Source organism: Copadichromis virginalis, linkage group LG17 (genome assembly GCF_057382275.1).
Source record: "Copadichromis virginalis isolate Kocher_CV1m ecotype Utaka linkage group LG17, C_Virginalis_male_GT1.1, whole genome shotgun sequence".
NCBI classification, from domain to species: Eukaryota; Metazoa; Chordata; class Actinopteri; order Cichliformes; family Cichlidae; genus Copadichromis; species Copadichromis virginalis.
In genome coordinates, this window is record NC_140634.1 from 39,469,111 (window position 1) to 39,611,070 (window position 141,960).

General features: G+C 43.3%; 6 protein-coding genes and 1 long non-coding RNA gene across 17 annotated transcripts; 5 read left to right on the forward strand and 2 right to left on the reverse strand.

Moving 5' to 3' along the window:
* The first annotated feature begins 2,188 nt into the window (after positions 1-2,188).
* On the forward strand, positions 2,189-14,123 carry mknk2b (MAPK interacting serine/threonine kinase 2b). Its single transcript, XM_085436056.1, has 14 exons — positions 2,189-2,314; positions 2,868-3,085; positions 3,498-3,588; positions 3,721-3,822; positions 3,918-4,015; positions 6,272-6,351; positions 6,477-6,550; positions 6,661-6,765; positions 6,855-6,910; positions 7,017-7,112; positions 10,138-10,332; positions 10,435-10,599; positions 10,701-10,741; positions 10,842-14,123. The coding sequence occupies exons 2-14, from the start codon at positions 3,035-3,037 to the stop codon at positions 11,116-11,118; spliced, it is 1,431 nt and encodes a 476-aa protein (XP_085292182.1). The 5' UTR covers positions 2,189-2,314; positions 2,868-3,034; the 3' UTR covers positions 11,119-14,123.
* Positions 14,124-18,899: 4,776 nt separating this feature from the next.
* rexo1 (REX1, RNA exonuclease 1 homolog) lies at positions 18,900-32,365 on the forward strand. 3 transcript variants are annotated; one of them, XM_085437211.1, is made up of 16 exons: positions 18,900-19,237; positions 20,684-22,515; positions 22,608-22,712; positions 23,863-24,073; positions 24,160-24,308; positions 24,398-24,535; positions 25,015-25,138; positions 25,278-25,403; positions 25,908-26,048; positions 26,137-26,250; positions 26,391-26,464; positions 28,679-28,789; positions 28,977-29,092; positions 29,187-29,325; positions 29,623-29,743; positions 31,186-32,365. In XM_085437211.1, exons 1-16 carry the CDS (start codon positions 19,048-19,050, stop codon positions 31,272-31,274), a joined length of 3,780 nt encoding a protein of 1,259 aa, XP_085293337.1. In that variant the 5' UTR covers positions 18,900-19,047; the 3' UTR covers positions 31,275-32,365. The 3 variants fall into 3 exon arrangements, with proteins under 3 accessions (XP_085293337.1, XP_085293338.1, XP_085293339.1); XM_085437212.1 differs by having other exon boundaries at positions 22,611-22,712; XM_085437213.1 differs by lacking the exon at positions 18,900-19,237 and adding an exon at positions 19,678-20,078.
* A 7,114-nt stretch (positions 32,366-39,479) lies between these two features.
* dmbx2 (diencephalon/mesencephalon homeobox 2) lies at positions 39,480-41,747 on the forward strand. The gene is made up of 4 exons (XM_085437223.1): positions 39,480-39,668; positions 40,321-40,493; positions 40,954-41,129; positions 41,265-41,747. The coding sequence occupies exons 1-4, from the start codon at positions 39,610-39,612 to the stop codon at positions 41,745-41,747; spliced, it is 891 nt and encodes a 296-aa protein (XP_085293349.1). The 5' UTR covers positions 39,480-39,609.
* LOC146689946 (uncharacterized) lies at positions 41,389-43,951 on the reverse strand. The gene is made up of 3 exons (XR_014916082.1): positions 43,888-43,951; positions 41,563-41,796; positions 41,389-41,451 (listed from the first exon to the last, which is right to left on the reverse strand). It is a non-coding gene; the product is annotated as an uncharacterized LOC146689946 (long non-coding RNA).
* Positions 42,905-83,674, forward strand: csnk1g2b (casein kinase 1, gamma 2b). Of its 8 annotated transcripts, none has more exons than XM_085437220.1 (12): positions 42,905-43,214; positions 45,915-46,695; positions 66,496-66,565; positions 74,162-74,310; positions 75,004-75,238; positions 76,169-76,254; positions 77,327-77,411; positions 77,503-77,648; positions 77,890-77,973; positions 79,982-80,083; positions 80,945-81,051; positions 82,467-83,674. In XM_085437220.1, exons 2-12 carry the CDS (start codon positions 46,468-46,470, stop codon positions 82,519-82,521), a joined length of 1,347 nt encoding a protein of 448 aa, XP_085293346.1. In that variant the 5' UTR covers positions 42,905-43,214; positions 45,915-46,467; the 3' UTR covers positions 82,522-83,674. The 8 variants fall into 8 exon arrangements, with proteins under 8 accessions (XP_085293346.1, XP_085293340.1, XP_085293348.1 ...); XM_085437214.1 differs by having other exon boundaries at positions 42,907-43,214; positions 77,500-77,648; XM_085437218.1 differs by lacking the exon at positions 42,905-43,214 and adding an exon at positions 43,229-43,334 and having other exon boundaries at positions 77,500-77,648.
* Positions 83,675-95,548: 11,874 nt separating this feature from the next.
* LOC146689948 (occludin) lies at positions 95,549-112,984 on the forward strand. 2 transcript variants are annotated; one of them, XM_085437286.1, is made up of 9 exons: positions 95,549-95,816; positions 99,429-100,020; positions 102,087-102,278; positions 102,659-102,826; positions 106,565-106,728; positions 108,124-108,378; positions 110,444-110,615; positions 111,628-111,669; positions 111,800-112,984. In XM_085437286.1, exons 2-9 carry the CDS (start codon positions 99,442-99,444, stop codon positions 111,896-111,898), a joined length of 1,671 nt encoding a protein of 556 aa, XP_085293412.1. In that variant the 5' UTR covers positions 95,549-95,816; positions 99,429-99,441; the 3' UTR covers positions 111,899-112,984. The 2 variants fall into 2 exon arrangements, with proteins under 2 accessions (XP_085293412.1, XP_085293413.1); XM_085437287.1 differs by having other exon boundaries at positions 108,208-108,378.
* Positions 112,985-114,878: 1,894 nt separating this feature from the next.
* LOC146689949 (nuclear receptor subfamily 2 group F member 6-like) lies at positions 114,879-125,505 on the reverse strand. The gene is made up of 5 exons (XM_085437288.1): positions 121,628-125,505; positions 120,763-120,857; positions 117,541-117,875; positions 117,211-117,457; positions 114,879-116,654 (listed from the first exon to the last, which is right to left on the reverse strand). Exons 1-5 carry the CDS (start codon positions 121,897-121,899, stop codon positions 116,380-116,382), a joined length of 1,224 nt encoding a protein of 407 aa, XP_085293414.1. The 5' UTR covers positions 121,900-125,505; the 3' UTR covers positions 114,879-116,379.
* Positions 125,506-141,960: the final 16,455 nt, after the last annotated feature.

The following is a 141,960-nucleotide window of genomic DNA, read 5'->3' on the forward strand; positions in this document are numbered from 1 at the left end:
TAAAGGTGTCATTAAGAACGTGAGAACGTCACGAGAACGTGTTATGATGGGGCAATAATGCACATTTCCGGAACAACAACAAAACACTGCGATTGATCCACAGCTTTATCTACGCACATTACAAGGCTACTGCAGTGCAAAACAACAGAGACACGCCTCTGTTAAATCACGTATCAAATTAAACAACCCAGGATAATCTCCAGATTGAGCTGCTTTTACGTCAGAAAGAGCTGCTGTCAAATGTAGGCACGTATCGTGGCCCCGTCCCTCTCTCTTTTGAGCTGTAGTGACACAGACCCACCCCGTGCACCCCGTGAACTTGGAAGTGCGATCTTGTTTTCCCACTAAACCCTGCGACTACACCATGTGCTCCCGACTGGGGATCATCGGCCAACGCGTTACGTAATGTTTGCTACTATTGGGCTTGTGTTTTGGGGGTAGAAGGTGAAAGGAGGTAGAAGGAGAAGGAGAGACACAAAGCATCCAGTTACAAGGCAGCCGACTCCTGGAACAACCCTTACATGGTTTTAAGACACCCAGTACATGAATACTGAAGTGGAACTCCAAACCAGGGATTATATCCAGTAGGAAAAAGGAGCAGGGGAAAGGTTTGTTGGACCATGTGCTTATAGTGCAACAATACCTGAGCACTTCTAGCATAATACATAGCATCACTTAGTAAGCTGGTGTGCAGTTATTACATACTGTATTGTGAGAATACGTGGAAATAAGTTTCTCTCATTATGAGAAACCACTTGACTGAACCTGTCTAAATACCTGCCTCCATATAAGCATATCACATCTAAGGCAACACTGCTGTGGCATCTCACAATTAGCAGATGGGCAGAGAGATCACACATATTTTCTGCGTCATCAGGATCCTTAAATTTCTTTCATTATCACAAGCACGACACATTGTCCCCACCCCCGTCGAAACAGCTTCTACATCAGGCTGCAAAACGTGCATGTACTCTCACAAAAGGTCAAAGGTTCAGCTGGAAATGTTCGGTTTCTGGCATCATAGGATATGAAGAAATGTTGATGGCTTAGCTATTGTAAAAGCTACCAAATATCCCAAAAAGTAAAAACTATACGGTTTGGACTGATCCAAAAAATCTAATATTTGACATGATTTCTTGATGTATGCAGTTAAATAAAGTAACGTGTACTCAGGAATACTTCAGTACACTCCTCAACAGATATTTGTCTTTTAAAAACCATACATTGTTCTAGTTAAACCATAGTGCAGTTTAGCCAGCAACAACAACAACAAAAATAAGGCTGTCTGTATCCAGTGCGTAGTACAGCTCATAGTTAAGTACATTGTGGTGCCGTTCTGGTTGTATCGCGCAACATTGCATGAGACCATGCGCCACAGTGATATGCCGCAGAAGCTGAGGGCATGGCCCCGGCCCAGTCTCTGAGAGGGAGCTGGGTGCCGTGACTAAGACCTTGGTTTTCGATGAAAACCCTGCCCGTGGTCATTCATCCCTTGGTGTGAGAGTGAAGTCATTATAATTGTAGACTAGAGAGTTTTTGACGCAAACAAAGATGGGGCAGTGCTAGTAACTTGCACTGCTTATTTATGTATTCACAAAAAACACAAGGCTGGCTCTGTTTTTAAGTCGAGTTAATAATTAAAGTGTGCCTTTGACGTACAGCGACAGCAGCATAAACAGATGAGGTGATCGGGACGGTGTAAACTCGCAGATCTGGTTTGCTGCACTTTGCACTATCTCTCCCGGCCTCCATCGACATCCTCTTCCATCAAAACAGCGGTGGGACGTGCTGACTGTGACTACGTGCGTGTATTTTTTTTCGTTTTGTTCTTCGGTAAGTCCCGCCTCGGGGCCCTACCCCCTCCTAAACAAAACAGACCTGACTGGTTCAATACCAATTCGTGTACGGTGCTCTTTTTTCTTAAGTCTCTATCCTAAAATATGGTCTAGAGTTCAAACGAGAATATAATACATAATCTAAATGGCCGAGCTTATTAAGTTGTGCTTATTGTGTGTCATATTTAAATAACCTTTAGCGTTCTTTCCCTTAAGAAGTAGAAGAACGCTTCAACAAAACGAAATGGTACCCTGCCACAATAGCCTTTTCTCGAATATACGCGATCAGTGCGGGCTGCTGACGCATTCCTCGGGAGGGCGGAGTCACGGGAGGTTATAAAAACACCCACACTCGTTCTTCTCAACTACCTTCCACGCACAAACTATCAGTCGTATCCCCCCTTGACGTCCTCTGCGGCTTTCGAAGCTGTGGGTCAAGCAACGACGCTAACACTGGAGCTATAAAAATTAACAACGGGGTAAGTAAGGAGAAAAAGCAGGCTGCTGCGGCTTTGTTTTGCCATTTAAAAGCGAAATGGCTGTTTTTGGAACCGCTATGCAGTATTAACGCTCACTGGCTAATCTTTGTTGTCTGACGTTAAAGTTAATTCTGATGTAACTGTCAACTGGTTTGCACTTGTGGGTTACATTTTGACTGGAGATGTGTTTTTGTGTGTGTTGGTAGCCTTCCTGTAGCGGTTTCACCGTTTTAACCATGGCCTCTAGATATATTTACTCATTAGCCAAACTGCTATGATTTTAATGATCTGTCCTCGTGCTTAACTGTCTGTAACTAACCTAAGGGCGAGCTAAATGGGAGTGACGTTGAATGCTAGCTGTTGCGCTCTCGCGCTCTGTTTGTATGCGCACGCGACAGAGATGAGCCAGCCTGCTGTTTGCCTAAGCGTTTAGTTAATCGTCCACAATCTGGAAAACACGAAGAGTTTAGGTGTTGTGTGTGTGTGTTTTTTGTTTTTTGTTTTTTTTAACACTGGATTGTAACGCTGGGGTCTCAAATTGTGTCGTCAACAGGGCTCCCGTTTAAAGCGCCGCACCAAGCTGACCAGCTAGCGCAGTGTGATCACTTGCGTCTCTCTCTGAAACGATTTTGTTTGTTTCGGAGAAGTGCAAATTGATTCAAAAACCACTGCCGCCGCATATCCTGATCGGAACCCCCCCACACACCAAATCGAAGCAAAATGGTGCAAAATAAGATCGCCGAAGTCACTGGATTCCACCGCTCCTTCAAGGTGAGCTGGAACTCTATCCAGGGATAGCTCGAGCTCCTGTCACTCCTTTTGGGAAGATTGTAATCAGAGCACGTTTGGCAACATATATGAGAAGGGACTTCACCTAGCTATAGATAAACGCATCTTCTGGCTGACAAACATGGTATACTTCCTGCTGGGCACATGCAGCTGATGAATGTATGGCTCGAGTATGCCACAGCTAATAGTTGAAAGATGACCAAGAAAGATCCTTATGGCCTTGGGACGTTCTTGTGTTGGTGTAACAGATATGAGCGATTATTCAAAATGTGTCAGCCTCTCAGTCTAGTTTGGCTTTATAGTCACAGTAGGTGTTATGACTGACAATAGATGCTCTCATCTTGACTGGTTCACTGAGATTGCACATCATAACAAACATGTTATTACTCCATAGGGGCAAAATCCCTTTGAATCAGAGGACTTCACTAAAAATGGATCCCATCTTATCGATTCATCATTTAATTTTGACTCCTCCCCCAGACATGGTGAGTTTTATGACTAGTTCAGTATAATTCACATAAGTAAAACTTCCCCCTAGTTTCTCTTTCAGTATTTGGGATTTGTTTGCATTCCTCTATCAATAGCTGATGGTAATGTAGGCACTCCTGTTTTGACAGACATGCCTTCCAGTCAGCCTATTGACATCCCCGATGCCAAGAAGAGAAACAAGAAGAAAAAGCGTTGCCGGGCAACTGACAGTTTCTCTGGAAGATTCGAGGGTAAAAGCTTTCATTCCTAGTTGTTATAAAAACAGCTGTATAAGCTGCTCTCCTTCATGTAATTGTGTTTTGCTAACTTGCTGTTTTTGCCACAGATGTCTACAGACTGCAGGAAGAGGTCTTGGGAGAGGGTGCTTATGCCAGAGTGCAAACATGCATCAACCTCATCACCAATAAAGAGTATGCTGTAAAGGTAAGACACTGCCACGCATTCAGTGGATACAGTGTGCTTTAATGTATTGTTGTCAATGAAACCTTCCTATAGGAGATGCTAGAGTTCTAGGACTCTGTTTGGCTGCTTTACAGTTAGAGGGTTGGATTACGTAATGAAATTCCTTTGTGTGAAGAGGCTCTGAGCCATGAGAGGAATTTAATATAAGTAAACTGGGCTATTGCATCAGTGTTTCTATTGTGCTTCCTTTTCACGTCTTTTTCTTGAGAAATTTTGAGGAAAGTTTTGGTCTGGGACAGGATGCCTCTTTATCTTTTCTCTCAGTTCAGCTCTCTGTAGTGGTTTTCTGCAAACTTTCCTCTGTTGTGCCTAGTGATGCACTTTTTGTGTAAAAGACTAGCTGCTGCTAGTAGACACGCCCCCCCTCTCTTTTTCTAGCTCGTCAGCCAATCAGAGAGCTGGAAATGATATACCCTCCCCCTTTCTTTACAGCTTGCACAGAGAACATTGTGTGCTGCTAGCTGTGCCAAAACAAAACCCACAGAAAGGAAGGAGGGGTGATGGGTGAGGGTTGTGACCCGGTGTGTTTACACTGCTTTGTTCTCACTCTGTACAGTTACTTTTTCGATTTCCTTTTTGAATGGCGTGAGGACTTGTATGCACATGTTCAACTCTCGGGGACTTCCTTTTTTATTACAAAGTCATTTCCTTGTTTTAGGAGCAAAACATTGTGAAATTTTTATGTATTTATTTATTTTTTTTCTGAAGTGTGCAAAAATTTAAATAATCCACTTTTTTTTCTTTTGAAATCCCATTTGCTCATTGGACATAAACATTAATTAGTTATTCCCCAGATTTTGTTCATGTATGGATCAAGTCTGAGTTAAAGGCTGCTTCTTTAGTGCAAGTGTCCATATCTTATTTTTTTTTCCTAATTAATATTTCAGAGGTGCTGTACACAGATCCTCATGTGACTGATCAGTTAGTTTGTCCCAGAGTGATTTGTTATGGATCCCTTGGGACTATGCAGTCCTGGGGGAGGAGGTAGGACGGTCTGCTGGGAGTCGAGGGGGACTCAGACTACTCCTGCCAGATGTCCCGTCTCTCCCCTCCCCCTCTCTAGACACAGGGGGAGTAGGGGGGTGAACTGCATGTGCGGGCTCTGTTGCAAACGCAACAAAAGCTTCAGGCATCCATAGACGCACAGAGGGCCGAGCAGCGTGTGTCTGAAGGCTCCCAAACAAGTCCTGTTTAAAGCTATTATTTCACAAGCCTGGGTTGATGTTAGAACCTGCAGTGAGGTCTCGCTTTTCAGCAGGCTGATGTTTCACGAGCTGCAATTTGGATAAGCGACCTTAAATCTACCACTTTAAAAATAGTGTCCTCCCATTTGGGATTGCAATGCATTCTTCAACCTTATAGTTTCTGTATGGAAACATCTACCAGGGTGGGAGTTCTGCTGTGGCAGGAGAGGGTGAGCTGATTGTTGTCCTGCTGACTCAGACTGGAACAGTACACAGGCTTTGGACTGCTCACAGGCCTCTTGTCCGTGTATTAATCCTAGACACATACTGCAGCTCTGGCCCCAGTGGGCTTCAATAGCAGCTGTAATCCAGCTACCAGGAAGAGAAGCATGCACAGCCTCCCAAGCACACAATAACAGACCAGAGCTGGAAAATTCAGGCTTTTTGCTTTGGTGTCAGCAGTCTATCTTTCTGTCTCTCTTGGCACAGCATTATGCAGCTGGTGGCCCTCACTGCTGTAGTTCCCGGCAGCTCTGTTATTTTTAGAGCAGTTTTGATAATTGTAAACATTTTGGATTAGGTCATGGGATGTTTTGAAGGGAACACTTATGGCTCCTTAAGATTTACATATGGGTTGTGCATAAAGGTTAAACATAGAGACTGGGGGCTGTTATTTTCATTCAGCTCTGTCTCTGGTATGCTGGGCAGTGCTGAAAGTAGGTTAAACTATCTCTGCAAGTGTGTCACCGGGTAGGATAAAGGTTGGCAAGCAGGAAAACGTTGGGAAGGAAGCTCATTATAGGGGACTGCATATGGACTGTATAGTGAGCTCTATACCGTCTGCTTTCTGTTAAACACAGCCACAAGTGGGGTTTGTGGTGCAGTGAGAGAGTGGCTGCCATGCCCACAAATATGTATACTAAGCACTTTAAGAATTGTCCTCCATCCTGTTCTGTATAAAAACACAAAGTTCTGCTGAAAATGGGCTATTTCTGGACAAAGTGGGCTCAGCTTTGGTGCTTTTCTGTTGCAGATAATCGAGAAAAGGCCGGGTCACAGCCGCAGTCGTGTCTTCCGTGAGGTTGAGATGCTCTACCAGTGCCAGGGCCATAGGTAACTTTCTGCTGTTCTGACAAAACTAAAGCCACTTGACAGTCGTATGGAGGCAGTCACAAAGCCCTTTATTCATCATCACACTGCAGACCTCAAATGACTCGGTGCCTTTTTGTTTTCTGCAGAAACATCCTGGAGCTGGTGGAGTTTTTTGAAGAGGAAGACAAATTCTACCTGGTGTTTGAGAAGCTCCGAGGAGGTTAGTAAATTACAGCTGCTAGTTTACAAAGAAATTCTGCTGCTTTGGTGAGTGTGTTTGAAAGCATTTAGCTTTTAAATGGAGCTAATGGACTCTCATTTCCCTCCTAGGGTCAATCTTGGAACACATTCACAAGAGACAGCACTTCAGTGAGCAGGAGGCCGGTCTCGTGGTGCAGGACATTGCCAGTGCTCTAGATTTCCTTCATAACAAGGGTAAGATCATTTGAACAAAATGGCAAGCAGTATTACTGCTCACAGTTTCAAATTAAATATGGATATAACAGGCATCTATTTGTTTTTAGGAATGGCACATAGAGACCTGAAACCTGAAAACATTCTCTGTGAGAGTGCACACAAGGTGAGTTTACTGCAGAGATATTTATGCCTAAACGTGTTTCAGAGGTCAGCTGATTTGTTGATAAAGCTGCTGCTGGCCTTTTGTTAAAATCTGCTCTTTTTCTCAGATATGCCCGGTCAAGATCTGTGACTTTGACTTAGGCAGTGGGATCAAGCTGAACAGTGACAGCTCACCCATCTCCACCCCTGAGCTCCTCACTCCTGTAAGTTACTCATCCAAAAAATGTTTTTTAAATCGCTGATCCAGGAGCAGATTAATCAGTTACACCGTGACATAGTGATTTGTTTTCTTGCTGTGGATAAAAGCGGCTGTAAATGTGTTTATCAAGTCTCACCTGGCTGATCATTGGCCAGTCCTCAGTGGGGTTAACTGATGTTTACACTAGTTTACTGCTGGGCAGTTTCTCTGAAATGGCATGGATTGCTTCCTGGATGTGCCAAATTTTATGTTCCTCTTATCGTGCTGGATACTTCAGTGTGTTAACATTTGGAAGCATATCTGTCTATTTAATGTTGATGTCCGTTGATGTCTAATCAATAGCAAACACTGAGGGGTCATGAGCTTGAGTCTGGGGGTTATGATTGTTTAGCTTTGTGGCTGTCGTCACAACACAAAGCGTTACCACTGAACAGTGTCCAGAACAGCAGGAAACCCTCAACCTCAGAGGAGTGGTAAAGTTGAACTGGCAAGCTTTCTACTTGTGTCAACACTTGCTCTGTCTGCTGCTTATCTAGTGTGCTGAATAGATGGACCAGAGCAGGTGAAGGATGGCAGCTCAGCCCTCAGGAATGTGGTTTGGTGGGTGGGGGCTTTCGGCATTGGTAACTTCATCTTCCTTGCACAGAAATAATGGATGGTGGGCCCATCCCCGGACTTGTTGAAGGGTATATGGTTTGGGGCCAAGAGGTGTCATGTGCTTTAGTCTTAAATCAGGATCTCCCTCGGGTTAAGTTGATCCAGTAATATATTAAAGTGTTCGTTCAATGGGAGAAAAGCCTCTGGAGTACAGAAGGTGGTGTGATAGCCCTGGGATGTAACACTGGAGGGTACATGATAACTTTTACAAGGCTGTGTCCTGTGATATGAAGGAGTCGCAGTGAAAAAAAAACCCACAAGCGTTTGCTTATTTCTCCTTTCTCTCTGTGTGGTGAGAGGAGGAAAAAAACCATACACCCTCTTCTTTCAGCTCAGTCTCCGCCCAGTGGCCCCAACCACTCTTGTGCTGGTCTGCGCTTTCTTTATGTACTTCATACAATAGCTGTGCATAAGGCTTGTTCTAGAAATTTTAGTCTCTCTCCCCCCACACATGGCAACTGAGATGTGATTGGATAGCCCGGTGGGAGGGGGAGGATAACTGGGAGGTGCAAACTCTGCCCGCTCATGCGCTCTGGCTTGTTTTCCTTGCTTGATCACAGGAACAATGTTATGATTTTCATCTCACGACTGGCACTCTCTCTGGGCCCCCTGTAACCACTTTACTGCTGTTGCACAATATGCACTTTTGCATTTGAAGCGCAGTTCTATGGTTCTCAAATACATTTTATGATTTACAGGTTTACTGTAAATGTAGTGGTGCTATACTGGGTGTAAACTGGGAAAATAGGGACTCGAATGAGCCGAGATAGACCCTTCTAGGAAAAAGACTAATTTTAGTTTACTAGGAATTCTGCGTGAGTGATTGCCCACCTATGTGCCCAGTGAGATGTAATTCTGGCTGTTCGAATGCCGAGGCTTAAATGTAGCAGCTGGAAACTGTAACACTGCACACAAGCAGTTTAGTCTGTTTAATTGAGGAAACTGCTTGTTTGTACCTGTCATAAAGGTAGGTGCAGTTTCTTGAGGACAGAACAAGTCTTCTTCCTGTAAGCCTCTCCTAGTAATCCTTTCATTTACAAACACCAGAGGTGTGTCATCGGTGCTGTGGGTATGGTGTGACTAGTCACATGGTTGTAGGAAAGCCCCAGGTTGCAATACCGACAAATCCTGTGGTAACAGCAGCTGATTAACAGCTCTCTGCAGCTTACTGGAAGGTTTGAAGAGGATGTGACTGCAAGTTCGCAAGGTGTGCAACAGCACAGGAAGAACAAATGCAAGTTTATATTTAAGTCTGTGCCAAAGAGCCACGATTACTGTTATTTGACTGCCCTCTTTTAGCCCTTATCAGCTGCAGGTAGTCATGGACTGGCTATCTATGTCCTGACTTGTTTGTGATTCAGGGGTGGTAAAGCAGCTTTTAAACACGATTAGCCTTGATAGCTGTTTATGATAACACAACTATTGCATTAGTCTTCAGTTTCAAAGTACCTTGGTTGGCAAAAAAGAGTGCGTGCGTGTGTGTGTGCGGCAGCTGCATTTGACTTGAATCCTGGAGGATTGTCTGTGTAAGCAGTTGCCCCAGACTCGATGATGGCGGAAACATGGGGGTTGGGATTTTCTTTGTCTGAAATGCGATTCCTGTGCAGCAAACTTCATTACATAAAACTGGAGGTGGAGTTAGCAGACAGCTGGTTTATGTTACTGGGACACAATGGAGGCCTGCTCAATGTAAACATGTGCCCCCACAGATGGAATGAAGGATATGTGGGGGACTTCATGACAAAAGGACTAAAGCGTCTCAGAAATGAACATGATCTTTGTCCTGCTGAACCAACGACCTGCTTTTTCCCCACCTAAAACTATTAAAACAGTACTTGCTGTTTGTGTTCTCAAGTTATGTAACTGACCAGGGCTCAGCCCAGTCTCTGGGTATGCAGGACAGCCAATCCTCTTTTCCATGCTCGGGGTTTGGCCTAATTTCTCTCCTAGCTACATAACAACATGCTGGTAGAGCTGAGTCTGTCCTTGCCCTCAACAAAGTCTGCCTGGGCTGTGTACAGCTGTGTGATCAAAGCACTGAGTCACCACTCGCTGTCTACCCACACAAACCTGCCTCATAGCACGTTCCAACTAAGAAATGTTCAACGGACTAAGACGAGCAGTTTTGTAGATTAAGTGAACCCATTACTGCAGATAATCATGCGACTGTCTCATAGACTGCCCCCACCCCACAAGCTAAGAGTGGGGCCTTAGCTTTCACACTCGGAGCCACGAGGTGTCAGCTGAGTGAAAGAATGTGGCAGCAGCCAAGCAAAGCGTCTCTTTTTTCCTCTGGTTTAACTCTTTCATGCTGCGCTTTGTGTTTTTCATCCCTTGGGGCTAACGCACTGGCTTTCTTGTTCTTCTTTTAGTGCGGCTCAGCAGAGTACATGGCACCTGAGGTAGTTGAGGCCTTCAGTGAAGAAGCTACAATTTACGACAAGCGCTGTGACCTGTGGAGTCTTGGAGTCATTCTGTACATCATGCTAAGTGGCTATCCTCCATTCGTAGGCCGCTGTGGTGGCGGCTGTGGCTGGGAATTAGGTGAACCCTGCCACACCTGCCAGGTAAGACTGATGAATTCATTCCCGTGAGTTTTGTTTGTCTTACGTTATCTTTGTGAGTTCAGAGCAAAGTAACATTTGCAAATGTTTCGCATCTGTTTACAGAACACTTTATTTGAGAGCATCCAGGAAGGAAAATATGAGTTTCCGGAAAAAGACTGGGCTCACATCTCCTCAAGTGCCAAAGACCTGATATCCAAACTTCTGGTCCGGGATGCCAAAAGTCGTCTGAGTGCCAGTCAGGTGCTGCAGCACCCCTGGGTGCTGGGGGTGAGTCTGAATCCACCACTATGCCACTTTTTTTGCATTTTAGGCAAATCACAGTAAAGTTGTTCAAACAAAAAACCAGTAACATGACTTTGATTTTTCAGGGTGCATCTGACACTTTGCCAACATCCATCTTACATCAGAGGTGAGAAATTAAGAGCGACAAGACACTCTGACAATAAACATTTCCAACTTTATACCTGCTTTGATCACAGTTTAATCTCTTTTCCCCTTTTCCTCATCAGGACCAGCAGTGCCAGGGATCTTACAGTTTTTGCAGATAAGGCCATGGCTGTGAACCGGCAGCTGGCTGAACAGGATGGCATGGAAGAGCAGCAGCAGCAGCAGGAAGTCCAATTTTTTGTTACCGCTTCTGGCTCGTCTATGCACCTCTCTCCTCCTTCCAACTCCAAGCTGGCCAAGCGCAGGCAGCGAAGCAGCCAGCCGAAAGGTGGGCCCGTCTCCGCCGCGGAGCTTCGTCAGCTCTTGGCCCCCCTCGTCATCGTGGGAGACTGTGCCTGAACTTTCCCGACCTTCCGTTATGATTCAAGTCCTGTTCCACGACTGCCCTGAGACTCTTCCTCCTCAGTTCTGGCCCCTCTCTGGCCTCGGTCCCTCTGCTATTCAGGTTCTCTTGCCAGCTGTAAAGGGAGATGCTGCCTGCAGCCCTTCCTCTAAATGCCTTCTGCCCTTCTCCAGCACTTCTGAAGCACATCAGCACAGGGCCTGCATATAGCAAACACAGCTATGTGCACTTCCAGGTTGGGGAGGAGGGCCAGTTAATGACTCGTTGGACAGCAAAGTATTTTCTAAGTTATGTTGGTTTTTTGTTTGTTTTTTTCCTCATGCAACTCAGTTCAGAAGAAATCCGAACATAGATCTTCGAAACTAAGCTCAGACACCAAAGGACAACCTGTTGTGCTGCTCCCACGTTACAACTGGATCCACTGTGAATTAAGTTATCTGGAATGTTTTTTGCCTGTATGTATATGCACGAATGGCCCATCTGCACATACGTACAAGCTTATGCAATATGCCGAGATGAAGGCTGTTCCTGTCTTGAAAGGATTCAGTGTAATAAGGGTTGGAAGGGCTGTAAGCCAGTGCTGTCTGTGCCTGAGGCGCGTTGGCTGGAGACTCTTCAAAGTCTTTTTTTGTTTTTTTTGTTCCCCTCCGTTTAAGATGAGCTCTTTACAGCCGACTCTTGTGTAAATGTCTGAGATGCGCACTTATCCAGCTCGGTCACCGTGCACTTAGTGCTCAAAGGGCAACGGCTGTTTGTACCTGACCAGCTACGACTTGCCGCTGCATCGGTTGATGCGGTTTTTCCTTTTCTTCTAAATTGAATCTAAAACTAGTGAATTGATTTGACTTGGTCATGCTTGATGGCTGCCGGGGAGGGGGGAGGGGCCAAAGCTCATAGCGTGTATATCTGGCTTATTAAGCTAATTATACAGTACTTAAAATGGCTACGCAAGTGAACTGGGTCAGTGTTACTTTCATTGTAAAGAATTTGACGTCCCCTTGCTACAACCAGAATTTGTTTTTGTTTTTTTTCTACAGATCAATTTATGGATTTAACTTTAAATATTTTGGCAGTAAAAGTTTAAACTCCTGTGAAGGGGTTGAAAAGCACATTTTGCCCAATGTGACCAGACTGTCATTTGTTGATCAGATTTATTTGGACCATCATCTTCGTCCTCCTCGTCCTTCAGGGTCTCAACGTTGTCTCTAACGACACGCCGCCCCTCCCAGAATGATGTCACAAATTTTCTTTCAATGTTAGAGGCAGACGGGAAAAATAAAATAAAATAAACACAAAAAGGAAAAACATTCCACAAAAAGACAAAAAAAACTTCAGACATTTAGCTGTATAAAGTTTACTTTTTTTTTCTTCCAAGTTTGAAAACTCCATGTCAATGTGCCACACTGATTTTTATTTTTATCCTTTTTTGTATGGCTGTTAATAAGCTTCTTTTTTTTTTTTTTTTTTCTCTTTTCTATGGAGATTTTTTTTTTTTCCATGCAGGTGCTGTTCAGTTCAGGTGAAACACCAGATGTTTTCCTTTGTTGTTTTTAATGTTTGTTTTGTTTTTGAGTTTTTAAAGTTGAGTATGTGGTGTATGAGGTAAAAATGGAGAAAGTTTAAGTTGAACTGGAGCGTTCGTGCCCAGTGAAGGCAAGTTTTTAAGTGTTATATATATATATTATTATTATTATTATTTTTTATATGTGAGCAGGGTGGGGAATTGGCACCAGCACCGATGTGGTAAAACATGAAAGTGGCTGGTACATTTCAGACACAGAAAACATTAGTATGAAGTTGCTGGTGAATTTGGAGCAGTTATCCATGAGTGGCTGGTACATGTTCATTTTTCCCTACTCTGCGTTGGCAATAATCTTTCTTTGTCGTTAATTAGATTAAGTTAAAGCTCATTCTGAAACTGACAGGTAATGGACTGGCGATGACGTCTCTCAGCACTGTAGCCATTTCACCAAAGAGGGTTCAAGTCATGACATTGAAACATATGATCCACGACCTAGCAGAGATAAGTGGGGAACTTCTGATCGTCTCCGTGTCCTGTCGGCAGCACTGCAGCGACGGTACTCTGGAAATGGTGTCAGATGACGCGTTATTCTGTTAATAGGACACTGTAATAGTTCTAAGAATACCTTTCTACAGATGCATAGTTATGAGGGTTTATGTCTTATAATAAGACTTACTTGAATATGTGTATGCAGCTGTTTCTTCATTTTGGAAACTACTTTGCTTATTGGTAATCTCAAAGCATTAAGCTAATGATCAAGGCAATCTTTGTGGGGGGAGGGGGGTGAAAATATACAGATCAGTATTCTGCCTTTTTCTGGGGGGGGGGGGGGTCTTCATACAACTGAGTTTGTCCCTGTCTTTGAATGGGGGTGGATACTCAAACGCACACTGTGGCCATACTCTGTAATATCCCGACCAGTACAGTAAGGGTTTTCTGGGTCATGACCATTTCTATTTCATGTCGAATGGCGGTAGCTTTTGTTTTCTTTCGACTGCCTTTTATTGGGAGAAAGGGGACAAAGTGATATCCTTCAGCCTCCATTTCTTTCTTTCTTTCTTTCTTTCTTTTTGTATATTGTCGCTGACGTCGTGTTAAAATTCAGTCATTCGAATGGATAGTACCAACAGTCTCCCCACAATCTGAATGTAGCCTGCAGGTGAAAGCATTTAAGGCAGATCAGACCATTTAAATGGTTCCTTCTCATGAGCACAGTGTGCCAGTCAGATACAGTCCAGGCTCTGGGTTGACACCTGATTTTTAACACTGTCTGAATCGCCCCTGAGACCATTGTGTTCATGGGAAGTGGCTTCAAACCAATACATCCTGTAGTACAAGGTATTTTGATTTAAAATAAGCACTTTACTGTACCATGTGAATGATTGCAGTTCACCCAAGGCAACGTTTATGACCGTTGCTTTGGAATTTTGTATTGTTTTTCTAAAAAAAAAAAAATGCAATAAAATGCTTTGAACAACATTCTCGTCTGGCCTGTCACTTTTTTCTTTTTTGTTTTTGCTTGAAACCAGGAAAGTGAAAGACCTGTACTTTCCCTGCACTCTCAGTAGTTTCACATTAACTAGAAGGCTTATCTTCGGGCCAAGGCTGAGGCCATTTCAGCTGAATCTGCTGTAAATCCCAGTATCAGTAACGCTCCCTGATAACGTGAGCCGTGTCACAGACGCCCTTGGCTGTTGGTAAATGTTTCTCACACATGGAAATATGACTGTGGTTTCATGACACATTAGTCACGCTTGCAGCAGTGGTGAGGGGAGGCGCTCTTCTCAGCCAGACGCAGACTGATGCAACCTGCTGCAAGAGCTGCAGCCTCTCTGCCACCTGATGATCCTCACAAAATCCCTTCTGCTGAATTAACGAAACATGTCAGTGTATGATTTCAGCAGGATCTGGCATCCCGTGATTAGTCAACTGTGCAGATGGAAATATCTCAAGAGATGTTATCAGCTGGGCTTGGTCAAATGTGCGTGGAGAGAGGACAAAAATGATGATACTGCACAAGAAATGTTCTGTGTGATGAAAGGGTCTCCAGAGTCTGTGTGTGGTTGGCAGTAACGAGGGTTACAGCAACTGGTTTAGAATGAACTGGCTAATGTGATTACTTGAACGATTATTTAGTCAAAACTGATCTTAAAAGGTGAAAAATGTCCTTCCTGATTCACAGTCGTGTCTTTAGATCTCTTGTTTATATCAGGCCAGTGAAACTAATGCTCAGTTATTTTTAATAAGATGATCACTACAATCTATTAGTGATATTTATGTCTGATTTCAACCAAACTTAAATGATCTGTGGGCCCCTGCTGACACTGTCGTCTCATTGGAGGGCCACAAAACAAACAAGAAAAAACCCACAAATATTTCCTGAAATGTAGTGTTTTGTTTTTCTCATACAATAATTTCAAATATTGTATGAGAAGACAAAACTGTAAACTAATTGAAGCCTTTCATTGAACTACCAAATAAACACACTGGTCCTCTCTTCCTGGCCACACATGTGGCATCACTTCTGCTTTAATTTTGTTCGTATTTAATAAAATACAAATGCAGACATAGGTGTACACATTAGTTTGTGGCTCTTTCACTGAGCTAACACAGCCGATCCCTCGGCATGTTTGTGCTCTCTGCTCATGTTGGCTTCATATTCAGTCATTTTTGGCGTTTTAAAGAACTTATTTTAACATCACACTCAACAACAGATAAATCCTCCCTAACAGTAAAAGTACTTTGTGCATTAGATTTCTTCACGTCAGTATAAGTGGCCCCGGGCCGCGAGTTTGAGGCCCCTTTTTTAATATATTAAAAATATATTATCAAAGGGTGGGGGTTTCAACTAGCACCCGTGCAGTCGTGGTGATGCTTTAACTCGTCCCCCTTACATGTGGACTGGCAGGACTTCACGCAGTCACTGCGTGGGTTTATCAGCGGAGGCCAAAACACACGCATTCTCACACTGTTGCATAACTTCTTGTTCGGCGCAGAAAAAGCGTCAGAGGTCTGGAGGAAACTGCATGATGCAACAGCAGTTTGTTTTCTGTGCGGTGTCCAGGAAACATGGCGTGATCCACGGGAACACCGCGCAGGTATTTGTCTCCCCCTGCTGTCCCGTTAAAACATTTCAACGGGACGTGCAGGCGGGGTTAATCAGCTGCAGATAACGGAATTTCACGTCCCAACATTTAAACGTTCAACAGCATCCAGTTGATGTTATTTGTGCACCGTGTGCGTGCGCAGAGTTGTTTAGAAGGAAGGATTTCTCTAACACGAATCATATGAGCATGTTTATTAATAAGCTACAGGGCCTGCTGAAGTCTGTTTGTGTATCTTTAGATATATTTGTGTCGTGGTTTCGGTCCATTTACTTTTGCTTTTGGTATGTTCCCTGTGAAAACAATCAGCTCTGTATTGACATCTGGTTTGCATTTTATAATAACAAATAATGGAGCCGAGTAGTTGCCTGTTTCACTTCATCTTTAACAGGATCATAGCTACAAAGATATCCGTGTGAAAAGCAACGCATATCAGTTCACTGAAGGGGGTTACAATAAATCCGGTGAAATAAAAGCGTCATCTTTGAAGCCCTTCATGACGCCCTGTTATTTTTCTCGCCGCCGACACATTCGTGGCATTTTACAGCAAAGTAACAAGTGTAAGCAATACTAGCCAAATTCAATAGAGTATTTCTAGATCTTATCATTTTCATCCATTTGATGAAATTTCTCTACAATTCTACAGCAGCTGCTACAAAATCCATTGTTGGACAGAAGCTCATTTTATTTCTCTAGTTTTGGCTCTGGACACCAGCACAGCGGACACTAAATCAAACAATCAAAATGTGACCGAAGTTTAACCCAAAGATTTTGCATTAACTACTGCAGAACAGACTAACAATCTTAAATGTACGGCTTATTTTTTAATACTTGAATGAAAATCTTTTGCTGTGAGTGACGGCCTGAACTCTAAATTGCCAAATGCCGTTTGCTCCCTCAGATGCTCTGCCAGACCTTGTTTATGAGACTCTCTGCCTTGAGTTTTGTATTTAATAACTGAAAAGCGGCTCTGTTGGATTGAAATCAGGTGACTCTCTTGTCCACTGAGTAATATCCCGTTTCTTGAGAAGCTCTTGGGCATTTCTACAGATTTTGGTGATTCTGAGCAGAACGCATCGCCCTGCGCACTTTATAATTCATCCTGTTACTTCTATCGGCAGCCGCATCATCAGCAAACATCAGTGACAAGGTAACACTGGCAGCCATACATGCCACACCATGTTTTAAAGATAAAATGGTATGTTTTAGATCACGAGCTGCTTCTCATCCCAGCTGTTTCAGATGTTTTCCTATAAAGTCTAATCCAGTCTTCCAGTTCTTGAGTGTAATCAGCACTCTAAACTTTGCAAGTCCTAAAAATATTTGTATTTTTTTTTTAAATAAAAGGCTTTAATTTTGAAAAATCTACATTATCAATGGGGCAAACATTTTAAAATAGTGAGCTTGTTGAATGTTTTTGCCGTAGAAAATCAATAATGTGAACTTCAGCTTATGTAAAATTAAAAGCCAAACTATTATCCATAAGAATAAGTAAGAATGTGTTGAAGAATAAAGGGATTCATATGAAATACTGACTTTCAAACTCTTTTGCATAATCGAGGCTTTCTGTGTACATTTGCACATATCTTAATAAATCACTGCAACTGTTTTTTATTTCCATGCAAAGTATAAAGAAATAAGGAGTGGCTCACTTTTGCAAAGTAAACCAGCCAAAGGTTCAGGCGTTGAAAGACTGCCAATTATTATGCTGCTCCTGCACACCTGAAGCTGAGCTGGATCTAATTGGTAGCGCTGTGCGATACTGCAGGGCCAGTATTGCCGATACCAATACATGTAAAATATAAAGGGAGCTTGTATAGATGAGAGCAGTGTGTCCTGACTTATATGAATCAGCATTAGTTTTTTAAATTCTGAACACATTTTAATGACCACTAAATCACTGTTAACACAACAAAAACACTCCACTGGTTTTGTTGCATTTTGAAAATTAGACGCGACAGTTAACACAAAAAAGTTAAGACATTTATCGCACTAGATTGTTCCCCCCCCCCCAAAAAAATAAAAATCCAACACAATTTTAACACAATTCAGTGCTACATGCTGAACTTGGAGGATTTAGTATCGATCTCATTGTGCTAGTATCGATCTCATACCAATACTAGCGTTGGTATTGGTACTATCGGTCTGCCCACCTCTACTAATTAAACCGAGTGGAGGGCACAAAAACCACGAGCAGCGCTTAGTTAGAAATTTGCCAGTGGAGCTGAAGGTAGGTATCACGTAGGACCACATTAGGAGCCGGCTAATGTTTTCTTTACCTGGAGGGTGTGCAATTTATTCATCTTTTTTTAAGGCAGTACAGGAAGTCTGGTTGATAGCGCCAACCACCTTCTAAGTTATGTATTGATAGGTTACTCATTTTTAAACCCTCAAAGTTGTGACCATCCACAAATGCTTAATGTGGGCTTTAGAAAGAAAGATTAAATAAATGATCGAATCCAAAGGTTAATCGCATTAACAGGCTGTTTGGGTGTTCAAAGAAGTAGTTCCCTTATTTGAGACCTATTTTTAAGTCCGTAAGTTTGAGGCATTTAATTTTTCTCGGCTAACTTAAAGATGGTGACTGAATAAGTTGGCACAATTCTCAAAAACACTGAGTTAAATCTGTACGGCCCAGATATGTAATTATTCCCCCTTCCTTAAACATTTTTGCCCGTTGTAGTGGAAACGGCACAGGTGTTTTATCTAACGAGGGTTTCGTGAATGTTCCGAGCTCTAAAGGTGGACCAACGTCTACAACCACCGTTGTTTGTGCTGTGACATGGTTTCCTCCTTTTCTTCCGCATCACCAGGTCTGTCTTTGAGATATCTGACTTATGTGAAATAAAATCTTGAAACACTTGTCTCGTTTACTTGGCTTTCACACGGACCATGAAGGGCACATTCAGGTGTTCTGGAATTAGCTTGACTCCGTGTGTTTAAGGTTCTGGACATGTTCGGGGAAATAAATGAATAAATAGCCAACATATTGTCAGCTCCCGTATTATAAACGGAGAAGTGTCCGCCTCAATCCCTTTTCGAGTGGAACAGTGACGGGGTTCGAGGAAAACGGCCGTATATTTGACTCGTTTCTACGCTCGCCGTGTAGCGGAGACGTTACGAGTCGCTGCGAGCCAACCTCACGCGAGATTTCGCTGCTCCTGACCGATTCAACATGGCGCCGTAGGAACGTTGTTATTGTTCCGTCGCTCCTGCTAGCTCTCGCTGTCCGACTAAAACTACGTAGATAAAAAAGGCCGAACGCTTTCGTGCGGGCATGAAAGGAGCATCTGGGGATAATGTTAAGATCCACCGGCTTCTTCCGAGGGATTGACTGTCCGTTTTACGCGGAACACAGCGAGGGCCAAGGCGGCAGGAATGGGTGTAACAGACCGTACTGTCACTTCAGGCACAGCCAGCAGAGACGGCCGTCCTACGGAGCACCGGCAGATGTTAAAAAGCAGAGAGACCTTCCCTCCGCACACAAAGGTGCTCGGCATTATTCTGTCAGTTACTGAATGGACCTAAATACGTGTTTGCACAGTTTGTAGGACGAGTGTGGAGTGGCACACGGTGCTGTGGACGTGTGGGAACTGGCAAATCACAACCAGAAGCCCTGGCAGACGTGTTATTGTTTATATCGTGGATGCGGAGTACATTAAAAAAAGAAAACCAAACCAACCTTTAAGGACGTGTAAAATAACCGCAGGCAGGAAATTGCAGCAGCGCACATATTCTGATGTACTGCTACAAAATTAGAATATTGCACACATGACTGCACAAAGCGAGGCGTGAAAAACGGGACTGAAGCACCAGATGAGGCGGTCACAGAGCTGTTAATATGAGCTCATGTAAAGCAGTGAGGGCGAAAAATGTTCTACTGCACTTGTAGCAGAAGGTGAGGCGTTCATGACCGATTCGCTCTCCAGTAGCTGTTCTGGTCTCTACAGTGTGTTCAGAGGCGTTAAAAAGACGGTGGCACATTCTCCTCGAAGAATGCTGCTCTGCATCCTACTGGACTTTGTTATATTATATGGTAATAATGAGCATTTCCAAGTAAACATTTAGGTTTTAAAATGGGGGGAAAAGAAAGCAGAAAATGTTTTAATTAAATCTGGGCGCGATCACATTCCCACACTTTGCTCATTCCTTTGCCTGCTCCCTTCTTTTCCTCTTCCCTTCTAGCCCCGTCTTTTACCTGCGCTATTCCCTCCTCTGCACATGCGCAGATCACTTTGTATCCAGTCTGCTCGACCTGAGCTGTGGTCATTTCTAATCCTGTCCATCAGCATCCGGCCACCTTCAGCTCCCAAGCCACACATCATAGCAGGTCTCACTAACATCTACTCGAGCATGCACACGTTTCACTCATCCACCTTCATTCTCCACTGTTACACCTGTCTCCCTCTCATTCATCGTGTATTCTGTCCTGCTTCTACTGACTCTGATTCTTCTTCTCTCCGGAGTGTAGCTCCACCTGCTGCTAACTCTCACATCCACGTCCCTGTGCAGTTCTCCTTAAACCTTTAATGCTTCCATTACAGAGCCTCTGAAGCTTTCTGTGCCATTTGTGTCCATATTTAAACGTCAACTCACGTGGTGATAGTTGTGATTATGCCCTAGTTTAACTTGATCTAGCCAACTGCATCTGATGGGAAGAACTGTATCTCGCTCTCCTTCCATCAGTCTAACAGTGACCTCACCGTCTACAAATATTTGACTACATAAGGCAACAATCATTTCCACAGATTGAGTGAGTGGCCTGTAAATTATTGCAGGAACAGTGAATTTTCTACATACAGGGACAGAGAAACAGCTGCAGTGTGAATGCATCACTTCCTGGTTAATATTTGACGTGCTTAACGAGTTGGTTGTATCCGGTCATTTCTATTTAAAATGCACACAGTAAATGATCACTTTTATTCTTCCCTCCAGATCAAGGCTACGATCCCTTCAATCCTGAAGTAGTGAGACCGCAGGAGCAGCAGAATGGCAAGCCGGCTGCCTCGGGCGACATCAGTGGCGCCTTGGAGCTGGTCAACAAGGCCATCGAGGAGGTCCGGAGTCAGGTGGAGCGGGAGAAGAGGAAGCTCTCTCGGATTGGGGACGAACCGTACAATCCCAGCGAGAACGCCAGCTTGTCTTCGTGCAAGACGGACACGAGTAAAGCGGCGGGTTCGCACTTGGCCTATGATCCCGGGAGTTACCAGATCACATCAGGAGGGTATAATCCCACCCCTGGCTGCAGCAAGTACACCTTGGATTCAGACAATCAGGGGCACAACAGCAACTCTATGGAATATGTTCCCACGTCGCTGAAAAGGCCTTTGTCTCGGACACACTCGCACCAACCTCCTTCTCCTCCTCCTAGCCCAAAGCGTTCGAATAGCACGTCCTCTTCAAAGTGCAAATACACTGTGGATAATTCTAGGCCATCCACGGACATGGAGTACGACCCGCTGTCCAACTACTCGGCTGGAATCGCTGTGAAAAACAAGAGGAGTGAGGGCGCTCGGCCCGTCAGGACAGAAGGCAGCAAGGCGCACAAGCTGTCGGGCTCGGAGTTTTCCGATGAGGACTATGTCGTAGCTGCGAAAAAGCCACGGCAGCAAAGCGTAGACACAAAAAAGTACACCTTCTCTGACTCTGATGGGGAGAGCTCTGGGGCAGAGTATCGCCCCACCTCGCTTAGCAATCTGCAGCAGAGAAAAGCCGCCCACGGCTCAGACTCTTTTGGGAAGGGGAGAAAAGGGAGTGGTGAAAGTTTGCTAAATGCACTGATGCAGAGGAATAAGCAGGACTCTGACACCCAGGAAAATATTAAAAGAAAGGACAGCCCAGAGAAAAAGAAGAAAGAGGGAGGTCAGACTAGTCAGGAGAAAAGTAGCAAGACTGAGAAACTACATAAACTTGAAAAGGGAGCAAACAAATCATCCGGTAGTAAGAGTAGCGTCAGCAGCAGCAGTAAAGACAGAGGGTCGATAAAAAGCTCAAACCAGGATTCGGCGAAAAAGGAGAACAGGAGTCACGACAAGAAAGACGACAGGAAGAACACAGTGAAGGTTAAGACGTCGGATAAAATTCGCAAGGAAAGCAGGGACGAAAAGAAGAGCGACACCAAGTTGAAAACTTTGGATAAAGTGAAAACGGACTCAAGCAAGCAAGATAAACATGCAGAAAACGGCGCGAGGGAAAGCAAGAAGCCGAAAACATCAGACAAGGAAAAGGAACAGAGCAAATATAAAGAGCATCCCCACAAAAACGGGAAGCTCGATGGTATTAGAAGAGAAAAAGATGCGAAAAAAGTTAGCAAAAGCGGTTCTAGCAGCAGTAAAGCGAGCCCATCGAACAGCAAAGATAAAGCGAGGCAAAGCGTCGGCGCTTCGAGTGTAAAGAGACAGAGTTTGAGTCTGAGCCACGCTGATCTGTTTGGAGACGAGAGTCCGGACGAGGCCGAGCAGATGGAGGCGGACTACGACGACGAAACCGAGGAAGTCCTGGTGAGGAAATCTGCCGATGCCTTAAAGAGGACTCGTCTAAACAAGAGGAAAGCGTCGGAGCTGACTCCGTCCTCCTCGGAGGACGAGGGCGACCGCGACGTGGACTGCAGCAGGGCGGGCAGGGACGAGGTTGACGGCGTCAGATTTGACCTGTCCGGTTTCCAGGACGATCTGGACTTTGACTCGGATCCCATGGAGGAGTGTTTGAGGATCTTCAATGAATCCAAAGACGTGAAGAAGGAAGACAAGGGAAGGCAGGCCAAGCAGGTGCTGATGTCTGTCGCGCTTTAGCCGTTTCCTTTTTTTTGCTAATGAATTTGCTTTGATTTCAATAGAAATGTCGTGTTGTGCCCTCTCAGCAGCACTCTAGGGACTCAGAGGAGGAGAAGAGCACAGACAGCACTTTAACCACTCTCTTCCCTGGTCAGAAGAAGAGAGTCTCTCATTTTGTTGCCAAAGGAAATGTAAGTTTCTTCCAGTGTTTTTGTTTTTCCCGTCCTATAATCTCACAGTCAGGACCGGCAGCAGGTGTCTCTGAGGTTGCTCGTTATATAAAGAGTGAGTTTTGTGCACAGTGTCGCACAGAACTACAGTTAATCATCTTACGACCTGCAGGCTTAGTTTAATGCTCATCTTTGATTGGGATATGGAGAAATAACACGTATTGCACAGTGTAACCTTTGACCCGGCTTTTCTTGCTGACGAGTCCAAGGAGACATCTTTAAATGTCTTTGATCAAAACCCTGAAATTTTACTATCATCCGCTGTAAGAAGAAATACAACAAAAACAACATAAAAGCTATAAAGGTTTCAATTTACATGTCCCTAAACTAATGAACTACTTTAAGTAGAGTACTGGCAGTTGAATAGTGCCTCTACCTGTTCCTATAACACCAATAATATTTGCATACTAAACAATAGGTTTTTTATGAGGGGTTAAACTCGATAGAAACACCACAATAGAAATAGAAAAACACGCGGCAGAAGTTTGACACAGCGAGGAAGCTACAGTAAGAGGAGGAACGGGAGGTTCAGGGCTTCTTTGGCTGAGGAGGAGTTCGTCGTTACCACTTGAAGTCAAATGTTTGCGGCTCGTTCACGCTTCTGTTGTCTCTGTTCTTTAAACGCCGGAGTCACGGGGAGGCCAGACAGCAGACCTCGCCTCGACTCCGTGTTATTTCAGTGCAGGTGTGAGTTCAGGAAACGCGGCGGGCGAGGAAGTAAAGAGCGAGAAGGCGATCTGAGGCTGTCGGGGCTTTCCGCTCATGATTTGTCAGTAGTTAGCCAGTAACTGCTCGACTGGGCGTTTCCATACCTGTGGTGACAAAATGGTCAGCAACAATTTGGGTGATCTAATCAGCGGGTGTCAGCTGACTTTGAAGTGTAGCTTTTTTTTTGATTGCATCATCAGCTCTGTTCTGAGCAACCAAAATAACATTTTTCAGTTTTTTAATCTAAGAAATAAATTCGGCTTACATGTGGCAACCTGTGAGCTCTAACCTCTGACTCACAGTTTCATAGAGGAACTGCCTCCAGACTGATCTGTAACGGTTTGTGTTGTATGTACGTCAGCGCCTTCACTTTTAGATAAAACTTCCTGTTGTCGTTTTTCAGACTGATGCACCTTCCAGGACTGCGGTGCGGCCGTATAAGAGACCCACGGCCCAGGAGATCTGCTACCAGCGTATGCAGATGGCCCAACAGCAAGCGGCTCAGCTCTCTGCTTCGGTCAAAGCAGCCACACAGGCCTCAAGCCCCAGCTTCTCTGGAGAGAGGAAGAGAATAGCGCACCGTCCTAACCCTCAGATAGCATCCTCCAAAACAAGTACGAGTGGCTCGGTTTTCTTTGCCAAGAGGCAGAAATGGCAAAAATCTAAACGCTGACGTTACGTGTGTGTCTTTCTGATTTAGGTCCCGCAGACACTAAACATGCTGCAGGTCGCGTGTTATCCCCCAGTCACACCCTTCAGAGTGTCAAAGCTCAGACCACAGTCGGTATTTTGTCCAAGACCTCGTCTACCGTCACGCAGAAGAGGGTGGCGCACACACCCACCCTGAAGGTATCCCGAGCTTCCTGTAACCTGATGCGTCGGATAGTTTGCGCACGTGGCTTGAAGTCATTGTTCTCTCTCCGTTTTGACCTTTTCAGAGTACTTCAATGAGGCGTCCTGTCATCCCCACCGAGTTCGGGGCCAAAGTTCCCACCAACATCCGCCAGCGCTACCTCAACACTTTCATCGATGAATGTGTCAAGTTTTGCCCATCGGAGGACGGCGCCTTCCAAATGGCATGAACAGCACATTTGAAACAGCCTAGGCTGTTTTTGTTTTGTATGAACCATAGATGGTGAAAAACATGGACGTAGCTACAAACCTGCATTCTATCTAAAGACCACCAGATGGCGATAGCTGTGGTCCTGTAAAGCCCGTGGGGGAAGCGGCTCACCGAACACTTGTGTGTTCATTTTATGGGCTCAGTCACTCATATCGGGTCATTTTAAATAAAAAATTAGGGCTATTTTAAAAATCTTGATCATATTGTGTATGAAAATGGAACCGCACACTCGTTGCCTCTTTGCATCACTCTTGGTTTTTGAAACCAAAGTGGCGTTGGCGGGGAAACGGTCTTCACAAGGCTTTAAAGCGGGACTTGAGACACCGCCAATGTCGCAGTAGCTACGTCAGTCTTTTCTGCCCTCTGTGGTTCTGATGGTGGATAAAAACCGTTGATGTGCTGCAGTGGTGTAAGCGGAAAGTCTCGTTTCAGGCCCTCGATGAGGAGAAGCTGGTGTACGAGCGCAGTAGCAGTAAGAACATCTACCTCAATGTAGCTGTCAACACGCTAAAGAAGCTCCGGAGCAAGAGCAGCGCCAGTCCGTCTCCCGTCACCAGTAGGTCACCAGTAGGGGTTTCCCATACACGTTACAGTGGAGCTCTTTACATCCACAAACAACGACGTGAGTGCAGCAGAAGTAGCAGGTTCTCCATATACAGTAAACATTTGGTGTTTTTTTTGTGGTTTCCCCGCAGAGGAGCCGGGGTCAGTAGCTAAAAGGAAGCCACAGTCCCACGAAGAAGTTCTGGGAGGTCGTCTTGCTGCCACAACCAGCTTCACTGTAAACAGGACGGGTAAACAGCAGGAGGAGAAACTCATCGGTGAGAGGACGAGTCCGATTTCACGCCGCTCTTTCTCCGGCCTTGTTAGGAACGTTTCCTTCCTCCTTTTGGTTTGCAGATTAAACATCTGATAAAGTGAAAAGTGCAGGACAGAGAAGCTGAAAGATTCTTTGTGTCAAGCAGAGACTTGTTTACTTGTTGAGGCGCTTTTACTTTAACAGTGAAGCTGTTCAGATGGTCTTGTGACTGTTTACCGCCAGCTACCTGCCCCGTGACCCGACGTCAAATGCAGCGTGTTTACGAGACTTTTTCTAAAGGGATCATTCACTGATCAGCAGCAACTAATAAATCCTGTGATATGTTTATAGAGCAGTAGGTAATTCAATTGAATCAGCTGTGGTGGAAATAATCATTAGATGTAACCTCAGATCGTCTGAGCTCATCTCGAGAAGAATCGCAGTCGCGTTCGACGATTGCAGCCGTCGTCCTGAGTTTTCAGCGTCTGTGCAAAGACGTCATTTAGGTGTGTGCGTCTCCCTGCAGGAGCCACACTGTACAGGAAGATGAAGGCGTACCTGATGACAGAGGAGCAGCTCCAGCAGCACGGATACCCGCGGCCGAACCCCGAGGCCGCCGGCAAGGCCCTCGTTTACAACCAGCCCGAGAAGAAGGGCGTCGCAGACCGTGAGTGACGCTCCCGCTTCTCCCTTAATCGCTGTTAAACTGTGAATTCATGTTAACAGCAATATGAACGTGATCTGCTCTTCTGCAGCGTTTAGCAAGATATGCTGTCGATGCGGCGCAGAGTATAAGGTCAACGTCAACGGCAGCTGCGTGCGGAAGGAGGAATGCAGCTTTCACTGGGGACGTTTGCGCAGACACAAAGGTGCGTTTGCTTTATTCATCAGAAGAGCATCCCATCAGTCTCCCAGTCGGCACCTCAGCCATCTTTGCCTTTCCCTTCTGCTTCTCATTCACTTTCTTTCATTTATTTTTATCTGCTCCTGTCTGTCTCCTCTCTTCAAGTTGCTGGAGGCTGGGAGACCAACTACAGCTGCTGTGCTGCAGCTGTGGGCGCTCCAGGCTGCCAAACGGCCAAGGTACCCTTAAAAGAAAGCACTACATAACAGGACAGCACACTCCCCATCTACATGTATTAATACTCCGTGTATTTAATACAACACTGTAAAGACTGAAATATCTTCTATATGTGGCTTTTTGGACCTTTCTTCATTCCTTTGGCAGAATTGCTCCATCTCATACAGGTTGGAGGGGAGCACTGGTTTTCTTCCGTTTCCAGTTCCTTCTACAGGTGCTTGATTGGTCCTGAGCTGGGACACTCTTGTGGTTTCTTGCTGGTGTGTTTCAGGTGTCTTGTTTAAGTTTCTTCTTCTGGGCCTGAAATCTTCGCTCAGACACTCTGTAGCTTCCTGCGTCCACCTTCACGTCTCTCACCTCAGGTCCCCTTCGCAGGAAAACATCAGCGTTGTGCAAAACTGTACCAACTGTATTCATGAACTAATGCTAGGCGCTCTGCGTCATCAACATACGCCTTTGGGAACTTTAACAAAATAGATCAGCCGTTGTTTCAGACCGCAGGACTTTTTCTTCTCGTGGCCTGAGTCGCCTACATCGAGCTGCCTTTCAGCCACTGGCAGCAGGCTGTTCATGCTGTCCTGTGTCTTCACTGTGAGAAGTGTTTGCTCTGATTTTTCCCGTGGAGCTGTGACCAAGACGTTTCGTCCCACATTAGTCAGATCCAGGACCGTTAATGTTTCCCATCATTGTCTTTTTTAATGTTGCAGAGATTTTCTTAACATCCTCACATCTGCGCTTTGACACAATCTTGTCTCACAGGTGTGACGACAACACCAATCGGGCATAACATTACGATTGTCTCTTCACCGCGGCGCCGGCTAATTTAGGGAGCAGTGAGCATTTTGTTGTGTCAGAAGCAGGAAAAATGATGAAGTGTAAAGATGTGAGTGAGTTTGACGGGGGCTGCATGACTGGGTCAGAGCATCTCCAAACTGCAGCTCTCGTGGGTGTTTTGGGTCTGGAGGAGTCAGCATCTATCAAAGGTGGAGGAAGGAACAGCGGTGGACCAGCGACAGGGTGATTGATGTATGTGGGGACTGAAGGCGGCCCGCCTGGTCTGAGTGACTTTAAAGGGTGTGTTGCTAACATCTTGGTCTGAAGCATCATAAACCTGACAGCTAAAAACGGTTTAAAGTAATAAAGTGTGCATAGATGTGTATAAAGTGCAGGTATGAAAGCACCTGATAAAAAGAGCAGGCGTGCACGTTCAGTTTCTTTTCTTTGTTTTTCTGTCTGAATGTCAGTAAAGTTTTCACCTTTGAAGACAGATTCCTCGTTTGTGTCTAAACTTGGCTGTAACTGAGAGAAATAACAAGGAAGCAGCAAAGTGCCAGTCGTGATAAGAACTGGTTTGTGGTCATGGTGCAAAGAATCCTGCACATTGCACGTCTCCTGCCGATGACCTTTCCGTGACCTAAACGCAAACTCGCAAGGTCGAGAAAAGACGAGAAGAAGATTTCTTGCTGAGAGCCGCGTTGTTCAGAATCTACTCGCACAAAAGTACCTGATAACACGCCGACGGACGTGTTTGATGAGAGTCCGCTTTGTTAAAACTACAACGTCCTGCAGATGGACTACAAAGGTGCGTCTTAGATAGGCGGAAAGCACAACTTCGTTACCGGGGTTGGAGTTACTCGTTGCAGCTGTTCATCCTGCTGCGCCTCCGGCCTTCATTAAGGCTTCTCTGCGATGCCTCCAGCTTTTTAACTGACGGCATAAATCATACAAGCTCATAATCTTGATTTATTAAGTCTCACCCAAGGCAACAACTTCATAAGACGCGGATTTTATTAAAGCAGCGTCGTGTTCAGAGTTCAGCGGTGGGTTAGAGGTCGGTTCAGAGTGAGATGGACACGAGTCACTCATGGTTTCAGTTGATGTGTTGAATCACAGCAGGGCGCTGCATCGATTCGACCTGCGGGACGGAAACACCGAAGCCCCTTTGCTTAATATCTGGAGAATTTAACCAGCTCTCATTACGGCTGCAGTGCAGCTGCCTCCAGGTCGTTTCACTCAGAGACTTTTGTATCGTCCTGCTCTTATCTAGCAATGGATTAGCAGGAGTTGATAAAAAGCCAGCACACTCGGGGACTGATCTGCTCTTTATAGAGGTCGAATTGACCTTTTTAATACCTTATGTTACATGTATCCCTGTTTATTTACATATGTACATATTACTAAGTTTATCAGACCTAAAACGGTTCCTGTCCCCACAGCAACACGTTCAGGACGGGCGTAAAGAATCACTGGACGGTTTCGTGTCGACCTTCAGCAAACCTCTGCCTCCAGATGGAAACGCAGGGGTGTTTGCTCTGGACTGTGAGATGGTGAGTTCACCACCATCTTCAGTTTTGTGCGTTTTTATAGTTAATTTATTGAGTTTATTATGCTTTTATGCTTTTTTTGTTACTTATATGTTTGCTAAATAAAATCTTTATTTCAAAGAGAGTCTCTTGTGTAGAAATGATGTTGTTTCTTGTCATTTATTCATTTTTCCCTCACCTGTGGAAACAGTGTTACACAAAGCAGGGTCTGGAGCTGACCAGGGTGACGGTCATCGACTCAGAGATGAAAGTCATCTACGACACGTTTGTGAAACCTGAAAGCAAAGTGGTGGACTACAACACGCGGTGAGTCCTGAGACAATATATCAGCCGGCTTTTGCTGCTTAACTAAGCCAACAGTGATCTCGGGTCTGATTTTGATCTCGTGTGTGACTCACAGGTTTTCGGGTGTAACGGCGGAGGATCTGGAGAGCGCCGCCATCACCCTGAGAGACGTTCAGGCCGTGCTGCTCTCCATGTTCAGCGCTGAATCCATCCTGATAGGACACAGCCTGGAGAGCGACCTGCTCGCTCTGAAAGTGAGTCGCTTCTTCACTGCAGAAAATGTAAAGCAGTTTCATTTTTCCTTTTTCCCCTTCAGCCGTCCACCCAGCTGTGCAGGTTTCCTGAAAGTCTTGTGAATATCATAACTCGAACAGGATTTTATATCGTGTGTGCATCTGCTTGGAGGGTGAGAGGTAGCGCTGGTGGAGGACGTCCTCCCTCTGCTTAAAATGTATTAACTTAACCCCACGAGGTTTACCAAACGGTCACTGCAGTGAGTTTTTTAAAAGCTATGATGTCACAGCGTGGGTGCTTTCCTCTCTGGATTGCAGCTCATCCACAGCTCGGTTGTAGACACGGCCATCGTGTTTCCTCACCGCCTTGGTTTGCCCTACAAGCGTGCCTTGAAGAACTTGATGGCTGATCACCTCAAACGCATCATCCAGGACAACGGTGAGAACGATGTCATTGATTTCTTTGTAATTCTTCATAAAAATGGGGCACCGCAAACACCGGTGTTTCTCAGCAGCATCTAAACTGATCTGTGTGGAAAATGACATGAATGTTGTTTGAATTGCTCCGATTTAGTTTGGACGTTTTTGGAAAATTAGGAATGGGGGTGGAGCCTGTGAGGGCTGCGATGTGCACGGTGTCACACACGGTGTTTCAGGATGAAAAGAGTAAATTGCTGGTAAATCTTTAGGGGAGGACGGCTCTTCAGATGGATGCTGCTCCAGTCATTTTATGAAGTGGGTGAAATAATAGTTAAATGATTCAATTATAACAGCAGTTTCATGGGAATGTAGTAAACCTGGAGGGTCCAATAAAATGAAAGTGAGCAGCTATAAATTTAAACTCATGAGTGGAAGCTCATCTCACACAAGTTTTAATTCTGCTGGTGAAAAAGACAAAGTGCTTCAGGTCTAACTGATGTGACTGCAGTGTGACCGTGTCACCAGCAGATGTCGCTGCAGAAGCCCGAGTGTTTGGGGAGAAATCTGCGTTTTTGACCTGAAATACAAACGTCCGTCTACGACAGCAACAGCTTCACGTCCTCAGTCATCCAGGTCACGGTGGCAAGAAGGCACCTGGACTTTGTTTTGTTGGTAAAGGCTTTTCAGCAAAGAGGCTTCTTCATGTCTGAACACTTGGTGTTCACAAACCAAAAAGAAGTCCACTTGCCTTCATTCCAAGTACTCAAGACTCTTATTTGTCCACTGTGAACGACCATCTTTGAACAGAGGGCGGGGCCTATGACACCAACTGTCTGCCATCGATAATCCAGTTCTGAGATCCTTCCCAGACGCCTCAACGCCCACTCACATCCTGGGCCCTTTGACCTCAGGAAATCACATGATAGGGTGGGGCCAGGTTTCCCAATGGGTTCACCTGAAACCCTGGCTGATTGTGACCCACACCCGTGTTCACACCTTGGCTCGTGTGATTAGGTAGAGGATCATTAGGGGGTCCGTTGTCCCTCTTGGTGATTTACTCCCACAGAGCTTAAACTCTCCACCATTTGACCTTAGAACTGAAGAAGCTTCTCGGATGAGAGGTGAAACGTCTTCAAGCAGGTTAAACAAGTCCAGACGCTTTTCTCTCCAAGCTCCTTAGACTACGATGACCTGGATGACTGAGAACCTTCACAGAGACTCTTATTTTTGCTGTTCTTCTAGCAGATTTTCATCCTGGCCTTCAGTCATGAGTCAGTTGACTTTCTTTGAAGAGCTGCTTAAAGGGATTATTTTACTCATTAAAGTCACTTTACATGTGTTGAGAAGTTCTGAGAGCTCTTTGCCTCCGCTAGCTTCAATGACGGGCAACGTAGGAACAAACGGGGCTTAAAAAGAAGACGATGTTACTTCTTTGTTTGTAACTTGTGCGTGTCTTTTCAGTGGAGGGCCACGATTCGAGCGAAGATGCAACTGCCTGCATGGAGCTGATGATCTGGAAGATCAAGGAAGACGCAAAGGTCAAAAGATGACCTCTGACCCCTCTGCTCTGTTCTTCAGTATGATTTCCTGCTTTCATGCTGGTTGCAGGCGGACAGAAGTTCAGGAGGAATGCACTTGCTCTCACTAAGAACCTGTGGTCAGAGGAACGGGGGAGGCGGGGCGAGGGGGGGGGGCGTTGAGCAGAGTTTGACATTTTAATCAGTAAAAGGCTGAGAGGTGATGATGATGATGAGAGGAGCTCGGTGATGATGCTGTCTACTGTGTTTGAGATGCGAGCTGTCAGCCCCCCTCAAAGCAATAGGAGCCTCGATTAACCATGTTTTCACTCGCGGATTTTTCTTCAGTTCTAAATAATGTAAGTTAACACATATTTCTGTTTAAGGCCTCAAACCTACTCATAATTAAAAACCGCTCCACGGGAGAACTAGTTAGAAAGTCGGGTCGTTGTCCACTGAACGTTAGGAATTATTATGATATTCATGGCAGGCTGTACCTTCGGCCTAAATTGCACTATAGAAATGCTCTTGTTGTTTAGGGCCCAAGTCTGAGTACCTCATGTGTGTCGTAACGAACGATGTGTTACTTGTTCTTAGTTACATTTAGGTGCTTTCAGCCGTGTAAATGCGCTTCTTCGCGTGGCACCTAGTTTCCTGTCGCTGGCGCTCTGTTTATACGGCGTTTCTAACAGAGATCGTTTTGTCGGTTGCCTCTCAAACCTGAGAAATACTTGATTGTGTCGGAGGGCAGGAAACAAAATAAAGTCAGCCTGTTTGGTTTGGTGTAGCTGAAGGATTCTCTGTGTTTTAGTGTCCAGGCACAACAGTGACGATCCACCGCTGTCTCTGCGTGAAGTAGAACCACAGGAATAGTCGTGCCAGCAGGTGTGACTTTGTTTTTCCTCCGTAAAATGACTCAATTATGTTCAGTTGTTGAACTAAGCCTTGGTTGTTAACAGCAAACAAATCTCCGTTTAGTGAGCATCAGCGAACCTGTGCTGTTTATGTTGGAAATGACTGAAAAACTACCAGTGCTGTAAATAAGCAGTTTTCCTTTTGTATTCTTTTTTTTTTTTTTTTGGTGGTTTATCTTTTTCTATTAAAATCTATTAGTTTAAACTAAATGTTGCTCTGATTTCTGGCTCCATACACACCCGTACACCTGCCCGTCATGAATCCTGTGCTGTCCTTTCCTAATGCTCCTGTCATCGTAACACACCCACGTCACCAAGCAAAATGAATCCAGTGAAATTCCCAGTCGGGAACCGGCCAACACCCAGGGAACGTGGTAGAGCGGGACGCTGGCGGGAACTCTGTGCAGCTGACGTCTGGGCAGAAATGATGTCATCGAGTCACGTCGACATCGCGTTTCCAGCAGCTGAGTGTTTCAGGAGGCGGACCCAGCATTGGGGTGGTGGAACAAAAATTAAACTTGCAGTGTCCTAAAAATATAAAAGTTACTTAAGCTTACTTACTTTTAGGAGTCAGTTCATGTGAAGATGAGACTTGTGAAACTTCTCCTATTGCTGTTGAATTGAGTGTGACACCTGTGATTCCTCTTATTTCTTTTAAGGCTGTTATTTAGAAGAACCCCTCTGTGAACTAGAAGTGCTGTTCTCTGAATAACAGTCAGACCTCGACATGATTTTTGGCCTAAAGAAGTTTGATTGCGAGGTTCCTCTCCCCTTTAGTCCAACCAGAGGTGGCTCCTACGTCACAGAAGATCTATTCTCAGGCCTCACGTGTCGCACTGGTTTAAGTATCCGGTTGAACCACTTGTGACATCACTATTTAGTGTTAAACTGAACACACACACACCTTTCAGTGCAGCAAAGCTTAAACTTCCAACACATAATATTCTCAATCCTGTATTTTTTCCATAAAGGGGACTTTAAAGTGTGATACAGGATGTTTTCATTATTGTGCGTTTTCTCGAGCAATGTCTCATTTTAAGCTTGATTTAACAAACTGAGCTCGACATTTCGACAGACAGGGAAGAAAGAAATCATTTCCATGATCTCTCGAGCTGCTGAAAAGAACTTAAAAACAATGGTAAATGTTGCTTTACTTGTCCCTAAGGACCCCAAAGCACTTTACACAACCAGTCATCCACCCACTGGTGATGGCAGCTACATTGTAGCCACAGCCACCCTGGGGCGCACTGACAGAGGCGAGGCTGCCGGACACTAGCACCATTGGGCCCTCTGACCACCACCAGTAGGCAACAGGTGAAGTGTCTTGCCCAAGGACACAACGACCGAGACTGTCCGAGCTGGGGCTCGAACCGCAAACCTTCCAATTACGAGGCGAACTCCCAACTCTTGAGCCACGATCGCCCCAGGAAAAAGGAAAGTTTCCTGCTTAAAGTTTGCAGCAAAGTTGTTAAAATGAGTTCAAACAGCGAGGGGCCACTTCCACTTGGATCCGTCACACAGGTGCTGTTTGTGTGCACAGCAAGTGCTCGAACTTTAGATTTTGCAGATTCTTGCTGAATTCTTGCCGCTCTGGACTTTTAACTTGTCGTGGGTCTCTGCTGTTGTTCAGATCAGAGGACTTCTTCCACCGCAGCTGCACAAATGCTTTGTGACAGTGTGACAGCTTTTTCTTGGGACAGGCCCGGGCCTCTTGCAGGCTATATGTCCCTTTAAAACAGCAGGTGCAGCCGGTTTAAACTCTCCTCTCTCCAGCAGATGTGTAAATCGTAAAAAAAAAAAAAAAAAGATAAGAGAGAAATGCTAAACTGTGAGGCCCATCCTTTCTTCAGTGTGTTTGCCTATTAAGCTCCTCCCGTCACATGTCAGTATGCATTTCCCCAGGCCGGGCCACGGACCCCAGGTATTAAAAGAGCCAGTTAGCAGGGATCAATACCTACACAATGTTCCAGTGACAGGGAGGGGCCTTCCTAGTGTTTATTGAGTGTTCCAGAGATTTCGAACATGTGGAGCAAAGCAGCTTAGAGGGGTCGTCTTCATTATCAAATTCGATCAGTGCCTCTCTTTCTCTGTCCCCCGTGATCACCTTTGACTGGTGGTGGTGGGAGGAGGGGGAAGCTGCAGGCCGGGACCCCAAAAGTGACCACATGCTGAGAGACGGAGGGCTGCATTATCTCTGAGAGGAGCAAAGGAACACTTTACTGCCCACATCGTGCATGGACTTAAAACTGACGTTGGAGTTTATCGAGTCTGTAATCGATAAGTCGTTAACAATAAATGATTGAGCTGCTACAGCTTTGCTCGTGGACCTTTGCTTCCATGGTGCAACCTGGAGCCAAGTGCTCGTAGGCTGTAAATAGCGATCACTTTCATCATCGATGTACAAAAACTGACACACTCGGATGTCTCGTTTGGTTAGATGCACAAATCAGAACTTCAAAAATATTAGTGAGAAAGATCCCAAACATACTGGCAACACAGAGGAAAAAAGGAGGGTGGATGGTTAAATGGAAAAGACTGACCTCGGGGAAAAAGAGGAACGAGAAAACATGCGCACAAATGGAGACTTTGGAGCAGGGATGTCAAAATCTTTTCACATCATGGACCAGACCAGTGCAAGACCTTTAACTAAGCATCGAATCCTGAGATGTCTTAATACAAGAACAAAAGTTCAATTTCAACAGCACATCTGGGTTTTTCATTGCTGAGGCTGCCTTGTATTTATAAAACACAAGGTTTTTATTAATATGTAGCTGCCTCCACCAGTGTGTGAATGTGAGAGTGAATGAATAGTGGCATTGTAAAGCGCTTTGGGTGCTTAGAAAAGCGCTATATAAATCCAATCCATTATTATTATTATATGCTGATTTTTCATTTATTAAATTTTTTGCTTTTACTGTGGAACCACCAAAAAAGGTTCAATTGTAAATAGTTCAAATACCTGGCTTTTACACTTAACTACTTTGGTATCATATTTATTGCAACAGCAGCTGTAAAACCTATAAAAAAAATACAGTTAACAATTCCAAATCTATGCCTTCCTTCGTATTTCTCAAAGCCTTCGAGGAGGCCGGATTGGAGTCTTTACTGGGCCACTTCGGGCCCACAAGCCTTCTGTTTGACATCCCTGTCCTAGACTACATTAAAACTTCATAAATGGTCTACACAAGCACGCTGCTCCCCCTGTTCCTCCATCAGGTCACTCACTCTCTGGACTTCTTTAGCAGCGGTTGCCTGTGTAAAGTATTCGCTCCTCATTGGTGCGTACGGGCTTCAAACTCCTTTAAAAGTGCAGCAAAATCACTATTTACACAGATTTTATTGTCACTGGGTTTAAGACCCACTGAGTTTCCCCTCTGTTGGTCTGACTTCACCCCTGCTCCCCTGTGTAGCATGCTGCGGGTGCCCTTGACCCCGGGGACACACACAGCTGCCCGTCCCTCCCTGCCTGTCTTTAATCTATAGCTCCAATTAGGAGACTGATCTTTACTGAGCCCCTTATTGATCAGCTGGTGTGGCTGCTTATTACCGTGCTCCCAGGGGCTGCAGAGGACATCACAGTAAGATAACGGGACTCGAATTGCACTTTAATTGTTGTAAAGCAGAAGTTATTCAGGTCTGCTGGATTTCTTAGTGTGTGTGAAAGTTTGCTTGTAGCTGTCATAACTCATCTCCTCACTGCCTTTTCTGAGCCGCAGTGTGTATATTTGAGCTTTTCGTGTGTGTTTGCAGCCAGGTCAATGTCACTCTAAGCCCCGAGTGTCATAGTCAGTGTCAGGCCTCAGCGTGATCCTGGCACTCACAGGGACTTAAGAGGACCGACCGACCCGCCGCCGCCGCTCTCCCAGTCCCCCCTCAGGTCAAAGGCCAGCGGGCCCTATCGATTCCCCCGAGTGTTGTGCAGAAGTCTTTAGATCCTCTGCTCTCCCTTCTTCTGCACACATGCTCCCGGACTCTTACCCCCCCTTCAAAAGGCCTCCCAATTGTATTTTGCGCGCCAATCGATCCATTCGGTGTCCGAGGGGGCCGTCCTTTAAGATAACTGACAACTACAAAGGTCCCGTCCTGACAGGCCCTTGTCAATACAAATTAGTACTATTGATAAGCAATTAAAGAAAGACTGGGCCACTATATAAAACATCTGTTAAACAGGAGGCATTAACATCTTACTGACCAAATAAAAAGAAGCAGAAGATGACGAAAAGCACGGCTCCAAAACCAAAACAAGCAGGAGGCGAGCGCACGCCTGAAATCGATCAAAAGCCGAGATCATTTACTCTAGTTTTGTTTTTTTCTGCAAAATATTTGACAGTTTGTCGGTGGGAGGCTCACAGGTTTCCCCCCTAAACTCAACTAAGATGTACCTGCACATGTGATGTGACAATAAAAGTGATTTGATTTGATTTGAGATGCACAAGTTAAAAACAGGATTTGGGACCTCACAGCTGGTTTGGAGGACCAGTCCTGATGAGACTGCACTCTCACTGGTGAAGGACCCACATTTTGAACTTTAAGGGGAGCACTGGCTGGTTTAATAAGTTATATTCAAAAGTTTTTCTCTTTGAACATTCTTGGCTTTAAACCATGGATTATGTCATTTTCTCCACACCCAAAAAGTTGTTCCTGTTAATGATTTCTAAAGCGAATATTAACCGCTACCATTAACACCTCCTAGTAAAGGCTGACTTATTAGCTTTGTCTGAATTGACTTATCCCCTGACTAACACACACAGCCTGCTGTGTGTTTGAAGCAGCGTGTGAAGTATGTACGAGCACTAATGTCATGTTTGGTGACACCGAGCAGGATGGAAACTGTAAACCGTTCACACCATCATTTTCTTATTGGGAGCAGAGCAGCAAGGTCCCTGTAATTCCCTCTGCTATGTGACAACAGTTATTAAACCTGCATAACACCTGCTCGGCGGTGAGGCTGTTGTCAGTGCCGTGACTCGGCCTTTTGTCTTCTATTCGCCGTAATCCACGCATGTGTAAGTGGATCCTCTAAGAGCAGGATAACTCCTCTTAAGTGGTCTTAAACTCTACAGGAGGGGCTGAAATCCACTAACTTCTCATTTACCTCTGCACTCCGGTCCTCGAGGCAAAAGCAGTTTTTACCTCGGTGATGGGACGGTACCCTCTCTCAGACAGCATTCACATAAACACAGATGAAATACGGCGACAGCGTCGGTTAAAGGTCACTGGGTGTTGAGAGTTTAAAGACGCTAAATGAAGCGCCTCGCTTGTGTCGATGGGTAGGTGGTGAACCCGGACGAGCCCTGCCGGCCCGCAGAAGGGGGAAATGAACCGGAGTGGGGGTGGGTGGGCAAGCGAGGGGGGCTCGTGAGTGAGTCGGTGGTGGCTGCTCTGGGATGGGGAGGGTCACACACAAGCACACTCTTTGTGTGCCTCTAATCCCCCCAGCCAACACAGCTTTGGCCAGGTTTCATCATGAAAGTGCCATGAAATAACTACTTTTTTTCTCTCCTCGCAGTAAATCTCCCCTAATCCTGCGGGCTGTGGAGACAAAGGCCTCCGGGACCTAATCCTGGAGCTTTTAGTGGGGCTGAGGGGCTGGCTGACAGAGCCTCTTCTAAATGACTTATTTCTATCGGACACTAATATAGCCTGACAGCCAAGAACAGTGAAAGGAGAAGAGGGAAAAACACAGGGAAGAGAGGAGCACAAACATTTTCACATATTTTGGAAGTCTAAGCAGTTGATTGTGTTTGAATGGGAAACAAGTGAAGTGAACCGTGGTCAACCCTCAAGTACACGGCATGGGACCAGCAGGGGGGCAGCTCAGGTGTTTTATTGTTGAGTATCAACACAAATGTGAGCAATTTTCTTACCTACAACCGATTTTTGGACTTGTTTTGCCATCAAAACATGTTTGATGCAGGTCTTTGCTTCATTTCTAAATGAACAGTCTGCGGTGCAGGACACACTCTTCAGACTGCATCAAGCATCAAGTATCCACACAGTCATTGCTGAAAACACAGACTTATTAGCCTCACTGTATCTGTCCACTTTACTGTGGAATAGGTTTAAGGGATAAACTCTATTAACTCTTTCAGCACCATTAAATCTCTGTTTAACCTGGAAGAAGATCTCGTCTGATGAGGTTTCCTCGTTTTACTCATTGTTAACGTTGTTTTCAATCCAAGAATAAAGACTGTAGTTTGTTTTGTAGAAATGAATTTTGCATTTTGGGCTTTAAAACAAAAGAAATATCTTCCTTTTTCTTTTTCTTGGTCATTGGAGTATGAGTATACGGAGAAACCTGGATTTTTTTTTACACTGACACAAACAGTTCTGAAACGTCTTCTCCCGTACTAAATTGTTAGGTCAGCATTCATCCCAAGAATCTGGGCTCTGATACGCTGTTGTGAAGTTTCCTAATGAGGTGTTGTCTCATTATAAAACTGTCCAGTTTGGTTTGAAATGACAAACTTGTGACAGAAAACCTGATTATAAGCTGGAGGTGAAAGAACAGGGATGCAGATAAAGTGTGATGAAGACACCAAAGAGATGCATTCTGGGACATGAGGGCATCCAGTGTTTTTGGAGCTTTGCCAGAACTGAAGTCTCAGAAATTTTGTTTTATGAGTTCTTTGCAGAAATGAGCATCAGCGTGTCTTCTTTCTAAGCCTTGAGAGTCCAAACGTGACACCATGAGCTGAAAACAAAAGTGGAAATACTTCAAAGTGTTTGCTGTTAAACTAGACATGGTTTTAAAAAAGTCCACCAGAAGTGATGGCGATGAAAGTATTCTGGCTCCACACTGGTCATTTGGTGCTGGAGGACTTTATTCTTTCTGGTGATTTGATGCAGTCCTTGATTTGGTCTTGTGTCCCTGAGAGGACTTCTAATTTAGCTCAGCTGGAGCTTATAAATTGTTCTCGCAGAGTAGGGTTCAGATTAACTTCACATTGTGACAGTTCATAGGCAAAATATGGTCCCTGTTAGCAAAACAAACCCTTAGAGAAAACCCCCTCCGAGGGGGAGACTGTCAAAACCAGCGGTATGGGAGAAAGAGGGACCGAGAAGGAGAGGACAATCAAAGGCTGTTATTTTAATCTGCCCTGCCTCGGAGATTAGCCGACCACATTGTTTTAATTGTTTTAAAGGGAGGGAATGAAACGCGCTCTTATAGGGAGATCCTTGGCATAAATCTCTCAAGTTCAATAGTTTCAAAAACTTGAGCTCCTCGCATCCCCCCTCTCTCCCCTCATCCCACCTAATCCCGGCTAATACCTTTCTTTCTATTGGCTAATGGCTGAGGGGAGCCTGGGTAAACGCTTCTTAAATAGCCGTGGGTGAGAATGGTTTGGGAGAATTAAGCCCATGCCACGACAAAGAGCGCTGCTCTGCGAGGATATAAGGCCCAAATTGGACTAAAAAAACCTGGACTACCGTTTACTGGCCGACCTGTGTGCATGCGTAAAGACGCACTTGGAGCTGGATCTCACGGTTCTGCTTTGGATTCGAGTATCAGGTAAAAACACGCACACTTTTAAAACTTAAATAAAAGAAAGGAGGAGATTTGAGTAACGTCTTAACCCGGATAGCAACTTACTATTCTAGTTTAGCTTCCTGGCTGCGTGATGATATCACTGAATTTACGAACTAAGACTTTTGAGCTCTAAACTGCGAGTTAAACGGCAGTCAAAACAGAAATAGCTCTAAAGCAGAAGCAGAAGTGATAACCCACGAGTGCAGACGTGATCCTAGATCCGTTCACACTGATATCACTATTATCGAAAGAGGCAATTATACCGTTTTATCTACTTTGACCCGTTTACGCACAGAACTTCAGATTCTGTTACACCAGCGTAAATAATGACGTCATTTCAGAGAAATCAGTGGAGTTTATATCAATAGAGTTTATGCTCATTCTCGCTCATATTTTACTACAATAAAAAAATAATATGGTCTTTTATTAATTTATAATAAGACAAGTGTCACCGTGTTCCCATTTAATTAGTAGTTAATTCGTTTGGAGAGGAGCTGGCGGTGATGTGGAGACTTAAACTCTGGATTTTCGATTAATCTTAACTTCGCTTCGGTGGGCAGTTATTGTATCGATACCACAGTAAAGGGGAAAAACGCACAATCTTGAAGGTAATGAAGTCTCTCTGTTTCTTCAGGTTCAGCATGAACTCCTTGAATTTCTGCGGGACGTCCAGCGGCGGCGTGTACCCCTTCCACGGAGTTAACTCCATGCTGGTGGACCTGCGCCACCAGATGGCGGAACAATACCACGCATACTCTGCAGCAGGTCCCACAGTGCACACACTCACTGTGGCGGAGAGGCTGGCAGGTGGGTCAGTCACCACGGTGGGATTACTTTTTTCTTTTTCTCACAATGTACATTAATCTTTTACAGCACAGCATATATCAATAACTACAGTTACTTTCAGATTAATAACACAAATTATGACCGATATTGAGCCTCAGGGAAGCAGTCTCGTTGCTCCATGATTATAATGTAATCTTTATAATGTAATATTTACACAAACATCAATATAAGTATATTTTATAGTGCTATTTGTTTAAATATTTGTACAGTGTGAGAAAAAGATATGTTTGTCCAGTACAGAAAACACAGTGAATTCCATCCCAAACTCATAGTGACCCATTTAAACATGGTGCTTAAGAATTATTCCTGGTTTAAGTGACTGTTGTTGTCCTTTTGATATTGTTGACATTTTTGTTGATCCTCTGTAAGTTGCTGAAAACGTGCCTGAAGTGATGTGCTGCTCCCATTTTCTTCCTGCCAGAGCTCATCCTCGAGGCTCGCTATGGCAACCAGCAGAAGCAGCGCCGCAGCCGCACTGCATTCACAGTGTCGCAGCTGCAGGCTCTGGAGAAAGCCTTCCAGCAGACGCAGTACCCAGATGTTGGCATGAGAGAGAGGCTGGCTGTTTGTATAAACCTGCCCGAGGCTCGCATTCAGGTGAGAGCACACCTCAAGTATAATCTTAAAATAAAAATGCATGTTTAACTTTGAGGGTCACTGCATTAAGCTTTAATAGTGTTAAAACACCTCACTTATTTGTGGCGCATCGGTCGTCCTGTCTTCCTCATCCAGGTGTGGTTCAAGAACAGGAGGGCAAAGTTTCGTAAAGGTCAACGATGCTCCCCTCTGTCCAGAGACCAGAGTCTGGAGGAAGCTCCACATCACAGCAAAGCAGGACACGAGGACATCAAGGCTAGAGACAAACAGGACATCACCTTATCATGCGGTGACAGGAGCATCCCATCAGCGCCTCCTCCTCCTGATGTGACCAAAAGCAGGGATTTAGACTCTGACACCTCACAGTGCCCCCTACGACTTCCCTCTCCTCCGCTTTTCCCCTTCATGGCAGGAGAGTGTTATAGTCACACACCTCACCAGCCAGTTGTAGGAGTGCTGTCCACTGAGCTCGCCTTCCCTCCGGTGTTCTGGCCCGTCATACAGCAGCACAGCTCCACCCTCGGGATTCCTACATTGTCACTTACAAAAAACTGTAGCGTCTCCCTTCAGACTCCTTGCTCTAGTAAAGCAGTGCAACATCCGCATCTGGGGCTGTAAGTGATGTGGACCCCTGAAGCAGTCCTGTGAGAGACAAACCTGAAACCTGCTGAAAGTATATGTTTATATTCTGTGAGTTTCACCTGTCTGCATAAACGGATGTAACACTCTGTACTTTCACAGTTCATTTTTCCTAATCTGCTCAGCGCTATATAGCTTGTTACACTGCTAAGTACTAGGATTAGGGGTAGACAATTAAAAAACATAGCAAAAGCATTTGGGAAAAGTCATTTTGTAACTGAGCACTGAAGCATAGAAATGTTAAATAAAATCACTGGCACCTGCTCTTTCTATTATTTATTTTAGACTCAGAGTTCTCTTTCAAGAGAGGATTATGGTATAGACCATAGCCAGGAAAACAGTGGAACTGTTGGAAATGAAGTGTGAGCAGCTTGGAAAGAAAAGCAACTGGACTTCTTTAAGCTCTTTCTGAACTAAAGAAGATTCACAGCTGAGAAGTGAAACGTCTTCAGGAAACTTAAAGAAGTCCAGTCGCTTTTCTTTCCAAGCACCTTAGACTACAATGGCCTGGGTGACTGAGAACCTACTCAGACATTTTGGAAAGGAAGTTAAAACTCTGATATTTCCAGTGGTATTTAAAAAAGAAAAGAAAAAAAGAAGCAAGTACAAATACCAGCTCACTTTGAGGTATTCGTACTGTGAGGATTTTATGTAACTTTTAACTTCTGATCCAAGATTTTCAGCACTTTTCACTCCACTACCTTTACTAGACAGTTTCAGTCACTTACATGTAAATTATCCCATAATTCAGGAAATATGTTGTAATTATTGTAAACTGTTGTAAATTGTACATACAGTTAGTAAAATTGTATATTTGTCTTTTTTTCATTAAAATATTTTAAAATCTAAGTGATGTTTGACATGAATTAATTATTAATAACAATAATTAGTACCAATTATCATTATTATTATTACCATTGCGTTATTGCCTCAGTCACAACGGACTGAAAAGCTTGAAGGACTTTTACAACCTAATGTATGGTTCAACTATATGCTCCCTGTTTATCTGTAAAGGAGTATTTTTACAGACTGTAAAAGGGTTAGTACTACACTGTAAATTACAGTGTAGTATCAGTACTAGTACGTTTTAAAAGGACGGTAGTAGTAGATGTTCGCCGGGCTGAGCAGCTCCACACTTGCAGCATGTTAGTTTCAGTTTTACCGGTGGTGCACATGTGTCAATCAAAAGCAACCGGTCTGGTCTGGAGCACGTAGTCGGGGAGCTACGATCGCCTGATGTTTCTGGTTATTCACCAAAGCGGTTGCGCCGGTTTTCCAGCGTAGCGCCGTGTGGCGTGAGCCCGGGTGACGCTGTGCAGTTAAGGGAGGCTTAAAGAGACAACAGTGAAATCATAGCAACTTGAGGATAAGAGGCACCAGACGAGGAAGATAGCGACGAACGCAGAACCATGACTTCGACTGCGTTTCGATAGCTAACATTTAAAGGTAACCATTCTTCCGTGACAGGGCTTCATTCCCAGCGGCTGTTTTTCAAAAAGCCGCAACGCAGTTTATTAACGTGCCTGGCGTGCTAGCTTGCTAAATGACTAGCTTGAGAGCTAAGCGGTAAGAGATCCCGGGCTGCCGTTGGTGTGCATTCGCTTGTTTAGGATTAAGGAGTTGCCCGGCAGTGGTCCGGGTAATGGCTGTAGCTGTTATCTGAACTAACATAAAAGCGACATTATGAGGTGACTCAAAGAGATATATATATATATATATATATATATATATAGTTATATTATAGTATTTTTTTCAGTCGATAATATTTGTAACAGCCTCGCTTGGGACGTTATTTTTCGGTTATTAAGCATTTACTAACTAGCCACGTATATGTAGCTCAGGAAATGTCAGTCAATGAATATTTGATTCTCTGTAAGGCTTCGACTTATTTAATTTGAATGTGTTTGCTAACAGGTAGCCCGTGTTGTTGTGATACTGTGTTGTTAACAAATTGGCTAGCGTTACATCGTCGGCTGGGTTTTTTTTTTTTTTTTTTTAAAGCAGACGTTGGGCCAAGAGGATCGGTGTTTTTGGCAGGTACGAGCTAGGTTACCTTAATTCAACTGTGTGACATGTTGGCTTAACTACAACTTGAAATTAAATGTTTACATTCACTTACCGTTAATTCTTAATTAAATAGTCAAGCTAGCTACGACTGAAGGATGTCAAGCTAACTCGGGCTTCCTAGCCAGCGCTACGATAGCTTTAGAGTATCTGGCCTTGCCCGCCGAGCCAGCAAGTGTAATGTTACAGAGCCTTTCTTAAAGCTCATACCGACGGTATTCACTTTTTTAAAACGGCGTTTTCCATCTATCGTTCTTTATGGGGAAACAAATCGGCTAACAAGTATAGAAAGCGAGTCTTTGGGTTGTCCGAAACTAACGCTAAATGACAGCTGTTAAGACAGTAGCAACTTAGCAACTAGCTATCATTAACCTAAGCTAAAAAAGGAAGGTAAGTGACGAGGGAAAATTTGCCATTCCGGTTTGGTTACCGCTGCTCATTTGCATTTTGGGGTATTTTCTGTGGGTGTTTGTGTTCGTATTTACACGGTTTGAAACGGTCCTGCTAGTGTTATTGCTAGTTAGCTTTATGAAACTGGCCTTAGGGACATTATCTGGCTTAGGGAGGTTTCTTTTGGAGGGGGATCATTCATAAATGGACTGTCTTTGTGCTTCCAGATACCTTCTCGATACGTGAAATATGTCGCTGTTCGCTTTGCATGTTTTTAACAACTCTATAGTTATGTCAAATAGCTGTCATGGGAAAAACAATGCACCACTTCCTTAAATGGGACAGACTGAAAACATGGGCAGCCTACGGAAAGTTAACCAAGACAGCAAGATACTGAGGTCATTGGTGTTTTTCAGAAATATTCCCATACTTGCCCAATGTCCTTACATCATGTTGTTATTTTTAAATGTGTTGATAGTGTATTGGCCTCCGGCAGCTTGAAAAATGAAGTGCCTCGCATAATGCACTCTACCATTCCAGGAGCTGCTGTCATCTTTTGGCATGCACAAGCTGATAAGTTTTACTCCGTCACATAGTGTTCATCTTATCTCGTGACCGGCAAGGTTAGTTTCGCCACAATTCCTGTAGTAAGTGTCACCATATGCAAAGCAACCTAGGTATATATATATAATATAGTGCTTTGTTTTTCTCATTGTAGTCTTTGGAATGAATTCTGCATTGGCCAGAGTCACTTTGACAAATGTGTCGTTGTAGTAAAGACGTATTTAAACACAAAAAATGACTTGCTCATCCCTAGCAAACTTCTAGCTGATGATACTGTGTTTTTTATCTTGTGATGGTCAGACACGGCTGAGCTAGCTGTGGACTAGACTGTTTCTGAATCTTTCCAATAATGTTGTCCAGTGATGCAAATGTTGTGATTAGATGAAGCATTACAGCAGTCATTGATCTGTGTAAGTGCCTTTCCATAGGAAAGAGTAACTGCCCCAAGCTAGCGCCTGCATTACCTGCTCTCTTCAGCAACATCTTAGATCATGGACATGACGGAGTGGCTCTGTGCAGAGACGCCTGCGTGTGGTTGTGAAAGACGACAACAAGATGGTTATTTAGCAGTATTAGCTATGTTGGTCTTCATTATAAACACACAGCACATTGTTACATGGTTTCTTTTAGAATATTTTATCTGTAATTTCTCATGTCTGAGGTCAACAGTTCTCCTCGTATTGATTCCTTTATTGAATTTGCTTTGCGTCAGTCTGCATAAAGATCTCATTTCAGCCGTAGTAAGGAACAGCCACTGTAGACATAATGTGATACTCATGCAAAAGGCTTGAATTTGTTTGTTTTTTTCCCTGTCGAAAATGTTAATTTCATAAAGGCCCAAGTGTTGCTGGAACAAGTTGTGATTAATTTGCTAAATTTACCAGCATTTTTACCGTTTTTAATTGTTTTGTAGATGGTTTGTAAAGTTATGGCAGGTACCTGCCATTGCAGAGCTTTTATTTCTGCAATTACAGTCCAAATTGTCCATCTCCAAACAAGCTAATTTCAGTTGTAAGCGTGAGTAATGATTGGGTTGTGTGTAAATGATGGCCTGGGCTCTTAGTCGAGACAATACCAAAATACATCACAACCTATGGACTGATTTCTGGCCATGTTTTTCTTTTTCAGATAACAAACCAACATCACCCCAGACTGTTCGTTCCTGCTGTCAGTGTTATTCCGGGTTGCCCGCTAAGCTGTGGCCCTGCATCATGGAGAGCGTCCAAAGTGTCACTGAAGGCTGACCAGAAGGAATGAGGCACTCCAGGAGATGTTCCCAAGTGGCCTTGTGGATGCAGTAGTTGCGTTTCCGAGTGCTTTTTTATGACTAGTGTTGCATGTGTGTCTTTGGACACATCCTAACATCACCTGCCTATTTGTCAGGCGGGGACATGATGCTCTGAGACTGGAGTGGAGAAACGCACAACAAAGAAGCCCCTCTGGTAAACGAAGAAAAAGGGAAAAAGCTGTCCAATAGACACACGGGTCCATTCGGCTGCAGTTTTGGCTCATTTAAGTGTCTTCTGAACCGCTTCGCATTTTAACAGCAACACCTTTCCTCTGTCCTGTGAGGCGTCTCCCCCCCCCCCCCCCTCCCTAAAACAGTCTCCATTGTCATTGGAGTTTCTATGGTTTGCATGGCTGGAAAATAACCGTGGAGAGGCCAGGGTATCACAAGCTTATGGATTTTGACAAGAGAGGGGGCAAGGGAGAGACAGAGGAAGGGAAAAAGATGTCTAAGACAACAAGCAGCAGGCCTGGACATGGGGGCAGGAGTACAGGGAGCAATTCTGGAGTTCTTATGGTTGGTCCAAACTTCCGCGTGGGTAAAAAAATTGGCTGTGGAAACTTTGGAGAACTGCGGCTGGGAAAAAATCTCTATACTAACGAATATGTGGCCATTAAGTTGGTAAGTATCTCTTGAACTATCTCTTGAAATTGAAAACAAAAACCTACTGTTCCAGGTGTCCTCAAATAACTTATTCTGATAAATCTCTATTGTGAAAAGTTATTATCTTAATTACAGCCCAGTTTCATTGTGCACTTGACTGTTTGAGAGTGAGATACACAGGAAGTAAATAAGAACAATCAGACGGGGCCCTTTTCCCACGACCTGCTCTTGTATGCTTTTGAGTCAGCTGTCCTCTGGATGAGGTGAAGAAACTGCGACTGAAAGAACATTTTTCTTAAGTGCATTTCAGTGTTTGTTTGTTTCTTTAGTAACCTTTGTCACTTCATGCACAGTAGCAATTCTTTTAAAGATCATTTTTACACTTCCTTCCCTTTCACCAATTTCTTCGTCATTAGAATAATGTTAATTCATTTGTAGGCCCTTATTAAATAATCCCACACAGGCCTTAAGCTCAGTCAGTAGTGTACTTGCTTTGTGTCAGCATGAGCGGTGTTTTTTTTTTTTCCCCAGCGGCACTGGTTTAGTAGCTTTCAAACAGACTGTGAAAACCACATGAAATGTCAAGGCCTGTTTGTTTTCTGATTGCTTGATTCTGGGGCAGCCTGTGACAGCTCAGCCATTTCCTCAGCACTTCAACTTTTCTCTTCACCATAAATTTGTTGCCACTTGTACCACTTTGATGTTTGAAATCTGTTTTTCCCCTGAAATTTGGTCAGTCTAGAAGAAGAGGTCTAACTCCCATTCTAAGTAGGTGTTAATACTGAAGCTGTTGGGGCTAGGCATATGATTTATATATGATTAACGTTAACGTTTCTGTCTCTGAGGGAGGTCGTTATCGCTGAATAGGTATTAACTAAAGGTTGTGCTAACCACTAGAAGGCAGAGGTTAGCAAACAGCTGTAATTGCAGTCCTCCTCTTGTCTGAAGTCTTTAATTGTGCTTGGTGCCTCTCCCCCTCTGCCTGTGAACCCTCCCATCTGTTTGGGTATTTTTATCCCCATGGTGTCCAGCTATATCTGGATCTGGCATTAGGGCTGTAACACCACTATGTGGATCTCGTGGCTACTGGACCCAACATCTCCGACTGTAAAATAACAACAGGGTGAAGTCTGCCAAAGGGCTCATCAGACCCGACTTGACTCTGTAGACTCGGGGTTATTAAGGACTTTTTTTGTTTTGTTGTTGATGTGTATTTTCATGTTGTTTTTAGAGTTAAAATTACGACTTCTGTTGCTTCCTTTCAGGTTCACTATCGTTATCTTTTGTAGGCGTACATTTTCAGCATCAGTGTTATTACTGGGCTTTTATTTATCTGATATTTTAGAAAGACACAGAAAAACAGCAACATGTAACAGTAAAATTACAGTTGATGTTTTGTGTTTGCACATGTGTAGCTTTGGGTGAGTTTGTTGGCAGGTTGTGTACGTATGGGTATAGAAGAAAGGACAGACACGGGAAAGAAAATTCAGTGAATACATAAAAAAAAATAAAAAAAATAAAACGCACACACACACTGCTGTTTCGTGGCATCTTAGGTTCATTCCCAGAGATGGGAATACCCTAATAGTAGAGCCAGGATGGGTCAGGACACTTAACAGCTGGCACAGCTCTGGGCATTACTGGCGTTGACATGAAGAAGGCTTCTCCCTTCACCCAGACTGCAGATAGTTCCCCGTCCACTTGTTTCTGTCTGTCCCTGATCTCACAGCTCTCCGGGGTAACCCCGTGAGTGTCACTGCCTGTCAAGTAGGGTATCTGATTTGTCAGAGGCTGTTGCTGAGCATTTCCTGACAGACTAAAACAAATAACAGTCCTGTTATCTATGAACATAAGTTAGACATGAGTTGAATATTGTCGTTTTATCACAGATTTCATTGATCACTGTAAAAATGACAAAATCAGAAAATATGCTGTTTGTTACATGTATCAATCTGTCAATCAGTTCTCAAACAGTTCACTAATTGTTTAGTATATACAGTGGGGCAAAAAAGTATTTAGTCAGCCACCGATTGTGCAAGTTCCCCCACCTAAAATGATGACAGAGGTCAGTAATTTGCACCAGAGGTACACTTCAACTGTGAGAGACAGAATGTGAAAAAAAAATGCATGAATCCACATGGTAGGATTTGTAAAGAATTTATTCGTAAATCAGGGTGGAAAATAAGTATTTGGTCAATAACAAAAATACAACTCAATACTTTGTAACATAACCTTTGTTGGCAATAACAGAGGTCAAACGTTTACTATAGGTCTTTACCAGGTTTGCACACACAGTAGCTGGTATTTTGGCCCATTCCTCCATGCAGATCTTCTCGAGAGCAGTGATGTTTTGGGGCTGTCGCCGAGCAACACGGACTTTCAACTCCCGCCACAGATTTTCTATGGGGTTGAGGTCTGGAGACTGGCTAGGCCACTCCAGGACTTTCAAATGCTTCTTACGGAGCCACTCCTTTGTTGCCCGGGCGGTGTGTTTTGGATCATTGTCATGTTGGAAGACCCAGCCTCGTTTCATCTACAAAGTTCTCACTGATGGAAGGAGGTTTTGGCTCAAAATCTCACGATACATGGCCCCATTCATTCTGTCCTTAACACGGATCAGTCGTCCTGTCCCCTTGGCAGAAAAACAGCCCCATAGCATGATGTTTCCACCCCCATGCTTCACAGTAGGTATGGTGTTCTTGGGATGCAACTCAGTATTCTTCTTCCTCCAAACACGACGAGTTGAGTTTATACCAAAAAGTTCTACTTTGGTTTCATCTGACCACATGACATTCTCCCAATCCTCTGCTGTATCATCCATGTGCTCTCTGGCAAACTTCAGACGGGCCTGGACATGCACTGGCTTCAGCAGCGGAACACGTCTGGCACTGCGGGATTTGATTCCCTGCCGTTGTAGTGTGTTACTGATGGTGACCTTTGTTACTTTGGTCCCAGCTCTCTGCAGGTCATTCACCAGGTCCCCCCGTGTGGTTCTGGGATCTTTGCTCACCGTTCTCATGATCATTTTGACCCCACGGGATGAGATCTTGCGTGGAGCCCCAGATCGAGGGAGATTATCAGTGGTCTTGTATGTCTTCCATTTTCTGATGATTGCTCCCACAGTTGATTTTTTCACACCAAGCTGCTTGCCTATTGTAGATTCACTCTTCCCAGTCTGGTGCAGGTCTACAATACTTTTCCTGGTGTCCTTCGAGAGCTCTTTGGTCTTGGCCATGGCGGAGTTTGGAGTCTGACTGTTTGAGGCTGTGGACAGGTGTCTTTTATACAGATGATGAGTTCAAACAGGTGCCATTCATACAGGTAACGAGTGGGGGACAGAAAAGCGTCTTACAGAAGACGTTACAGGTCTGTGAGAGCCAGAGATTTTCCTTGTTTGAGGTGACCAAATACTTATTTTCCACCCTGATTTACCAATAAATTCTTTACAAATCCTACCATGTGGATTCATGGATTTTTTTTTCACATTCTGTCTCTCACAGTTGAAGTGTACCTCTGGTGCAAATTACTGACCTCTGTCATCATTTTAGGTGGGGGAACTTGCACAATCGGTGGCTGACTAAATACTTTTTTGCCCCACTGTAAATGTCACATGAAACATATCAGATGTTCTCATGCTGCTTGTTTACTGAGCCTCTGACTTAGTAACACAAATGTTACTAAATATGTGTTTAAAAAAAAGTAGAAATTTTTTTGCATTTGAATGGTATGAAAAAAAGATTAAAGTTTGCTTATTCTGCTTTGCTAAGTACTCCTTGCAGGTCTATTATAGACTTTAATATAGACTAGAGCCTGATTTAATGGTGCATTTTGGACAACATCTCTTGGAGAAACTCTGATGTACAGTAATGAGTAGATGAGAAAACGAAGACAGAGGGAGAGTGTGTAATATAAATTTCTTTATGCCCGGTCAAGTGAAGATTGTTGTTTTACCAAGAAACTAATAAAACTATTTTCTTGGGATAACAAATGTAATCTGGTTGACGAAAGTAGTTTTTAATCTGCTTTGTTGTAACAACCAATTTTAAATGCTAAGCTCTGAAGGATGGCATGTAATGATTAGTTAGTCTTTGGCTGGTACTGTTGTTTGCTGAATGCTGTGTTTGGCTGGGTATTTTGGTGGCACCTCTGTGAATCAAAGTAAAAAGGTGAATGTCAGTTTCACCCTGCTTTGCCACTTAATAGCAGAGACAGAGATTGAGTTGGTATGGTATGAAAGGCCTGTGCACTCGATCCTCTGGCAGTGGATCGAGAATTGCTTTAAACGTTGCTGCAGAGAGAAGCTGCTAAGTGCTGAAAGGTCGTCTTTGTTGGCCGGCCTTGTGGACACACAGTAGGTCAGTCTTTGGTTCAGCTGGGTGCTTTCTCACACTGGCAAGTGCCTACGTGTTGGAGGCAGGACTGTACAGACGCTGCTGTAAGTACACTGCAGGCTTCACTCCCAAGGGGAGATCCCAGAGTCTTAAAGAAACAAAACCATTAAATGTCTGCTTGCTGTTGTGGCTTACTGTACACACTAGCCACCCATCAGGCTTTACTGAGAGGGTAAAGTGACACATCATCTCCATCAGAACGTTTTCGTCTAAACCTTTCTATCCATGAGGCATTTTACAGATTTTCATTTTAATACTGCTGTCTTGATGTAGCACTCGCTCTGTCTTACCATCTGTAGTTAATTGTTTTTCGAGAGGTCTTCAACCCCCTCTCAACCAATTCCCTTAGTTTTTGCGTACATTTTTGTTAGGATGTCTACCAGTCCACTTTGAACAGACTTTTGAGTTACAATCTTTTCAGTTTGGTTTTTATTTCTAATCCCTTTTGATGTAGCTGGTTGTTTATCGACAGATAGGAATGGCCTGTGATACTTTCCGCCTTCAGAACTGGTATTGGCAGTAATGAATCAAATAAATGAAGTCTCCTCTTTGTGGTCATGACTACCTTTAGCTATGACAAATGTCTGTAATATCTCCTGAACGCAGGAGGAGAGTAATAAGTAGTGTGGTGCTGATACTTATTGTACAGCCAATGCCTCCCTATAGCTCAGTGAGAGGGGGCTGATGTTGGATGGCCATCTAGGGAGATGAACACAGTAAACACAGCATCCTACTGTGCATTGTGTGCCAGCCACGTGCATGCAGAGGAGTATTTTATGTAGACGGTGCTTGTTAAAGACAGACACATTTCAGATGTGGGGGGGAAAACAACATTTGTTTTGAGGAATAGAAAGACACCATATGAATTTATAAACTAGGGCTAGTTATAGTCAAATCTACAAGTTGGATAAAGTACAAAATGTCTGATTGGTGCATGTGCTTTGCTGATGTCTCTGCCTTTTACACTTGAACACGATGCCTATCAAGAAACACCGTAAAGCTATTGTGGCTTTAAAAGACGCTGTTTTTTTTTTTTTGTTTTTTTGTTTTTTTTTCACTGTGCAAAAAGACAGAGTGCATATTGTTATTTAGGGAAATGATCTAGCTGAGTGCATTATGCAAGTTTTAGACAGCCTTATTAGATAGCTTAGTCTGAGTCAAATAGCAGCAAAAAACAACCTTAATCTGTGGTAAATCTGCAGTTCCCCCATCAGCGCTAGAGTGTTTTATTATACTTTATTTATTTATTTTTGTTTATGGATGGCAAATTTGGAGTGTCACTGCTTCCTTCCTTTCCACTAAGTAACTTATACAAGGACAAACGGAGTGAGAAGCAGCATGGTTGTTGGGACTGCATTATGTTCAGGCTGCTAGACAGCCAGGTACAAACGAAAGCTCATATCTATTTGTATGTGGCTGAGGCACTGATAATACTGAGCAGATGTTCACTCTGTTAGAAACAAAAAAGTCATTTAATGTTACTTTACGTATTTCACTAAATGTTTTGCTTCCAGTGAGGACCAGTATACACTGGTAACTACAAGGGATGACCATTGTAAGCATAAATACTATCTGATACTCACTGTGAAATATTTTAGTTATTTATTTTGTGGTTTTAACAGACTTTAATGTTGTGCATTTCTCACATTTATGGAGTAATATTTAATATCACCATACCACATATAATTCATCGGTCTGATATCTGGTTGTTGAGGTGATGTTCTGTTTTTGTTGGGTAACAAATGCGTTCTTTGTGTGTTACAGAATGTAGTAGGGGTGGTAGTTTACATACAAGTGCTGGTAAACTCCAGGATGTAGAGATTGTAGTACAACAAATAGTCTCACAAAATATTTGATCTATGAAAGAACTTGTTTGTTTGAAAATGACCATGCCTAGCATGCTCTGTGAAGGACCAACTATAGCATGGTCGATTATATACCTTACTCCTTTTTTTATTTTTTCAAATTCAAGTTTGAAATCATGTTTGGTGAACAGATGATTGTCTCCGGTTGACTCTTTTATGTTCTGTGGCTGAGTCACCGGTGCAGAAGCATATGAGTGAGGCAGTGTATCTGAGTGAAGCCAGTCACAGTGCTGGGTCAGTCGTGATGGAAATCTGAGGGGTTGGATCCAACTCTCTTGTCTGCCTCCCACTGAATCATGATAAGCAGCTCTCGTTGCGGTCTAGTTCAGCAGCTTACACCAGCTCGCCATGAGGCAGTTGTTGAAAAACTTTGAAGGAGCAAAAGCTCTATCAGCATGTTTGTCAGGAATTCAAGTGACATCTTGACGCTTTAGCTTTGGCTCTCTAGAGTGCATGCTGGGCAGACTGAGTTAAAAGATCCTTGGATGTCAACAGTATGTAAAAGCCTACCTTTAGTCAGCTAGCTAATCCTCTAATGCAGGGGTGGGCAATTCCAGGCCTCGCGGGTCGGTGTCCTGCAGGGTTTAGATCTCACCTTGGGTCAACACACCCGAATCACATGATTAGTTCGTTACCAGGCCTCTGGAGAACTGCAGGAGCTAATTTAGCCATTTAAATCGGCTGTGTTGGTTCAAGGACACATCTAAAACCTGCAGGGACACCGGCCCTCGAGGCCTGGAGTTGCCCACCCCTGCTCTGCTCAAATGAATCGGTAGCCGGCAGCAACACAGTGCGTTCATGCAGACTCACATTTGATGTTTGTCAAGATTTTGTCACAGGCATAAAAGCTGCACAGGAATGTCTGTGTCTTAAATGTTGGTGTTTTTTATAGAAGTACATAAAACACTGACACTGCAAAATCGTGACAGCATAAAAAATAGGTTTGAATATGGTGTATGGGCGTGTGTGCCTGTGGAGCAGTGAGTGCTGTGTAATTGTAGCTTCTAAGTCCACATCCTGGTTCAAACCAAAGCACTAGTCACATTTTCCATTCAGCTGTTTCAGGAGTTACACTCAAGAGTCCATCGCCAAATTACATGCAATGTTCAATCATCACCAGTTTCTCACATTTTGCTCCTTTTTGGTCACTGCCGTGAATGCATGCTTCACCGCTCTGCCTTGACTTTCTTTACAGGATTGTAATTGAGGTGGTACACAAGAGCCAAAATAACCAAACCAGAATCAGATGATGGTCATTTGAAAAGACCTAGAGCCAGACTGACCTCAGGTCGGTCTATTTCTGAGAGTTTGCTTTGCAAGAGAAGGGGGCAAAGCTCGAGTTCAGAGTTAAAGCTGCTCGATGCCATGTAGGAAATTCAGATATGCTGCCGTATTGCTGGGGCTTAACGGGATCTAGGGCAAATGATTAGGAAAGGGACACTGAGTCATTTTTTTGTCATGTTGACTGTAGTTAAGCTTGTCAGCTTTGAAATGAAACTACAGGCTCTTTAAATCTATTGAAAAATTTTCTCATATCAGGGAATTAAAATATAATAAGTGTAAATAAAATACAGTAAGGACTGCTGATTGTTTTCTGTTTTGCATTGCACTGTTACACACACACATCAGCTGTGTGTGTGTGTGTGTTTTTAAGATGTTATAAACAATGATCAGCTGAAATTCTAGCTAGGCTTTATTTACACAACTTGTGGCTACAGTTTCAGAGTTAAACAAACAAGGCTATGCAATTCAGCATATCAAACTTTGGCCATGACTCGGTCCCGTAAAAGACAAAGGAGACTTCCTATTAAGGTTCATGTCAGTGGAACAACCCATGACTGTGTAGATCACTGCGTAATATGTTTTTCCTGCTCTGTCTGTAGCGGCTGACTTTGACATGTTTTAAATGCGCACAGAATTGTCAGAAGCTATAAGCCATAACTGTAATATAAAATTAGGGAAAGCAGTTTATGGTTGCAGTAAATGGCATCTTATAACCACCTCAAAGCCTGATAATAATAGATATTGAACACTAATTCCTGCTAAGGTCATCTTGACTCTTGATAATAACATTACATGGTTGTGTTTCTCAATTCATTCAGCTGTGCCACACCTGTCACAGAGCCACTCCTTAACACAGGCAGTAATTCAGTTGGAATAATAGTGTACACGGGTCAGAGGCCACCACTCCTTTACTGTACTCGTGTGCATGAAGAAGTGTTTCTTGACCTTGTCCGTAATGTTCTTCTTCACCTCTTGCGTTTAAAAATAATCTTTCTAAGGAAGATGATTCTTTGGGATGAAATGAATGTCTAAATCTGGCTGATCCCAGCACTTCCTGATTGCCGCACTAGGTTTTGGGAAACAGCTGATGATTCCATCTGGACATGTTAAATTTGAGCTGAAACAGGAGAAGAGCTGGCCACTGGCCAGCTGTTGCCCTCGAACACCGCTGACTTCTTAAAACCACCTTCTAACCTCTAGCTTGAATTGAGAGAATCTAAGCACACCTCAGCCATTTGTCTGAGGCCTACGGTGATCCATTAGCATAACTAAAGTGAGTGTGATGGCTTGGAAGTAAAGATGCACTCTGTTGACATTTGTGTTGCTCTGTCTAAGATGAGATGAGTCACATTGTCAGTTTCATATTTTGAAATGGTTTACTGGGAGCCAAGCAAAGGTCAGCATCTATTCTGAGCCTTATGCATAATGCTGGGTCTGATCCCTGGACATAGGCATACATATGCAATGTCATCGTGGCTGAACAACAGATATTTATTTATGAATTGCATTACATCCGTGCAGCTGTTGCTTCATCAGTCAATTTTAAGTGTATGATATTGTTCACGGGGGTCAAGGCGCAATCTCTTTTATTTAATGAATATGACATGATACGTCTTTGCAGCTGAATATGTCAGCTGTAAAAATAATTGTTTAACACCATATAACTGGTGTTCAAAATGAATACAAAATAATTATTTTAAATCTAAATTTATTGTAAGTTGATGCTACATGTGCAACCAAAACAACTTACTGTCTTTTTTGGTGATTTCAGCTATAATTTTATTTTATTCTGCTGTAATCTGGTGGTTGTTACTTTACCCAGTCCCTGAGGCCAGAGCTGATGTTTCTCGGCTGTGTGGAAATGGAGATCAGATTTAGCCCAGATGACATCACATGCAGATGGTTAATCCCAGGAAAAGGACTTTGTGTGGTGCTGACGGTCTGCTCTGTCTACAAGTCTTTGGAGTCCATGAAAAGTTATAATGCAGAAACCAGCAACTGATCGCTGATGACATAATTGTATATTTGTACAAGCTTCAAGTGTTTTGCTCTTAAGGGTCATCCTTCAAATGGCATGTAACATTTAAACTCTGTGCCATTCGCAGGCTGTTGTAGCTGCAGGATTTGAGGCTCTAAGGGATGTTTTTGTGTTGATATCAACAAGTCTGTAACCTTTTTAGTGTTGAGCTGCAGCTAGTAGTCATTTATAGCTGTTTCAGTTCCCATCTTGCCCATTATAGGGTGTCTTCAGTAGTTAGACTGAAGACACCCTATAATGAAGCTGCTTCAGTGTTGTGTCTGAATGGCTGTCATGCTTTTGGAAAATCTACTCCTACTTTCTTGCTTGTGAAGTTGTTTATAAGGATTTGGTTTGTCAGTAAGAGATAAAGCTGTCACAATCTACAGCTCTGGGTTAGTTTCCTTTCTTTATTTAGGGTTTGGTATCATAAATTTAACAGCTTAGATGTAATGTCAGCAGCAAACTATTGTGTTGCCTTTTTAACACACAGAGTACACCAGTCAGCCAGGAGAACTACAATCAGGGAAAGATAAATGAAACAACACTGCTAACACCAGTATGCTGTGATTATTAATTTAACGTGGTCCACTGATGAACAGTTGTTGAGTTGGCAGCTGGGTCAATGGTGCCAAGGCTCCCTGATGTGTGTGGGGAGGAAAGGCCTGGCCCATGTGTTCTGATCCCACAGAGCTGGCCATTGATTAATCAGAAGCTCAGGGTTCAGTTTCCTGGGGTTCAACTAGGCCAAGGTCCTGAAGCACTTTGAGTGGCCAGTAAGAGTAAGACACTAAAACTGACTGTTTTCTGTATATTAAGTCTTTCTTTTTTTCTAACTTTAGGAATGTGCCTAATAGAGCCCTGTATTTTGTTACTCCACTAAAGATAGCATAGCACCTCTGTGCCCTTTTAAACACACAAAATGTCCCCATCACCTGACCATTAACCCATCAGAAAGAATCTAGAGCAGAAAACTGCTGCTGGTCTGACAGGCATATATTGATGTGAACTTCTGTTATTTTGCTAGACTTGGAATATGAATTGTGGTCCGAGCTGTCGCAGAGTCTGTACGCCACGTGAGTCCAGTAAACCTGAAGGGCTGTTTGGGGGCTCTGTCTTTAAATGCTGGTGTCACTTCTAATGTGGGTTCCTCAGTCCTCATATACAATATAGATAGAGTGTGTACAGGGGTGTTGGTGTGTGGGTGGGTGGGGTGAAGGACCCTTTTCAATCTGTGGATCAGCTGAGTATACATTTAAGACAATGAAAACCTACTATTGTATTCCTTCCGCCATAGTGCCTTTGCCCTGCCCAGTCACGCTACAGGATAGCTCCCATTCTGAGCATGCATAGTAAGCCCAGGAAGCAGATTTGAAAAGAAAAAATCTTGATTTGTGCAGGAAGCTGAGAAGAATCCTTATCATATACAGAGATGTTACATCAGACATTTGTAGCTCGGCCCTGGTCATTCACACAGCCATAGCTTAGCCCATCTGCTGGGAATAGAGATGACTCTTAAGTACGTAAAGCTGCCATAAGCCTCTGTTTCCTATTGTAAGCTGTTTTAAAGGGTCCTGCGATCTGCCATCTGTTTTTGCCCCTTATTTATATATTGAATATATTCTCTCCCTCTCCTCCCTGGCATGGCCTGACATGTGTGAGAGACCTGCTCCACCTCCCAGAGCAGTCACACGTCTTCTCCCTCAGGCTTCCACTCCTTTTTATTGCCTCCTCAGTTTCTACTCACTAGCTCTGTGCTTTTCTGTACTTTTTTTTTCTTTGAAGAATTGCAGAAAAATATGTATGTGATGACTCTGAGATCAGCCAAAGGCTTATCCCATCATCATATGTTCTAGAAAACTATGCGTATAGTTCTTTTTCAAAGAAGGGTTTTCCATGTGCTTATTAATATAATATGTTTACATTTGTACACTGTGCAAAAGTCTTGAGCCACCCCTCATTTCTTTATATTTTGCTTCTAAGGAGCCAGGCTTGCTTAAAAGTGCTCTTCAGTCTTTCTGGAGGCCTTTCAAAGTTTTTTCTAAGGACACTGAATAATTGTTTGTATCTGAGAAATATTTCTTTTTGTTAAATTACTTAACACTGATCTATGAATCACTGGACACTTTGTTACTACAAGCCTGTCACAACAACACATAATTGTTCCTATTTATTTAGTTGAATCTACAAAAATGCCAAAGATGGTGCAGTTTGACCGGCACAATCCAGCGGTTTTCCACCAGCAAGGTGATACCCAAAGACCTGTTAGCCGTAAACTTGGCATATCATATCATATCATATCATATCATATCACAGCATCATGTGTAATGGGTTCTAAATCATTTTCATGAAACTCGACAAATGGAGGACAAAAGAACTGCCAGGCTTAAAAGAACTACCGTAGATGTGCAGTCATGTCTCTAAGAAAGACTGACACAGGATCTGCCCCCATTGTTCCATTTACTGAAACCTCATCAGAAATGAGTGAATAAAATCAGAGGACACAGATTTATGGAGTGATGAATCCAGATCTGAAATATTTTTAATAAAATCACCATCATTATGTGCAGAGTAGTGTTGGATAGAGCAGGGCGACCAAAAATATTTATCACGATATACATTTGAAAATTTGCGATAAGATATAACTGACGATATAATTGACACTAGACAAAATACTTTACAACTCCTCAACTTTATTAGTGCAAAAAAAAAAACAACATCAATGTATTTTCACTTACACAAGCAGCTGTTTTTTATGTGCATTAAAATAAATATAAAAATTTAACAGTGCAAATGCAAATTCCTCGCTGACAGTTTAACCAAAAGGCATTTCCAGTGGAAACTGGCCGACATATCCTCAGCATAACCATGTATAATATCCACAAAACTTAAAAAGAGGTTATACACACACAATACAGTAATATTATGTTGAAGCACAGTACGTATCACTCCGCGAGGCTCCGCCTACGATAGCCGTAATGCTCCGACAATCCATCAAGCGGTGCGGCTTCGAAGCTTAGCAAAGTCGTACTGAAACATTTAACAGATTTTTGAGCGCCGTGCACATAAAATCGTTTCGAGGTCAGTAAACACAACCAGAGTTCATACATAAGGCACACGGGATTATAAGGGGCTCTGTCGACTTTCAGAAAAATCAAAGGATTGATTTTAAGTGCGCCGTATTTTCCAAACAACACGGTAATAACGACGGCCCGCTAGCATGCGCTACCAAAAATAGTGCTTTGTTGTGTATCTGACGGACGAAAGCTAAACCAGTTCCACACCACTGAAGCTGCAGCATTTTTACAAACCAGTTCAGGTTCATCTATTTCATTCAACGATCCGCTTTCGCTCTTCTCATTCTCCGCCGCCGCCATGTGCGTATGTAAACAAAGGCGCACTGCGCATGCGCGTTTTACCCATAGTCTATCGCGATATTTCATTTTCTTATCGTTGCCCAACATTACACCGGTATTACCGTGAACGGGATGATATGGCCCAGCCCTAGTGTTGGATCATGTTGACAAAGAGCAAAAGGCAGACAATTGAATGTCCTTCAAGAAGCCTGCATATGTATTCCTAAAGACTGCTTAAATGCTAGCTTTCTCAGCTGTTTGCAGAAGTTGCACACTGCAAAACACATAACATAACATTACCAAATAAATCCAGTGTATTAGAGAGGGAAAAAGCCAACTAGCTGTATAACACTGATCACAGCTGTTTTTGTTTTCCCCACAATTAGGCACCTTGATTAAACCAGGGCCTATGTGGGTGGCATTTTAGCACACAGGCAACACTATAGCAAGGTTGGTCAATGCTCTTATGTTTTGTTTTGTTTTTTTAAAACCACCTCCGCTAAACCGTCTTCTGAAAGCACCTTAAACAAAAGCCACAGGATGTATTTATAGCCCTGACAGCCATTTATCATAAAAGGATGTAAAGTCCCTCACCGTGTTCAACATGGCTCATACTTTGTGTTCACACTCCTACGTCCTTGCAGGGCACCAGAAGTAGACGATGCTCCTGATTTGATAAAGGCCTAATGGAGTGAATGTGGGAGCTTGACAGCCTTTCAGCTTTCAGTTTATATAATTTAAAATAGGAGTGCTTTGGAATTAGATGCCCATGGGAAACAAGTTGATCAAAGTGAAGTTGCTGGGCTCAATAAAGTTTAGGGAATTTTCATATTTTTGTATGTAGAGTAGCTGACTTAACACACAGAAAGCTACAAAACTTTAGGCATGTAAAGCCAGTACACCAAGCACTAAAACTTGGGTTTTAACAAAGGCTGTGGCACAGCTATTGAAGATTAAGGAGAGGAATTAAGTTGGGTGTGTTTGTTCTATCCCCTTCACGTTTGTCTATAATGCCCTTGTCATCATGAGAGTGGGGTTAATCAGATTACATTTTAGGTTGCAAAGCTGGAGCTTGCGATATAATGAACATTATGTCCTGGCGTGTTGATTATCAGCCATGTCATCACAAAAGCCTGTTGTACACCAGCTGGAACTGCTCTTTATCCTCTCACGTCCCTCAAGTGTGACCTGAAATTTAATTAAAGTTCTGTTTGGCATTAAAATAAGTAAAACGTGGTACGATAGGTATTTAAGTTAATTGCAAGGCAGTGCAATAGAGCTGGGCGATATGAGATTTATTCATATCACGATATTTTTTTTTTCATTTCAGGCGATAACGATATCTATCACGATATAAGCCAAATAACTATATTTGTAAGATTTAAATGTGCCGTTGCTCACAAGTAAAATGTGAAATAATCAGCAGCTTGTTTTTATTTAAATATTTATTTCCCATAATAAGTTCAACAGGGTAGATGTACTTAAGGAACACGAGACTTTTTCAGATAAATAAAGACAAATATTGCAAACTACACAAAAGGCAGCCGCTAAAGCGTTTAAGTTTCAAAATAGAACAAACGAAACAGACTAAATTGTCAATTCCACTTAGAAACAAAATATTAATTCTAAAAATAAATCTTAGTTTGTTTTACAGAAGAACAGACAAAACTGACTAACTTTTGTCAATATCAAATAAACTGAGAACTAAAAGGAAATTCTCAATCTCTCCTTGTTGTATAGCTGAGCTTTTCAAACAGTTTTAACAGTTACTTTAGTCTGACAAAAGCCGAATGACGAATTAGCGCTTCCAGTCAGAGACTGAGGCTACGTCCACACGTACACGGGTATTTTTGAAAACTGAGATTTTCAGTTTTCATTTTAAAAAATAATCCCGTCCACACATAAAGGCAGAAATGAAGGAAAACGCTGCTATGAACATGCCAAAGCAGCAGGTGGCGCTAGATTCCTAACCGTGCAGAAATGTTGGCCAATCAGAAGTCTAGAAGCCTCGGTGGGAAAAAGTAAACAAAGCTGGGGCATAGAAGCAGAACCGAGTCGTATGTGTGGAGGGACAGTAACTGTGTGTATATGTAAGCATTTAAACACTGCAGAGAGTAGAATTAACAGTAACAGTATTGTAGAAATTCATTTCACCGAAACAATAACGTGGCGCACAGTGTGACGCATGCACCAGTTTATTGTATTTCCAGACTTGCTTTCGGCACAATTTACAGTGCACGCTACTCTGTTTTTTGTCAGACTTGAAATAGCCGAAATACCTTCACACTACGGAATAGGGCTGGGCGATATGACCCAAAATTCATATCTCGATATTTTTTAGCTGGATGGCGATATAAGATATATATCTCGATATTTTTTTTAAAGCCATAAGTTAAGAACAAAAAGAGAGTTCTTAGTCACACTGTGTCCCAGATGTCACACGGGCACTTTTATTTACATACAGCGTAGATGTACATGAAGAAATTACTCAAAAATAAATTATCAGCATTTATTAAATAATCATGGTCCATAAATAAAAGAAAACAATGTTGTTTTTGTGCATAACAAAAAGCTCACAATTGTGCAGTCAAAATGTAAACTAATAGACGCTGAGCATAATAACAAAGAGACAGATTTCAGAGCTGCACCACGTCTCTGAACAGGTGCCATTTATGGTCCTTATACACACACAGTACGTATCACTCCGCGAGGCTCCTCCCCGGTAGCCGTAATCCTCCGACATCAAGCGGTGTAGCTCCGTAGCTTAGCAAAGTCATATTAAAACATTTTTTGACAGATTGCTGAGCGCTGTGTACCACATAAAATCGGTTTGTGGTCAGCAAGCACAACCAGAATTCATACATAAGGCGCGCTGTCGATTTTTGAGAAAATGAAAGGATTTTAGGCCGTGCAGCTCCTCCGGGCTGCATGTCGTTAGCGCGGTTAGCTCGTTAGCGCGGTTAGCTCGCTAACACGTTGACGCCGTCCAGCCCCACGCACGGTAACTCGCTAACGGAGATTTTCCGCTTTCATCTTGTCATTGCCTGCAGGTGAAGCTATGGGGGAGGGGGAGTTGTGTTCAGTGAAGGAGAGGCGAGGCAGAGTAACGTTGCGTAAAGACGGAAGTGGACGAAAGAGAGGCAAACTTGCGGCTCCACAAGTATAATTATAACGTAACATAGACTATATCGATATAAAGGATATTGTCACATCTTATATCTCGTATGAAAATATATCGATATTTTTAAAAAACTCGATATATCGCCCAGCCCTACTACGGAACTTCTATGGCTCTTCCGTTTGACAATCTCTCCGGCGTTGGAACCATCATCTGTTTTCTCTTCGGTCACGCTCGGTTGATTTTTCTAGTCGGCACACTCATTTCCTCCATTACACGCTGGCTCCATTACCCGCTGGCTGCTTCCCAAACAAACACACGTGCGGCTTGGCACTTGTGCTGTACGTAACAAGTCACGCAACGTGACGCTGCGGCTGTGATTGGTTCGGCTCTGCGCTACTTAATTTGGATTGGCTGACCTTTATTTTTTTTATTTATTTATTTTTTTTAGAGGACAAGAGCGGCGAGGTCTATCGCGATAGCTTAATTTCTCTATCGAGTAAAAGTTATATCGCGATACATATCGTTATCGTTCTATCGCCCAGCTCTACAGTGCAATCATAAAAATGCACGCGAGGTTGTTCCTCACAAACATTGCTCCCTTGGGGTAAAATTCACACTTTTATGGTGTAGGGAGTTTAAAACGTCCTTTCACGTGCGATATGACCAAAATCTCATATCCCGATATAAGACCTCTATCGTCTCAATAACGTAATAATATAAATCACAAAAATTTAACATTTTCTGTAAATTCTGTGAATCTCGGGCATCTCGACTTGTGTGAAGTGTTTCCAGCTGGGCTTCGTGTACCTGGAATTTTTAACCGATGCATGAAACGATATTTATTTTGGTTATAAGTTGTAACGGCCGCCGTTTTCGTTGTGAGTATTTATTACACAGCGTGCTGCGGGGAAAAGTCTGTTCTAACGTTTGAGTCTAATGTTTATTTTTTAGCACCTGACTAGGGCTCTGGGTATCGTCACTGATTTCTAGAATCGATTCCGATTGACAAGGTCCTGAATCAATTCGATCCACGATTCGATTTCATTTGAATCTGGGAAATTTTGCCTCAGACAGTCAGAAATATTATAATTCAGATCAGTATATTTACATATTTTTGTATCTATAAAAAGGAAGCTGACACTTTTGAGACTTTATCAAAGGTGTGAGCATCACAGCAGAGGCCTTTGTGTCAAAGTAGCTGAAGATAAAACACAGAAAAACATGAAGGCGATTTTCCTGGCCTGGGATTTTATAAAAATGTTCTGTAGTAGATCAAAAACAAAAGAAAACCATTAATCAACTTATGAACATTAGCTCTGAAGTAGGGCTGAACGATTATGGAAAATAATCTAATTGCGATTTTTTTTTGCCCCAATATTGCGATTGCGATGCGATATGCGATTATTTTTTAAGGTCTTTGTCTTCTGTATTATTAAACAAAGACAAGCAATACATCATATAGTATGGCCAATACTATATTACATTAATTTTAAACTGTTCTTTCCTGGAAGACAGACCTCTGTTATGATGACATGAGGTGATGCATGAATTGATGACTGACATTTTTATTTAACTTCTTCAATCACAACAGTATATTTGAACATACACAATAGTTTATTTTTAGCTTACAAACATCTGAGCATAAAGTGCTGACAAGGAACCCTGGTGTAAACATTAAAATGAAAGTCAGTACAATGTGCAGATTGCAGAAATATACATAAACAAAATCAGTGGCTTTACCACACTCAGTTTTTCGACATCTGTGAACTACTAGACAGTCATTCAATTAAAAAATAATATTAAATAAATAAAACTAATAAATAAAAAATACACACATCTTACTGATCTCTGCAGTCAGTAACATTACACATAAAGTGCAAACATAATAGCAATTGTATAAACACACACACAAACACGCCTTTAAAGTTTAAAGGCGTGAAATTGGACGGTCTAGTTCTGATTAGCGTCACCGCTGTCTCGGTGGAGTTTAATAAACTCGGCCGTCTGCTTCTTGCTATCTAAAATATAACCAGACACTGGTGTAAATTCTCGACTGTCTCATACTTCTGTTTAATAAGTTTTCTGTTTGACGTTTAGTCAGCTGTGTGAAAACCAAGGAGGAACCCACCCGGGGGATTAATAAAGTTTTATTTTATCTAATCTAATAATTTTAATCTCAGCCAAACCGATTTACTCACGAACAAACAAAACACTGAAAAAAGCCCAACAATAACATTTTTAGGTTGTCTAAGTGACTTATATATTACGTTTAACCCGAGCAGCGAAACTCCGCGGTGATCTGAAAATGATGTGCCGGGAGTTGTGCCGCTCTCGGCCGCATCAGTAACCCTCGAGCTCCCGGCTAGCTGTCGAGCTGGTGGGTAGCAGACGCCTCTGAAAACGTCGAAGCACTTTTGCAAATATGGGATATCTTGATAAACCGAGCAGATATTTGATGTTTACACAACTACTTTCTCGCCTGAAAATATGTTAAAAGTTTATTTTGTGACCCAGAAAGATTAGTATGAGTAATTTTAAAACTTAGTAGCGGCCGCCATTGCTGGAAACTGGAGTTTGGCTGGGCCGCGCTATGAATTCTGGGATATGGTAGTAATTTGGACAGCCTTCGGCACGTCGCTGTGACGTAATCGGTCTACAAATGCGACCTCAGGAGGATGCAGCCCATGAATTTGGACATGTCCAGAGTATAATCGCAGCCTTTGCGGTTAGAAAATTGCACTTGATCATGTCGCGATATTATCGCAAATGCGATATATCGTTCAGCCCTACTCTGAAGTTACAGCGGTTTTATTAGAGACAAATTTAAATTTGTTTAGAAGCCTATTGAACGGCAGAAATTAGGTTTTCTTTTCGGAAGTAAGTAAAAGGAAAAAAAAAACAGCGGCCGACAGCCTGTAAACAATGGTAGACTTGTGCGTAACAAGCAAACGAATAATGCAGAAAACAGATTTCAGGGATAGACGGGAAACTGTTCTTGAAGTATACTGAGAGAGAGAGAGCTGTGCATGAAGTGTGATTTTATTGTGGTGGAAGCAAAACAGCAAAAGTCAGAGTGAGTCCATGACGATGTTTATGTGAAGCTTAGTTTGGATCTTCTTTTGCTGCTGGTTTGGTCAATATTGTTTGGAGAGAGATAAAAACTAACAGCTTTAGGCAAAAAGGGCGTAAACACAAAGCGCGGACCCGCCGAAACATCAGAATCAGCGAGCTGTCGGCTTTCAGCCCCGACCGTGTCCGTGCCGTCGGGGGAGAAAGGCGACGTCTCACTGATTGTGATCCGCGGGCCCGCGCTTTGTGTTTACGTCTTTGTGCAGAAGCCGTGTACCTGCTCACAGTTACTGTTTTAAATGTTTGGTGGTTGTCAAAATTTTGTGACGTTTCACCTGAGATTCTGGAATCTCCGCAAAATACATTTATATAAAAATATCGATTCAGGATTTTAATGAATCGATATCACGTTATCCAAGCCAGAATCGATGAATCGATTATTAAAACCCACCCCTACACCTGACGTCTCTTTTTTGCTTCTCATCCGTAAACACTCTGCATACTCTTTCATGTTTCAGTTTATTTTGAAAAGTCTCAACAGGATCTTGAGCTTTATTGTGAAAGGTTTATGTTCGAACAGCCCTAGTTTTACATTTATCTCATTTACAGGAAAACTTTTTCTGTGCCAAAAAAAGCAACTTTTGATGCAGTCACCTGTACGCACGCATACCTACACAAACCGATGTGTGAACACTCTTCCTTTCTTCTCTTTTAGGAACCTATAAAATCCAGGGCGCCGCAGCTCCATTTGGAGTATAGATTTTACAAACAGTTGGGGAATTCAGGTAAGAGACTTCACTTTGTATTTTCTTTTTCTGTATTTATTTTTTCCCTCTAATAGGCGGGAGTTGAATATGAATGGACATTTTCACACTAGATTTACCTGTGCTGCAAGTGAAACCTTACGCAGAAAGACAATCATGAGCACCTGTGAAGATGGGTGATTAATTGAGTTTAATCGTTAGTTAGGATTTTGGTCACTGCAGGTTATGAAACAATGCTCTTGTTTTGTCTTGTTTTATAAGTCCAGTGCACCAATTTTTCTTTAGTGATTTACTTTCACCACCTGCTACTAAGGACACTCACTGCAAGTCGAGATATTGGAAGTGTAAACAATATATAGCTTCTACCTTTGCTCGCTTCTTCCTTAGGAAATAGAAATCATGTCATGGTGTCATAACTATGAACCTGCAGCGGCTCTTCCAAGGCTTGTGAGGTCTGGGCCTCTTCTTGCTCTAGTTTGCAGCTGCAGGCTTCGTGGTGGTGACTGGTGGTTGCACCTGCATGATAGGCTTCACCATCAGCTCTCACCCTCCAACCCCACCTGGTTAAAGTTCTCTTCTCCTCTGTCTTTGTCATCCTACATATGTGGCTGGTCTCTAGCTACACTCATAAATGTGTAATGTGTCTGTCTCAGACACTGTATTCAGGATGTTGGGCAACACGGTGGCTTCTGCAATCCAGCGCTCGCTCCTATGTATTTTGAGTGGACTAGTTCTAAGTTTATGAGAATGCATCAATTTGTTGGAAGACCTAATTACACACCAATCAATGTATATTTATAAGTACAACATTTTTTCAGTTAAACTGAAAAAGACCGACTGTACCTATTTAAATGAAGCTTACTTGGTCGTTTGTGTGTGCTATTCTAAATCTACTCCAAGTGCTCCTGTTGTTGCAGTGATTCTCGTCTGTTTGTCAAGTAAAGTGCATGTGTCCTGGTCTAATTTAGTGACACGTGCCTGCTTCTTGGCTCCTTGTGCCAGAGCAAAAACCCTCCACTGTTGATACGGAGGTGGGGCATTAGGGCAGTCCTTGGCTATTTATAGCTGGCCCTCTACAAGCATTTGGGCCATTATGGTGTCTGCTTGGATAGCTTCCCTAGTCTCCTTAGTCACGATATCCTCTGCCTCTCTGTGCGCTGCCTGTACACTGTAGGGAAACGCTCCAAGGTGTGTTGACAGGGTGTGGCTTGTTTGTCTGGATGGCACTCTTTGGTGTAATCTCTTCATTTGACATTCACATTTAGTCAACCATAACTGTACCTGTCACCTCCAGTGCCACTTTCCTTTTTTTATAGCAGAGGATTCCTGCAGTACAAGCCTGTTTCCCTTGCATTCTTCCTTTCAGTGAGACCACTATTGGTCTTTAGCTTTATTTATATATGTGTGCGTGCGTGTGTGTGCGCGTGTGTGTGCGTGTGTGCGTGTGTGTGCGTGTGCGTGTGCGTGTGTGTGTGTGTGTGTGTGTGTGTGTGTGTGTGTGTGTGAATGCACCTGCTTAGCTCTGATATTGTCTTTACTCAAACTGATTTTGGGCGAAGACACACAATTGTCCCTATCCACTTGAATTCAGCACCGATACTAAGTGTGGAGTTAAGCGATGCAAAAACATATCCTCTCCATTCCTCTGTTTGTTGGCCTTTTTAAAGTATCCCTGATGTGGCTCACAGCCATTAATCGCACACATGGCACTGTTGGGCTGTTTTAGTCCTCCCCTGTCACTCACCGGGACAACAAGCCAAAGAAGCCCAGAGTATCACACCGCTTTGGCTTGCCTTCTTCCCAAACTGCTGGAACCACGAGCAACCACACACGCACCTGGGTGTGCACAATAATGGTATGCGTCATGAGACCAGGCAATCTTCCTTCCACTTCCTGTCCAGTTTTGATTCACACATGCCCATTGTGAGCATGGGGCGTTGGACAGGGTCAGCATGGACACTGAGTGACTGCAGACTTCCATACGCAGCAAACTGTGATGTACTTTGTGTTCGGATAGCTTTCACTGAGTAAAATTAGGATTCTCAGCAGTTTGTACTGCAGTAGCACTGCTGTAACAAGCACAAGCCAGCTTTCCCTGAACTCCTGCACTTTCTGTTTTTTCTTCCACCACATTATCCTTTGAACACTGACTGCCTAATAGTCAGGTGCCAGTGTAATTGGATAATCAAGGTTGTTCACTTGAACTGTCAGTGGTTTAATTTGTTTTAGGTTGAAGTATATTATGTTCCTGTTCTAAACAGGTTCAGTAATAGTGATTTGCTCCGACCTGTGCCAGATGTCTTTTGTGTTAATCTTTTGCAAGCGGAAGCATACACACACGAGTAATTTCTGTGGCAAGGCTCATTTATTTTAAATAAATGAAGCGATCTGGCTGCTTTCTGACATTAAGAGATGTTCACATTCAACAGGTGGCTACATAATATTGTCAAGTTTTGCAAACTGTGTGTGTAAATCAAGGAAAATAATGGGGAATATCTGACTCTATCAAAATTTGATTCATTCTTTTGCTACTTGCACAACACTTTAGAGCTGCAGTATTAGAGCTGAGCAGAGAGGCCTCATCTCCAGCTGGTGACTGACCACTACATGGTGATATGTCAGGAAGGCTCACTTGACCGTCTAGCATGGGAGGAATCAAGGCGATAGATTAAATCTACTTATGTTGTCAACTTGGCTTAATGGGGACATGTGACCCTGTTAGTCCTGCCCAGCCGGAGAACCTCAAATATGTCACAGCACGGACTACTCAGCACTTAACGCCCAGGAGGAGCTTATCTGCACACTATTAATTCTCTCTTGTCCTGAACAGATCCCCGCTGTTGGGAATCCTGTCTCCCACTTTGCAGATTTTTGTGAACATTTAGAATGGATCTGTTATTGCAGTTGCTGCTGCTGCCAGTAGCAAAACAAGTCATTGACATATCCTTTTAGAAGAAGTCTAATGCTACCAATCGTTCACTTTACCACTGTCAGGGGACTGGCTTCAGTTTATAGAGAGTAGGTATCATTTAATGGCATTTTATAGCCATGTAGCTCTTCGAGTCATCTCATCACGCCTGCATGGATGTTATGTAATTAAGGTCATTTGTATGGAGGTCTCCTCTCGAATATTGTGGCTGTTAATATTCAGAATCATGAAGGCTTTCAGTGGCATGACGCGGCACGTTGATAATGTTTTCTGCAAATCATTGAGGCTCATCCACCCACCTGCTGTGACCCTGGAAAATCATGTGCTTTTATATATTTACTGCTGCTGGTATTATTCAAAGTTGGACTGATAAGATTATTTTAACAACTGTGTCCTTAAGCTGTGGTGTCATCGGGCCACACATGCTTCTGCGGAGGTTAAAATCTAAAGTTATCAGATATAATTAATAATTAACTTACGCCCAAACTCAACAAAAGTATTGCTGCTTGATCCTCAAGCTGCTGGTTTTTAACCTGACTACATCTTCGGAGATTGTTGTGCTTTTAAGCTGTGTTGCATTTTTAGCTTCCGGCTCAGTCTTTGAAAGCTCGAATGCTGATCATATTTCAACTTTGTGAGAACCTCTTCAGAGCAGTAAACCTAATGGAAGTCTCTACTTCTCCTGCTCTCTCCTCAATATACTCGACTCTCTAATCTAAATCTTTAATATGGATTCCTTCTCCTCTACCCTCCTCTTTGACGCTGCCCCCTCTCCCCCAGACTTCTCCTCTTTGGCCCTTAAGGCTGACATTTCATTGTTGGCCAACATTGTGTTCGACTAGCATGATGCCGCCTTCCCTCTTGCTGTGTCGCCTGAGAAGGACTGCCTGCACATACAATTGGGTGAATTGTCTGAAATTGTCAAGACAGCAAGGGTCAGAGCGCCACTGACGCAGGCTTGCAGTGAAAGCCAGAGCTTTTCCCACAATGCTGAACACACAGTTTATATTTTTGTACGACTTTATGTTACGGTTAGAATTACAGCCATTTATCCTGGTCGGGGCGTTTCAGTTTGCTTTGTGTGTTGTTGAAGGATCCTTGTTTTGTCGTTATGCTTGAGACAATATCCTCTTTTGCACAGCTATTGTTGTGTCATGGTCTATATTACATTTTTGACAAAAATCACCTCATTTACTCCCAGCTGGTCCCATCAGTCATTTTTAGACTAGTTCTCGCAGCTGCTCTGTGTACAAGCTTTGCTCACCCGCAGAAGATTACGATACACACTGCACTCTCCTCTCGTGATGAGTTGAATGCCCTCTAGATTTGGGCCAAGCTTTGACGAGCAGGCCTCCGAGTGATCTCTCATCACTGCCTCATCTGTGGTATTAGACCACAGACATGCGTTTAATTGGTGATTCCAAACTGGCTGTTGGTTTGGATGCATGTTGGATAAAACACTAACATGCAAAGAATAGAGTCTTTGGTGTTTATGTTTCAAGTTTAAATATTTTTTTTAAAAAAAGTCAATGTGGCTTTTAGTATAAAATGTTTTTAGTGGTCAGCAAGAGTATAATGGTGCTCTATAAATGTCAATACAGTCCATTCCATCATCACCAGTGAAATCCTAGAGGCTAAAGTGCAGACGGACGTGCTTGTTTGTGTGTATGCGTGTGCATGGATGCACTGGGGTCCTGTTGCAATGTTAAACTACCATTAAGGCAGTTAGGGCTGCCACAAACGATTATTTTGATAGTCGACTAGTCACCGATTATTTTTGCGATTAGTCGACTAATCAGATCATCATCCATTGGACGTACAGCTTATTGCACCAGCAGCATCTGGTCTTATATAACTATCATTAGCTTACAGCTTGAAGTGTTTGTGCTAACTAAAAATAAAGACAAGATGGTAGTTTATTAATTTTTAATGAAATTTGCAGATTGTTTCGGTAAAGTTTAATAAACTCCTTGCTTTCTAAAATATAACAGGACACCGGAGTAAATTCTCCAGCGTCTCACACTTCTGATAATCAGCTGTCTGCTTGACAGTTTTAGCTGTGCAAAAACTATAACTTTAATCTCAGCCAAACCGATTTACTCAGGAACAAATAAAATACTGAAAAAAGCCAAACAATAACATTTAAGTTATCTAAGTGACTTATATATATGTTTAACCTGACTAGCGAAAGACGGCGGTGGGTTTGAAAACGATTTGCCGGGAGTCCGGTGTTCTCACGGCTCTAGTTAGCCTTGCCCCCGCCTAGCTAACGAGCTAGTGGGTAACAGACGTCTCTGAAAACGTCGGAGCGCTTTTGAAAATATGCGGTGTCTTGATAAACTGAGCAGATATTTGAGGTTTACACAGCTACATTCTCACCTGAAAATATGTTAAACGTTTATTTTGTGACCCAGAAAGAATAATAAGAGTAAAGTTAAAACTAACTAGCTGCCGCCATTGTTGACAACTGCGCTGGGCTGCGCTATGAATTCTGGGACACAGCTTCTTCTTCTTCGGGGTTTAACGGCAGCTGGCATCCTTGTACATGCAGTGCTGCCATCTTCTGTTTCAGTCCGTTATTACACTCTTAAATCCTACTACTCATTCCTGCGTCCTTTGTGATCTTACAAAGCTTCAAACGATGCGTCGACTATTAAATTAGTCGTCGACGATTTTAATAGTCGACATAATCGTGACTAGTCGACTAATCGTGGCAGCCCTAAAGGCAATGCAGAGTTGTGCCCACTCTAAGCATGTTCCTGGCAACTGATTTACTAGCTGTTATTTAAATGGGAGAGAAATACGTGACTAGTCCTAATGTCAGATCCTTAGCTCTTTAAACAACTCTGTCATCTCTGTCTCACTGTAGTTCCTTCTTAGATTTGTATGTTAGAGCTTGATCATTCTTTTAGTATTTTACTCTTTATTTTTATGCAAATCTGGTGGGAAGATCACTGTTGTGGTTTAAAGGCATATTTTAATGGATGGATCCTCAGCTCTGTTCTGCAACGTTCACCAAATTCAAAGTGAAGGAGAAACAACAGCATTAAATCCTGAAACACACGTGTGCGAATCTGTACGTCAGTCCTGTGCACAGCTTTGCAGACCATCGCCTACATTTTGTAGCTGTTTACCGCCCCGTCAGACATGTGTCAAACAATCATTCTGTGGGTGGCTCTTCCACACTGCAGAGTACTGTAGTTATAACCTATAAGAGAACTGATATCTATGTTTATTTTCCATTTGGTCATCTCTGCTGTCACTCCCTTTCCTTTTCAGCAAATCAGCATTTAATCTATGCACAGCATCGTCCCTGTAGGTTTTTAGAAGTCTGGACACAAGCACATTTGTGTAGGTCGCATACCTGTGATCTTTCTCTCTGCGTAGTCAAATAGCTATGCAAATGGACACAAATGTGGTACCATGAATTGATCATTAAGCTGCAAACTTTGTAGCTTTGGCTCAAAAGCCCTGCTCATGACTACAAAAAGGTTATAAGACTGGAAAAGAAAATCTGTTCAGATAAGCAAGTCTGTTCTTGTGCTTTTGTAATAAATAAATAAACAAATAGGAAAATGAGTATATTGTTAACCCAAATTTTAGCCCACACAAAGAAGCCTAATGTTCAATCACTAAAACAAATTTTTCATCTTAGCAATGCAAGTAAAGACCTGTAATTTGGTATCTTAGTGAAAAAAAACAAAACAGGTACACTTAACTTTTTTTTTTTTTTTTTTTACTTTTTTTGTATAATGGTCAATTTGAAAATTCACAAATAAGAACAATAATTATATTTAGGATTAAAAATATAATTTTGGTGAAAGAGCTTGTGCATGATGGTGGATTAACCACTATAAAGAAATGATAAATCTGGATCCTCCCTGGTCTCAGTTGTTGTCGTCGTCAGAATAAAGCGTGTGGAAACCGCAGCCTCAGGCCAAAATACTTTACTGTGTAACATTTACACAAACTGCAGTTGATTTTAAGAGATTTGAATCTTTCCTGGTGGTTTTCAGATGCACTTGTATTTTTGAAAAATGAAGCAAGACTTTACTGTTCCTGATTATTCCAGGGGAGGGGGTGTTTTCGTAACAGTTTTGCCACGCCCCCAGAAGTTCCACTGTCAAAACGCTGATATATTTAAAGAAGGTAAATACTGCCGGGTTGATCCTTCCACATTCTTTAGAAGTCGTCCTATACACAGACTATGATGGGTGTGGCAGTTTCTGGTAACAAAGGCTTTGTACAGTTGTTGGTTGGGCGCTGACACCTTTCCCTTTAATCCTGCTTCAGAGGACAAAGAAAGCACTAAGCCACTCCTGTTTCTGAAAAACCTGTTGAGGAAATAAAAGTTTGCCCCACTCTTTCTTATCAACAAACCAGCACCATAATTCAGCACACAAAGCACTTTGTTAATTAACAATTAAGCACTTAATTTATGTTAACACTTAAAACATCGTGTTTTCACTGCTGTTGTTTACAGTTGTTGTGACTGACTACAACACTGACAGCATGTGCTGGCCTACCAGGAACCAATGGTGTAACAAACTCTGACTTAGTAACACAGTGAAAATAAAAGTCTCAAAAGTGATTATGCAAAGCCGATTATCAATAACTGTGTTGCAGTCAATTAATTTATAAGGCAAAATCTAAAAAGTCTCACTAACTTTGTTATTGTGTCTCCACAGAGGGAATCCCTCAGGTGTACTACTTTGGTCCTTGTGGGAAATACAATGCCATGGTGCTGGAGCTGCTTGGGCCCAGTCTAGAGGACCTGTTTGACCTCTGTGACCGCACCTTCTCCCTCAAGACCGTCCTCATGATAGCCATACAGCTGGTAAGGCCTAAAGTGGGAGAGGAGTGAGCATATGTTCAGAGGAGCTTGCTTTGGTGACATCAGGCTTCCCAGAAAGTTATTCATAGTGCAACTGTGAATACAAATGTTGTCGTTAGCGGCTTGTTCCAGAGGGCAGGTTTACTGACCCCTCAACCTGACTTTGAACTCAGTGGGTAAATACCAGAAAGTCTGAATTTTAGTTTATTAAAGTGTTTGCCTGGAAGATGGCTCCATTATCACTGCAGCTAGAAACAGAGTAGAGACGAGTACCAAGTTCTGTAGTATCTAGTTCCAAACTTACTTTGTGTTTGAATTCGGTGTTAAAATCTTAGTCGATATAAGATGACAGTGGTAAGATATTACATGAGCATCATCAGCCACAACATGAGAGTATGAGAGAAGCCTGTGCATGTAGCATTTACTCTTTTTTTTCATTCAAATTAAAAAAAAAATTGAGTAAACATACATGTGCTTGGGTTTGGGATGTTTTCATGTTCTAAGCCTCTGCTGAGGTGGACATGCTTGCTGTGCTGTTGCAGGTTTGTCTTTGGTTTGGCTGCCGTTAACATTTTTAATGGGCAGGCTTTCTTTTTATCGCGTTTTGCATAAACTGCTTTGAGTTTTCATGTTTGGAAACTGTTCAGCTTGCAAAGCGATTAAAACTTCAAATGCTAACACCGATCGTTCACCTAGATAACACGGATGGAGTATGTCCACACCAAGAGTCTGATCTACAGAGACGTGAAGCCTGAAAACTTTCTTGTTGGGCGGCCAGGAAGCAAGAGGCAGCACACCATCCACATCATTGACTTTGGTCTGGCCAAAGAATACATAGACCCCGAGACCAAAAAACACATCCCCTATCGGGAGCACAAGAGTCTGACTGGGACGGCACGCTACATGAGCATTAACACACACCTGGGAAAGGGTAAGAAAGTCTCAGGAATACACCTGTGGGTTGATTAGCTGTCTACATTTGCATATGCAAACTTTATTTGCATGAATATTTAGTATAATGTGAATGTCCTAACTGGTTTGCTCACAAATGCAGCATTGCAAACAAATGGCATTAACCTGATTTTTACATACTGTTATCTGTTTAGTCACTGGGTGTTACCTGAATGTTGGTGATATGCGAGATAACCAGGGATGCTTTAGGATTGTTAAATGAATCATATTTTTCTGATGTCTTGTTTCGTTTCTGGGTTATTTTGAAGCATTTTAACCAGTAACCTCATAGTCCTGTAGCACAAAGCAGCATTACAGGCCTAGCATGGTAACTGTAGGTTTAAACCAGAGTTTTCCGTGTTACAAACGTGGTCATTTCTACAGAAGAGTTGAAAACAAAAATAGCCATGACGTCAATAAAAAAAATTGACGATATGTTTGTGCTTTTAGAAAGTTATTAGCCTCTGTAAAATCTGCTGCTAGTACTCTTGTCCTCTTTTGGGCACATGCTGCCAGCAATGCCTGTTTTAAATAAATATGTGAATAGATTGTTAAACCCTGGACTGGCTGGTGGTTATCGCATTGATAACAACCTTCATGTGACCGCCTAGCGTGATTGCCATTGTTGGTGTACATGAAGCCTGATAAGGATAGATCTCAGTGTGTTGAACTTGAACATTGATCGGTTTGTTGCCTTAATCAGTAGTTGCCGTGAGAAGCTGAGTCTGCTGCTTCTTCGTGACGCACGATTGGCCATCTTCATGTTGAGGCTCGATAAGATGTTTTTAAGACGGGAACAGTGGACTCGTGCTTTGTTTCTTTGAAGCCACTGTTAGTCTTGCCAGCTGGTTATAAAATGCATTTGTTTATCACAGCTAACCTCATTTTCATCCTGATCTTGTACTTCCAGAACAAAGCAGAAGGGACGATTTGGAGGCCTTGGGTCACATGTTCATGTACTTCCTTCGAGGCAGCCTTCCCTGGCAAGGCCTAAAGGTACTGCAGCAATTTGCCTCATGCTGATATAACGCTTGTCTTGTAATCCACTCAATGCGTGGCGTAGCGGTTTCTTTTTTGATACTTGACGCCCACTCAACTTTAGCATCCTCTCAGACTGGTGACATTTTAAGGTCTCTCTTTTTAGAAACTGAAACACTGAGAAACAGTTAAATTGGCACAGTTGGATACTTAAAATATTGTCTCTTTATTTTTCTGTTGAATTTACACACCTTTTTCTGCACAAACAATCAGATGCGACAGGAAACCACCTTCTGCACCTTGTTTTGCAGCTTAAGAGCTGTGAGAAAAAGCTTACATGACTAAGGAGCACGGCCACAGTCGCAGGTGTCTCAAGGGCCGGTTTCAGCAGGCTGCAGAGCTGCTGTGGTTGCTTTTTGAAGGCATCGGTATCAAAGGTGTACACAGAACAGACTAGAAGACAAGACAACTCATCTGAACATTTGCTATGTGGGTGGAAGCTCTTGGTGGATGAATGTGAGGGATGTATAAATGTGGGGGATGTTGGATAGTTCTGGCCAACACAAACACACAACAGGAGAGTGAGCTTGAAAATCCGCTGAAGCTTATCGATCAATATATTGGCAGCTAAGGAACTCGCACAGAGTTGTGCTGACCCCCTGTATGGAGTGTAAAACTATACCACCCTGAAGGGTTGGAGGGGATCTGGTTGGTTTAGAGCAGAAGAACATCCCATCATGTGTGATAGAAAATTAAATAACAGCTGAGAAGCCTTTCCTGTGCCAGTGAGGAGGTCAGCGACAGGTTGCCCTAGATTTGTGGGATTTCTTTCCCCACACCAACAGATATCTACAGCTGAGACGATGTTGCAAAGTGCTGATATCGACATGACATGTGGCAAAACTTCTGTGAGTCCAAAGAGCCGCGGCACAAATGCAGGCGCTGCACATGTGATATCACGACTTGAGAATCTGTCTGTTTTGAATATTGGACATGTTCATGGACGCCTCAAGCAGCAGCACATGTGCTCATATTTAGATTAGAGTAGGATTTATAGTACAGTAAACATTTAAACTTGTTTCCCCTGCAGGCCGACACCCTGAAGGAGAGGTATCAGAAAATTGGAGACACCAAGCGAGCAACGCCGATTGAAGTCCTTTGTGAAAGTTTCCCTGGTCAGTAGAGCGCTATTTTCCTCCTTTCGGGTTTATTTATTTTAAATGAAAGTGGTGTGGATTTCACAGTATATATCTTTTGGTACAGAAGAGATGGCCACCTACCTGCGCTATGTGAGGAGGCTGGATTTCTTTGAGAAGCCGGATTACGATTACTTGAGGAAGCTCTTCACCGATCTATTTGATAGGAACGGCTACGTCTTCGACTACGAATACGACTGGGTCGGCAAATCGCTCGTGAGTGCCTTTCACTGAACCCACCTGACCTCTGCTAGCATCATCAATCAGTTTATATTGTTGCTCTAACTGTAATTATTTCTTAATAACGCAAAGCTAATTATTTTTGCAAACCCGATTACCAAATTGCCAAAAGCGTCTCTCATCACGTGGGCATTAACATTATTTATTTTTGTTTGTTGTTTTTAAAAATTTCTCACTAAGGTTGTTTTGTTTGTGCTTTTGTTCGTTTGCCTTGCAGCCCACACCGATAGGCCCCATCCCCAGTGACACGCCCGTGCAGCCCAACAGCAGAGACAAAGCACAACAGCAGACCAAAAACCCGGTGAGGTTATCAGCAACAACATTAAGACACAACAATCACCACTCCCGCCTACCAATATAGTTGCTTGGGTGACCACCCAAACCAGTCAGGTTTATCCTCGAGGTCACTCTCGTTGTTTCCAAATGTAAGCAACTTCCTGTTCGCGTCTACAGTCTGACTGGTCGGCAGTGACGCCCGTCTCCCCACAAAGTCCGTAAAGTAAAAACAAAACGAATGCCTTTGTAGCAAATGAACGGGCACGTGCCGTTACGAGGCAGACTCTCCAGCTGTGAAACAAAGCATCGTTTTTGACTTGGATTAATTCTTCACACCTTGCCACGCTAAGCTCAGTCATTGCATGCATGAGTTGAAAATGCAAATTGCATTGTTCACACCAGTAATGACAAAGTACAGACGAGTGACAAATAAATGGAAAAAAAAAATCCAAACTTTAGGAAGGTGACGAGCTGCCAGGACACCACCTCTTGAACTCTCCGGAGGGTTTGAGCACAGCGCCGGCGGAGAGCACCGTCTTACAGCCAAGCTCAAAATGTGCCGTTGGTGTTCACCTGGGCTATCTCCTGACTTTTGGGGCCATAGCATATGATTCACACTATTTGCATAATCACCAAACCAATCGGTGACTATCCTGGAAGAGATCACTCCTGTCAGAACAGAAATGTGCAACCATTGGCTAAATGCAACCACTCAGCACAGCATTGTATCGATGAGCAGTCAAACATCCCTTTAGGCTCCTTCTCTCACCCCAGCTGCCCCCCCCCCCCCCCCCCCCCCCCCCCCCCGAGCCTGGTTCTGCTGGAGGTTTCTTCCTGTTAAAAGGGAGTTTTTCCTTCCCACTGTCGCCAAAGTGCTGCTCATAGGGGGTCATATGATTGTTGGGTTTTTCTCTGTATCTATTATTGCAGGATCTACCTTACAATATAAAGCGCCTTAAGCTGTATAAATAAAATTGAATAGAATTGAAAAGTGGGCCCATACCAGGTGGGAGATGCCGGAGTCACCAGATCACCTCACTGTGGCAATCAGGGGTTCATGTTTTTCCTTTAATTTGTCATCCGTTTTTATTTGCTTAGTCTGTGACAAAGTGTAGACTTTTTGTTGTTAATAGCATGCTATCCGAGCCTTGTTTCTTTTGTTTTTATATAATGTTAATGATAGGATAATGATTGATTGGTTTTATTATGCCAAAAAAATCTATAAAATATAACCAGTGATAACAAATAATTTTCCTGATCATGAAGTTGTACTTGGTGAGTCTGACTCATCGGTTCCAGTAAAGCTGTACAAGGAATCCGTTTGACTTTATGATTGACTTGTTTCTGTGGACTCTAGCCTCTTTTTATTACTCTGTATTTAATGCGATTGGCTCGGCGATAACGTTCCACCTTTTAAGCTCGCAGCGCACGGCCTTCTGCACCATGTACAGTAATGACTGTAAAGCTTTAACATCCTGCTTAAAACAGCGTATCAATAGAAAGTGCTGGCTGTGAGCATCTGTAGCCAAATGTCATATTTGTACATATATTTTTTAGGTCAGTGAAAGCAGAGTGTAAGAACTGCTGTACTGTAAACCCGAGTCCACAGCTAAGTTCAGAGAGTCTGATGACGTGATGACGCTGTTGCTCAGCGGTGCCAGCTGAGCCCATCAAGGCTGTTTTCTTTTACTCCTGCATGATTTTACTAGAGTGTCGATCTGTGCTTCACATAAATTTTTGCTTCCCTCTACTCCTCTATTAACATAGTTCGTCTTAACAAGCCTGCTTCTGCTTGGGAGATGTCTTCTATAATTTTTGTTTTTCTTTTCTTTTTTTTAATCCACCCCCCCTCCCCAACTCCTCTCATTGTCCTTCCACATTTCTGCCCTCACCCCCTTCAACCACATTGCCTTTCCCTCACTCTTCATTCCCTCACCCCCTGACCCATAACCCCCACAAACTTCTTCACCCCCCTCTCCCTTCTCACCACCTCACACCCACCTGCCTCAACCCTTTTTGCTCTTTGCGTCAAGTCGCCTGAGCCCAAAGGAAGTGAGTCTCAGCCCACTCCCGTGACCAATAAGGAGACTCTGGGGTCGCACCTCACAGCTGAGCGGCTGGGGGGCTCTGTTCAGGTACTGCTGCTGCTACAGCTGCTGCTTTGATGGCTCATGCATGAGGCCATATAGGTTTGTCTGTGTGTCTGACCCCCCCCCCTCCCCTCTCTCTCACTGACTTCACACTGCCTGCCCGTTAGATGCTCTGTCTCGACTCTGTGCTCGAATCAGACTGTGTGAATCCTGTGTGTCACTGCTGTCGGTCTGCTTCTAGGCTGCTTGCATCCAAGGCCATCCAAAGATGACATCCAGCAGTATCTTATAATAATAATATAATAGAAACACTAAAAGGTCTATTTTTGTACATTTATTCTATAATAGTTCTTTGTGTTTTTGCTGTTTTCAGTGTGTAAACTGTGTCACCGGAAATAAGTCTCTGCAGAAAATGTGGTGCACAAGCGCCACCCAGTGTCGGCTAATAGAATTGCAGTATTTAGAGGATTGGTTCACGTTCTTGTCTTGCAATCTTATTCACATATCAAGTTTTCCTTGCAGTTTTCCTTTCTCTTGTTCAGCTGTCCATCAGCTGTTTTTTTTTTTCAGTGTGTTTCAAACTGACTTTAGCAACAAGAAGAGATTTTGGAGTAAAAACAAAGGAAAGGATTTCTTACCAGCCTCAAAAAGCAGGAGAAATGATCACAGCGAGGAAAATCGTTTTCAATACTTGTTCGGTGCCTTATTTGTGTTTGAAGACAGAAATGAACAGTGTGAACCTGTCCTTTAAACTTTGTTGGCTTTAGCTGGCTCATCCTGGGTTACTTGCATAACTGTTTTCTTACCTGAGAGGGCGGATAACTTGTGATAGTCAAGGTGCATTTATTTGATCCTGTGAATGTTCATCAACTGGATTCAGTCTGGTGTCCTTCTCTAATGGTGCAGGTGATGAGCTCAACAAATGGCGAGCTGAACACTGATGATCCCACAGCCGGACACTCCAACGCTCCCATCACCGCTCCCACCGAGGTTGACGTACCTGATGAAACCAAGTATGGGGGGATCCTCACATTCACACACAGAAAACACATGCTTTTCTTTTTCAGTGCTGTCCAATAAGTCCAAATCCAAAATTGGTGCTGAAAAGCATCTAAATTGTTTTGTGTTCCTTGTTGTTAGCTCCTCCGTGTAGAAGCCTTTTGAGTACAGGCAGTGACTTAGTCACAGTAACAAGCTGCACTTTGTGCTACTTTAAATATTGTTTCCATGCTTCCTACTTCAGTTAAGTTAGGTTTGTTTACATAGGAACACAGCAGTGCATTTATATACACCGTTTTAACCTATTATAACTATATAAAGAAGAAATCAGATTTTCTCTGACGATCAAATATTGGAGCTATTACCTGCTGTAAATACGCCAGCGTCTGTTCTAAGCCTGACTAAAACATCAAGTATGAGTGTGTCACTGTCATATCTCTGTGTATGTTGAGCAGTAGCAGCTGAGGCACAGTAGGAATGTTATCAATGGGACTTAAAGTTCACCAGCAGGGAGGGGAACATTTTAACTGTTGCACATAAAGAATATAACTGTAAGTGTAGTGAAGCAGGTTAGACTTACTTTAAAACTCCTTTATTTACTGTGACTCAGCTGTGTGTCAGTAATTCATGAGACCACACTCAAAAAACAAAAGACTAGGCTGTTATATACATATTAGTTAAAAACAACACAACAGCCTCTTTTAATGCTCAGAAATGTTTAAATGAATATGGCTCGTTTAATTTAGAAGCAGTTACATCATCTTATCTTTCTGAAACATTCTTCATGTTGTCTTTTTTCTACGCGATTCACAGCCCACAACTTTGCTAGCTCTAGTTAAGCTTAAATAGGCGACCAGCTAGATTACCATCGTCATAGTTGAGCTATGCGAGTCTTTTTCATTTGCACCTACTCAGCTTGACTCGACTTTTTCTTACTGGGTTTTGGTCGTTTTCCGCTACAGTTGTGTACCACCCCAGTGTGGGTGGGGTTGCTGTAGCAAGGCGGCTCGACAGAGGGGAATGGAGTCTGTTGATGTCACATTTTTTGGCTCAACTCGGCTCATGTGGATGACGCTAAAAAAGCACCTGGTACCTGACGCTGCCGCCTAGTGGAAAACCCTAAAGACCGAGCGGAGTCGAGTGGATTAGGTGCCGTGGATGATCCTCAAAGATGATCCCCCAAAAGAAATATTTGTAGTTTCAAACATGAACAACTGAGTTATTAAAAGTCCACGACTTCCTTAATTCATTTATAACTATTATGAAGACAAATGATGAGATTACAGTAAGTGAAATGGTTAAAAGAAAGGAAGCCAGATTAGAACTGGCTGCTGAACCCCAACCCTCACAGGCCGTGCTATGTACCAGTATCTACATGTGTGTAAATACCTGCTTTTCTAAAGGAAGCCATGCCTCTGTATTTGTGCAGGTGCTGTTGCTTCTTCAAAAGGAGAAAGAGGAAAGCGCTCCAGAGGCACAAGTGAAAGAAGAGAACAGAGAGAACTTGAAACATTGTGGTCACGGTCAAGTTTTAAATGGAAGCAACTACACAGACCCCCCCACCGCCCATTATCTCTTTCCAGCTACCCCCCCCCCCCCCCCCACCACCTCCTTACTCCTTTCACCTCATTCCCCGCTGTCACATGTACCTCCCCGCTTGAGTTCTCTCTCTCTCTCTCTCTCTCTCTCGATCCCAGCGAGTGACAGGAACGTTGCAGTCACAGCGACTCCACAGACTTTCAATTCCTTTACAGATGAAAAATAAACAAACCTGCATCACCACGTGAGGGGGAGGGGCTCGAGAAAAACGTTTAAAGAAAACAAACAAAAAAAAGCTGTAACAATGAAACTCGAATACCGTGGCGTGAATATGAAAAAAGATTCTGTTTGAAACAGTTGTTGTATTCTAGATTCCATAAAGAACGTGTGTTGTTCGAACAGTCAGCTGTTGATCAGGGGAAACCATTCAAGTGGTTCGAGTGCAAGAAATCTGCTCCTTTATTAGGAAAATGTTAATTTTATTTTCTTTGGTGTGTCTTTTTTGGGATCAAGGTGAAAGAGGAAAAGGTGAACTATGCTGATGTTAAATCTGAGCGACACAGGAAGCGTTTCATCTATAAATCAGTCTGGAGGATTTTTATGCATTTTTTCTTCCTCTTTTTGTTTTTTGTTTCTTTTGTAAGTGAATCCTCAGTTTTCAAAGTCAAATCCCTGCATTGAAAACTTATTTTTATGTTGTAGTGTTCTGGAGTTCAATTCTTTCCTCACTCTGGCTTCCTTCTATTTTGTTTCGTCTGTCGACGCGGACTTTGTAGCACAGTCACTGGCCTCAGGTACTGTGGAAGAATGAGAGGAACCGATATTAAGCTCTCTTATTATTATTGCACTTTTTGGAGGAAAAAACAATTACAGTGGAAAACTTTAGGTTTGAAATTAACAATTAAGGAAACAACTTAATAAAGACTGATCTAGGAAGAGTCCTTCATGATGCTTATATTTGAGTTATGGCTGAAAAATGTTGTCGATTCTCATGAAAGAAAAGGACATGTCTTTTTTTGATTTTTATTTCTTACATCAAAAATAATTTACCAGGAAATCATAGTTTGTGCCTTTCTAAGTAAAATGTTTAAAGCTCAAGTGAGTGTCCCGCAATGACATTTTATCTAATCTGACCCTAATGCTCACTGGATTACTCTGTGTGTGTGTGTGTGTGTGTGTGTGTGTGTGTGTGTGTGTGTGTGTGTGTGTGTGTGTGTGTGTGTGTGTGTGTGTGTGTGTGTGTGTGTGTATTTTTTTCCCCAAATCTGGAGGTTTTGCAAGCAGATGACTGTGTGCACATCCTGTCAGTCACGTATAGGTCAGTATACATCCTTCTCTCTCCTGCTGTAACGCCACATCTGTACAGTGGTGGCGGTTTGGCGTGTGTGCTGTGCCACCTCAGCGAGACGCAACAACCCACATCTGTCTGACCCGCTGTTCACTTTCATCTGGAGGTCACAGATGGGCAGTGAGGTTAACTCGTTTAAAGGGTACACGAGGTCTGGGCTGCTGTTTTCGATCAAACTGTACTTGACAGAAAAAAATTACATTTTTTTTGTGTGCGTTTTATCATGTTTCCCATCAGCCCCTGTTTCATGTAGCCCTTTAATACCTTTTGTTCGTCTGACGGCCTGCTGCCTCAGTGTACATCGGTGCCAAACATTTCTCCAACAGCTTTGAAGATTATCAGAAAGATTTTCCTTTTAATTTTTACGTTGCATTTCCTGTAAAAGTGAGAGAGGAGGAGGGGAACAAGTTGAAATTCCTCTAGATTTGTGAAAACCCCCACAATGCATCTGTTCAGCAGCTTTCATTTTCTTCACAGCTCCAGCCCCTGCTGTAATCAGTGTAACCTGTTTTTGGTTTTGATGAGCCGTCTTGCTGTCACGAATCGGTGGCCTGCTCCTTTAAGGACACGATCGAGCCTTCCTACCGGTATGATTGTTGTCGCACAGGGCTGATCATGTGATTGATGACGAAGTGAAAGGCACGACACGTCACAGTTTCGGTTTACAAATGGTGATCTCGCTCATTAATGTGGGTGGTGTCAAAGAAGTTTACGGGATGCTGAAGATTTAATGTTTTCATTGAAACCAAACAACCTCGGGATGTATTTAAAGTCACGCGACACACTTGGATCGACCCCACAAGTCGAGCTTCTAATGAATTAATGTTTTACCTTCTCAGTTTAGTGATTTATTTTGAAAGGGGAGATAAATGTGTGTCTGAGCAGGTTTCGGAGACAAATAACCCGCCAGGTGACGTCAGAGGAGCCAGCTGTCTTTAGTGTCGTCGTAAACGTGGCTTCATTAGACAGCGCGCGCGACAGCAACCCAAACACGGAACAAAGGTGTGACTCGGGGTGATCAGGTGCGCTGATCCAAGACTCCCCCCTTTAGGCCCTGAAGTCACTCTTTGAAAAGTTGGGTGGTGGCTTTGCAAAATCACTGCGTTTATTAATTTTATAATTCAGGTTTTGTTTTGTTTTTCTGGAGAGGGCGGGGTCGACCGATGTAAATTCTGCTCTCCGTCTCTTAGTGTACCTACTTGCATTATGTATTTGTAAATATGACAACGACAGATCTCTAATTGTGAATAAAGCAAAGTTTTATCACAGGAGTCACCGTGGAGCAGTTTGTGTGCCTGCTGATCTTTGTTAGTCTGCAGGCGGGTTTGTTACCCGGCGGGACCGTGTGGGTTACTGGTTAACCTGCGATCACAGCGCAGTTAGGCAGGTGTGTGTGACAGCTGATTGGCCAAGAAGCTCAACGGAGTGTGCGTACCTCTGATTGGATACGGGCCACACCGGGACAGCGGGCGTCGGGCACGGTAAGAGGAAAACATGGCATCCGCTGGACGCATGACCGGCGGCTCTCGGTCATTTTGGGAGTGATCTCTATATTCTGCCACAAACATTATGCCAGTGATTATAATTAGTAATGATGGGTATATTCAGTACAGTACAGAGGTAATAACTTACATTAGGACATGTCCGAACATATTGGTAATGGAAGCATCATAATATCCTCATGGTAATAATTAAATATCCTATATATATAGAACTTCTTTTAAAAAGTTTCTTAAGGTACATTTTTCAGTTGGTTTGATATTTAAAAAAACATTTAAAGGACTTTGCGCGTTTGTGTTTCAAGAACAGACTCCTCGGTGGGCCCATGTCCTCTATTTCCTTCCTTCCTTCATCATCATCATCATGTTTTCGGAGGAACTTCAGCTCAAATGATCGGTTGCTCACAGCATGTAAGATCAAACTGATTTAAAAGCATAAATGTAAAACCAAAAACATAATTTTTAAGTAAATGGAAAGAGAGACACCTGCTGTTACCAAACTACAGGTCACCTTTTGTTTGAGCTTTTTTATGGGGCGCCGTTTGTAAAGTGAAACATGCTGAAATTAACGGCAACATTTTTCCACATTTAGCTCAAAACCTTACAAAAACATGTTTTTTTTTTTCGAGTAATTGTTTTTTACAACATTTAGTAAAATATTTGTAACTTTTCATCAAATGTTAAATCTAAATCTAAATGTTAAATCTAAATCTAAATGTTAAATCTAAATGTTATAGTTAAATCTAAATGTTAAATCTAAATCTAAATGTTAAATCTAAATGTTAAATCTAAATGTTATAGTTAAATCTAAATGTTAAATCTAAATCTAAATGTTAAATCTAAATGTTATAGTTAAATCTAAATGTTAAATCTAAATGTTAAATCTAAATGTTAAATCTAAATCTAAATGTTAAATCTAAATGTTATAGTTAAATCTAAATGTTAAATCTAAATCTAAATGTTAAATCTAAATGTTAAATCTAAATGTTATAGTTAAATCTAAATGTTAAATCTAAATCTAAATGTTAAATCTAAATCTAAATGTTAAATCTAAATGTTAAATCTAAATGTTATAGTTAAATCTAAATGCTAAATGTTAAATGTTAAATCTAAATGTTTAGGCTAATATGCAAATTTATTGTACTGATCAACGGAAATACCAAAATAAAAGCTTCCCGAAAACCTCCGGTGCAAAATTGTGTCTGTTCTCCTCACTTCTCCCCGCCATGTGCTGCTTCACTTCTTGCCTACGAGCGTGCTGCAGCGATTGTGAAGTGGAGACTGCAGCTGCTAAGAGTGCACTACTGCTGAACCTTTGGATGGCCGACAAAACGGATCTTCCGATGTTTTCAGCTAAATCGCCGGACGTGCTTTCTCATGGTCGGGTTATGGCTGAATTCCAGTGGAATGACGGTCCCGCCATAATAGACGTTCCAGCCATGTGTTCCAGCCCTAAACCTAACCTTATCTAACTATAACCTTATTCCTAACCTTTACTAGCAGTTAAATGACGTAAAATAGTGTTTTCCAAAGCGATTTTTAGAAAATGAACGAACGTGTAGATTGAGTCCAAACGGTTCTCATGTGCTCTCCTTTTTCCGATGCCGTAATTTAGGAACGTGTTGGGTACCCGAAAGCATAAAATGTTGACAATTTGTCACCTAGCGAAAATTATTACGCTTTGGGAGTGAGAACGTGTCTGACCACTACCGGCACACTTTTGCGCCGGAGGTTTTCGGAAACTTTTATTTTGGTATTTCCGCTGATCCGTGCAATAAATTTGCATGTTAGCCTAAACATTTAGATTTAACATTTAGATTTAGATTTAAATATAATATTTAGATTTAACATTTAACATTTAGATTTAAATCTAAATATTTAGATTTAACATTTAGATTTAAATATAATATTTAGATTTAACATTTAACATTTAGATTTAAATCTAAATATTTAGATTTAACATTTAGATTTAACATTTAACATTTAGATTTAAATATAATATTTATATTTAACATTTAAAATTCTGTTTTAAATATGAAAAGTTACAAATATTTTACTAAATGTTGTAAAAAATGACTTGTTTTGAGCTAAATGTGGAAAAATGTTGCCGTTAATTTCAGCATGTTTCACTTTACAAACGGCGCCCCATACTTTTTAAGCTGTGCTTAAAAGTCACTTTATTATCGGTTATATCACTTCGAAGCATTTATGACTCCGATGATAAAAACAACTTTAGGTTTCCTTCCTGCTATAGCGGCTTTCTCTCCTGTTAAATACGGATATAAATGTCGGTTTACATAAATACATCTTAAGAATTTCCCCCCAAAAAAACATTCATCAGTGTGAAGTTTAAAATCAGTCCCTTTCAAAACGTCCTGTGAGCCAGTTTAGTAAAAGGTGGTGACTCAGGTAATGTTATATATGGGACTAATAAATCATTAGAAACACGATTTTTCATAAGCAGTTTTATATTTAAAGTGCTCAAATAAATGTATTTGCCAAACTACTGAACTAAACTGATGTTGTTGAGTTATCTCTGACTGTGGTCTTGGTATTTTTGGTATTTTTTTCCACTTGAATCTGAAAACATGATGAGGTCAGCTCTAGTCAGATTCCTTCCATGCCTCCCCTTTTCCTTCTGTGCTTCCTGAGTCTCCTCCTTAGCTTTAAAGAAATATCAGGCCTGTGCAAAAACACAAAACATATGGAAAAGTGTTCGCTGCAGGTTGCCAAATATCAAACGCACCCAGAACAGAGCAAATGGAGCTGCATATCTCAGTGGATGCTGGGGCCTGGACTTCCAGGCTGTGCACAATGTGGATCCCCTCCATCACAGACCTCTCTTTGTTCAAGGCAAGAAAGGAAATACCCGAGAGGTTTCAACACCTCTGGCAAAATCAGAAATTTCATCTGAGCTGTCTCTTTCACAGAAACTGGTTCTCATAATAGGTGCCGGGGTATTGTTCTCTTCGATCTTCCACATGGGCACAAAACAGGCTGGCTCAGCCGCACAGGGACGATCACCTGATCTTGACTGCACCGTCACAGGAAGCTGTAGTTCACTCTTGGTTCACTGAGCCACCCTCTTACCAGGTGGAGCTTGATTCTGTGCTTTTGGCTCATTCAGAAAGTTTCTAATAGGAAAATCTCTTGTGATGCCACAACACAGGTGTACACTGACACTGCCAAAGGTGCTGGGTTCAAATGTCTTGACTGTCTTTCTGTGTGGCATCAATTGGTGATAATAAATTGACACTAGGTGTGTATGTGAAATCTGAAATCTCTAATTGTTAGGTTTGTGATGAGCTGGCAGCCTGTCCAAGGCTCGCTCAGCTTGCTGCCCTGTGTTTGATGCTGTGGATGAGTCGGGTCAGCCTCTGAATTCTCACCACCTTCAAATAAAATAGTAGTTCAGTAAATTTAACTTCTAAGTTTAACACACTTGTATAAAAACACCAATGCACCACAGTTTGCGCTGGATGCTATCTCGGAGCATCTACGCCACCAGAGAAAGGTTCAAGGTTCAACTTGAATGCACACAGAAATTAACGCTTTCACATTCAGGCTCATTTCTTCTGTCTGTCGTGTAAGACTCCATGATATTGAGCTCAGGTCCCCACCATCTACTGCAGGGACTCCTTATTCTGGGATAACCAGGTGCGCCTGACCAATAGTGAACTTTTCTCACAGCTGTATCTCAGTTTACCTCACAAGCTCACTCATATTACCAAAACTATGGCCACACAATGAGTTATGTGGGTTTGTTCAGTGTTTTGTGGCAGCTGAGTAATAACTTTTCCTTTTCCGTTCTTAATCTAAAGTTTTGTTGCCATCATAACTTTGCTGATGTGGCTTTGTGTTCTCTTTGGCTCTGAAACCAGTCAGCCAGCTCGCCGGCATCAGTGCCAGCGTTTTCCATTTTCACTCTGAGCTGTATAATAATATTTATTATAATAGCAGAGCCGCCCAGTGTGTACACCACCTCTCTGGGACAGCTGGGGTGGGGCTCCAGCCACCTTTACAAAGATTCACCTGTGCTGTGTTTGACAGTGGGAGGTTCTGTCATTGGAGACAAAGTTACTCAGTGTAACTTTGTTCCAGTTTAACATACTGTCAGTAATATAAATCAAATATCATTGAAAATGGGCAGGAATATGGCAGCTGTATAAAATGTCAAATCAAATCAAATCACTTTTATTGTCATATCACATGTGCAGGCACACTGGCACAGCACATGCGAGTGAAATTCTTGTGTGCGAGCCCCACAAGCAACAGAGATGTGCAAACACAACAACACAAACGAGCAAAATACAAGAATGGCCAACCTGAAACTAATAAATATATGTACAATATATAATAGTGTATGCATTTCTGGATGTGTATACTAAATATTTTCCTGTGTGTGTGTGTGTGTGTGTGTGTGTGTGTGTGTGTATACACACATTTTTACAAATTAAATAGTAAAAAATAAAAAATAAAAAATAAAAAATAATAATAATAATAAAATATATAAAATATACAGAGTTGAATATGTGCAAAACAAGTGGCATTTATATACAGTATGGAGTGCATAATGTTGAAGTTCCAGTAGTGAAGCTGAGGTGTCTATGACGTGTTCAGCAGTCTGATGGCCTGGTGGAAGAAGCTGTCTCTCAGTCTGCTGGTACGGGACCGGATGCTGCAGAACCTCCTTCCTGATGGAAGCAGTCTGAACAGTTTATGGCTGGGGTGACTGGAGTCCTTGATGATCCTCCCCGCTTTCCTCAGGCAGCGCTTCCTGTAGATGTCTTGGAGGGAGGGAAGCTCACCTCCAATTATCCGTTCAGAGCACCGCACTACTCGCTGGAGAGCTTTGCAGTTGTAGGCGGTGCTGTTGCCGTACCAGGTGGTGATGCATCCAGTGAGGATGCTCTCAATGGCACAGTGATAGAAGGTCCTGAGGATGCGGGGGCTCATGCCGAATCTTTTCAGTCTCCTGAGAAAGAAGAGGCGCTGCTGCGCCTTCTTCACTGTTTTGTTTGTGTGTACTGACCACGTAAGATCCTCAGCCAGATGTACACCAAGGAACCGGAAGCTGCTCACTCTCTCCACAGCAGCGCCGTTGATGGTGATGGGGGTGTGTACTTCTCTGCACCTCCGGAAGTCCACTATCAACTCCTTTGTCTTTGCGACATTGAGGGTGAGATGGTTGTCTTGACACCAGTGGGTCAGGGCGCTGACCTCCTCCCTGTAAGCCGTCTCATCACCGTTGGTGATAAGACCCACCACTGTAGTGTCGTCCACAAACTTCACAATGATGTTGGAGCTGTTAGTGGCTGTGCAGTCGTAGGTGTAGAGTGAGTACAGGAGAGGGCTCAGTACACACCCCTGTGGAGCACCAGTGTTCAGTGTGATGGGGGATGAGGTGATGCTGCCCAGTCTGACCACCTGGCGTCTGTCAGACAGGAAGCTAAGGATCCAGCTGCAGAGGGAGCTGCTCAGTCCTAGATCCTGCAGTTTCCTGTCCAGCTTCGAGGGAACGATGTATTTCTAATAGAGTGATGAAAACACATTCGTTTTGTCACTGTTGCGGCTACTCCAACCAATGGCCGCGGCAGGCTAAACATGAGGACACCTGATGACGCGCAACAATTAACGCACAAACACTTCTGTATCATTTGCTTCTTTATTTCCACATGCAACTGTCCAAACTATAAATCAGCACATGGGATCAACCGTCAAACAAACGCACAGACTGCACAAGCAAATAACTGCAACTTACAAATAAATGCACCAGCTACTATGTCAAAACTCCAAACTGGTCTATGGCAGCAATTAGTGCATAAATATACAAACACCATCAAGTTACAGTCAAATATATCAAATCATTCAAATTGTGCTCAAGTTGCGGTATGTTGCGACATGTTGCGGTCAACAGAAAGTTTTGCCTCGTGCTCACCCTACCTTCTGCTCATCACATCAGGTGCTGTGTACAAGTGAGTGCAACCACATTTATTATCTACCACACCCATGAGACACGCCCAACACCCATACACCAATATAGTGAGTCCATTTAAACCAACCCACTTCAGACGGGAACCACTCATATGGCTCCTACAGTCACATTTAGATTACTGTTCGACAACTTGGTCAAATAACTGGAATAAATTCGTATAAGTTGCAAATTTCTCGTTTAGTTCTACACTTTCCTTTTAGTACAAGTGTTGGCCAAACCAGCCTTGTGTTCATTTCTCTGAGTGTAAAAGGGAAATGATTCCACAGTTAGTTTTATTAGAAAAATCATCCTAGCAAAAGCGCCAAAAATTCTTTACAGCAAACTGTTGTTTTTTTTGTGACATCAATATACTCCACACGTCAGTCGACAGACGGGCAGCTTTTTTTGTTACCTGCCTTTGAACAAACCCAGTGCAGAGGAGAGCACAGTATAGAGCAATGATGGTGCATGGAATTCACTTCCACAGTTTTTGGTATTAAGAATGAACACAACTTGTAAAAAAAATTGCAACAGTATATATTTACACAGGAATAATCCTTAGAATTGGTTATTTGCTGTTAGGTTTTCGACATTTTATGTGATGAGCATGTCGGTCCCTGGGATGGAGTTAATCATTTAAAAAAGGAAATGAGATACTCTGAATCCTATAGATGCTTATTTGTAACAATTAATGTCTGTTTCATGTTGAGCTGTTGGTTTTAATTGTGTTGTTTTGTTGTTTCCGAGCCTGTTTTGTCTTTCATATGTTTTATGTATGAAAAAAGCTTTTTTGTTAAAAAGTTCGTCAGAGCCCTGGAACAGTAGCTCCTGCTATAGCATGAGCTAATGGGGATCCTAATAAACTTAAACTGAACCTCCATAACCCTGAACTGGATAAGCTGTGAAGAAAATGAACAAGTGGATGGATGTGGGTTATTATACCGAGCTGTTCTTGGAGGTTGTGGGTTTTCCAATAGCTGCATTTTGTTTTATCCTGCCCTATATATAATAGGTTTATATACTATATTCCCACATGGGATCACAAATCCATCCACAGTCAGTATATGAAGGCAGTTATATCAGCTGGAGCTGTGGCCTTGTGTCAAATGATTGATTTGAAAGAAAAATTGGCTTGAAATGAAATTGACTTTTTTGTTTGGTTTGTGCCACTTTGGTGTTTATGGACAGTAAGGTGTTTAGGTAAAAGGATTGCTTTGTGGTTTTCCCAAAGGTTGATTCTGTTCACCTGGACGTAGCGTTTTCAGTGGGAGAAACGTTTGGTGACCTCTTCGGTCTTAGTCGAGACTGAGTGAGAGTTTCTGAGCTGTTTTTTAGTAAGTAAGTAAAAAGTAAGTAAAATGTATTTATTAAGCGCTTTTCACAGACAAACAGTCACAAAGCGCTGTACACAAATATTAAAATAAATACAATCAATAGACATTATACACAATGTAAAAGATCAAATGTAAATAATGTAAACAATATAAAATATGTAGATCAACAAAAGGCTTGTTTGAACAGAAAGGTTTTTAACTGCTTTTTAAAAGAATCCACAGAGTCAAGCAAACGTAATTGTGGTGTAAACTGTTCCACAGCCTTGGTGCAACAGACAGAAAGGCTCCGCCCCCTTTTGTCTTCAGTCTGTACGGGAACCAACAGACTCTGAGTCTGAGCGGAGACGACGAGCAGCAATGTATTTTATAAGAAGCTTGGATAAATAATCTGGGGCCGTTTAGTGCTCTGTATGTTAAAACAAGATTTTTAAAGCAAATTCTAAACTCTATTGGGAGCCAATGTAAAGAATATAAGACCTGAGTAATGTGAACACGCTTGGTAGGACGAGTTAGTATTTTGTATCGCCTGAAGGCGAGAGAGAGATGATTTATCCAAGCTAGTAAACAGGGAATTACAGTTCAGCTGAACTGGAAAAACTTCAGTGTCTTGCTGTTTCTAAAGGGACTGTAGTAATACTGGCAGCAAAGTGGAGCTTTTGTTTATGGATCAGTGGGTCTAACAGACAAGGTGTCTAATGGTGTTGGGGTCATACTGGTTCAGAGTGTCCCATCTTGCAGATGAGTCCCTCTGTGACTGACACCCAGTGGTTATCTGTGTTTTAAAGTCTTTAATGGACGCTGTCGAGAAAGAAAATATCAACCAGAAAAATACGTCTGATTTCAGGACACACACACACACACACACACACACACACACACACACACACACACACACACACACACACACACACACACACACACACACACACACACTCACTCTCTCTCTGCTTTTACAGAGTAATTATTTAGTGTCTGTGGCTGAAGCTCAGACTGGGACAGGGGTCCCTTGGACTGCTTTGAGGATGCGAGTACTTGTCAGAAGCAAACTCTTGATATGTTTGTATTTTGGGGAATGAGGTCTTTTTCTTGTTCTCAACATGTGAACATTCCCTACAGTAACAGGTGTGTGCAGGTCTGGCTCCCTGCAGGACTGCTTTGCTTAAACAGACTGGGATGTGTTGGGTTCAAACTCTACAAAACAGTCAGACGTGCTACCTCACACAAAAAAACACAATTACTGTACAGGGACTAAATAACCTCTGATATGATGGCAGGTTTACATATATGTTGGATTTATGCTGATTTCTCTCAGATTTTCTCTCAGATTTGATGAATCTCGCTGATATATGAGTATATTTAGACATAATTTACTGATTGAGATTTAAAAGTAAAATCTGTACAGATAAAGCCAGGTAAGCCAGGCTACCATCAAGCTTATGAATATGTAATGCAATGCCTTACTGGAGGAGTTTAGGCTGCTGAATTCTATAATTATATTAAAATGTAGCTGCGTGACTGAGGATTAAAGTTACAGCTCTATTTACAAATGAAGCAGCCGATTGCAGCTACATGTCGTGGAGGATTTGGACGTGACTTGTGCTGTGCGGCACTAGAAGGGGAAATGTTTAAAAAAGACTGCAATGAAGAGTTTTTATTCCTGATTTAAAAGGAATGAAGTAAAACATTCCTCTCCACGTCTCCATTGTACTCTTAGCTGACCTGGCACTAGCAGTGTTTGTGGCACCGATCCAAGGAGGTGAACCTCTTGAACTTCACTCTTTTTGTGCACGTAAACACGAAAGGTGACACCTTCCCGACTATTACAGTTTGCACCGCTTTGATCTTGTACGCTCTAGGAAACGAATAACCAAAAATCGATTGGTTGTGAGATGAAGTGAAGTAAAAACTGCACGAGACAAAGCGTGATGTGATCTTATTCTTTTAAAAGCAAGTGTTTGCCCCCCCCTCCCCCCAGAAGAAACAGGACATTTTGAATTATGCCATGAATCACAAAGCATTACACTAACATGAATCATGTCTATCACAGTGTTTTTCCCGGAGTGAAATACCAAAGGTTTATTTACAAGAACTCCTTCTTTAATCCTTGTTTATTAAGGTTCGTTGAGGATAACAGTGTAACAGAGCAGCATTAAAGTAAAAATACAGGGAATAAATGAGCAGTATTTGTTTATATGGCACTATCATCTCTATACTACTATCACTATTTTACTCTATCAGCTCGACTTATTAAAAACACCAGTTTTTTTCTCCATTTATTAATTTTATCAAACGGTATTAGAACTGCTGTGAAGTATCAGTGTTATTTAATATGAGTGTTTATGTGACAGTACACTGAACACATGTGTTGGCCCCCAACTGCAAACTTTTATTCTAATTTTATATCTGACTTACTGTATAAACCTGTAAAAACTCCTCCAGCCAAATGAATGAATAAATACATAATTAAAGAGCACGTGCCAAAAATACAGCTTTTATTGAAAACAAATCCTAGCAAAAGTTTTAATTTGTATTTTTTCCCCTCTCGGTGTTATTTTCTAACTAGTGTAAACTTTTTACGGTCCCTCTTAAGCATCTACGCTGAAGCCGGTTTGTTGATGAGCTTTAAGAACTATATCGTCTAGCGGAAGACTATGCCTGCTTCCGTTTTTTTGAGCCCTTTTGTTGCTAAATGTTATTACTATGTGTCTGCTGCGAAAACATTGCTTTCTAATAATGCGTGAGTCTGGTGTGTCGCCGTGCTAAGGCAGAAAGCGCGACCTCTTGCGGTTGAAAGGCGGAGGTGTAGCGCGGCGGGCCTCATCATCGCGGCGGACCAGCGGGACAAAGCACTTGTTCAGAGACCGCTCACTGCGCCTCTGTGCCGGGGACAGACGGCTGCTACAGACGGAGAAACCACTCCAGCGCTGCTTTCAGATAGAGGTTTACTTTAAACGGAGAAACGCATTTTTCTACGGGCGCTTTAGTTTCCCAAACAGCTTCACACTTTTAAAGGAAGGAGAGTTTTGACAGGAAATAAGGGCGGCCACTGGTCAAGTTTCTATCCCCCCCCCTTCGGCGACCTCAGGTAAGATAACCGTGAGGTGGATAGAGGTAATGCAGACTGTGACTTTTTTGCCTCTAAGAAGTGAGGTAACTTTCTTTAATGTCTCATAAAGTTGTTCATACTTGCCGCTGTTACAGCGAGTGTCGGGTTTACATTCGTTACTTCGACAGGTGGGCTAACGACCCCCGAGTCCTGCTAGCTAGCTTACGCTCGGTACATAAATCTGTTTAAAACTACCAGAATCCCTCTTGTTCGAAAGAGCGCAAAACCCCGCCTGTATTGATATCACGACAAGTATTTAGTTTGACGTAAAATAAATCACGGTTAAATCCAAAGTACTTGAAGCATGTAATCAGTTAGACCGCTGTGTTACCTCAGTGATGTATGTACCCAGGTTAGCGCTTATGAATATAAATACATGTGTGTGTGAAGTTGTGCTTTGGCCATGCAAAATACTGCACACCTTACAGCGCCTTGATCTTATCATCCTTCATATTTAAAGCAGAGCTACTCTAATGGCTGATCCGACTCTTAATGCAACCTTTATTAAGACCGTGTAAGCGTTGTAGACACCGGGGGTCTGTTGCTTACCTCCTGCTTCAGTTTGCCTACTTTTTCCTCAATCAGCTGGTTATTCTGTAAAGTCATTGTTGGAGGTCCGTGTGCCTGTCTTTGTGTCTCGGTCTGGCACGGGGAGGGTTTTAAAACCACCAGGTGAAACGCGTCCCTCAAGCTTTTTTCGTGTTAGAGCATTAAAAGAAAGCTGTGATTATTCCCCACAGATTTTATGGTGCAGCTTTGTCAGTGGGTGTTTTTGAGCAGGATGTCTTGGCTGACTCCCGTGTGAGTGTGCCAGTAGGTCGCAGCCTACATCGGGCAGGGGTCTAATAGTTTTTGACAGATGTACGGCATGTGACTGTATAACTGGAATTCCTTCATGAGCGACGGATGATAGAGACTCTGTGTTGTAGTGGTGCTCAGACTGTGGCTGGTGGGCGTCTGACGTGACCTGTGACTTCGGTCCAAGCACTGCGCTCTCTGCCCAGCCTTAAAACGAGCCAGGCAACCCAGTGTTAGACAAACACGTACTGATACTGCTGTCGGTGTTGTACTACTCCTGCTACAGTAGTTACACTGTATCCAGGCCAGTACTGGGAGAAAAGGTCCCCAATAAGTAATCCCCATGTTTTTGTGGGCTATAACAATCATTGTGCTGCAGCTACAAACATCTTTCTTGTTCATGTACAAGCTCTCAATCTGAAGTAGTAATAGTAGTAGTAGTTTTATTATTTATTTAAAACAGAGTATTTTAAGTGTGTAGTGGCTTGTTGGCTGATTTCTTCCTGAGATGACCTGAGGTGCTCAGCTTTTGCTTGTGCAATCAAGTGGAAATTTTAGGGAGAAGCAATTAAATGTGAGGTAGAAGTCACGCAGTCAGAGCTGAGTGGTGTGGACATACAGAAATTATTTTACTGCTACAATATAACCTGCATTATTACCATTGCATTAATAATATCCTACAGCACTGATATTGCATTAAAGATGTTTATTAAAGCTATTGCCACCATATTAACCTTTTTATTACATATAGTTATTTTATACACATTGCATGTTTGTGCTCATTCAGAGTTGATGCTCAGTCTATTAAAGAAGGTTTTAAGCTTTGTGAAGCGCTGTGTCTTCACAATCTATTGTGTAGGTGACTTGGAGCACAGAAGGATAAACAGCGTACACGCTTACAAACACATATAATCCTGTCAGGCCAAAGGCCCCAAATTCATTTAGCTTCTAACTGCATTTCAGTTTGCTTGGTAACAGATGACAGAAGACCAGTCAAGAAAGGACAAGCCCTCTAGACCATCTAGGCTTTAAATTTATTGCCATGTATGGAAGGTGTTATAGGAAGAGGAACTTCGGTGTCTGTTTTAGCCATCTAACATGTACCATTTACTGTAATCAATGTATTTGATCTGTAATCGACGTGAGAAGGGGCGTTAACCCTGATGTTATAAAAGCATTTTCAAGTGCATTCTTAGGAGGAGACGTGTGCTGATGTGATGCTGCAGACTTCTTCTCCTGTGTTCATTCAAACTCATTGTTTGATTGCATCTTCTGGGCCTCTGTTGGTTTGTTTCATTGCTCAACATTTATTGAGTTGGGGACAGTGGGCTGCTGTAAAAAGCTAAATTACCGATATAAACAAACGCAGTAGCAGGAACTAAACGAGCACCCAGCTGAGAATAAAGGACATGCTCATCCACCTGTACCCCCCTCTTTCTGTTTTTCTGTTTTCTGCCTCCGTCCGTGCAGGAGCAGCACAGAGGAGCCCTTGTTTGATCGTCCCCGGACACTGCCCCAATTTCTTTCTCTCTCTCTCTCTAACTTTGGTTTCATAGCAACACTGCTCCCGTGACGGGCAGCCTTGACTTCTTGCCCTCCTGCTCCTGAAACAAAGACAAGAAGTTATGGAGGGCAGGAGAGAAGCGGGGGAGAGAGTTAAGAGACAGGGCAATTGTATGGGGGTTGAAGGACACGGAGGACCGAGGGAGGGTATAATGGGAAGGTGTCTGAGATGGAGGCTCTGAGGCGAGACCTCTTCTTCCATTGTGTTCACCCGAGTCCCATAAAAGAGAGCAAGAGTTATGACACTGTGGGCAGTGCCAGGGACTGTGTCTCTCTCTGTGTGTCTAAACTTCTGAATGACTTGGCATCTTAGGCTTTTCCTTCTTTCTTTTTTTTAATTACCAATAACCCCCCCGAAACATCTCAGCACAGAAACTGAGTAAGAAAAATGTCAAACATGCTCTTCCACCGGCTCTGTACGTGTGTCTACATGCTGTTTTAAATGAAACTTGAGATCCGGTTACACTTTATTTGTTGAATGACAATGCTAACTAATGAGTTGCAGGTGTAACGCTTTGTTATACTCGTATTTACACCACACACAGAGAGAGCACAGTTTTCAGTAACATAAAGGTAACGGAGGCCTCGAGGTCTTCTGCAGGAAAGCTGTTTACGTGCCTTTCAGTGAAACGTGTTGGCCTCCCACTCCCTGTACAGCTCGGCGTTAGAAGAATGGGGATTGTTATGTCGTAAACTGCGGCCTTGCAAATCTCTGTGTAGCAGAAAAATGTTTAGCTGGATACTGAGATGTGAAATATTCAAATTGTGGACATCGTGAGGCTAGAGACACTTCCACAGCCTGTAAAGAGGCAGAAAGGAAAGTATTGTTGTTTGGATGCTCTCCCTGTCCTGGTACTGACGTCTCCGTACTGATTCTGACTCGGCTGCTTCACAGACCTCATAACTGCGGCTATTCCTCTCATTTTTTTCTCTGTGTGTCTTTTTCTATGTGATCTGTCCAAGACGTGATTTTCTCAGCCAAACAGGAGAAAACTGGATAAACAAAGCTTAGTTGTGCCATCATAAAACGCACTCCCTTGTAAATGGTAAAACATTTACACTGTCCTCGTTTGCTAGTCACACCTAGTTTTCCCGTATCTGCTCATGTAGCGTTGCTCATATCAGTTCAGCTGAAACGCAGCTCAGGACGGCTCCTCCCGCCTGTGCGCCGTACATGTTGATCTCTCGGTTGCTGACGGACTTTTTGTGTGTTTCTCTTTACACTTTCAGACGTCTTTGAGCGATGTTTGACAAACAGCATTACGAGAGTCCGCCGGTCTACAGTCCCCCTTTCACCCCTCCACCCAACAATGGCTTTGGGCCTGCGGCGAGCTTCCATGGCCCTCAGAGCGACTACAACGTGTACCCACCTCCACCAGGATCCTACTACATGGAGGACAAGCCGCAGCACTTCTACAAATGGCTGTCACCTCCTGGGATCGTCAAAGCCATGATGGTCACAGTCATAGTGCTGTGTTTGGCGATATTCGCCTGTGTGGCTTCCACGCTCATGTGGGATATCCAGTACGGGTACGGCTCGGGAATGGGTTACTACGGTTCTGGGATGGGCTACGGCAGCGGCTACATTGGAGGCAGCTACGGCTCGGGCTACGGTGGTTACGGCGGATACGGAAACTACTACGGCTCCGGCTCCTACATTTCTCCTTACTCGGCCAAAGCTGCTATGATTGCCATGGCAGCCATTAACTTCGTAGGAGCACTGGCCTTCTTCATTGCCAGCTTCTCTAAAACCAACGCAGTCCGCAGCAGAAAGTACTTCCTGGCTGTCTTGATATCCAGCGTTTTGATGGCTGCCCTGCAGGTAAAACTGCTTTTAATTTCCCATGTGCTCTTTTTTTATTAACACACACAGAGAGGAGTGCAAGTACTTTGGTGAATGATCTTCTGAAAGCATAATATTCATGTGAAAATTATGTTTCTCAACACTTTATTTGTCTCCTCAGTGTTTGCCAGGTTGTGCTATCATAACACTGTAAAATATGGGAGTGGCAAATAATCAGTAAAGCAAAGAAGTCTCGACAAATTCAAACTAGACAAGGTACAAAACTAAATAAAAACACCTTTGCTGGACAGTTTTAAAGCTGTAAATATATTTTTACTAATTTTCTGGAGATAATAGAAGAGAACCTTCATCTGATGGAGCGAACTCTGACTCTGTGCTTCTGCATCACTGAGGAGACTGAAACACAGGAGCCCTGTACTTTAAATAAGTCAATTATTTACAAAAGCTAGCATAACACGGTGAATAATGTACCTGAGCACTCAAAGTGCTTTACACAGCATGCCTCATTCACACAGGTGCTTTCTGTGTAGCGTTCACACACATTTACACTCCGATGGATGCAGAGAGCAACTTGAGGTCAGTATCAAGGATATTTGGCATGCAGACTGCAGCAGCCAGGGATCAAACCACCAACCTTCCAGTTATTCGATGACCCGCTCTGCCTCCTGAGCTACAGCCACCCCAACGTGACCCGAGCTCCCTCATAAACCTCCCATTTAGGACAAAACCTTTTGTAGTCGTTCTCATCAGCTGTTTGACAAAAATCCCCAACTCCCCTGCCGAAAGAGCTCAACTTTATCATCATGCAGCTAAAATAATTTTAGCTCAAGACATATACTTAAACTGTTGTTGCACAGACAGTAAAGCTTAAAGGGAAATTAATTTACAGTCATCACTGAATCTCTCACACACACACACACACACACACACACACACACACACACACACACACACACACACACACACACACACACCATGTTTTCATATCTTTGTGGGGACATGTCATTAACACAATGCTTTCCCTAGCCCCTGACCCTGACCCTAACCCTGAGCCTGAGCCTGACCCTGACCCTGAGCCTGACCCTGAGCCTGAGCCTAACCTAACTGTAACCCTGACTCGAAAACCACATTTTGAGCCTCAAAAATGTCTTCAGACTCGTGGGGATTTTGGTCCCCACAAAAATATGAATAGAGGGAAACACAAACAGATTGTTTAGCTTCTGAGTTTAAGTTTGTAATATTGGGCCTGTAGACGGTGTCGTTGTCCACTGCAAACAGCTGATAGTCGTTGTGGTACCGAGCTCAGTGATGTAATGATATAATAAGTCACATGCACAGATACGTACATGGACAGCAAGCATGTCTGTGAGAGCTCTGCTCTTTCAGGTTAATTCAGGTGGATAGTAAACTGGAACTCCATTAGGATAATAAAGTGTATTTTTAACATAATCATATCATCATCAGTATTTTCCTGCAAGCTTCCCATCTCACACCTACGCCGACAGTCAAAACTGGGAACGCCTTTCTTTGTTATGAATAGTATTTAAATTTGGATGTTTTCTAAAACCCGAAATACCAGAAACATAATTTGAAGCCGAATACTTCTACTCTTCGCTCTGTTGGACCGCTGCATACAGATGTTAATCCAGCACACCATTACGTTTATTGAGCTCAGTGTACAGAGCACGACTCTGGAGCCAGTGTGAAAAGAGAGAGTCTGACTTTCTGTGCTGACCTGGAAGCTTTCACTGTGATGATTCATTCATTTACTGTTAACATAAATGTTTGTTTTTTAAAAATGATTCCACTTGATTTGACTATTAAATACATACTTATGAAAGCCAGAGAGCCAGTGAACATTTGTTAGTCCAACGTGGAAGGTGTCTGTCTCCTCCTTGTACTGTGGCCTTTGGACTCACAATGTGTTCTCCACACATGTGATAAGATTGCTGCTGACTGTTTGCCATCATGTAATCTGATGCTGCTGCCTCTGAAACGCCTCTTTCACTAATCAGCCCTCAGATGTCACATGTGTCTTTACTCTTACACTAAATATGTCGGTGCACTGTTTCTGTGTCTTTCAGGGCATCATAAACATCGTCTACATCGTGGGGGTAAACCCCATGGCCCAGAGCTCCTCCAGTATGATGTACAATCCAATGCTCATGATGTGCCAGAATCTTTACCAGACCAGTTACTCGCAGATGGGAGGAGTGGGAGGCTTCCCCATGTACAACCAGTACCTGTACCATTACTGCTTTGTGGACCCACAGGAGGTCTGTAGCTATATTAAATGAAGGATTTGTTTCCAGGATTATTTAATGATGACGCTGCCCGATGAACCTGTTTAATCTGAAATGGTAAAAAGTCTGCGAGAGGTTTTCTTGATTGATTTGTTTTTTGATTATTTCTGTGTTTATCAGCCGTTTATTAAAAGTGAAAATGGTAACGACTTCAGTTGTTTTCTGTTATCTGCTTGTTAAAACCTGTTCAAACTGTGGTGTAAGTGAGATTTCCTTCTCACATTAGTTCTGTGCAGCACTGTGACTCGTAATGTTGCCACACATTTGTACTTTTTGTACCGGGATAAACCAACTTTATCTCGGCGCTTATCTCTTTCGTGATGTACTCAGACTCATATTCTTGTCGTTACCAGGGAATTGCAATGGCATGTGGATTCCTGGTTGTCATCGCCTTGAGTGTTGCTGCTTTCTTCGCTCAGAGGACAAGAGGGAAGATCTGGCGCTACGGCAAACCGAATATTTACTGGGAAGAGCCTCTTGTTGGTGGGAAGGCCTCAGAGGGCAGAGATGTAGAGGACTGGGTAAGAGACAACAGGATGGCGGACACAGTTTAATAAGGTTTAAATGGAGGATTTAAAAAACTAAATCACATTTCCTTCCTGCATTCCTGCATTTCCTTTGCCCCAAACTAGCCTAGAGTCTATGCATGCAGAGCTTGGAGTCAAGTGAGCAGGATCACGCAGAGTTTAAATCCAGCCTCAGGTGGAGCACAGTAATCACGACAGATTTGATAAGATGATGAAATGCTCAACCACAGCGGGGTTTGTTTTGTGTCTTTTGCATAAACGATTAAGCCGACTTGCTTTACCTCTCTGTCACAAATAATGTGATTTATTGCTAAATGGCAGCGAAGTAGGTGAGCAGGCAGCTGCCAGTGAGGTAATCTTCTTGTGTAGATAGTCATCAGTGATAATGACAGGTAGGCGATTGTGGTGACCTGTAAATAGCCAAGCAGAGACTTGCACATACCCTATTTTAGTCTGTTGATTACCCCTGCTGTTTGTAACATATAACTTGCGTCGAGAGACAGTTGATTGGTGTTGATCGCCAGTTTACTTCTCTCATATGCTTTTATTGCCTGGCTTTATGAGTTCACAGTCCGAGAGGAGTTTCATGTGTGATGTTGTGAAAGGTTCAGCAGGGAAACAGTAACGCTAACGCTAACGTTTCCTCTGACCGAGTCACTTTGTTCAGGGTCAGGATGATAGCAATCGGTGATTGTTTGCAAATGGCCTACAACCTGGTTTCAGTCTGAATAATCATTAACCACCCGAGGAGATGGTAAGCAGGCAGGTGGTTTGCCTCTGTGTTTTTCTAAAAGTCAACAGCCTTTCAGTCATGTAGGACCAGGAACTGAAATGTGGGAGCGCTGTGTAAGAGATTTAATTATAGTTCGTAACCAGCCGTAACAGGATAGTCTGATGAATTAAGGATGCAGAGAAACGTGCACTTTTATCTAAGAAATGTTTTCAGTCACGTAATGTACTGCAGGTTTCCGGCACAGCACCTCATCACACTAATGGTCTTTATTTCCTGTTCCCATCTAGTGTTTGTTCAAACATCATCCACTCGAATGTCAGAAACGCAGATAAATATACAAACATGGCACATAGCAGATACGTGCCAGCTACAAAAGAAAGAAACCCAGATTAATTATGATTAAACAGGGCACAGTGGTTCACACTGTTGCCTCATAGCGAGAAGGTCCTGGGTTCAATTCCACCATCAGGCCTTTCTGTGTGGCGTTTGCATGTTCTCCGCTGCATCCTCCCTCTCGCCCTAAGACAGCCGACGCAGGCCGCACAACCAAAACTAAGACTGCTACATTCTCGCCTAATATCATTTGATTACACCGGTGTGTCGAAGGACGCTGGGAGTCACAGTGTAGCTCTTGCAAAGATACCTGAAGTTCCACCAAACAGACGTGTTGTACTGGTGAATGATATAGAGCCGTTTGTTGTTGAGAGAGCTCGTCCTTCCCGACAGTGTAACATAGCGCGCAGAGGTGTACAGGCAGGGCGGAGTGAATGAGAAGAGCCCACAGTGACTAGCACTGCTGCCTAATAATGGAGCACAGTGAAGTCATCAAGCTCGTTGCAGGAGCAGTAATGAAGTCTCTTCACTAGAACAAATTTCTCCGAGAAGTCAAAACACCAAAGTATATTTTTAGTCACAGAAGAGTTTGTACAGTCAGAAAGATGAATCTTAGAGGATTTAATGATCAGTGGGAGCAGATAATTATACGTTTACAACATATATGATCTGTAGTCTGTGCGTCAAACTTCCTGCATGAAGACTGCGCTCTACTTGAAGCACATCGGCCAGCGTGTGCCAGTGGCTTTCTCCTGTCCTTACGTTCATTATATTACTATCATTATGATGATCACAGCCAGTCACATTCACACTGCAGGCTTTTTTTATTACTTTGTTGACACACTACCTGCGTCGCTGCCACAGAATGAGTCATCGGCCTCGTTTGGCTCCTTTAAGCACCAGGCGAGTGACAGTCTAAGGCTGTGGTCGGTCTGAGATTGGACCCGTCTCTGTTGTTGAGCTCAGGGAGGCCTGGCTCGCTCTGATGACCTCACACACAAGCTGCATTCAGCTGGCCCGAGGTGGTGCGCTGCATTGTGTGTGCTGCATGAGGTCATCAGAGTCGGTTCCTGCAGGGCTGTCTGCAGCATCCTGAGCTGCTTCACAGTTAGAAAATGTTCTGTCAGGACATTAAGCAGCGTGAACTCAACATTATAATGAGAAAATATTGGTGAGTTGGAGAGCAAAGAATCGGTTACTCTTCCACATTTTCACCTCGTGTCTGAGTAGTTAAATCTCTGATTAGTCACTGCTCTAACAAGTTTCTGTAAAGACCATCATCTCTACTTAATTACCTCAAATAAAAGGTTTATAAAGTTATGCAAGCCGACCTTTCCCGGCTGACACAGACACATCTCCTGATTTTCTGCTTTTAAGCCTTAAGAGTCTCCATCAAGACTCTGTTTCTTTGTCTATGCCCCCTAATTCCTTCCTTTGTTGACATGCACTTATGCCTCATTTATACTGCTGCTCCATGGGTCAGCGCCTCCTCATCAACATCCAACATTGCCTGCGAGCCATTTTTTTAATCTTCCTGTCAATCTTTGCCTCCTGGCTTTGCTTCAGCAGGCCCAGCACTCTCAGACATTCTTACTGTGCTTGCGCTCACAGCCGCTGTGCTTCTCACTGAGAGGACATTGTTGAGATTCTTCCAACAGGATTCTCCTGCAGCTGCACGAAGCCCTGCTCGCCCCCACCCAAGCGCTCCACCCAGTGTGATTATTGTTTTTTAGGGGCAAGGCTGATGTTTAGCTCTCAGGAATTTAGCGATGTACCACCTAGAGAGCGGAAAACCTGGTCGATGTTATCACAGGAGTAGAGCTGTGTACGGTGGTTGGTTAGTAAACCCTCGGTGCGAGGTAGTAGAGATAGTAGAGCGCGTTTCAAGGCCTTTGTTCGCAGGTCTAATCATTGATACACTTAGTGGCTTAAACACTGACCGACCCTGAGGCCTTCACTGTGAGGAAAGCCGTCATGCTGTCACCTGACCTCACAGGAAGGACTTGGAAATACAGGGAAACGTTTCGACTCCTTTTGTTTAACGACAGACAGGAAGGGCAGATCCGTTCCAGGTGTCCGTGAAGACGTGAGAGAGTAGAAAGAAGTGAAGCATTGCTGTGTATGTCATTCACTGCTTTAGGTTTTAAGGATCAGAAACAGGCGTCAGTAAAACAAACAGTATTTTATTGCAGTCTGAAAGAATTGGTTTATTTTTGGTTAGGCTTAGTTTTGATTTATAATTCACCTCCTGTAGCTCTCCTTTGTTTTTGCTCTCCTGAGCTTTTCGTGCACTGCGAGCCGAGCTGCTCAGTGTGGAGTTGGATTGCAAAGTGCAATTTTATGCCTGACTGCTCACTCAGACTTAAAGTACTAATTACTAAACTTTTTCCTTCATCTCGTTCTCTGTGTCTTTAAAAGCCATCATTGAAGCCAACGCTTTCCTTTATCACTTTCTACTTTAGTATATTTCACTGCTTCAAAGCTTTTGCTAAGTAGAACTAGTAAATATTACGAATGGCACAAAACAAATTCCCAGTAGATGGTTTTGGTGCATCCGATGTGTCAGAGGAGAAACGAGGCCGTGTGCTGGTCTGGTCTTTGAGTGCGTCAGCTGTTTGTTTGCATCTGCTGAACCTGCTCTCTCTGCTTTTTCCGTCCTGCTGAAGGTGAACAATGTGGAGGAAAGCCGGAGTGTTCAGGATGCCCCGACCCTGCTGGTGTCAGAGAAGGGAGGCGGGCCGCTTAACGCCTCAGTTAACAGCGTCGTCTCCTACCCCCCACCCAAGGTGGAGAGCAGCTCCTACAATGACGATGCGTACGACAACAATGAGTAGGTGGTTCACTTTTCTTTGAATACTTATCTCAACACCGTGAGCTTGCAGATATTTGTCTGGCGTGTATAGTATATACTCTGTATTATTATTATTGTAGATTGTTATTCTTTTCACACAGTCCCAGAACCACAGAACTGTTTCGTGCTTCCTGATTTGTGTCACTTCAGTCAGCTGTGTGAGATCACTAATAAGAACACACACTTTACCCTGAGCTCAGGACTTATCATTGAACATATTTATTGTATCAGAGGAAGAGAAAAGAAATAGATTGTTACAAAATATCTTTGCCACAGATTCTTTGGCTCAATGATGCAGAATTAATCTGTTTATATTTTCCTCTTCACATACATATATATGTGTATATATATATGTATATGTATGTGTATATATATGTATGTGTATATATATATGACTGTGCTGTTAACAGCACAAAATACACACACTTTACGCTGAGTCGATGTGGTTCAAAGTGCAGATTTTCCTCACAAGGCAAACAGAACCTGTGTTTGATAAGCAGCAGAGATGCAGTGTGCACAGTTGTTTTTTAGGAGCTTGTAATATCTGTGCCATTGGATTTGGATTCCTCCACAAATCCCCACAAACCCATAAAATTGAATGTGTCTCTCGTTCTCATTATTAAAGAGCTGTAGCTGCTTCCTGGTCACTGAGAGCCTCCATACGGCACAGAGTCAGATTGTAGATATGAGCAGCAATAATCATAAATGGGTTAGTAAAGGTCTACCTTTGCCTTCCTCCATATGGCGTCTGCCCGGGGCATTTAGGAGCACTCTTTTAGTATTGTGATTATAATGTCGTTAGAGCTTTTTAATCTTTGGTTAAATATTTTTAAAATGTTCGACTACACCTTTCTGCACTGTGAAAACTAAAAAAGCTAAAGGAAGCTGAGGGAAAAGGAAACAGGGTGGCAGCACACGCGATCGTCTTTTTTGCAGTAACTCTGGGTCATATTGCACGATGAACAGTCTGCTTTTTTAAATCTTAGCCTCATAATGCAAAGTTCCCTCCCCAAATCTCTTTTACATGTAATTCCAGTCTAGCTGCATAATGTAAGAAAGTAGTATCGATCATTAAATCAGAGATCAACATGGAAAAACTCTGCTGACGTTATCGATTGGTTTTGTCTGTTTCATGTGCTCCTATCTGCAGCGTCAAGCACGTTATGGTTTAAACGCTGCTGATCTTTTCCATGTGTGGGATGATGTTTGCCATTACTGTTTCCCAAACTGATGAAAAACACAAATGCAAAAATCTCCTTGGTGAAAAACAAAAAGCTCCGAGCTCTAAGCTCTTCTAAACTTATAATCATTACCCCCTCGGGGGGGGTAAGCCCGTGAAAGAAGAAGCCGCGTTCTCATGTCTTTTTTCTGCAGGTACTCTGAACGGACAAACAGCCGACCATTGGTCACAGCACACCTCACTCAACAGAGCCATGATGTGGACATTTTCTTCCACAGCGGGGGGACCAGCTCGAGCCCCTCAGAAGAGACGGGCGGAGGCCGCAAACCCTCCGCAAACAGGGGCAAGAGGCGCAGACGTAACCCAGAACTGGACGAGTCTCAGTATGACACGGAGTACACCACGGGAGGAGAGACGGGCAATGAACTGGATGCAGAAGAATTGGAGAGGTGAGAAATAATCTTCCACTTTATCTGTGAGCTGCTCACTCACAGTCTGGATTAGAGAAGAAAATGTCATTAGGCAAAAAACTCAGGATGGGGATTGCAGCCGAATGCTGTCGTGCCCTCGGGACCTGACCTATATTCTCTGACACGACTTAATTCCTAAGCTCAGAAGACCATGCACAGTACCTTCATTTAGGGAAAGTGCAGGGAGAACATCTCTTGATTTGAAACATGTACGTTTAAAATGGTAAAGTTACAGACACTCAAAGGACGAGAGGCCACGGCGTTTCCCTCGCTCTGTCCAGGAGAGCAGTTAATCCTCTAAAGCATGCCGCCTCACATGAGCTGTACTCGGCCATAATTAGAGAACTGGGACAAAGGTACAAGGTCCATTATAGAGACAGGAAATTTACACTGTGCATGGTTACATTTATTCACACTTTCAGTATCCCAGAGGGAGACATTTAAAGTTGAACTCGCCACAGCTGAACTTTCAGTGTTTCTGTGCTGAAGGAATATCAGTCATTCTTTTATGCTGGCTTTGATCACTTGGCCTGGACGCTGAGCAGCAGCTCACCTTTTGCATGAAAGAAAGGGCGTGAGCGCTTTACACCTTTAATGGCCTTAGGGCTGCCACAAACGATTATTTTGATAGTCGACTAGTCACCGATTATTTTTTGCGATTACTCGACTAATCAGATCATCATCCATTGGACGTAAAACGTACAGCTTATTGCACCAGCAGCATCTGCTCTTATATAACTATCATTAGCTTACAGCTTTAAGTGTTTAAGGTCTGTGCTAACTAAAAATAAAGACAAGATGATAGTTTATTAAATTTTAATGAAATTTGCAGATTGTTTCGGTGAAGTTTAATAAACTCCTTGCTATCTAAACTATAACAGGACACCGGAGTAAATTCTGGAGCATCTCACACTTCTGATAATCAGCTGTCTGCTTGACGTTTATTCAGCTGTGTAAGAACTATAACTTTAATCTCAGCCAAACCGATTTACTCAGGAACAAATAAAATACTAAAAAAAAGCCAAACAATAACATTTGTAAGTTATCTAAGTGACTCATATATCATGTTTAACCTGAGTAGCGAAAGACGGCGGTGGGTTTGAAAACGATTTGCCGGGAGTCCGGTGTTCTCACGGCTCTAGTGAGCCTAGCCCCCGGCTAGCTATCGAGCTAGTGGGTAACAGACGTCTCCGAAAACGTCGGAGCGCTTTTGAAAATATGCGGTGTCTTGATAAACTGAGCAGATATTTGAGGTTTACACAGCTACATTCTCGCCTGAAAATATGTTAAATGTTTATTTTGTGACCCAGAAAGAATAATAAGAGTAATATTAAAACTAACTAGCTGCCGCCATTGTTATAAACTGAGCTGGGCTGCGCTATGAATTCTGGGACACAGCTTCTTCTTCTTCGGGGTTTAACGGCAGCTGGCATCCTTGTACATGCAGTGCTGCCATCTTCTGTTTCAGTCCGTTATTACACTCTTAAATCCTGCTACTGATTCCTGCGTCTTTCAGGATCTTACAAAGCTTCAAACGACGCGTCGACTATTAAATCAGTCGTGGACGATTTTGATAGTCGACTAATCGTGGCAGCCCTAATTGGTCTCCTGATGCTGGCTCTGTTTCAGGATCCAGTTTAAAATGTCAGCACTTGTCTTAATGGTTTGGCGGCACCTTATTAAACTATCACGACACTGAGGTCTGTGAGCCAGCTGCTCTTGGATATTCCTAGATCCAGATTCAGTTCTAGTTGAGCTGGATTTTATTATAGAAAAAGCATTGTTTTACTTAGTTTTATTTAATGATTTTTAGCGTATATTTGCAGTTGATTTAGTGACTGTTATTATGGTGCATATGCTTATAAGCTGGTTGTTTTAAATGTGCTGTAGAAGTAAACGTTTACTTGACTGATGGAGTTGATAACTCTGCATTTTGATTGGTCGAGATTTATTTGCAATGCTGATGTTTGTCTTTCTTTCCTTTGCTGTCGCTCCATCACTCATTCCTCTGCACCACCTGCCTCCCTTCATTCTTTTCCTCCAGCATGTACCCAGAGATAACATCGGATGATCAGCGACACGATTATAAGAGAGAGTTTGACGCCGACCTTCGGGAGTACAAGCGGCTGTGTGCTGAGATGGACGACATTAACGACCAGTTGAACAAGCTCAGCCGGCAGCTGGACACGCTGGACGACACCTCAGCCAAATACCAGGTGAGATGAAACCTCTCCTCAGAAAGTCACGACACGGCTGAGCTGCACGAGCCTGGACACGGAAAGGACACTAAAGCAGGATCATAGAGAAGCTCCCTCTCAGTGGAACTCCTTTCACATAATAAATCATCGAATTTCCCAGAGGAACCCACCCGAGGGATTAATAAAGTTCTATCTTATCTTAAATACGATCCTGGATCTGCAAAGACGACAAAACAAACATTTACATTTGTTCTATATTTGACGTATTTATTGTGTTTGTCACTTAAAAAACTGCGATGATAAAGTCCGCCTTGGTACCTACTCGGATCGACTCGCCAAAGTTTTCAGGGTTTTCCATCAGGTCATCGTACCTGCGATCCGAGCAGGTACTAAAATGTGATGTCGTCAGACTGCACGCCACTGATTGGCTGGTCAGTGGCGTTATTTGCAGAGTCACGAGTTGCGTTCCCCGAGCGTGACGAGGAGCCACACAGACTAACCCGGAGTTTATATCGTCGCCTCAACGTTCGTGACGCATACTAATTACGCAGTCGGATGCGTTGCTATAACAACGATCATGCACATTAGCTGGTTTTCAGTTGTAATGGAAAACCAGTCGATCCGAGTAGATACTAATGGAAAAGCGTCTATATTAAGCTCCGAGAGTCACACGCAGGAGCTTTTTCCATCATTGCTCGTTGGCTTTTAGAAGCTGATCGGTCCCCCGCTGTTATAAATATACTAACCTTTCTGAGAATTGTTACAGGGAGTTATGCTAATATCAGAGTTTTCCATTAACTGTCAGTTTTTGTACAGTTCATTTCTCGGATCACAACTCCAACCTGTCTGACTTTGTAGAGTCTCTCGACTTGGCCTTTATTGAGGGTGAAGAGTGACTCAGAGCCACTGTGTTAAAAAAGTCATTGCTTATTAAGCTCTCTGTGCATAAAAGACACAAAATGTGAGCTTTAATGTTTCCTTTGTGTATGACGATCACACCAAACCTTATAACCTCTGTGTTATTCCCCAGATTGTAGCTGAGGAATATAACCAGCTGAAGGACCTGAAGCAGGTGAGGAGACATATCAGGCATTTTTTATTAACTCACCTAAAACAAACATTATTTATTATTATTAAAGACCTTTGACCCAAACCTGTGTGGAGTTTCTGTTTTAACGGGCTTTTCTGTGCTGCGTCTGCAGACGTCCGACTACCAGGCTAAGAAGACAGAGTGCCGCCGGCTGAGACACAAACTGTTCCACATCAAACGCATGGTGAAGGACTATGACAAGAACCACTGAGCACCCACTCTCCCCACAGCACACGATACACTCCAACATGCCACAAAGACTCTGTGACCTGCTGAGACCAAAGTTAAAGGACACACTCACGCTCACACACACACGGGGAACACGCTGCAAGTTTAATGATCTACTGTAAACAAATAATCGCTGATTTTGGGAGAGAATGAGGGGAGGAGCCTCCGGCCTGTGTGGCCTCAGTGCTTGCAGGGTACGGCTACTCCTGAGGATCAAAGGCTGCGGTTGGAGAGAGGCGGTTTGAAGGTCACCTAATAATTAGTCGCCCGAGGTAACGCTTTGCTCGCTTTTCTGCGTTTGCTCTCCGATAGGCGACTTTTCTTTGTTTTTTCCTCCACAGATAAGAGTCGGTGATGTTGTAGGTGAGCAAACACGCAGCCTCTGTGTGGCCGACGAACATTAGCTGAGGGTTTCTCACGTCGGCGTTCGTAACGACCTTAAATGTGGCTGAACTTAACAGCTTTCTTTTACCGTTTTTTTGCTTTTGTCGACACTGAGATTTTTATATTTTTTTACAGATGTTGTGACACCAAAACTGGCCAACAGGCTGTGTGTGGCAGTGTTGTATTGTGCGTTCTTTTAACGAGTCGTGCTCTTCGTATATATCAGAACAAATTTACAGTTGGTCTCTAAAACCTGGAGATTCATTCGTGCTTGTACATACTGTAGGCTCATAGTTGTGTGTTTAAACTATGCAAATTAGTCAAATTAACCACAGTGTCTGTATGTTTTCATCACACTCCTGAAAAACCCGCCTCGCTGTTTCTGTCGATAAGCTGAACTCATTTGATTCTTTGCCAATGAAAACGAGCTTTAATCCTCAGCGTTTGTGAAAATCTACTGTACACCTTAAATTCATGTAGACTCGCTTGTGATTCGTCTTGCATTTGTATTTTTATGAAGAACATTGTTGTCATTTTAAAAACCATTTGCGAGCCATTTATTTTTGTAAGAATTTATTGTCTTTGACGCTATTATAAAAAGACCATTTTTGTAACTGTGTACCTCCATAAATGATGTTGTCTAAAAAGTATTGAATTTAGTGAATAATAAACATTTCTAATTCTCTATTTGCTCTGGAGTGCATGTGCAGCGAGTTGCCAGCAGGGGGAGCAGGAGCGCTGCTGATGCAGCAGTCAGTGAGACTAATGTGAGCTAATACTGCCCTCTGGTGGTGCGTTTCTGTACTTCCCTGCTTCAGGTTTTAGTCAGATTTTTATTTCTGTTTCAAACTTTTCTCCACTTCTCTGCCGCCTGCTGGAAATCAGCTTCTGGCCCAATTGATCCTAATCAGTTCCTATCATAAAGATTGGCTGTTGATCCATCAACAATCCTTCAGTTTCAATATTTTTACCTTGTGACACGGCGCTCCAGCATGCTGGAAATTGCTTAGTTCACACTGCAGGTCTTAATGCTCAATTCTGATTTTTTGATCAAATCTGATTTTTTCTGTCTGCTCGTTCACACGATAAATAAAATGCGACAGCAAACGCGCTCTATTGTGAACGCTCAAAGCGCCCGCATGCAGAAAAGAAGACGTCACACACAACGCGCTCTGTTTAGACCCAGACCAAACAGTATTGTGTGACTGATGGCCCTTAATATAAAGACTTGTTTCGGACTTTACGTTTCCCAATTTTGCTTTAAGTTATAAAGTTATTGTGTTATCTACATTTGGCCTAATAATGATCCTTATTGCTGTTTTAGAGGAGCGCTGCTTCAAAGGATAGCTGCAGATTTCTGTCAGAATCTGCAGGTTATACAAAACAAGGAAAATGTTCATGTTTCTCCAACGTTTTCTTCCCAACAGTTTCACTGACATCTACACGGGATGGCCAGGCAGCGTTCGCGATGTCGGGCGCTGATAATCAGCGTCTGTCTTGTGTCGGTGATGTAAAAGACGGATTTAATGCGACATGACCATCAAACAGCAGTCGCTTTCTAAAACATCAGATATGTATCGGCTTCAGGACCACATACGAAAGTGACCCAGGTCGGATTTGAAAATATCGGATTTGTGCCGTTCACGTTGTCACACCATGATCGGATAGATGGTCGCACAGGGTCAGAAAAGTCGGATTTGATGCGCTTTCACCTGCAGTGTGAACGTAGCCTTAGACTGTCACCGTTCTAAAGGAGGATGTTTTTAGTCCCTAATAAGCAACTGGCTTGGAGGACTGATAAGACTGGAATAGATCACTTATCACTCGGGCTTTGGCCCACGAGCTGATAAATACCGACTCTTGTCCTGTGACTCTGCACACGATCGCAGGAAGATGTAAGACTGAAGCGACAACGGACACAAAGTCTGGTCACGGCTGCACGTTGTAACTTTTGTCACCAGAGCAACTATGTACTCGTCACCAACACTACTAAGGTTTGTGTTGCCACTTCCACTCACATAATTCTGTTTGTGTAGCAGTCAAGTGTGAAACGAGTTAGTCTAAGGGGCTCTTATGAGGTCACCGACACAACCTCTTCAGCTGCATTAGCCCATGCAAATCTGCACATACTCTGCCGCATTCAGGCTGCAGGTATCAGTTATTTCCATCTCACATCTGTCTTCAGCAGTTCATTTAAACCTGTCATGAGCAGCTGAATGAGTTTTATTGCTTCCAACAACCAGTCACGACGCACTCGCGACCCACGTCTGACCAGAATCGACTTTTGACCTTTTTGACTGTATTGTTTCACCTTTCTACACGTTGGTGTGAAATGTGGTCCTAATTAGTGCACAAACCAGAGACCGAATGAGGAGTCGCCAAGAATGAGGGACGATCTCATCACTTAGTCCACGTTTGTGCCAAATTTTGAGAAATTCTCATGTTTTCTGAGAGAAACCCCACCTCCTCCACCTCCTCCACCCCTGCATGTAAACGTGCCTGATACACTAGTTCCCGGTGGTCTCTTCAAACATGTTACACATGAAGTTATTCGTCACGTCTGAAAGAAAATGCACCACTCAAAATAACGTATATGTTTATTTCCAATGCAAAAATAACGCGCGGGCGTCTTTTGCATGTTTCAGTTTTGCCGCAGTCACACAAAGATGATTCTTTTAAACGTAAAGCTACACAATCAAATCACTGGAGTTCACATCAAAGCGGAGAAGTCGTCTGACAGCGCGAGGGCTCGTGGCCTCGCTCGCCTTCTTTTAAACGACATAACTGGAAATATAAACAGAACAGAAATGATCACCTGCTCGTCGTCTTACTTCAGTCAGTTTGGCAAAACAAACATCACAATTCATCGCAATGAGCTGCAGGTCGTCGCGCTAACACACCAATGACAAAGTTCCTCTCACGTCAGAGCGGCGCTCACAATCATCTCGAAGAGGCCGCTGACACAAAATAACAACTCAAACCACACCTAGCCTCACAAAAGCACAGGACACAGAATAATCAGCAAAGCGGGCGTCACCTGATTCAGTGTAGCTTCCACTAAATGATCTCAAACGATTCAAGTCCTCTCACATGACATTTAACATTTTAATCTCTATTTCTGGCTAAGACCTGCCCGCTGGGTCTTGCTGTTTGCTTACAGTGATAGCAGTGCCTTGATCCCTTTGTAAATATCTTTAACACACATAGTTCTCTATACAATCTCCATCTGTCAGCGACGTATAAAACATGAGGTAATGATGTCCGACTGGGATGCGACCGTCCCGAGGAGCCCGGCTGTGTTTAAGTACATTCGCTTGATTTCTAACGGCAGCTTCTGCAGCGCTGTGTAACGTGCTAAAAAGAAACAGTTCAAATGGTCGAGGAGGTCGGCGCCGCTCTCGTGCCCGTTTGAGGCTTCAGCTGCCGGCTTTAAGCTCAGAATATAGACGAGAAAAGAAGATCGTTGTAACCTTCCAGCACCTCGTAAAGGGGCTAAAAAAGCTTTTTGTGCTGTCTGCTGGATTTGGTACCGTTGCACAGAGCGAGCTGAAGCTGGCACAGCTTCATGTTTCTCATACAGTCCTGAGTGATTTACAAAACGGCGTACAAAACAGGTGTCGTATATACATCTGCAGCCTCCTCTGTGGTGAAGCGCTGCATGAGGCGACGCGTCGCCGTCTTCACAAATGCTTCGTCTGGCAGCAAAGTCTCTTACTTCAGCACAAAGCGTCGCACAGCTTGCGTGCGACCTGCACGCCGCGTCCCGGCCACGGCAGCGTACAGCAAGTGGCGCTGCTATGGCTTCGTTCAGAGCGCACTCTGGTTTCAAGTCACACTGGGGGCGATGGGGGAGGAGGTAGTGCCGGCACGTGGCCTCGCGGTAAGGAGTTTTACCGAAAGCCGAGTTCATCCGGAATGAGGGCGAGAGAGGTCTGCTGCAAACGTTAGAGACGATCAAACTTTCTTTCCCTGAAAGCAGCTTTGGTGTCATATCGGGCAAACTTTGCAGAGCTAACGAGAGGAAAAAGTGACCTCCGCAGCTCTGAGTCATCTCAGTGTGATCTCACTCCGGCGCTGGCTTTACTGTCCCGGTGCGTAGGGCCAGCTGATGGAGCTCCCCGATAGCTGCATGTCTCGGATCAGCGTCTCGATCGGCGTCTTGCCCACCAGCCGCATGAAGAAGAGCTGGGAGATGAGGTTAGCCGGCACGGCGCGCAGCGCAGGGAGGCGCAGCAGCAGGCGGCCGAAGCGCTGAGGCTGGTTGGGGTACTGCAACCTCTCGTACTCCGTCAGGGCGACCTGAGCCTTTTCCTGCAGGGACTCCACGTGAGCCGGGTCTGTCAGACCACAAGCGTCTAAAGGCAGAAAAACAGAGGCTGTGTCATCACCTGATGACCAGTGCAAAAGGTTTTTCTTGCTTTTTGTCTGAAAGTGTGTGCACCAACTTTAAAAATAGACATTTCTGCTGCAGATTGTGAAAAATGATAACATTCACTTCTGTGTTACTTGTTTACATTTTCCAAAGCTTTCGACTGGGCCAGACTGGAATCTTTTGGTGGGCCGATCGTGGTCCCTGGACCTTATGTTTGGCACCCCTGTTTTAAACTCAGAGATCTGAACTTTATTTTGGCCCGTTTGACATTTGTTTGTGTTTATTTATAATTCTTACACTTTACTACTGAGTAACAGGATGTCTGTGGTTTGGGCTACTTGATGATGTCAGAGGTCAAAGAGGCCAAATCAAAGCGCCTCCCTGAGACAGCGGTGATTTTATTTCTGAGAAACGTGTGTGATGCCTCCGACAGCTTTGTTTTGGTTCTCTGTGACCAAACCGTGGGCTCAGTTTACAGTAAAGAGATCGCGCCGCAGTGAGTTACTCACATAACCTCGAAAGAAGAAGATCAGACTTACCAGGAGAAAACAGCGCGATGGCTTTGAGGCAGCTGTACTCGGCCGAGTCCACCTGAAGCCTGTTCAGCTTTTCCACCTGGTCCTGGAAAACCCTGATCTGATCCATGAAGGACACGACGCGCTCGGCGGACATGGGAGACGAGTGAAAGCCGGCTGCCGCCAGCAGAGGAGCCATGTGCAACGGGAGAGCCGACTGAGCTGCGTTAAGGATGAACAGCTCGCTCCAGCTCAGTCTCAGCAGCGCCACCTGTGGAGCGAAAGGGTCACTTTGAGCCACGAGTGTCTGTTGTTCAGTTTGGCGACTGCAAGTCACCGCGCTTTAGACCTGACCTGCTCTGAAACCGGGAGCTCCGGGAAGTACGGGATGTTTCTGGCCCACTCGATGGTGCTGAAGAGGAGACGGGCTGCCAGCTCGCAGATGCTGTCGATGCCCATGACGGAGGCGCCGCTCGCAGATGCCTGCATCTGTGCCTGGCCGTAAGGCGCCCCGTAGCGGCTCGGGGGATACGGCTCGGCCCGGAGGAGCTGGGAGATGAGCTCGGACACCGGCTGGCCGTTGAAGTAGTCCGCCCCAATGTGACCTGGACCCACACCCGCGATCCCACCCGCCAGGGAGTTGGGACTGATACCTGAGTGCGATGGAGGGATGCGACCCCGCTGGACGGCTGCAGAGAGAGAAAACCGCTGAAAACCACTCGCTTCAGTCCAGAGAGCGAGTAAATGAATGACACGCTGCATGTATGCAACCTTTATGTTCTTGCCCATAAAGACGCCTCGGTACAGGTCAATAAAAATGTGCTTTGATGACGGTTTGAACAGTTTACAGATGTTTCCGCGGGCAGGCGCAGAACACCAGCTTCTGAGAAAAACCCCACCCTGAACTTCTAGCAGCTGAAACATGACACAAACCAGTTCACAGAAGAGCTTCGAGGGGTCGAGAGTTTACGGAGTATACTTTTATTAAATCAGGTGTTTTGGCTCGACAGTGTCCACGAGTAGAACATGACTAACATAATTAGCTCGGTCCAAAAATCTGTTCTAGTGAAATCTGAAACTCCCGTGGGTCAGGTGGTGCAGCGGGTTATTCAAGACTCCTCCTGTCTGCATGCCAAAATATTGTTTGCCATGATACTCAACCCGCTGTTGCACCTGATTCATCCACTGGAGTGTGTGCAAATGTTAGGAAGCCCTTAGCTATAGCTCGGGAGAATCAAAGATAAGGCCCGGGGCCCAGAATCGGCCCAGCAAAGGCTCCAAATTTGGCCCACTGGACAGATTTAGGAAGGTGAAGCAGGGCAGCAACGTCCCCACAGTCATGCATAAGACACCAGAGTTTCTTTCTACTTTATCTCCTACAGAATCTGTTTAAAGCAGATCCACAGTGAGAGAAAAAGCACATTTTCTGTGAACGAGCACAAAGTTTCAGTTTTACTGTTTTGCAGTTTGAGCAACGAGCTACCAGAAGTCCTTCAAAGAGTCACACTGACAGATTTCTTTAATTCGCACAGCAGCTTCTCTTTATTATGTAGAAAAACTAATGTTGCACTTCTCCTAAAATATCTCAGGGATTAAATGTGTAGTTTAATCTTAAAGAAGTTTAAAGGCGGCTGTATGTGGCCGACGATGTAAAATGAGTTTGCTGTCCTCGGTGCAGATGAGACTTCTGAGACTGGATAACACAGACTAGCAGCAGAAAGGGCTTTAAATGCTCAGGTGAGTAGAAAGGTGCGATACAACTACACTGCTTTAAAAGAAGGACCATTACAACAATGATCACCTTTTGGTCCTTAGTCTCAGTCACATGGACGTTACGCTCTCTCAGCTCAGGATTAAATGTTTGCTGGGTATATATTTGCTCACCTGGAGGTCACCTCTTACCTATACGTGAAACATTGACTTCTCAGGTGCAGGGAGATTAGCTCTTTACGAGTTATCCATCAGGTCAGTGTCAGACAAAGGCCATTGTTTGCTGTGCTGCTTCTCAGTAAGTGACCTCTGCACTTGTTTGGTTTATTAAGTTGCAAATGAAAACAGAGTGAACCTGTTACAACAGCTCAGTTTCTTTGCAGGTGTTTAAAAACAAACAGAAAAAGTCATCATTAGATAAAAAGTTAGTTATGCTGTCGATCTGTAGGCAGCAGATTAGATTCATCCTCACCGCGGCCGCACCGAGCACCGTTGGTGTTTACTTTGGACCCGTCGTGACCTCTTAATAAACGCTCCCACGCACAGTGTGTGTGACTGCAGCGATCGCCCGTTTGTCAGCACATAACTGCTAAATACAGATTCGCACCGGCACAGGATGAAAGAGCCGGTGTCTGTGCGTCGCCGCCGCTCCGTAACAAGTAAATCAGTAGTGAGATGCTTTTGTAGCTTTTATACATCTGAAATCCTTCGCTCTGCGTGCACCAGATTTCCGTTTTAAATTACACCGAATCAAACGTAGCGCTGGTGTCAAAGTCTCGCTAAAGGCAACCTGAACGGCCGCTTCCCTCACTGGGTCAGAGGTGAGACGCACATTTCCAGGTAATGTGGAAACAGCGCAGCCTGCGTCACGGCCACGCTCGGCATGGTTCACTAATAACCGCAGGCCAAATGTAACCCCTGGCACGCTGCACCGTGCGCACTATGTATGGCACAGCGTCTGGTGTCCACTGACACAGACCGAAATACAAGTGGGGTAAGGTTACAGCCGAGCACAATTACAGCTGAGGTTTCTGTCAAGTCAACTCGACGCCAGCGAGTTGAGGGTGGAAACGCTGAAATGCTCGCACCCACCCAAGACAAAGGTAATGAACCGTTTTCAGCACATGAAGCAGAGTCGGGCTGTCAGTCGGTGGTTTTCCTCGTGTGACATTTAAGCATTGTTGCTTTCTGCTGTTTCCTGAAGCTCAGCTGCTGCATCTGAGTGAAAACAGGCTTCAGCTGACAGATAACTGGATACCTGGACAATGTCCCAGTAGGTGCTTCAGAGCTGTTAAGCAGCAGCAACCAGCATCCTCTCTCGGTGCGAATCAGAGTTCCCAGTTTAAATGTAGCTTTGTCATCATCAAGCCCAACAAAGGCGCCCGCGTGCCTCCACCTCAGTTATCTACAACACTAAAAGCAGCTTACATATTAATGCATCGGTAATAATAATGCAGCGGTAGTTTGCAAGTGGCAAAGCAAGTTGTTCACCTGCTAATGCTTTCAAACGTTTTCCACTCGCTGCTTATCCTGAAACCTGAATTCCTTGTTGCTGAAGGCAACAGAGCAACAAGTTGTAAACACGGCATTCGTGACCTTTCGAGCCGATACGACCGGCTCGTCTGTAAATATTTGTGAAATTTCAGCAGATAAGGAGCCGACGTGAGCGTTTCTGAATAAGGGGTAATTATTACGTGGCTCCCCTCGCTGCGGCGCAGGAGTGTTTCGGTTTTTGTCGTAATCAGACTGTGGATGCAAACATGGTGATGGGTGCACCTTTCAGTGGGATCTTCCACCACGGCAGCAACTCCACCCGTTTATTATTATTAATGACCTTTAGCAGGAGTAGGTTTGACCTTTTGATACCTTCTTTGCGCATCCCGACCCGGAAGCACTTCTTCAGACGGCAGTACTGACACTGGTTCCTGTGGTGCTGGTCGATCTGGCACTCTCGGTTTGATCTGCACAAACAAAGTGCAACACAAACATTTAAAGATGAAAGCCGGAACTGAACTTAAACAAACTTCCTGTATGGGATTGAAATCTCCCTCCTTTCTCTCCCTCTGTCCCCACGGACACCCTCCCTCCCACCCAGAGTCATGATAAGTGAGCTGGAGTGGCTGAAAGCTATCGAGGCTCGTGACCTTTGTAAATCAGCAGCTCTACACGCCCTTGCGTTGCCTCTTGCAGCAGGTTGAGGTCTGCAAATATTTCACTGGGAGCTCTTTCAGCCCCAGATGTGACAAACCAACAACACAAAGGAAAAAAGGACGTGTTGCACTCAGAGGTCACACTGCAGGAGAAATAAGTTTACTGGGCGGCTGAGAGAGGTCTCAGTAACAGAACTGAGTTGCAACATAATGTTCCTGCGGTGAAGAATAATGGGAATGCTGACCTTCTGAAGCAATCCATCCTCACATGACTGACCTTCAGTGCTTTCATTTCTGTTTTTTTTTCTCTTTTTTTGGCTGTTTGTGAGGCTGGATCGCAAACTTCAGGAGTGAGAAATGGACTAATCTGCCTATCAGAAAGTCATACACTAATGTAATCAGATTACAGAGTGTGCACGGTGTCTTTAGAGATATAAGGGCATATATTGCTGCAGCTGTGCCCGTACACCTGCCTACAGGAGGAGTCACAGATTCTAACAAACACTCGGGTTTGTTTTTAACTGTATCAAAGTGGTTAAAAATATTCTCCACGTGCAAAGCAATGCGTGTTGTGTCCCTACCTGCAGGAGTAGCTGAGGTTTCTCCTGATGCTCCTCTTGAAGAAGCTCTTGCAGCCCTCGCAGGTGAACACGCCGTAGTGCTTCCCGCTGGACTTGTCCCCGCACACCACGCAGTCCACCACGCAGGCCTTGTCGTCGTCGCCGACGTCCACGTCGCTGCTCCCGGCCCGGGGCGACCCCTCCTCGTCCTCCCCCCTCCTCAGGTAAGCCTTTTCCCCGAGTCCGTTAGCGCCACCGTTGGGATTACCCCATCCTCCGCTCACCATGGCCATATTCTCTGAGACGTGCAGCCCCGTGAGTGGATCATACACACAGACCTCCCGTCCCACCGCCTTCCAACGGGCTCTCAGAGTCTAAAGAGCCGAGTCCGCCTCCAACGGCAGCGATCCGAGGAGAGTCAAAGTGACGGGGGGAAATTCCGCCTCTTGACCTTTCTCGTCTTTGCCGTCCGGTCGAGCTGACCTGTGGGTCTTTCCACGTTCTGTCGTCCCTCTCTTCTTTAATCCCCGGCTCTCTCTGTCCTGTTTTCCGCCCTGACCTCTGATCACGCTGGCTTCCCGAGGTCCGACAAAACTTCAGACGCGCACACGCAAACACGGTGTGCGGTTCAGAGTTCAGGCAGTCGAAAAGGGTGCAGCCTCGCTCTTTTCACAGGAAACAATAAATTACACTTTGACTCCCTCCCTCTCACTTTCTTTCTCCGTCTTCGCCCTTTGAAAGAAAAACTCTCACCTATCCCTAAGCATAGTATGTGTCTGTGTGTGGGTGTGGGGGGGCAAACAGCCTCTGCTGCCCCTCTCTGTTCAGCGCACGACTTTCTCTGGGAAGGACGAGCAGGCGGGAGGCGAGTCGTACACAGCCCTCCTTCATGCAGGGTTAAACTGCCCTGCCCTCTGCTCTGACTTATAAACTCGTCCAACCAGTTCCTGTCGTGCTGAGGTTTTTATCTGTTCATCAGAGCCAGTTCTAGCCTAGACTCACTCTTGACGTGTCGAGGCTGATAGTGATGGAGAGCAGGAAAAGATTTGCCCCGAAAAATAAGCCGAGGAGTTTGGGAAACTCTGGTGAATAGACTGCCTATTAATCTAAAAGTATATTTAAGGCTATCTGCACTCGAGTCCAGGCTTGATGTGAAAATAAGTAAAGAATTAGACGCCTTTCACTCTCAGGAGCAGCAAAGTTCACCTCCTGTTTCTGTCGTCCGGGCTGAAGTTGAGTTTCTCTCGTGATCCCTTTCAACTGTTTTAAAGTCAGCGGGGGATCAGATGTCACAGAAGGAAAAAAAAGCAACAACAAGCTGGAACAAAAGCAGAGTTTAGAAATCTCTTCAGCCGCAGCTGCCTCTCCTCTCAGAGCTTTACAAAGTGCTGCCTCTCTCTTCCTCCTCTTGTTTTGTCAGTACTTGTCCATCCAGCAGTAACAACCAGAGGCCAGAATTTCTCTCTGCATTCCCTGTCGGCGAGTCACGGTGTACTGTTGCACTCTTTGCTACTCTGCCTGTCCTTTTCCCCCTCTCTGCCTTTCCTTCTTTCTGCCGGCCCCAGCAGGAATAAATTAGGCAAACAACAAGCGCAGGAAAAAACACGGTCACAGACCTTTCAGCGAAAGCCCGGCGCTGCTGCTGCTGCAGTGGAGAGCAGCCCGGAGATGGCCTCGTCTCTCTCTCTCTGAATCCCCGCTCTGTGTCTCTGCCTCGCTCCCTCCTTTAGGGAGAGTGAGCGTGTGTCTGTGTGCTGAGGGATTTGACACTGCTATTCAAGCCCTGCTGTTGCCATGGCGCTGCTCGCCTTATAAGGGCAGCGGAGTCAAAGAGCACAGAGTGGGCTGCAGCCACACACAAACACACACATGTACACAGAAAGAATGGCTGACTGGCTGCCGGTTTCTGCCCTGACCCCGGGCCCGCCTGGGAGCAAAGGGGTGGTAGGGGCGGCGGCGGCGGTGGTGGCAGTGGGGGGAGTTAACCTCTATGCTGAAAGAGAACGAAGATGAGGGGGGGGGGCTCAACGAGCACACGGCATTCACACTCGTGCGCTCCACTCCGCTCTAATCCCAAAGACTTCCTCCGACTTTGTTGACCCAATAATAACAGGGAGCGCCTGTTGTTGTTGAGCAACTTGTCAAAAGGTTATATGATACGCCGCCGGCTCCTTTTCACACCTGCTGCGCACACTCACAGGCCTGCGCGAGGCACGGCCGACAATCGGTGCCGCGACCTTTCTTTTCCACATCGAGACGGAGGATTTCGTTTATTTGGATGAGCAAGAGGAGGAAGATGATGTGATTTTATGCAGACATGGTGGTCAGGAAGATGATCAGTGCAGGGACAGGAAGTGATGTGGGAAATAAGGAAGTGGGGCCATGCAGTCAACAGTAAACACGTGTTTTAGTTGTCTAACCTTAATCTTAATGTTATTTGTCCTAAAGGGATTTGCTGGTCGCCCATCTCCAGATGCGAGTTGGTCTCCTGTACACACTCCAGTCTGGTCATGAACATAAATAATCTCTGCCTTCATTCATTTTTGCTTCGGTCATTTTAATTTAAACTCTTCCTCTCTGAAATAACTGGTCTCTAGTCGCCACACTGCTGCCGCTGTATAGCCAAAAGTATTCAGTCGACCATCCAAATCACTGGAATCAGGTGTTCCAGTCACTTCCATGACCACAGGTGTATGAAATCATTCACCTGGGCATGCAGACTGCTTCTACAAACATTTGAGAAAGAACGGGTCGCTCTCAGGAGCTCAGTGATAGGATGCCACCAATTTCCTCACTACTAAATATTCAACAGTCAGCTGTTAGCGGTATCATAACAAAGCAGAAACAACTGGGAATGACAGCAACTCAGCCACAAAGCGCTAGGATGTAAAGTCACAGAGCGGGTAGAGCGCATGCTGAGGCAGGCGGTGTGCCGAGGTCACCAACTTTCTGCAGAGTCAGTCGTTACAGGCCTCCGAGCTTCATGTGGCCTTCAGATCAGCTCGAGAAGCGTGTTCAGAGAGCTTCGTGTGATGGGTTTACGTGGCCGAGCAGCAGCTTCCGAGCCTTACGTCACCAATCGCGATGAAAAGCACGCTGGACTCTAGAGCAGTACACACGTGTTCTCTGACGTAACAAATCACGATTCCCCAACTGACAATCCGATGGACAAGTTTGGCGGTTGCCAGGGGAACGGTAAGCGTCTGACTGCATTGTGCCAACTATAAAGTTTAGTGGTGTGGGGTCGGGCTCGGCTCCTTAGTTCCAGTGAAAGGAACCCTTCAGCTTCAGCCTACCATGATATTTTGAACAATTTGATGTTCCCAACTTTGTGGATCAGCTTGGGGACGGTCCTGTTCCAACATGACTGTGCACCAGGGCACCAACCAGGTCCGCAAAGACATGGATGAGCGAGCTTTTTGGTGTGGAAGAACTTGACTGGCCTGCACAGAGTCCTAATCTTAACCCAACAGAACATCTGGACCTGAACAGAACATCTGGACCTGAACAGAACATCTGGAAGAACGGCCAAAACTTCCCATAAACTCGTGGAAAGCATTCCCACGAGAGCTGAAGCTGTTATAGCTGCAAAAGGTGGGTCAACATCGTATTAAACCCTGTGGATTAAGACTAGGACATCACTCACAGTCACATGCGTGTGGAGGCAGATGAGCAAATACAGCGCACTTTTACCTCATTCTTAACCACAGCGCAGGTTACTGGCACAACTGGTCAGCACAGTTAAGGCCATCAGTTTAGTTTCACTGCAGTAAAAAAGCTCATTAAAACATTTTTTAATGATTCAGGTGACTTTCTGTTGGACCGCACCTCATTGCACGTGCACTGAATGAAACCCTGCAGAAATATTCACAACGACACTTTCCTTTACTTGGTGATAAGGCTCTTCAAACCTGTCAGGTTTGAAGAGCAAAATAAATAAATAAAAATCAATGTCCTAACTACGATAACCCCGATGCTTATTTCCTTACACTTGAAAGCAGCAGGATGCACTACAGCTTATCTCTAACTCGTCCTCCAAGAAGTTTTGTTTATATATGACTAGTCAGTTTTCCAAACATTGTTTTCATGGAAATCATAACTGCTTCCTGCATTGCGAATGTTGGCCGTATGTCACAAGACTCTGACACCAGAAACCGGGGTACATCCTGAGTCAAGCGTGCAGTCGGAGCAGTGGAAGTTTACAGTTTTGGTAAGATGTTAATCAAGGTTACGTGACACTTTTAGTCATTCTTAAAGTGGACTTTCCCGTATGAAAACAAGTGCGCAAACTTCTAATGTTCACTTTTTCCTTGACATTGCGCAAACCCAACCACAAAAATGTTTTCGTAGATAACAAGAGCACGGTCATTTTAGATAATGCTGGATGATTGGTGCTTTAATTTGGCAGCTAAAAGTACGGCAACGTGTACTTAAGGCTTCTGTCTTACAGCTCTAAATCTAATCCATCCATCGTCTTGGCGGTGGGCAGGACTCCTGTGGAATTCCTGGCCTGCTTTCCCTGCCACACCGGCAGTATTGTCATGTGAGGGTCTCCGTGAAAAGGGGAGGACAGAATAAACAATCGGAGCCTCCAACCACAGTTTCCAATAACAGCCTCCAAATAGAGAGCGAGAGAGAGAAAAAGCAGTGAGGTATTCACTGTTGCTTCCAAGCAGGCACAGCTTAAAGAACCTCTATGTACCAAAAAGCGTTTGCTCATCACATGGTTTTACAGGAATTCCCCCTGAATGACAAAACACGCTGTCCCTGTGGTCTCTGAAAGAACACAATATATAGGTATTTGTTGTGCCTGAAAATGAATAAATAAATGAAATGAAATGAAATGAACACTTTGTCTCTGAAGATTTACCGAAGTCAAAAGAGTTAAAAGCTGATACAAAAAAATTGGCAGCAAAGATTTATTTGTTTTCCAGCTTTGTACATGTGAGCATTTGGTAACTTTAACCTACATCCAGCGCATGGATCAGCCTTTTGTCTGGTTAAGAGGTTATCAGGGTTTAAGCTGCTGGAAGTTGAATTAGTGCTTTCCTGTAAGCCTGAGCGTGTTTGTGTGTTAGCAGAGGTCAGACCTCCATTATATGGAGCTGATTGAGGAGCATGCTTAAAGCTCAGCTCCTAAATATATTAAATCTGTTTGTCATACACAGTGAACACTTTTCTAAGAAGTGTTTGTGCTTAATATTATATAAAATGTGATAAGTGACATGAACAAAGCCAACGTGAGAAAAAAGCAGATCATTAGATCAGTTAGATCTTGTAAATTAAGCCTTTATCAAATAAAGACTAAAGATAAAGTCGACTCGTTTGGGCAGCTCAGAGCTCGTGTGACCAAAAGAGCCCAAATCTTGCACTTTTGCTTATAAACACCTGACAGCTTTGGATGAAAACATTATTCTGTCCTGAAAGCATATAAAATATATATATTCACTAATTAAAGCAGAAAAATATTTGCCACTGACAAAAGTCACATGCTTTACATTAAACTGTGGTGCAACATTTATAAAGAGGAGGTCACGTCGTTGACCTTTCTCTCGTGCTGTGCTCAGACTGTGAGTTTAGCATAGCTCCCCGTGCCCTGCAGCTGCATCTGTTTGGGTGCTGCAGCAGTTCGACAAGCACGGCCGAGTCTTTGAAAGTCGGAGGCAGCGCGCGCACATACCCTTGTGCATAAGTACCGTACATGTGCCTTACTTAACCAGAGGTTAGTGGATGTGTGCGTGTGTTTGTTCTTTGCTCTTTGACCTGCAGGTCAGGAATGCAGCTGCTCTCAGCGTGAAGTCGGCTGTGGCGCATTCTCAACGCTCTCTGGAGCCCAGAGCGATCCGGGACCCACTTTTAGTACGCTCACCTGAACACCACATTACATGGCACACGAGCGTGCACCGACGATGGGTCCAATACCTCCATACCTCCTTGCAGCTGTTTCTTAGATGTACAGTGTACGTATTTTCCCCGCTCTCGTTCATATTATCAGTCTTACTCTGTTCTCCTAAACCTCATTTTTATTTCTTAATCCTTGTTGCACATTTATAGTTTTGTACCATCTGACAGAATAAGGCCCTCACCTGTGCCCTGTCAGCTATGTCGTTTATTTTGCACACTGTTAACTTGTCGGATCAACAAAGTATCTATCTGTAATAATATTTATGCTTTTCAGTTCAAATCAGTTTTATTTCTACAGCGCCAAATCACAACAAGTCGCCTCAAGGCGCTTTATATTGTAAGGTAGACCCTACAATAATACATACAGAGAAAACCCAACAGTCATATGACCCCCTATGAGCAGCACTTTGGCGACAGTGGGAAGGAAAAACTCCCTTTTAACAGGAAGAAACCTCCAGCAGAACCAGGCTCAGGGAGGGGCGGGGCCATCTGCTGTGAGAGAAGGAAGACAGGATGAAGACATGCTGTGGAAGAGAGACGGCGCTTGTACTGACATAAAATATGTTTTATTTTTTTAACATCTGTGTGAAATGATTCGTGTACGTATCAAAGGCTCGTGTGCTAACATGGCTAATGTTACCGGTGATAGTAAAAAGTCCAAAGGAGCACAAGTGAGCGAACATTTACGTGAGCGCCGTCTTTGAATATGTGAAATGCATTAAAAATAACCCACATGACAACCATCAAGCTGCTGACCAGGTCTGTTTAAGTCGTCAGGAAATTAAACGAAAGCGCACATTTTGGCCAATAAAAAGGACCCCTGCATACATGTGGTCCATCATATACTGTTTCCCAGTGAAACAGATGTGCATGCCAGTGTTATGTACATTCAGGATTAGCCAGTTGAACTCTAATCATGTGTTTAGCAAAGGTTCACATTTCTCCCATAACCTTCTTGGCTGAACACAATAGTCTCGTGTCAGAAAGCGTCAGATGACGTTCAAAGTACACCGAAATATTTCCCTGCCTGAACGTCACTGCCGCCCGAGTTCATTTTTAATACGTCGTGTTTAATAACATGAAAACCTTGAAACTAGGGGACGTTTCCACAGCTGCCTGCATGCAGTGCTTATCTTGTACACAGACTGAGGTTGACCCCAGCTTCAGACGGCTCAGGCTTACCTCTGTGAGCGTTGCTCTAATTATTAGTGTGGCAGCGTGTTAACAGCATTGGTTTCAGTGCACAGGAATTTGAAGGCAGGGGTTAAACTTTAACTCTGGAGTAACTCTGAGCGTGCACAGACACATGACTCTCTGCTCCTTCCTTATTAGCCCCAGTGCCCTTTGGCCCAGAGGCCTGAGAAACAAAAAAACACCGTCTCTCTCTCCCCTTCACAACACTCTGTACAACCAGAATGACGAGCAATTTAAAATAAACACAGCAGCACAACCTGCCAAAGAAAAAAAATCTGCTGCGGTGAATCCAGAGCAACACACGGTGTCTAATCAATATTGGCCCTACTGCCCGCCCGGGACCTGCTGGAAACGGTGGGAAACTTCCCATTTGGTGTGTTTCGTTGTCATTCAAATCAGCCATTTCGTCTTCGGTGCGAACGACGACCTATTGTTTGAAGAAGAGTCGATTGAGCTGTTTGCCACAGCAGCTTTTTCTTTGTCTACTGTAAAAGATAAGATACAATATTGAATGTAGCCGATGATAAAGACAAATAAGCCTCAGCTTTGGTCTGCTCTGTCCGCTTCAACCCCGACACCAAGAATTTCCCCCACAGTGTTATTAAGTACGATTCACATGTTTATGTCATTTTTAGATGCTCTAATTAATTCCTTCTATGTTATTTTAGCAATAAGAACAACAAATTCTTGCTTTCTTGTGCAGAGCTACATGGGAACATTGTTACCAATCACATGTTTGTGCACGTTAGAGGGAATGAATTCATGATTGCATCTCCTCAGTCTGAACATAAACAGAACAGGACACGATGATGAATCAGTGGGAGTCCACTCTGCTAAGCTTGCATTCGCCAAGAAACAGCTCAAGCAGATGCATTCACATAAATCACAGACATTTGTACCGATTTGTTTATATACGAAGGAAACAGTTGAGCTACACCCTGATAATTCGTCAGCTTCATGGAGAAGTTATGGCTCAGCGATGATGGCGCATTGGCAGTCTGTGGGTAGCTTTGGCCTGCTCGTCTACCTCCAGATGGTGGCAGTGTCAATAATACGTGGCACAAACGGTGTGTGGGCTACTCGGCCAGCCATGGAGAAGAGCACCTTTTTCTGGTGAACTCCATTGTCGCTCCCATCCCTGTCCACTTATCAACCAATCCACATCGAGCAATATGAAGTTGGGATCTTGGAGGACTTGGGAGCAGTGGTTGAAAATCTCTCTCTGAATTAAGCACTGGTTTTGGTGGTGGAAGTATTTTCAAACTTTGGGCAACCCCGAGCCAACTCTCGCTACATAGTAAAGTCCATAAATATCTGGAAATTTTTGTTGCCTTTTTTTGTATTTTTGCTCCTATACACCACCACAGTTTAAAATTCAACAAATAGCTGAAGTTCAGACTTTAATTCAAGGGGTAGATTGAAGTTTACATGTCATTCTCAGTATCCAAAGCTATCCAGATACAGCCACTCATAAACAATAAATGTGGGCTGATGCCTCGAAAAGTAGGAAAGCTGGATACCAACAGCACAACAGCAGTTCCTGACTTCACAACAAGACTGCAAACGCAGCGAAACTCAACTTTCTTTTGTGTTGTCTACAGAGGAAAATACCATTTCCTCTTTTCTGCATAGAGTTGTTTTCTGTAGCACAAAACTCAACAAAGAACTGCTTCCCAGCCTTTTATTAGCATGAAATTTGGTTGAATGTTAGGTGGTTAACATTTATTTTTTTATCACACAATGGAGCAGAAATGATCAAATCTGTATCACAGCCAACTTCCAAACACGAGATAGTAGCCCTTTCTTACAGTTTAACGTCTCTCCTGGGAGACGCTACGAGACCAGCAGTGATTTATGTTTGTGTAGGCTCTCGGGTTATGGTAGTCTTTAGAAAAAAAGGCAAAGAAGACGGCAAAACTTTAGGATTGTGAAGATGTTTTGTTTTTCATTCAAGAGCATCTTCAGTCCAAAAAACAACTGGCACAGAGTCCCAGGTAATAAACCCCCTTTGGTGGCAGTCCAGAGCGTTGTTAACGCACTATTGATCATGTTTTAGAGCTGAATAAGCATCTTGGATAAGAGGTAAGACGTCTTTGCAAACCTAAAAAAGTCCAGTTTTAGCCTCCAATCCTCCTCATATACATGTTGTTGTCACTGATGGTTTGAATTGTGGTTCTGCAGCCAATAAAAGTTTGTAATGAACAATTTGTCAGGTCAAAGGACGCTGATGTAAACTTTAAAACCCACTTTAAAACTGGTGAGATACCACAGCAAAAACTGGACTGTAGACGGACTGATGTCGTTGTCGTTTCCACATAGAGTTCGGATCAAACCGTCAAGGCCGTCCTCTTAAAAAGTCAGAAATACAGACCAGATTATTTCGAAGAAGGAAGTAAATACTAGTGTCTTTTGTTTTTTAAAGTATAGTTGTGACAGACTTCTCCACATACCTTTCATTTTTAATAAACACTTTTAAGCTATTTATATATTAACACCTCGGATTCTTACGATCATCTCCTTGGACAGGAGCCCAAGATGCTGACATCACAGACTTAGGAATGCTCCGGTCTAACGTTAAGCCAATTAGCGTATTAGGATAAATGGTGGATTTACAGGTCTGGGTCACCCTCCAAGCAATGTTTTGTTTTCTTCGATGTCTTGTTTCATTCGCACAGTAGAAAATAATTCCTGAACAAAAACTAAAAGGTCGTTTAGGCCACCTTGGAGACGCAAGCTGAACAGACTTGGTGGTAATGTTTGTAACACTGGCTTGTCAGGTTGACAAGCTGTCGACAAACAGCCCATTTAAAATATTGATAAAAGTTCTGAGCCGCAGAAACCCATGCCATTAAGCTGCCGGTGCACAGTTTTTGTGCCGATTTTAATGACGGGAGGTTTGACATTCATAAAATCTCTAAGAGGGAAATTTCTCAAACTGACTTGTTGCAGTGGTTGCAACCTGTTACTGTACAGTACTTTAGAACGACCTATACTCTTACACGCTCACGGCAATCAGACTGAAAACACCTGAATTCAAAGATGAAGAAGAACAGGCCAAAAGTTTTGACCATGCAGCCTTTGAAGCTGTTTGCTTTTTACCATCAAAAATGTAATTAATCCTAAAGCTCGGCATTGAAAATAAACGGATCACCTTATCAATCGCCAACTTAAATCTCTTGAAAAACTCCATCCAATCTACTGCTCCCCGTGTGTGCAGTCTGATATCAAACAAACATGCCTCCAGGTCAACTAAGGTGCTTAGGATGACAGAAAAGTGAGCTAATCAGCTCACTAGAGAGGGGTCAAATGCTTTAACGGGATTAGGTCGAGGCCCCACCCCTCGCCACCTTTCCCCTTTAATCACCTTAATAATGTAGTTTACCCCCCCCCCCCCCCCCACACACACACATTGACGAGCCAATCGACCTCTTTAGCTCTTTGAAAGGTTTTTTCTGCCATTCTGACCTGTTGTGGTTGCACCTCTTCAAGTTGACTTTATTGTCAAAAACCATCACAGGAAGGTGCTCAGCTCCACTAAAGGTGTGCATTCAGTGTTAATGGAGTAAACCAAAGTGTGTGAAGTTTTCAATACTAGTTCAGAAGGGAGGCAAATATTATAACTAGACTAAAGCTTTATGGTAAAGCAGAAGCAGATGACCGCAGGCTCTTCAGAGCTTGTTTTTAGGAGGAGACTAGCTCTGAGAGCCAGCGGAAAAATGCTAAAGACACACTGACATGTATGGACGTTGTCTGCTACAGGAAACTTCAACAAAAACTGCTGAAACAAAGAGATGAAAGTAGCAAGCAGTGGCTAAAGTCAGGAAGGATGTCGCGGCGGACGAGCATGAAAAGAGGAGGAAACAGGGAAAACATGAAGAAGAACCCCGAGAACGATGTCAGGCCAGTGCAGCAAGCCACTGACACCAAATTAAAGAAGGTTAATGCATTTAAGAAGACACCCTATCCTGGGTGGGGTGTCCTATTAGGAGGGGGCCCCAGGGCAGACCCAGGACACGCTAAAGAGATTATATCTGTCAGCTGGCCTGGGAACGCCTCAGTGTTCCCCCGGACAAGCTGGAGGAGATGACCCTGAGAGGAAGGTCTGGGCTTCGCTGCTTAGGGTGTTGCCCCACGATCTGGCCCCGGATAAGTGGAAGAAAATGGAAGAATGGATGGACGCTAACTCAGCAAACTGAAGAAGTTCACTGATCCCATCAGCAAAAGCCCAGATGGGTCAAAGTCCAACATGGAGGAAAGAAAGGCTTCATAGAAAGTAAAATAACCATCAACCCAACAAGGATGCATGGTAAAATAATAAAGGCAGACTTGGATATCACTGAAGCTTCCTGACTGAAAAAATAGCTTATATAGCAAGTTCCCTCAGAAAGAAGACTGAGACAACGGTTCCAACCACAGAAGGGTCCTCCTACCCTCTGATCCAAGCAAAGTGTTCAGCAGAGTATTCGTGAACATAACAAGCAATGCTGTTAACCAACAGCTGAGGTCCAGACTCTGATAAGGTGCTGACCAGGGTTTTAATAGTTTTGCAATTTTCATTAGTTTTTATTTTTATTTAGTTTTGACTTCAGATTTTCAATTTTATATTAGTTTTAATTAGTTTTTACCAATTGTTTGCTAGTTTAGTTTAGTTTTTATTTTTTTTGAAAATCCTTAGTTTCAGTTTAGTTTTGATTAGTTTCAGTTATAGTTTTAGTCGTGTTTGCAAAAATTAAGTGCAACAAAATCCCAGTTTCATCATATCAGTCATGCTCTTCTGCTTATCCTCGGGTATGTTGCTATTCCAGCTACCATACCCTGCACCCTGCACAGGTCGCCTGTCTGTCGCAGGGCTAACACGCAGAGACAGACAACTCACATTCCCACCTATGGGTTCTTTAAATAAATAAATAAATAAATAAATAAATTAGGGCAGATGAACAACCATTGATACCAGGCAACTTTAAATTTTATATATTGGCCCCAATGAGACTATTAACTCTTGCAGCACCGGGTGTTCGTAATTTTGGTTCAAGTGATAAACTTTTTGAAGGCAATTGACTCACAGTTATGTAGATGTCCCCGTCCTGTTGTCTCGGGATGCATCACGCTGCCTTGTCTGGGGTTAGCTTCTGTTTCTGGGGATGAGGGTTGAGTGTGCTCCCTTCTCAAGCTAAGCTAGGTTAGCCTTCTTGTGTGAGCTTTTCAAGTGCACTTTAAGGTTTGTGGGATTTTTTCCCTTTAGAAATGTCCCTCATAATTTGTCTCTTTCCATTACAAGACACTTGCTTTATCCAAAACACAGTCATATTCAAAGTAATCCCAAATTGGACTCTGGCGCTTTCTTCTGACTTTTCCTGACATGATTCTGCGCGAGGACGCAGCAGCAACACAGACGACTCGACTAACGTGCTGCCACCTGCTGGCATAATGAGACACAGCAAGAATAAATCTGGAAACTAAACTTCATTTTCACCCTCGACTATTGTATGACACGCACACATCAATGAAACTAAACACATTTTTGCTATAAATTCAGTTAATTTTTGTTAGTTTTGTGAGCACACATTACAGTTTTAGTTAGTTTTCCTTTTTTTGTTTTTATTTTTATTTCCGTTAACGAAAATGTTTTTTAACTTCTAGTTTTCGTTATTTCGTTAGTTTTCGTTAACGATAATAACCTTGGTGCTGACATCACATCTGACTCAAATATTTGGACAATGACACATTTCCTTCCCTCTGTGCACAGTGGACTTTAAATCAAGTGCATACTTTCAGCTTTAATTCAGGGGATTTAAACCAAATTCATCTTTATACACAGTCAGCCATTGACTGACGAGCAGTTTGACTGTGAAGTGTGGTCTGTTCTCTGGTTATTACAGGGCAAGTTAAGATCTGTGGTTAATTCCAGGTGTTGAACTTCATTTGGTAGCTGTCCACAGGAACTCTCAATATGAAGTCCAAAGAGATGTAGATACAAGTGAGGGAGTGCATCAATAGAAAAAATAAATAAAAATAAAACCTATCAGAAAGACTGAAAGCTCAGCAGAATGAGGGAACCGGCCAGCTAAGCAACACAGAAGGACCTGAAAGACCACAGAAGAAAACTAAGTGTGCTCTGACAGAATTACTTCCATGAGAAAGAAAAACTTCTAAATATCTACTCAAGTCAGAAACGCTTTGAGGAAGCGTTCAAGATACGCCGTCATAAACGTAAATACAACAACAAAGTGCAGCCCGGTGGTTAGACTCAGGAACAAGAACATGAGATTAGACTTTGGAGGAAAACATCTAAAAGAGTCGAAGGCAAAGCAAACAAACAAACATGAAATCAAGATGGACTTGCACCCGACAGGAAGTGGAAAGACTCCTGAACAGAAGCGTACCACACCATCTGTTAGACACGGTGGAGGTAATGTTATGGCATTGGCATTTGTGGCTGCCGGTGAAACCAGGTCATGTGACTGCTGATAGACGTTAAAGCAGCGGTCCCCAACCCCCGGGCCTCGGACCGGTACCGGTCGGTGAGTCGTTTGGTACCGGGCCGCGAGAGTTGAGGCTCAGGTGTGATATGTGTGGTTTTCAGGGTTTTTATCGGTTTTCAGCGTTATTTTGTTATCGTTTTTATCGTTAACTCGGTTTTCCTGGGTCTTTTCACGTGTGTCATGAATAAATCTTCTTTTTTTCGGTACTGGTACTAGTTTTATTTTGTTGTATTTATCCGCGACACCTTAAAGGCCGGTCCATGAAAATATTGTCGGGCATAAACCGGTCCGTGGCGCAAAAAAGGTTGGGGACCGCTGTGTTAAAGGATGAACTGTGACGTGTACACGTCTGCACTCTCTGCTCAAACTCAGTCAAACGCTGCAGAATGACCAGACAACGCTTTGCAGTGCAAACGCTTAATGACGCAACCCAAGAATTTGTGACGGCAAAGAAACAGGATATTATTTGATCCCCAGTCAGTCACTTGTTCATCCAGATATTCAGAACAATCGTTATATTTGAAATTCTGTTGGTTTTTGCTCTGAAACTGAAGGACTGTGTATTAAAATGAGTACTCCTAAACACTTAATACAATACCTGTGTTAAGCCTTGAGTTGCATAAAGATGAGGTTCTTTATTTAAATCACCCAAATAGTTGTGGACTGTCGTTGGGAGTGGGCCTGCTTTAGATTTAGGAGTCTAGGAAGTATGCACTTTGGTTTGAGCGTCCTTTCCTAATCTTTAACATCACCAAGCCTTTCACAGTACATCTATGGATTTCTCACAGCTTCATCATGCCTTCCAATATTCCCACATTAACCCATCAAATGAATCAACCATTTCAGCCATGTCAAGAAAGCTCTTTAGCAATGAATGAACACCCGTGTGCCTGGAGCATGGAAAATTGTCCCTTCCTGTGGAAAGCTGTGCTTCCCTGTTAGTTTAAGAGCATGTCTTTGAACTGCCGCGTCGATGCAAATTTAACTGAGGATTTTCATTGGATGCAATTTCCCAATTCTGTCTCTCAGCTGTTAAAGCATAAAATCTGATTTAAAAAATTTGCAGAAGTCCATAAAAGTGCCAAAACCCAGTTTGTCCATCAAATCACATTTCATCCTGATATCATTACTCAGATGAGTAACAGTTTGCACAAAATGAGTCCTTCAAGTTTTCAGTGCCGCTCTTACTTCACAGTTTCATTGACTTAAGATCGGAAAATGTTGCTTTGGCAAAAGCAAGATTTTCCAAAAGTTATTCCCTTATTTGCTTTTGATGCACTGTTCAACACATCAGTCCACACCCTAAAAGTTCAGCTGCGTCTGCATCTTCTGAAGGTTACAGTTTATGATTCACATCAGCTTGTTTCCATAACATTACATCTGTAAGCTGCAACGCTCAAACACCTTTTAACGAAAAATATTTGGTGGGTTTTCCATGTCTTTGTGGAAAATTGTCCCCGCCGTTCAGTGGATCCGTTTAGATCACAAAGAATCTGTTTGTGACTGAAAGAGTGAATAAAAGTCATTAATAATCACATCACTGACTGGGAGGCAGTGATATCTGGGAAAACAGCGCGATAAAGGGGACAGCAACACCGACATTAACAGAAAGCATCAGCAGCATCCGAGTGAACCCAAGCCCATGTTGTGATCCGATTACAGCGGCAGCATTATAATAAGATGCTGACTTCCTGACCCGTCAGTGCTTAAGCCCTTACTTGTGGTGATTACCGAGCCTGAGTGCGGTGTACTCCGGCTCAGTAACAATGGGGCTACACCCACCTTCAACCGACCTTCAGCTGTCTTGACAGTTGTGCTGAAATTGTGAAAGATTGCATGTTACACGGTTATGACATGAACATGTTGACAAAATCAACAGACAGACACACGCGCAAGCACGACAATTTTTCCTTAAGCACTTCAAACTGTCGTTGTGGTACCCTGTGCTGCAATCAGCATCTCCAGAAACGCAATTTTCCATAGTGAGACACACACCTGCGTTGACACTGACAGCAGCTGTGACAGGGCCCACATCACGTGCAGCTGGAGCTTTGTTTCAGGACACCGGCGTGGTGTTCGTGATCATCTGCGTTACTGCGTGTTTCATTTGCGATATCTTTGCCAACGTTGTTCGTCGGCTGTAGACAACAGGCTTTATGACGGGGTTGTGTCTGACTGATTGTACCTATAATCAATCCAGTCCTTTTTGGCCATTTAAAAGATCTTCATAGAACTGTTATGTTCATTTTTAATTTCTCTTTGCTGTTTGGGCTGATTGGGACCTGATGACTGTAAAAACAAAGAATTACTGGATTTTTTTACACTATAATGTCCTCGTAAGTGTATATCAGGCCTTTGTAGAGCAAAATTTTGTATTTTGATCTAGACGAACCAAAATGTGATGTCCACATATGTGGACGCCAGGTCCTAGGAGGTTAATGCTGATCTAGAAGGAAGCCTCCTGTCCCTCTGATACTGAGGAATTAAAAGCTCAGATGAGCTGACCTGCAGCCCGGCGCTGAGCTCATTAAGCATGTGTGGCTCTCTCACCAGGACTTCAGACTTTTACCTTTGTGGTAAAAGTAAAATACTCCAGAATAATGCAATAATTGTATTGTGTAGGGTCTTCACCTTGTGATATGAATCACTTTGAAATCACTGTTGTTGTGATTCGGTGCCATTTAAATAAAACTAGATTACTTGGTGTGTTTCTTGTCCTGGTCTTTGTCCAGTCATTCAAAACAGAAAATCCCAGCACTGCTCAGAAGTGGAGACGTGTTAGAACATGCAGGCTTGTGCGCAGTAGTAACTAATTACATTTACTTATTTACAATTACTTGAGTAACTTTTTGGAAAAAAATACTTTTAGGAGTAGTTTTACTACACTGTACTTTTTACTTTCACTTGAGTAATATGAGGAAAATGTGAAAACATTTTGGCTGCTGAGTGTGAGTGACGTCACTGAATGAACAATAAACAGGAGACACAAACCTACAGTTTCTGTCAAAGTGAGACGTTTTGTTTGTGCATGAAGTTTGTTGTTGTGTCATTTGGAGAGCAAAGAAATGAAACTCCAGATATTATTAATATGAACTCTTTTTTTTGTTTTTCAGTGTTTTAAATACCAAAATTTGCTCTAAACTTTATATTTTTGTTTGTCTGATTGTCTCATTTTTAAACATTAAATCAGGTGTGATGATCAGTTACTCAGTACTCAAGTAGCCTTGTTTACTAAATACTTTTTTACTCTTGCTTGAGTAATTTCTTGGACAGCTACTTTTTACTTTTACTTGAGTAAAAGTAGTGCTACTATTACTTGAGTACAATTTCTGGCTACTCTACCCACCTCTGCGTGCGCTACATTTCACTGACCATATCAAGATTTGTTGTTTTTTCCTGGAAATGATCGAATTCCGATATTTTTTCCAGGATTTTCCTGCTATAAAGTCATGGTTCCTGCTACTCTGTGGACAAACGCACAGACAGCAGCTGCAGACATAACAGACTTGAGCTGTAGTCTGCTTAGAGCAGGGGTGTCAAACTCAAATACACAGTGGGCCAAAATTCAAAACTGGAACAAGGTCGCGGGCTAACATTAATATTTATTGAAAAAAAATCTTCCTCCAGATTTAAGAATGAATCTTTTCTTATGGACTCAAACAAGTTTTGCTGAAAAACTGAATATGGAACAAGCAAAGCTTAATACAAAACATTATATATATTAGCTGTATAATAACAGTAGGCCAGCTCTGATAGTCATTTGGTATGGCTTCGCTGTCAAACTCTGGCCCGCGGGCCAAATTTGGCCTGCAGCCTAATTACATTTGGCCCGCGGGCCAGAGTTTGACAGCTATGGCTTAGAGGTTGTGTGTAGCTAATACTTTGGTGGTTTCTTGTATTCACGCTCTGATGATGCCACTTGTGTCACTCTGACACAATCGGTCGCTCGGTTCGGTCACAGCGACACCATCTGTGTTACATTTGTGAATGAGTAACTTTAGCTTAGACTGAGAAAAGCAACACGAGGCCAATGTATTAAAAAAGTCCTAAACATCAACATCCATCCAACTCTATTGTCAAAAATCCACCAGTCTCAATCAGTATGGCACTTTTAAATGTACGCTCTCTGTCGAACAAGTCTTTTATTATTAATGATTTAATTTTAGATAATAAACTTGACTGTTTATTTTTAACTGAAACATGGCTGGGTTCGGATGCACCAGTTGTTCTCACTGAGGCCTCCCCACCAAATTTTAATTTCTCTTTTTCTATTAGAAGTGGTAAGAGAGGTGGTGGGACTGCATCTTTAGCCAACAACACACTCACCACCAAACAAATTTTACTTGATCATTTTACCACTTTTGAATTCCATGCTATTGTTTTCAGCAGCCCTCCAGTTTTATCTGTCACAGTTTATAGACCACCTAAAGACAGCGCTGCTTTTATCAAGGAATTCTCAGAATTTTTAACAAACATACATTCAAAATATAACATGATCATTTTAACCGGTGATTTTAACCTGCACATAGATAATCCTTCTGCCCCTGCAGCAAAAGAATTCTTAAACATCCTTCACTGTTTGGATTTTACCCAGCACGTCACGCAGCCGACTCACAACAGAGGACACACTCTGGACCTGGTCATCACCCATGGGCTGTCCACCAGCGTGTCCTCTGTTGTTGACTTGGCTGTCTCTGACCACTACTGTGTGTTTTTTAACATCACCGGTTTTATTCAGCGGGAGACCTCGGTGCGAACTGTGAGGAGGCGCTATCTAACCTCTGAAGTGGCTGCAAATTTTACCAGGGTTTTAGACGAATGCCCCCCTGTGATTTTACCTGCATCCTGCGATTTGATTTTTAGTTATTTCAACAGCAAACTGAAGAAAAGCCTTGACTCCGTTGCTCCACTCACCACCAAAAAGATTAACGTAAAACATTCATCACCCTGGAGAAACGAAGAAGTCAAAAAACTCAAAAGAAATTGCAGGGCAGCAGAAAGGAGATGGAGGAAAAATAAAAATACTATCAACCATCAAATATTTTCCGAGCAACTTAAAATGTACAATAATACATTAAGGAAGTCAAGAAATTCATACTTCGCCAAAATAATCAGTATTAACAAAAATAATCCCAAGGTCCTCTTTTCCACCATAGATCATTTATTTAACCCTGATTTTAACAGCTCCCAAAGAACCCCCACAGACTCGCTCTGTGAGCAGTTTGCAGACCACTTCAGGGGAAAGATCAGCGCCATCAGATCTGATATTTTATCTAATCGCCATATGATTGTAAACACATCTGAGGGCTCGATTGTACCTGAGGAGACACTGGACAGCTTTGTCCTGGTTAATGCTGAGAACTTTCAGAAGGTTTTCTCCACAGTGAGACCCACCACATGTCTTTTAGATCCAATTCCTTCTTCACTCTTTAAAACACTTTATGGATTTTTTGAGGCTGAGCTTTTATACATGATGAATTGCTCTCTTCAGTTGGGTGTCTTCCCTGCTGCCTTTAAAACGGCGGTGGTGAGGCCCCTTCTGAAGAAGAGCAATTTGGATTGTAATGATTTTAATAACTACAGACCTGTATCCAACTTACCATTTTTAAGTAAAGTCTTAGAAAAACTTGTTTTTACTCAGATTACTGATTTTCTCAATGATAGACAGATCCTGGAGATATTCCAGTCTGGATTTAGGGTGAACCACAGCACAGAGACGGCTCTCCTAAAGGTTTTAAATGATCTTAGATGTAACTGGGACGCCCAAAAGCTCTCAATCCTGGTGCTACTGGATCTAAGCGCAGCCTTTGATACAGTAGACCACGCTATTCTTTTAAACAGACTGAAACACATGGTGGGCCTCTCTGGTGCTGTACACAACTGGTTCACTTCCTATCTCTCTGACAGATCTTTTATGGTGAGTATGGATACATGCTCCTCTAAGATCCATAGAATGACATGTGGCGTGCCTCAAGGGTCGGTTCTAGGCCCTGTACTTTTTAATTTGTATATGCTCCCTCTCGGCGGTGTCATCAGGAGGCATGGAGTGAACTTCCACAGTTACGCTGATGACACGCAGCTGTACATCTCCGTGTCTCCTGATGACACCAGACAAATGGATGCCCTCTTTAACTGTATCTTGGATATAAGATCTTGGATGGCAGAAAACTTTTTACAACTTAACCAGGACAAAACTGAAGTTTTAATTGTCGGTCCTGAGGCTCAGAGAGAGAAACTCTTGTCTAAATTAGAGGCCTTTTCACTATGTCCTTCGCTACAAGTGAAAAACCTGGGTGTTATTTTTGACTCTGAGCTTGGTTTTATCCCACATGTTAAACATGTAACTAAAATTGGATTTTATCATCTAAAGAATATAGCCAGAGTCCGCCCTATTCTCTCTCGGGCCAACACGGAGATGCTGATGCATGCTTTTATTACCAGTCGCATTGATTACTGTAATGCCCTGCTCTCTGGTCTTCCTAAGAAGAATATTTCAACTTTACAACTCTTGCAAAACTCGGCAGCTCGTGTGCTGACGAAGACCAGAGGGCGGGCCCACATTACACCGGTTTTAGAATCGCTGCACTGGCTCCCCGTGTGTTTCAGGATCGATTTTAAAGTTCTTTTATTGGTTTTTAAATGTCTTAATGGTCTTGGGCCTTCTTATCTCTCAGATCTGCTTTTACCATACGAACCCTCGCGGACCCTGAGGTCCTCTGGTACTGGCCTTTTGATTGTCCCTAAAGTCAGGACACATACTCACGGAGAGGCAGC

Bases quoted from the DNA above. Each gene is read 5' to 3' on its own strand.
- LOC146689948 (XM_085437286.1), top strand. From the start codon at position 99,442: ATGTTTGACAAACAGCATTACGAGAGTCCGCCGGTCTACAGTCCCCCT. The intron at 102,827-106,564 runs GTAAGAGACAAC...GTCCTGCTGAAG, and splicing joins GCAGAGATGTAGAGGACTGG to GTGAACAATGTGGAGGAAAG. The intron at 108,379-110,443 runs GTGAGAAATAAT...CTTTTCCTCCAG, and splicing joins GATGCAGAAGAATTGGAGAG to CATGTACCCAGAGATAACAT.
- csnk1g2b (XM_085437214.1), top strand. From the start codon at position 46,468: ATGGATTTTGACAAGAGAGGGGGCAAGGGAGAGACAGAGGAAGGGAAA. The intron at 77,412-77,499 runs GTCAGTAGAGCG...CTTTTGGTACAG, and splicing joins CCTTTGTGAAAGTTTCCCTG to AAGAGATGGCCACCTACCTG. The intron at 80,084-80,944 runs GTACTGCTGCTG...CTAATGGTGCAG, and splicing joins GGCTGGGGGGCTCTGTTCAG to GTGATGAGCTCAACAAATGG.
- dmbx2 (XM_085437223.1), top strand. From the start codon at position 39,610: ATGCGTAAAGACGCACTTGGAGCTGGATCTCACGGTTCTGCTTTGGAT. The intron at 39,669-40,320 runs GTAAAAACACGC...CTGTTTCTTCAG, and splicing joins GCTTTGGATTCGAGTATCAG to GTTCAGCATGAACTCCTTGA. The intron at 40,494-40,953 runs GTGGGTCAGTCA...TCTTCCTGCCAG, and splicing joins TGTGGCGGAGAGGCTGGCAG to AGCTCATCCTCGAGGCTCGC.
- LOC146689949 (XM_085437288.1), bottom strand. From the start codon at position 121,899: ATGGCCATGGTGAGCGGAGGATGGGGTAATCCCAACGGTGGCGCTAAC. The intron at 120,858-121,627 runs GTAGGGACACAA...TTGTTTGTGCAG, and splicing joins AACCTCAGCTACTCCTGCAG to ATCAAACCGAGAGTGCCAGA. The intron at 117,458-117,540 runs GTCAGGTCTAAA...TTCGCTCCACAG, and splicing joins AGCTCCCGGTTTCAGAGCAG to GTGGCGCTGCTGAGACTGAG.
- mknk2b (XM_085436056.1), top strand. From the start codon at position 3,035: ATGGTGCAAAATAAGATCGCCGAAGTCACTGGATTCCACCGCTCCTTC. The intron at 6,911-7,016 runs GTGAGTTTACTG...TCTTTTTCTCAG, and splicing joins TCTGTGAGAGTGCACACAAG to ATATGCCCGGTCAAGATCTG. The intron at 10,600-10,700 runs GTGAGTCTGAAT...TTGATTTTTCAG, and splicing joins AGCACCCCTGGGTGCTGGGG to GGTGCATCTGACACTTTGCC.
- rexo1 (XM_085437211.1), top strand. From the start codon at position 19,048: ATGTTAAGATCCACCGGCTTCTTCCGAGGGATTGACTGTCCGTTTTAC. The intron at 25,404-25,907 runs GTGAGAGGACGA...GTCTCCCTGCAG, and splicing joins GCAGGAGGAGAAACTCATCG to GAGCCACACTGTACAGGAAG. The intron at 26,049-26,136 runs GTGAGTGACGCT...GCTCTTCTGCAG, and splicing joins GAAGAAGGGCGTCGCAGACC to CGTTTAGCAAGATATGCTGT.